General features: G+C 44.1%; 25 protein-coding genes and 2 long non-coding RNA genes across 36 annotated transcripts; 10 read left to right on the top strand and 17 right to left on the bottom strand.

Annotated features, from left to right (window-relative positions):
* The first annotated feature begins 438 nt into the window (after positions 1–438).
* Positions 439–5,290, top strand: LOC6602253. Its single transcript, XM_002027247.2, has 4 exons — positions 439–539; positions 599–3,481; positions 3,543–3,994; positions 4,063–5,290. The coding sequence occupies exons 1-4, from the start codon at positions 501–503 to the stop codon at positions 4,907–4,909; spliced, it is 4,221 nt and encodes a 1,406-aa protein (XP_002027283.2). The 5' UTR covers positions 439–500; the 3' UTR covers positions 4,910–5,290.
* Positions 5,291–13,346: 8,056 nt separating this feature from the next.
* LOC6602251 lies at positions 13,347–13,675 on the bottom strand. Its single transcript, XM_002027245.2, has one exon. The coding sequence runs from the start codon at positions 13,648–13,650 to the stop codon at positions 13,390–13,392; it is 261 nt and encodes an 86-aa protein (XP_002027281.1). The 5' UTR covers positions 13,651–13,675; the 3' UTR covers positions 13,347–13,389.
* A 905-nt stretch (positions 13,676–14,580) lies between these two features.
* Positions 14,581–15,431, bottom strand: LOC113565515. The gene is made up of 4 exons (XM_026987775.1): positions 15,227–15,431; positions 15,089–15,170; positions 14,904–15,017; positions 14,581–14,785 (listed from the first exon to the last, which is right to left on the bottom strand). Exons 1-4 carry the CDS (start codon positions 15,323–15,325, stop codon positions 14,637–14,639), a joined length of 444 nt encoding a protein of 147 aa, XP_026843576.1. The 5' UTR covers positions 15,326–15,431; the 3' UTR covers positions 14,581–14,636.
* Positions 15,432–20,164: 4,733 nt separating this feature from the next.
* Positions 20,165–21,965, bottom strand: LOC6602249 (beta-1,3-galactosyltransferase 5). The gene is made up of 2 exons (XM_026987797.1): positions 21,738–21,965; positions 20,165–21,601 (listed from the first exon to the last, which is right to left on the bottom strand). The coding sequence occupies exons 1-2, from the start codon at positions 21,958–21,960 to the stop codon at positions 20,568–20,570; spliced, it is 1,257 nt and encodes a 418-aa protein (XP_026843598.1). The 5' UTR covers positions 21,961–21,965; the 3' UTR covers positions 20,165–20,567.
* Positions 21,966–30,784: 8,819 nt separating this feature from the next.
* Positions 30,785–31,564, top strand: LOC113565529. Of its 2 annotated transcripts, none has more exons than XR_003408654.1 (3): positions 30,785–31,043; positions 31,136–31,338; positions 31,408–31,564. It is a non-coding gene; the product is annotated as an uncharacterized LOC113565529 (long non-coding RNA). The 2 variants fall into 2 exon arrangements; XR_003408655.1 differs by having other exon boundaries at positions 30,792–31,043; positions 31,167–31,338.
* Positions 31,565–31,953: 389 nt separating this feature from the next.
* LOC6602248 lies at positions 31,954–33,899 on the bottom strand. Its single transcript, XM_002027242.2, has 5 exons — positions 33,834–33,899; positions 32,998–33,736; positions 32,679–32,945; positions 32,420–32,619; positions 31,954–32,359 (listed from the first exon to the last, which is right to left on the bottom strand). The coding sequence occupies exons 2-5, from the start codon at positions 33,289–33,291 to the stop codon at positions 32,089–32,091; spliced, it is 1,032 nt and encodes a 343-aa protein (XP_002027278.1). The 5' UTR covers positions 33,292–33,736; positions 33,834–33,899; the 3' UTR covers positions 31,954–32,088.
* A 5,139-nt stretch (positions 33,900–39,038) lies between these two features.
* Positions 39,039–40,459, top strand: LOC6602247 (glycogen synthase kinase-3 beta). The gene is made up of 2 exons (XM_002027241.2): positions 39,039–39,088; positions 39,159–40,459. The coding sequence occupies exons 1-2, from the start codon at positions 39,085–39,087 to the stop codon at positions 40,343–40,345; spliced, it is 1,191 nt and encodes a 396-aa protein (XP_002027277.2). The 5' UTR covers positions 39,039–39,084; the 3' UTR covers positions 40,346–40,459.
* Positions 40,460–41,015: 556 nt separating this feature from the next.
* On the top strand, positions 41,016–41,700 carry LOC113565564. The gene is made up of 3 exons (XR_003408677.1): positions 41,016–41,077; positions 41,153–41,612; positions 41,676–41,700. It is a non-coding gene; the product is annotated as an uncharacterized LOC113565564 (long non-coding RNA).
* Positions 41,701–41,980: 280 nt separating this feature from the next.
* Positions 41,981–44,401, top strand: LOC6602246 (protein hunchback). The gene is made up of 3 exons (XM_002027240.2): positions 41,981–41,992; positions 42,067–43,527; positions 43,582–44,401. The coding sequence occupies exons 2-3, from the start codon at positions 42,070–42,072 to the stop codon at positions 44,149–44,151; spliced, it is 2,028 nt and encodes a 675-aa protein (XP_002027276.1). The 5' UTR covers positions 41,981–41,992; positions 42,067–42,069; the 3' UTR covers positions 44,152–44,401.
* Positions 44,402–44,471: 70 nt separating this feature from the next.
* On the bottom strand, positions 44,472–46,044 carry LOC6602245 (dnaJ homolog subfamily A member 2). The gene is made up of 3 exons (XM_002027239.2): positions 45,916–46,044; positions 45,408–45,851; positions 44,472–45,342 (listed from the first exon to the last, which is right to left on the bottom strand). Exons 1-3 carry the CDS (start codon positions 45,982–45,984, stop codon positions 44,677–44,679), a joined length of 1,179 nt encoding a protein of 392 aa, XP_002027275.1. The 5' UTR covers positions 45,985–46,044; the 3' UTR covers positions 44,472–44,676.
* An 818-nt stretch (positions 46,045–46,862) lies between these two features.
* LOC6602244 (NAD-dependent histone deacetylase sirtuin-1) lies at positions 46,863–50,327 on the top strand. The gene is made up of 2 exons (XM_026987379.1): positions 46,863–48,400; positions 48,472–50,327. Exons 1-2 carry the CDS (start codon positions 47,113–47,115, stop codon positions 49,818–49,820), a joined length of 2,637 nt encoding a protein of 878 aa, XP_026843180.1. The 5' UTR covers positions 46,863–47,112; the 3' UTR covers positions 49,821–50,327.
* An 887-nt stretch (positions 50,328–51,214) lies between these two features.
* On the bottom strand, positions 51,215–58,501 carry LOC6602243 (polycomb protein Sfmbt). 3 transcript variants are annotated; one of them, XM_026987376.1, is made up of 8 exons: positions 58,389–58,501; positions 56,944–57,222; positions 55,662–56,553; positions 54,111–55,466; positions 53,792–54,041; positions 53,190–53,722; positions 52,787–53,124; positions 51,215–52,348 (listed from the first exon to the last, which is right to left on the bottom strand). In XM_026987376.1, exons 2-8 carry the CDS (start codon positions 57,091–57,093, stop codon positions 52,013–52,015), a joined length of 3,855 nt encoding a protein of 1,284 aa, XP_026843177.1. In that variant the 5' UTR covers positions 57,094–57,222; positions 58,389–58,501; the 3' UTR covers positions 51,215–52,012. The 3 variants fall into 3 exon arrangements, with proteins under 3 accessions (XP_026843177.1, XP_002027273.1, XP_026843178.1); XM_002027237.2 differs by having other exon boundaries at positions 52,715–53,124; XM_026987377.1 differs by lacking the exons at positions 55,662–56,553; positions 58,389–58,501 and having other exon boundaries at positions 52,715–53,124; positions 56,944–56,996.
* Positions 58,502–59,307: 806 nt separating this feature from the next.
* LOC6602242 (sorting nexin-29) lies at positions 59,308–61,128 on the top strand. The gene has a single exon (XM_002027236.2). The coding sequence runs from the start codon at positions 59,334–59,336 to the stop codon at positions 60,912–60,914; it is 1,581 nt and encodes a 526-aa protein (XP_002027272.1). The 5' UTR covers positions 59,308–59,333; the 3' UTR covers positions 60,915–61,128.
* A 130-nt stretch (positions 61,129–61,258) lies between these two features.
* Positions 61,259–66,075, top strand: LOC6602240 (UDP-N-acetylglucosamine--dolichyl-phosphate N-acetylglucosaminephosphotransferase). The gene is made up of 5 exons (XM_002027234.2): positions 61,259–61,590; positions 61,647–61,788; positions 61,848–62,061; positions 62,128–62,362; positions 65,428–66,075. Exons 1-5 carry the CDS (start codon positions 61,445–61,447, stop codon positions 65,918–65,920), a joined length of 1,230 nt encoding a protein of 409 aa, XP_002027270.1. The 5' UTR covers positions 61,259–61,444; the 3' UTR covers positions 65,921–66,075.
* On the bottom strand, positions 62,403–64,892 carry LOC6602241. Its single transcript, XM_002027235.2, has one exon. The coding sequence runs from the start codon at positions 64,746–64,748 to the stop codon at positions 63,276–63,278; it is 1,473 nt and encodes a 490-aa protein (XP_002027271.1). The 5' UTR covers positions 64,749–64,892; the 3' UTR covers positions 62,403–63,275.
* On the top strand, positions 66,075–67,260 carry LOC6602239 (radial spoke head 1 homolog). The gene is made up of 2 exons (XM_002027233.2): positions 66,075–66,161; positions 66,220–67,260. The coding sequence occupies exons 1-2, from the start codon at positions 66,087–66,089 to the stop codon at positions 67,174–67,176; spliced, it is 1,032 nt and encodes a 343-aa protein (XP_002027269.1). The 5' UTR covers positions 66,075–66,086; the 3' UTR covers positions 67,177–67,260.
* A 37-nt stretch (positions 67,261–67,297) lies between these two features.
* On the bottom strand, positions 67,298–68,663 carry LOC6602238 (complement component 1 Q subcomponent-binding protein, mitochondrial). The gene has a single exon (XM_002027232.2). The coding sequence runs from the start codon at positions 68,294–68,296 to the stop codon at positions 67,490–67,492; it is 807 nt and encodes a 268-aa protein (XP_002027268.1). The 5' UTR covers positions 68,297–68,663; the 3' UTR covers positions 67,298–67,489.
* A 417-nt stretch (positions 68,664–69,080) lies between these two features.
* On the bottom strand, positions 69,081–77,004 carry LOC6602237. Its single transcript, XM_002027231.2, has 5 exons — positions 76,963–77,004; positions 71,252–73,336; positions 70,903–71,198; positions 70,196–70,827; positions 69,081–70,122 (listed from the first exon to the last, which is right to left on the bottom strand). The coding sequence occupies exons 2-5, from the start codon at positions 73,289–73,291 to the stop codon at positions 69,242–69,244; spliced, it is 3,849 nt and encodes a 1,282-aa protein (XP_002027267.1). The 5' UTR covers positions 73,292–73,336; positions 76,963–77,004; the 3' UTR covers positions 69,081–69,241.
* A 2,752-nt stretch (positions 77,005–79,756) lies between these two features.
* Positions 79,757–81,204, bottom strand: LOC6602236 (beta-1,3-galactosyltransferase 5). Of its 3 annotated transcripts, XM_002027230.2 has the most exons (4): positions 81,106–81,204; positions 80,966–81,040; positions 80,877–80,915; positions 79,757–80,825 (listed from the first exon to the last, which is right to left on the bottom strand). In XM_002027230.2, the coding sequence occupies exons 2-4, from the start codon at positions 80,994–80,996 to the stop codon at positions 79,813–79,815; spliced, it is 1,083 nt and encodes a 360-aa protein (XP_002027266.2). In that variant the 5' UTR covers positions 80,997–81,040; positions 81,106–81,204; the 3' UTR covers positions 79,757–79,812. The 3 variants fall into 3 exon arrangements, 1 of the variants encoding a protein (XP_002027266.2); XR_003408646.1 differs by lacking the exon at positions 79,757–80,825 and having other exon boundaries at positions 80,850–80,902; positions 80,966–81,204; XR_003408647.1 differs by lacking the exon at positions 79,757–80,825 and having other exon boundaries at positions 80,887–80,915; positions 80,973–81,204.
* Positions 81,205–81,802: 598 nt separating this feature from the next.
* On the bottom strand, positions 81,803–83,409 carry LOC6602235 (beta-1,3-galactosyltransferase 5). The gene is made up of 3 exons (XM_002027229.2): positions 83,172–83,409; positions 83,068–83,121; positions 81,803–82,997 (listed from the first exon to the last, which is right to left on the bottom strand). The coding sequence occupies exons 1-3, from the start codon at positions 83,305–83,307 to the stop codon at positions 81,901–81,903; spliced, it is 1,287 nt and encodes a 428-aa protein (XP_002027265.2). The 5' UTR covers positions 83,308–83,409; the 3' UTR covers positions 81,803–81,900.
* A 1,669-nt stretch (positions 83,410–85,078) lies between these two features.
* On the bottom strand, positions 85,079–86,596 carry LOC113565429 (beta-1,3-galactosyltransferase 5-like). The gene is made up of 3 exons (XM_026987387.1): positions 86,359–86,596; positions 86,243–86,308; positions 85,079–86,172 (listed from the first exon to the last, which is right to left on the bottom strand). The coding sequence occupies exons 1-3, from the start codon at positions 86,492–86,494 to the stop codon at positions 85,079–85,081; spliced, it is 1,296 nt and encodes a 431-aa protein (XP_026843188.1). The 5' UTR covers positions 86,495–86,596.
* Positions 86,597–86,998: 402 nt separating this feature from the next.
* On the bottom strand, positions 86,999–88,384 carry LOC6602233 (beta-1,3-galactosyltransferase 5). The gene is made up of 3 exons (XM_026987748.1): positions 88,186–88,384; positions 88,070–88,135; positions 86,999–88,001 (listed from the first exon to the last, which is right to left on the bottom strand). Exons 1-3 carry the CDS (start codon positions 88,319–88,321, stop codon positions 87,082–87,084), a joined length of 1,122 nt encoding a protein of 373 aa, XP_026843549.1. The 5' UTR covers positions 88,322–88,384; the 3' UTR covers positions 86,999–87,081.
* Positions 88,385–88,781: 397 nt separating this feature from the next.
* On the bottom strand, positions 88,782–89,920 carry LOC113565499 (beta-1,3-galactosyltransferase 5-like). Its single transcript, XM_026987708.1, has one exon. The coding sequence runs from the start codon at positions 89,833–89,835 to the stop codon at positions 88,846–88,848; it is 990 nt and encodes a 329-aa protein (XP_026843509.1). The 5' UTR covers positions 89,836–89,920; the 3' UTR covers positions 88,782–88,845.
* Positions 89,921–92,060: 2,140 nt separating this feature from the next.
* LOC6602232 (UDP-GlcNAc:betaGal beta-1,3-N-acetylglucosaminyltransferase 9) lies at positions 92,061–98,648 on the bottom strand. Its single transcript, XM_002027226.2, has 4 exons — positions 97,931–98,648; positions 94,430–94,992; positions 94,079–94,366; positions 92,061–93,467 (listed from the first exon to the last, which is right to left on the bottom strand). Exons 2-4 carry the CDS (start codon positions 94,872–94,874, stop codon positions 92,410–92,412), a joined length of 1,791 nt encoding a protein of 596 aa, XP_002027262.1. The 5' UTR covers positions 94,875–94,992; positions 97,931–98,648; the 3' UTR covers positions 92,061–92,409.
* Positions 98,649–99,526: 878 nt separating this feature from the next.
* On the bottom strand, positions 99,527–101,112 carry LOC6602231 (beta-1,3-galactosyltransferase 5). Its single transcript, XM_002027225.2, has 3 exons — positions 100,977–101,112; positions 100,861–100,926; positions 99,527–100,790 (listed from the first exon to the last, which is right to left on the bottom strand). The coding sequence occupies exons 1-3, from the start codon at positions 101,110–101,112 to the stop codon at positions 99,664–99,666; spliced, it is 1,329 nt and encodes a 442-aa protein (XP_002027261.2). The 3' UTR covers positions 99,527–99,663.
* A 42-nt stretch (positions 101,113–101,154) lies between these two features.
* LOC6602229 (centrosome-associated zinc finger protein CP190) lies at positions 101,155–105,534 on the bottom strand. Of its 4 annotated transcripts, none has more exons than XM_002027224.2 (5): positions 103,718–104,042; positions 103,438–103,662; positions 103,318–103,383; positions 102,160–103,194; positions 101,155–101,212 (listed from the first exon to the last, which is right to left on the bottom strand). In XM_002027224.2, the coding sequence occupies exons 2-5, from the start codon at positions 103,604–103,606 to the stop codon at positions 101,187–101,189; spliced, it is 1,296 nt and encodes a 431-aa protein (XP_002027260.2). In that variant the 5' UTR covers positions 103,607–103,662; positions 103,718–104,042; the 3' UTR covers positions 101,155–101,186. The 4 variants fall into 4 exon arrangements, with proteins under 4 accessions (XP_002027260.2, XP_026843649.1, XP_026843651.1 ...); XM_026987850.1 differs by lacking the exons at positions 101,155–101,212; positions 102,160–103,194; positions 103,318–103,383 and adding exons at positions 104,101–104,309; positions 104,460–105,100; positions 105,173–105,534 and having other exon boundaries at positions 103,504–103,662; positions 103,718–104,044; XM_026987848.1 differs by lacking the exon at positions 101,155–101,212 and having other exon boundaries at positions 102,025–103,194.
* A 911-nt stretch (positions 105,535–106,445) lies between these two features.
* Positions 106,446–113,365, top strand: LOC6602228 (protein MON2 homolog). 2 transcript variants are annotated; one of them, XM_002027222.2, is made up of 14 exons: positions 106,446–106,635; positions 106,894–107,025; positions 107,096–107,644; positions 107,708–108,294; positions 108,352–108,782; positions 108,842–109,551; positions 109,613–109,951; positions 110,024–110,695; positions 110,770–110,832; positions 110,927–111,123; positions 111,187–111,349; positions 111,411–112,336; positions 112,407–112,489; positions 112,559–113,365. In XM_002027222.2, exons 1-14 carry the CDS (start codon positions 106,519–106,521, stop codon positions 112,747–112,749), a joined length of 5,160 nt encoding a protein of 1,719 aa, XP_002027258.1. In that variant the 5' UTR covers positions 106,446–106,518; the 3' UTR covers positions 112,750–113,365. The 2 variants fall into 2 exon arrangements, with proteins under 2 accessions (XP_002027258.1, XP_026842937.1); XM_026987136.1 differs by lacking the exon at positions 110,770–110,832 and having other exon boundaries at positions 106,447–106,635.
* The last annotated feature ends 1,711 nt before the right edge of the window (positions 113,366–115,076 follow it).

Consider the following 115,076-nt stretch of genomic DNA (forward strand, 5'->3'; position numbering starts at 1 on the left):
GCGCTAACAGTGAGCTGCAGCCGGCAGCGGCCACAGGCTGTTACGAAGAACGGTAGCAGGCTGTTAGCAAAGAACGGTAGCAGGCTGTTAACAAAGAACGGTAGCAGGCTGTTAACGAAGAGCGGTAGCCGGCTGTTAACGAAGAGCGGCCACAGGCTGTTAACGAAGAACGTTCGCAGGCTGTTAACGAAGAACGGTAGCAGGCTGTTAACGAAGAGCGGTAGCAGGCTGTTAACTTGAGTGTTAACAGCGCTGGTTTCCTGTTAGAACTGCTGCTCTGAACAGGATCCAAAGGTTGGACTTTATGTTAGTTCCAAATGGAAACCCACCTAAGGAACCTTTAATCTCTATATGAATCTCTCACCTTTTGAAACCCTGTCTAAACACACTGTTTTTTTTTTATTATATGTAAAATGTTTTGAATTTTAGTTTACAACTCAAAATTTCCACTTTCTTTCGGCCCTCCACGGCACCAAATTTAGTGTCGGACATTCAGCAGCATGCAGGCTATGTTGACTGGGGAAAGATACTTAAAATTGGTAAGACCCAACTGCCCAGAAGCTGCAACTGAATGAAGCTAATGCTGGACCCATCATAGTTCAGGAACTGCAGGCGTTTTTATAGGCAAAACAAGACAATGCTGCCACATGAATACCTCTGCGAATCGTCCACAAGGGAACAGAGTATCAAGACGTCAGCTATCCCTGCTCCGCCGCCGCCACCAATCCATAGACCATGCACCTGCAAGACACAACCTAGTCTCCACGCGCACTACTCACTCTTCAGATCAATCAACACTTCGAACTGGACATCTGGCGGGATCAATGAGACACCCTACTCGTCGTATCGACCACCGCAGCCACTGCCAGTTCATAAAGTTGCTGCCCCAAAAACCCGCCCTGATATCCCTCCTCCGCCACCGCCACCACCTCCTGCACTACCAGTCGGAGCACCCCGTAGACCGTACAACTGGATGACACCATCTAGGCACAGCCGGGACCTATTCGCAAATCTCATCACTGTGAGATGGGCATCCGGGAAGTGCACTGGTCCACCGAAGGAGCCGCCCACTGAGAAGCCGCCCTCGTTCTGCGAGTGTATGCCAGAACCGCCGTGCTCGTCTGATCCACCACCTTGTGAGAAGGTAGCACCGCTGCCACAATCGAAGCCTCCGCCAATTGACAAGGACTGCAAGGCGACTGAGGAGAGACTTCCATGCCCTAAAAGAGAACCAAGGAAGGAAAAGAAAAAAAAGCAGCCTACCCAAGAATCTTCGGCAAAAGCATCCAAAGGTAGTGCATCGAAAGGTAGTGCATCCAAAGCTACTCCACCTAAAGATGCTCCTCCCAAAGCTGCTGCACCCAAAGCTGCTGCTCCCAAAGCTGCTCCTCACAAAGATGCAGCCCCCAAATCTACTGCCCCTAAAGCTGCTGCTCCCAAGGCTGCTGCTCCCAAAGCTGCTCCTCCCAAAGATGCAGCCCCTAAAGCTACTCCACCTAAAGATGCTGCCCCCAAAGCTACTGCTCCTAAAAGTGATCCCCCAAAAGCTACTGCTCCCAAGGCTGCTGCTTCCAAGGCTGCTGCTCCCAAAGCTGCTCCTCCCAAAGATGCCGCCCCCAAAGCTGCTGCTCCCAAAGATGCCGCCCCCAAAGCTGCTGCTCCCAAAGATCCAGCTCCCAAAGCTGCTGGAATTCCTCCTCCCCCACCGCCACCACCTCCTGGAGTACCTGTAAATAAACCGCAGGAACCCCCAGTTGGCGCCGAACCAGCACCCAAACCCTCTCCCCCGCCGCCGCCTCCACCAATGCCACCTGCCACTTCCCAACCAGGATTGATACAGTACAAGTCCGCTATGCCCAATTCCCCTAGTCCTTGTGAAAGGCCGCCAAAAGAAAAAGAGGAAGCAGGAGCCTGCACCACCGAAGAGTCAAAGGAGAAACCACAATGTCCAAAAGAAGAGAAGGAGCCAGAAGACCCACCTAATCCCTGCCTGTTGGCATTTATGGAAAGGCATCGTCTCAGTGGTAAGCCGCCACCAAAGGGAGGCTGCTATGTGGTTAAGACCTCTCGCCGAAAATCAGCATGTCCTCGAGACAAAGAGGAAGCCAGCTCTGAAAGTAAGCCATCTCCCAAAGAAGGATCTAGCTCTAGGTGCAAGTCAGCTGCCAAGGAAACAGCCGGTTCTAAGTGCAAGTCAGCTGCCAAAAAAGAAGCTAGTTCTAAAACGAAGCCGCTTTCCAAAGAAGCAGCCAGCTCTAAACCGAAACCACCTCCCAAAGAAGGCCCCAGCTCTAGATGCAAGACAGCTCCCAAAGAAGCAGCCAGCTCTAAACCGAAACCATCTGCCAAAAAAGAACCCAGTTCTAAATGCAAGCCCCAGCCTAAGGAAGGACCCAGTTCTGGCTGCAAACCCTCTCCCAAGGAAGGACCCAGTTCTGGCTGCAAGGCCGCTATCAAGGAAGGAGCAAGTTCTGGCTGCAAGCTCTCTCCCAAGGAAGGACCCAGTGCTGTATGCAAGACCAGTCCTAAGGGCAAACCCTCATCTAAGGGCCCTGCTAGTCCGGGAAGCAAGCCCCCTACCAAAGAAGCGGCCAAACCCTCATCTAAGGGCCCGGCCGGTCCTGGAAGCAAGCCCCCTCCCAAGGAAGGAGTCAAAACTGGAAGCAAGCCCTTATCCACAGCACCAAGAAGTCCTGCGGGACAGTCCCCATCCAAGGGACCATCCGGTCCCGGCAAGCCACCCTCTCCTCAGACAGTCAGTAAGGCAATGACCACAGCAGCAATTGTGCAGCCTAAGGTCACGGCTAATGCCCCACCTGCACCGAAGCTCAAAGCTAAGGCGGCGCCTTCAAAGCCCAAGGCCAAGAGTCCTAAGACACCGCCCCCGCCGCCGCCGAGCGTGGCGCCCTCGTCCAGCCAATGCACCCAAGCCGGAGGCGATCAGAGCCACTGTGAGGCCAATAAAGCCCAGCTACTGTGTCAGCCGGTGGTGCCGCTAAAGGACACCATCCAGCGATATCTGTGCAGCATTCAACCGCACCTGGAGCCCGACGAGTTCGTGGAGGAGCAGAAACTAACCCTCGAGTTCCAAGATGGCGAAGGCGCGAAGCTGCAGAAGATGCTGGAGGATGTGGCCTCGTGCAGCAGCAATTGGCTGACACCGCGCTGGACAAATGCCGCCTACTTGGGCTACAGAGCACCGGTTACCATCTTCTCGAGTCCCTGCCTGACCTTGCCCATGCAGGACTTTAAAACCGAACGGGACTACAGGCTGTTCACGGCCAAGGTGATCTTCGGGATGTGCGAGTTCAAGGAGATGGTGGATAACAATGGCATACCCGTGACAAAGATGTGCTGCCACGATCTGGACAACAGTCAGTTTAGGAAGATATTTGGCACGGTGCGAAGGCCGGGTCGCTTCTGCGATAGCATCGAACAGAACAATGAGTCCCAGTACGTGGTGGTCATCCATAGAAATAATGTAAGGATTTACCTTCCCTTTAAATCTAAGAGAAACCCCGAAATACTAACCCCATTCTCAGTTCTTTAAGCTACCTGTCATTGGCGCGGACTGCAAGATTGTTCATGTCCACAGTCTGGCCGATCAACTGGGGAGCATTCTCCACTGTCCCATGGAGAGGGGCGTGCCCATTGGCCTCCTCACCCACGACAATCGCGACAACTGGGGCGAGGCCTATACGTATCTCTGTCGTCCTGAGGGCAACAACGAGTCCATTGTCCACGCCATCGAGCAGTCCCTCTTCGTCGTCTGCCTGGATGACTGCGTGAATGTGCCCAGGAATGGAGCTAGTGCCGTGCACGCCGCCCAGCTCTTGCATGGCGGCGGTCGCCATCAGAACAGCGCCAATCGTTGGATGGACAAGACGATCCAGCTGATTGTCAACCCCAACGGCATGGCTGGCTTCTGCTACGAGCACGCACCCGCCGACTGTCAGCCGCTGGCCATGCTCATGGACTTTGTGCAGCGGAATATGTAAGTCCTAAGACTCAGAGGAATAGGGGAGTAGTCCTACTCAAACCCTTTCCCTTCCCCCTTTACAGAACTCAACCAAATTATGGCTGCCAGTGCTGCAGCACTTCCAAGACGAAATCAGCCACCGTACTCTGCTTCGATCCGTTCAGCGATTGCGTGGATCTGTTCCTGTGCGAGGCGAAGCGCAACATTGACAAGATCTGCAGCCGGCTGCAGTTGCACGTCTTCAAGTACGAGTGTCACGGAAAGAGCTTCATCAAGGCGCAAGGCTTGAATGCGGACAGCTACATACAGATGGCCCTGCAGTTGGCCTACTACGAGTGCCACAGCAAGCTGCCGGCCCAGTACGAGTCGGCCCACCTGCGGATGTTCGAGGAGGGACGCACGGAGACCATACGCTCCACCTCGCGGGAGTCTCGCGCCTTTGTCGAGGCCATGGCCCTGTCGCCGGGCTCCAACAAGAAGCGTCTGATGGCCCTCCGCTCAGCAGTGGACTCCCATCAGGAGCTGACCAAACTCGCCCTCCAGGGGCGGGGCATCGATCGGCATCTATTGGGGCTGCAGCAGATGGCCAAGGAGAACGGTCTGCCGACGCCCGAGTTCTTTAAGTCGAAGGGGTTTACCAAGTCGGTCAGCTTCCAGGTGTTCAGCTCCCAGGTGGCCAGCAGCCATGATGCCTTCATGGCGTACGGGCCCCTGATCGCCAACGGCTATGGCTGCTGCTACAATCCACGCGACAAGGAAATTATATTCTCCGTCTCGGCATGGGGCCCCAACAAGGAAACCGATCCCGTGCGATATGGCAAGGCGATAGAAAAGGCCTTGGACGCCATGAGAAAGCTGGTCCTCAAGACGGGCGGCGATCGTGTGGGCGAAGATGTCTGCAAGTGCCCCGATGTGGGACCACCCCAGTAGAGCCATCGCACACCTCAGGGCAAACACACTTTCGCCATCTTTCACTTGATTTCTTCCACAGACGCGACTACGTATATGCATGCGCCGAGAGCCGCTCTAAGTGGGTTCGGGTTCAGGGTCAGGGCCGTGCTTAAAAGCCAAAACAATAAGCATTACTCATGCCCGAAACACGCTCTCCTCTGGCCAGGCCCGATCGTGGTGGCGATCGAGAGAATACGAGTATTAGCCTGGCTCGGGGAGAGATTGCAGCCCACGGGGATCGAGGGGAGATCAGTCTCTTGTTAATTAATAAGTCAATCGAGTCAGATGCAAATGTAATAATATATCATACGACACACACCGAAAGAGAGATTTTAAGAGAAATAAATGTATTAAGAGAGACACACACTGTTTCGATGACGCGCTCTCAATCGAAGATGAAGAATTCTCCCAAATCGGTTCATCATTCCATCATCAGTCGAGTGCTCCTCCCATCCCATCCATCTGCTGGACGACTGACCCACTTGCCTCATGAATGCGGCGCCTTCTTCTGCTGCCGCGGGGGCAAAGAGTCAACCCCTGGTCCCCGTCCCTGCCCCTTCCTCCTCTAGTGGCTGCCCAGTTCTTATGCAACATTTGCAGATGCAGTTCGTTCTCTCGATTCTCGATTCTCGGTTCTCGGTTGTGTGCTCTTTTGCCGTTTGCAATTTTATTGCTAAATTAAGTAATTGGTCCAAGAAGCAACTGCTTCTCCATCCATCGTGCCCCTCTCTGGATGCCCTGCATTCAGTGTGGATTCTTGCAATCTAAATGTTGCTCCGCCGCTTGTGTTTGCATTTGTATCTGTATCTATTAGAGCGCTGCGGGCTTCGGGGTATCTGCATCTGTGCCTCGCGAGGCTAGGCGCACAATGGGAGGCACAAGAAGCATGAGAGGCGTGCTCTGTGTTCTTTTCTTTCCTCCGCTGCTGCGCCCTGTGGCCCTGCGTTTGCTTTCCATTTCGAATGTATCTTGCAGATGCATTTTGGACACTGAGGAGACGGGGAGGGACATGGAAGGGCAGCGCGCTGAATGCAGGCCGCGCAAAACCAAAATAATGCAAAAATGAAAACGAAAATGAAGTCAAAGAGGCCACGCCATGGCAAGAGTAGAAGTATCTTTGTATCTGTGTGTGTGTGTGTGTGTGTGTGTGTCTGAGTGTCTGTTTGCTTGCGCAATTTTGCAGATACTAGAGAGAAAATGGTCTGGGCTTCTGGTACTTGCATTCTGAAGATTCTTTTGGGGCAACGCTCTCATTCCTCTCCACAAAAAGACAACAAAAAGATGAACGTTTGGCGAACAAAAGTCAAAGAAAACTGAAACTTTTTATGGATTCCGAATGGCCAGACATAAAATGGCATTACGAATTAATAAATAAAGAAATCCGAGGAGGAGAGGCCATAAAATGAAGCAGCAGGCAAAGCAGATGAAATGAAATTCCAAGGTCGTCGGCAAAAGAATATTTTTTTTTTTTTTTTTTTCGTTAGCGTGTTTATGAAGATTTTTGACTCGCGGCAAAGAAGAAGACGTCCGGTGCCCCTCCTCAGTTTGTTTAAAGAAGAATTAGTCGGTCGATCGGGGAGGTGGAATGGAATGGAATGGAATGGAACTGGAACTGGAATGAACGAGAGATCGGCCAGGGCCCTGGGGCTGACTGAGTGGAGGAGTCTCTCAGGTAAGGTAATGCGACAAACGAAAGAAAAAGGCACCGCCGAAAAAAAGTTTAATTTCAATGCTAATTAAAGAGTTGCCCAGACGGAGAATTGAATCCGATTCGAGCCTGAGACTCCCCCCCCCCCCCAACTTGGGTTCGACTTAAAGTATATACTCTCGCATATAGTATATATATCTGAATCTGAATTTATGTGCACGGCTTTCTTTGAATTGCGCAGCGACAAAAGATTTGCGTTGTGTTTTTTCTGGGTCCGAAATTGGGACTGGGATTGGCTCTGACTCTGTGACTCTTTGGTGCTGATGCCATCGCTGACCTTGACCCCAATGATATCAGAAGCCAATAAAGCCAGAACACCCGCTCCTTGGGATTCTATAAAAAGCACACAAACGAAACATCAGTTAAGACTAATTGAGTTTTGGCTAAAATTGGTCAAAATGCGCAGCGGCAGCAACGGCAGCAACGGCACCACAAGAGGCACACAGAGCCACGACAAGAGCATCCACTCCCCACCGCACCGCACCAGAGGCAGAACCAGACCCAGCAAAATCAAAGCAATCCAATCCAATCCGAGACGAGACGAGACAAAACGCCAGCAAATCCATCAACGACAACAACTGGCGACGATGACTGCGCTGCAAAAAGCTCACCTCTGGCACCTCGTACTTCCATTTACCTGCCTGCCGGCCACCTACAGGTGACATCATCAGCCATCGGCAGCAGCACCGACAATTACTTGGAACACAAATACGAGTAAAGATATCTGCGAGGCTCAAACTGCAGCAGCAGCATGGAACATGGAGCATGGAGCACCATGGAGCAGCATGACAAGGCACCAAATGGTTCCAAATCGAAACCGAAAGCCACCAAATAAACAAACAAACAGAGAAACGAAGAAACGCAGAGTCTGTGTAGCGGAGAATCGGAGAGAATCGTTGTCCAAGTGCCCGCGAGTCGATCGATGCTGCAGGCGCACCATAAATGGCTCTAAGGCTGTGCTTTGCCCGCGATTACTCATACGCCATGTGGTCGCGGTTTCAGTTTTATATGTTCTATATGCCTGCAGGTACACAAAGAGAGAAAGAAGGGAACTGGATCTCTAATTGAAAGATCTCTTGTGACTTTGAAGATCGATTACTTCGGCCATAAAAGGATTCATGAAGAAGTCTCTAGAGTACTGAGAATCTTTAATGGAATCAAGGTAAGGAAAAATAGTACTTTGTGGATCATTAGCAATACTCCACTGGGTTTTAAATAGCCATCACATCATTAGCATTAAAAGTGGTGGCATGGTGTAGATCACCACTTTATGGCTACCGAAAGAGATGACTGCTCTATGATTAATGAGCGAACGAGCGAACTGATCTCAGGCCCATGTTTGCTGCTCTACGTTCACTTAATTGGTTAATTAATTTGTATAAATTTGTGTAAATATTAAGTCATTTAAATGGCAACCAAGTGACGCAGATATCTCTTTCGTTTATATACACATATATGGCAGGCAGTAATTAGGTTTCGGCAGTTTTGTTTGGCTCTTTTTCGGTTTGATTTTCTTTTGTTTGAGATCATTTTGGGGCGGTGGCAGTCCCTTCTCCACTTGGGCCACTCTGCGGAGTCAGGCCGCCACTCAAGTGGCAATTAGTGTTGACATTCATTAGCTGCGATTAAAATGAGATCAGATTGTGGCCAGCGACGATGACGAGCAGCACGTGAGACTCCGCCTCGGCCACAGAGCCCCAACTCCGTGTGAATCACACTTTAACCGACGAGTGGCGAGGGGCGAGGGGAGAGGGGAGAAGGCCGCCAATGATGGCTAATGATGCCAGGGGAATAAGTCGCAATTCCCTGGAACGAATCGTTCATTACGCAAGCTGCAGCACATCCAAATGCATCTGTTGCCTCTTTGACTTTGTTGTTTTCGGTTTTTTGCGGCCTGCACTCGGCGCCCCTATCAGTGCCTTCCCTCGAGTCCGAACTGCATCTGCAAGATACATTCGAAATGGAAAGCAAACGCAGGGCCACAGGGCGCAGCAGCGGAGGAAAGAAAAGAACACAGAGCACGCCTCTCATGCTTCTTGTGCCTCCCATTGTGCGCCTAGCCTCGCGAGGCACAGATGCAGATACCCCGAAGCCGACAGCGCTCTAATAGATACAGATACAAATGCAAACACAAGCGGCGGAGCAACATTTAGATTGCAAGAATCCACACTGAATGCAGGGCATCCAGAGAGGGGCACGATGGATGGAGGAGCAGTCGCTTCTTGGACCAATTACTTAATTTAGCAATAAAATTGCAAACGGCAAAAGAGCACACAACCGAGAACCGAGAATCGAGAATCGAGAGAACGAACTGCATCTGCAAATGTTGCATAAGAACTGAGCAGCCAATGGAGGAGGAAGGGGCAGGGACGGGGACGGGGAAGGGGACCAGGGGTTGACTCTTTGCCCCCGCGGCAGCAGAAGAAGGCGCCGCATTCATGAGGCAAGTGGGTCAGTCGTCCAGCAGATGGATGGGAGGAGGAGGAGCACTCGACTGATGATGGAATGATGAACCGATTTGGGAGAATTCTTCATCTTCGATTGAGATTAGCAATGAAGCGCGTCACCTCTCCCTCCCTCTTTCTGCCCCTAAATGTTTGCTGACTCGAGTGACTTTTAATTAGCGACTAAGAAAACGAATGAGACTGAGCCCCGACTGATCTGAGAGTGACTGATCTCCCCTGGAGCCCCGTGGGCGTTCGCATGTGCTGGCTGCACTTGAACGATCTCTGTCTCTGTCTCTCTTTCCCTCCCTGAGTCAGGCTAATATTCTGTTCGGTTCGTTTGAGGGGACGGACGGACCGGGCCAAAGGTGAGTAATAAGTGAGAGATCGTATATGGCTTGTATATGGCGCTGTGGATGCTTCCACAGAAATTGCCAAGTTTTTAGTTGAATGTTCACCTTGAACTTGACCAAAACAGAGACAGAGTGGGACAGAGACAGCCGTCAGGCGACAGCCGAGAGGTAATGAGTTAGATGGATTTCACTTGTTTGAATTTTCCATCTATCTTTCAGTTGTTCTTTTTTGCAGCTGCATTTGGGCGCTGCTCATCGAAGCAGAACGTATTTAAATGCTGAAAAACATTTCTGCCGTTTGGTTAGATAAATATGAATGCGAATTTTGTTTGGTGGGACCCCTCGCCCACTCGCCCACAGCGCGAGAGAGAGAGGTGATGACGATTTTTGTTGGCCTGGCCAAAAAGCAGAAATACGACAAAGTACGAGTAATTACGTGAATCGGTGGGGGAGAGACAGACAGGGCGACGGAGAGGCACGAGTGAAAGAGGGGAGAATCGACAGCAGGTTATGCAAGTTCAAGGCCAAAAACTCTGCATTAATTATAATTATTTTTGCATTTTTTAAGCGCAGAGAGGCAGCAGCAACAACAACAATGCTAATTGTCTGGGGCGCAATGCAAAAGAAGAAAAACAGGTAAATGCAGAGTTTAACAGCAACAAAAACGTTGATTTTTGCCCAAATGTGGTAATTAATTGTGGCCAGAAATCAGTGGTGGTAGAGTCCCTGGACGTAACCTGCACAGGGTTAATGCCAGGGGCACGTGACAGAGTAAGCCCCCTCCCCAGACCCCACTCCCAGCCCAGGCACTACGCTCTCTCTTCAAGCCCCCGCCGGCTCCATTTGTGGCTCTTGTTTCAGCAAACTCTAACACTCTTGATGACCCAAGACGAGCTAATTCGTACCGCTCTGTGACACGTGTACAGTGAAGAACAACCCAAACAACACACACGTAACCCGAAGAGACTTTGAGCGTTGGACTGCAGTTTGGCCCTGTACAGGGGAAAGTTCCCGCTGAAAAGAAGCACGTACTTGAGTTCTCTCTGGGATTGGATTGGATTGGATTGGGTTGGGTCGGGTGCCTCCTTGGTCACAGTCCCACTTTTGTTATCTGTGAAATATTTGGCACAAGAGCCATATCGCGATATCTGATAGCGTTTGCAGGGATTTGGGATACCAGATAAGCGACATTCAGCTACTCCTCGGATTGCTAAACAAAAGAATGGCATGGAGGAGGATGGAGGCACCAAATTCAATTTGCCATCCATTGATGGGCTGCGATAAGAGCTCGGAGAGGGGAGAGGCAACTACCAGAACAGGGAACCTAATGCCAACGATTGCTCTGTCATTATGACTTAAGAATAAGAACAGACCATAAAGTGTGCTCTCCCTTGGTTGATGGCTGAGTGGGGCAGTGGTGCCATCCGCCATCCGCCATCCAAGAGCACGGACGGACACCGAAAGAGATTCAGTGACATAATAAATAAATTTAATCAGTTGGCTGCGTAAAACGCTTCCGTTGTTGTTTCTCCGCTGAGGCCCTGGAAGGAGGGGGAGAGGAATCCGAATCGGATTCTAAATCAGCTTTAAGTTCTGCCTCGCCCTCGGCGCATGGTCTCTCGAGGGGAATGGGGCAGGCTTCAGCTCAGACTTATCTTGGTGTCTTGTTCCTCCTCGACTGACTCTTCGTCTGACTCTTGGTTTACTTTGTGATTCCAGCGACGACTATCTCCGCTTCTTGAAGATGATTGTTGCTGCTACTCCAAGAAGAGCTGCCTCTGTCATCAGTTCATATTTTGAGTGTTTAAGAAGCGTTCAGCTCTTTCAATTCCTCCCGTTTTACGACCTCCTGTATCTCCATCTTCTCTGTGGGGTTATCTCAGCGAGACTCTCCATATCTGTGTCTGCTTCTGGTGTCTGTTCTATGTGGAATCGAGACATTGAAGCTCTGGCTGCGGGCCACGTGGCGTATGCGTAGTCGCGGAGGCAGACAAAGACTGGGACTGGGACTGGGGCTCAAAGGGCAATTGTGGTGTGACACTGAGCAGAGTGTTCGGAGCCGGCAGCTAACATACTTTTCCAATTATTTGACACACTCTCACACATATTTCCCTTTTATTAACACATTTCATTTGATGGCTGGCAAACGCGTCGTCGCGAGTGTTTTTCCATGAATTTTGCCGCTTTGGAAAATGTTGCTTCCTCTTCGCTGATTGTTTGTTTGTCCGCCAGGCGGGGAGGGGGGGGGGGATGGCGCTTAATCCTTAATTAAAATCATGATAATATTTAAAGGCACCCGCGCACATCCCCCCACACCGAAGGAAAGTGAAATTTAATGGGGAAATATATTTAATTGAAATTTAAATGCCTGTGGAAAGTCCTTTCGGCGGTGCCTGCCTCCTGAACAATTGTGCGGCTTTAATTATTTACAACTCCAATTTGGTTTGCCATATGTTGTCTGAGGGCAAATAATTAGCAAAGGCAGCCCCATTTCAATTTAAGTCACAATTTAATGAATGGATGCGTGTGCGTGTGCGTGTGCGTATCTGTGTGGCAAGTGAATTTGCATAGTAATTGCCATTGAAAATACACGTAATTAATTGTTCTGTTCCTTTTAGTATTGTTTGTTTTTTGATCGATTTGTCGGAGTCTGAGATTGTCTCTATCGGATGGCAAGGCGTGGGAAATTCAATTAACTTTATTTACAGTTCAAGCAGGATTTTCCAGGCTTTAGATTTACACAAACACACTTAAAAAATACTCAGAAATTCAAGACGGGCTTACACGTGAAGATGGTTGAAGGTGGCTGGGCATAAATTCCGCCAACCAGTTTTAAGAGTTATTTATTTGTTTTATAAATTATTTGAACACAGCACATACGGCACTTAAATGATCTACAGCTATAACTAATCTTCCCTGCTTATTGTTTGCCCCATAAATTCCCCTTCCCTCCAACCCATAACAGAATTGATTGCCCGGCAGCCTTGACCCATTTCCACTTTGATCTGGGATGGCGTCACCCAGAGATACCTACTATTACTTTCACTGAACACAACTCTCGGCTCTAAATGTCTATAATCTGGCAATTTATGCTAATAAGTAATAAGGGGGGAACAAAGAGGAAACCAACGCTTGGAAGAAGAAAAAACTGACGCTGGAAACATAAATTAGCATATTTATGCGATGGTCAAGCCCAGAGTTCTGATATCTGTGTTAATTACTGGAAACGAATCTGCGGACAAACCAGTTCTACATAAACTGTTTTGACTTCCGCATCATGAATAAAATTAGGTATATTTTTTCAAATCCATAACACATTAAAATTGAATGAACTGAAAGCCCGAATCACTATGGGAGGCCCTGTCGGAGCCTCCTCCACGGCTCGGGGCATCGCCTCCCCAGTGGCTGTCATCAAAATTCGTGGCTCCATCGAATGCTGCCACTCGACTCAGGATCTCATCTGTGTCGGCATTGTGCGCACTGTCGCTCCATGCCAATTTCTCATCACTGCCATCACCGATGTACTGATGTATGCCCGATGCAGCGATCACCGAATAGATTGCTCCACAGAGGAATAGGAGTCCCAGAATGGATTGCATTTCGCTCAGGCGGCTCTTGACTGAATGTCAGCTGGCGGCCACCGAGCTGGGCTTTTATAGCCTTGTCTGGGTTATCAGTAAAGCGCAGTGATTGACATTATATACACTTTCAATATACCGGCAGTTCTCTGTAATCTGTCGTCAATGAATGTTGGGAAATTCCACAGAAAGCTCAGAGTGCATAGACGCGCAGATTACCGCAAAATTAATTGATATCTTAAGTGAGTGACGGGCACTGGCACTGACTGGACACTGACTCTGGATAGTATGATTACCTGGAATAGTTTGCAGAGACTCCTAAAGGGATTCCAATTAAATTTCAAATACAAATCTTTAATCATCTTATTTTCAGGAATTAATTTACATCCTTATCATCCTCCAGCAAATAATCATCTAGAGAATAATCAGTTCCATTTGTAGCTCCTGTAATGGACTGCCACCAGAGTTGGACACGTTCCTCCATGGCATTCATGTACTGCTCGGCACTGTTGTCGCCGCTCCCGGCGTCCTCCTCCAGTTCCTGTCTAACGGGATCAAGCACCGCTGGGGTATGGGGCGCCGCCATCACTGCACACATTAATCCACAGAGCAGGAATACAACAGAGTAGCTCTCCATACTGCTCACTCATCGAGGGGGAACTGCACTTTTCAATTCGATTTTGCACGTTTTTATAGTTCAGCGAGATCGGCGATAATTCTTCCTCATTCTGGGATTTACACGACTTGGGGGGATATTTCCAAGTACCCCGTCCAAGCCGGGTTTTCTCATTGAGTCAGCAGTGGCCAAGCCTAAATATGCATGGCGTATACGCCACGTTGTAGCCGGCGGTTGGACAGTGACTAAAGTAAGTCTACGCTGAGGCTGTGGTTGATTAAAGTCTTCTAAGGAACACCATTTATGTAAAGATCTACATTTTAATTGATATTTTTCCAGCTTGAAGCTTTATTTTTGCTGTTAACATACTGCCTGCAGAGACTGTCTGTGATGCATCTCTACCCCAGTTGGCAGGCCATAAAAAAGCTGTGCATAGACTCAACGCCAGCGCGTCGATGCTGCTGGCAACCCCTAAATGACTTGACTACCAGCCATCGACCACTTCACTTCGCTTCGTTGCTTCAATCCCTCTGCTTCTGCTTCTGCTTCTGCTCCTCTGCTACTCTGCTCCTCTGCCACTTTATTCAATTTTCCAAAGCGAGCGCACAGATGTAGCCACCCCTCCTGTAGCCACCCCTCCACCTACGATGTGCTCACGAGGCTAATGCCCTTTTATGGCTTTGGAGTGTGCCGCGTCAGCAAAAGCAAACTTGCAGCAGCGCACGAACAAGACCATTAGATGCGGCACATTCAGTACACAGCTCCATCCTCGACTCTGCTTCGTGGGGGCGAGCACACCATCCCCTGAGCGCTGAAACCACTGAGACTTGTCTCTAAATATGTTTCACATTTGCATCATCCTCAGCATCCTCATCATCATCATGGGAGTCTGTGGCCTGAGGGTGCCACACCATTGAAATCAAATCCAAGTGTTATACAAAATCAGTGTCATTGGTTTTGCTAAACAATTTCTCTGCTTTCAGGTTGCTTTATTGCATTTTAATTGATTATGCAACAAAGTTTGTACAGGTTGCACGATCGGGTTGAACACGCACCACCACATTTTCGGATATATTATTGATCCTGAGGACTTCCAAAGCATTTTTATAGATGGTTGGACTGGGGTTCTTACTTCGGGTCCATACCCGAAAGACCACTGGAATATGTATGTATTTTTGATTTAGGAAACTTTGACCAACGCATGTCAACGAATTTCTCAACAAATGGTTTAAGCAATGCCAATAAAATAACTTTTAACTTGAAATAGTACTCACTGACAAAATCATCGTCACTTTGGTCGCATCTGTAAATGATTAGATAGCTGATATTATCCGTAGAAAGCACATGCTGATCCTTAGGGGTTCGGGCAACGATACGGGGCAAGTCGTCTATTGAATAGAAGGGAAATGCATACTCATACAAGTCAGGCCATGGCGAATTCAATCAGCGAATATAATACCTTCGACACACTTGTTCTTGTCTTTGCGCCGACGGTCTCCAAAGGGCGGTGTTAAGCCAATCAGAAACCAGTTTCCATTGAGCTAAGGCAAATATAGAGGGCTATAAGGCTGCTATTTTGAACTGTTACGATCCTCACCCTATCCTCTTCGATTGCTGATATGTTTCTACGCATCAGACTGGGGCATTCCGTTACTTTTAGCATGGGCAGTAGTTCATTGTGTACCATATCATACATCTGATTGTAGCGCCTTATATAGGGGGTATTCGCTGACCCATGTTCGTGGCTTCCATGACCGTTCACCAAATGCAATGAATAAAGTCCCAGGCAAGCCAGCAGCGATAATACACTGAAAAGGTACCTTGAGTATCTGCTGATGTGGTTAGGTTTTTTACTTACATTGTTAGACACTTTCGCATGTTCTTTACTGTAAAGCTGTCTCGGTTATGAGCTTATTTTCAGTTGGTGCTTGTAATGGGATTTTGAATGGTTTTCTTCCATTAAGCGGTACGATTATGGTTGGCATTAGACACACCACTTTCTGAGGACTGCTGTATCCAATTGAATATTAGGAGGGTGTATACCAATGAATATATTATTTGATTCCCATTTGAGTACAATTCTTCCATATCAATAGGTTTTGTATTGTTTTCTTATCGTTTTTATTGCTTCCATTATCGAAACAGTGCTTTTTTCCATTTCATTCCACTGATATCGGTTACTTGGGGCATTGTTCTTTCCCATTGTACCTTAAAAAAAAGGAAATCGTGTTATTTTTCGAGTAATATACCAATCAATATATTATTTGATTAAAGTTGTAATACAACTCTTCCGTTTCAATGAGTTTTATACTTCCAGAAAAGTTTTCATATCGTTGTTCCTTTTTTTTATTATTCGTTCCATTACCAGAACAGAGTTTCTTTCCATTTCATTCCACTGCTGTCAGTGACTTAAAGCATTGTTCTTTCCCACTTTTTCTTTAAAAATACAAAAGTTCGTATTAGTTTTTCAGTATTTTACCAATAAACATGTTATTTGATTAAAGTTGTAATACAATTCTTCCATTTCAATGAGTTTTATACCTCCAAAAATGTAACCATATCGATGTTCCTTTTTGTTATTGCTTCCAATACCTGAACGGTGTTTCTTTCCATTTCATTCCACTGCTGTAACTAATAGACTCTACTCATTGAGCCTATCCCGGGGGAACCGTGGGATTTTTTGACAGATATGAAACCCCGAATTACACTGGCACCATCCACCATCCCAATGTTCCTTTAAAAATACAAAAATTCTTTTTTTCAGATAATTAACATATTATTTGATTAAAGTTGTAATACAATTCTTAAATTTCAATAAGTTTTATTCCTCCAAAAATGTTTCCATATCGATTCCATTTCGTTCCATTAGTTTCTTTTTATTTTTATTCCATTTTTGTCCCTGATTGAGTGAGTTCTTCCTTTCCTTCCCTTTGTTTACAAATTACAAATTTCAGTAATGTTTTGAGTAATAATCTTCGTATTAACTTTCTTATAATTGTTACATTTTAATCTTCTGTTTCTTTATTATAAGTAGATGTTTTTTTGACTGTTTCTCTTTAATTATTAAAGTTTCATGTTCTACCAATTTGTAAATCTAAAACCTTCAATAATACCTCTACAAAAGCATTTAAAGCAAACTTGTTAACGACTTCTAATTGAAATACATAATTTTTAATGGAATGTGCGAGTCGTTGAAGAATCTCATCGAAACCAAACTGGATTTCGAGTCTGCATCCATGTCCACGTTGGACAGCCCCTAAGCCCACATAAATACTGCCTTATGTACGAGCTGTATGTTCGCTTGGTTTCTGTGTAGAACCTTAGCAAGTGTCATAAAAAAGAAAAACACAGAGCACTGAAATTGCCCAAGCACTCTGCCCATATATGTGCGACTGACTGCCAGTCAAAATTAACATTTCAGTCACACAATGACCTTCACCTAGAAGCCATCAAAGCGTACCCAAGCGGCGGCCCAGCCCCAGCCCCAGCCCCAGACCGGGCTCGGTCGGAAACCAAAACCAAAAAACCAAAGCCAAAACCAACTTCAACTTGACGACCAAAAATACTCGTATATAAAGTAAAGCCAATCCAAAAACCAGACAAAGCCGGAGCAGATCCAGTGCTGCTCAGTCGGTCGCGTAATTTTGCTTTTGGACCTACTTGATTAGCACGCTCTGAGCCATGTTTAAACGTGGGCTGTTTAACCAAACGGCAGCCACTACACCAGGCCCGACCAGACCCCAACAGAATTCGTCTAAAGACCCCACTAAAGACTTTGAGGCAAAAAAGAAACGTGCGAGTACGTGCCGCTGATTAGTAAAACAAACAAATTAAATTGGTTTCTGTTTTTGCTGGAACTCTTCGGGTTAGCTCTCTTTGGGGCTAAGAGCTAGACAAAAGAGAGACCCCCTTGTAAAGAGTTCAAAGAGAATTATGACAGAAGTCAACAAAGAGAAACCCAAGTCAATGGGTTTTATTTTGGTATACGTTTTGTTCGGTTTCCAGAGCTGGAAACCATTCATGGAACACATGTGAAAATATTTAATTATTTGCTTACAATACAAGAATTTTCTTTCTTATTTTGGCACTTATAAAAAGGGTAGCAAACTTCGATGGGAAAGGGGATCTACAAGTTGTTCAAACAATTTCAATTTGGGTTCTGCACAGAGTTAAAAAAAAACATAGATACTACGTAGACGACCTCATATATTTGCTTGGGCAAAAGCAGCCTTGAAAATTCGCAGATCTAATGTTAATCAACAGTTTTAAGATTTCAATTTAGAATCAGCAAATCCGAAAACATCTTTTGTTCTTGCAAGAAGAATATGGACAAATAAAAAATATTTTGATAGCAACTTTCTTTTCAACAAAGGTTTTGGAAGCACTTTCATACTTGAATATTAGATATTTACCTTTAATGGAGGCATTTTTTAGTTACTGTAAAGCCTCTCCTACCATTTGCCTAAAATGTAACCCAGATCTGACAGATGGACGTTTTCTCCATCTTCAAAGACTTGTTCTCTTAGCCAATGCCCATTGTTAAAAGATTAACTCTTTTGACCATCAAGGTCCACTTGAGATTGCTTTGATCTCCAGCAAGTTGGGGCGGCTACTGGTCTTGGCTTGGCACCTGTTGCTCATTGAAATGAGAATTCAAATGAATATTTATATAAGAATTGTTGGCTACCATGGGACTGGTACTGGTACTGGTGCTGGTGCTGGTACTGCGACTGGGATTCGATTGCATTGTGATGAGGAGGCAAGCGGCTGGCGCATTCTTGGCTTTATGGCATGTGGCCTGGCCTGGCATGGCCCGAGAGGAGGCATTCGAGGAGGAGGGTCTGCCAGCAAATCAATATGCAGGTCGCGGCTTTGACTCAATTCTTATTTTGTGCCAGACGTCATTATAAACCGCAGCGGTTTTTGGGGCGGAGGGGAATTTAACTTGGGCTAAGCCCATTACTGGGCAACACCAGGCTGTCCCGCGGCCGATGCTATGGCTGCATTGTTCTCCATGGCGTTCTTAACGAGCGCAGCATGCAAAACAAGGCCCAAGACGCCATTTGGCCAACAGAGAGAATCGCAGAATCGCGTTTTTTATGGTCGATGCGCTCTGTGCATGATAATCGGGCTGCTTGGACACCCAATCCCCAACGGGGTGACTCTGTCTCTGGGGGTTCTGGTGTGCCGGTACTGCTCCCTGTTACTGGATGATTGTGCGCACGCGTTCATAATCAAAGAGTCTGGACCCCCCCCCGTCCCCTGTCCGCCCTCCAACTGGCATTTTATGATGGATGGAGCGTTGGCAAGTGATTCGCCTTGACGTTGATGCCCCATCAAGGAAAATTATTGCGTGCGCGCAATTAAAACTAAAATAAAATTGCAAAAATATGAATCCAAAAATATGCATGAGTACTTACTTATATCTGGGGACAATGCTTGAATCCCTTTCAGCTGGTTGAGTCATGTGTCAAAGCTCCAAACTGATTTATACTTCCATGCCGCTGTTTGTCACTTCTCAAATGGGGGATCCGAAAGGTAAAAGTCTACAATAGGACGTTGGACATTGACATGTAATGACTGCATCTTACAAGAGGCGATGCACCGTCAAGTGGCAAGAGGAGAAGGCCCTCCCTCCCGCCCAACCGACCGAGGGGCGCTGCCGCATGACGTCTTCCTAATACCCTGTTGGCCTAACCCATCTATTCTGTATTCTGTTGTAGAGCAACAATTTTCCATCAATTGAAGTGAACTTTTTCCCGGCAAACACTTTCCCTTCTACTCGTACCTTTCCCTTTCCCTTGCCAATTCAATTATAGTTGAATTAAAGGCTTTCAAAGATATTCAAGTGTTTAAATTGGCTTTTGTGCTTAAATATCGTTTTATTTAACCATTTCGATTGAGTGATTTAAACCCACCATGTTTTGTTTCAAACATTAAAGCCCACATGGTTGAATCGGATTTTATGTTGCAATTTTTACATTCATCAACTGCTGAAACAATTTTTTTTTTGTATCTTGTATCTGCCTTTTGCCGGATAGTCGAGCAATCAAGCGTTAACTTTTCAGGTCGTATTTTTTATTATTTTTTGTGAATTATTTATGTGTGTATGTGTGTGTGTCTGTGCATGAGTCATGTATTGAAAAAATGTTTCTTTTATTTTGAGAGCGGAAGCGGGTGTCGTTCCGCGAAGAACCCCCCGGACTCTGGCGCTTAACAGCGACATTGTTGACATATCTGGACACTTGGATCGTATCGTCTCGCATCGCGATATTGTTGGCAGTTCCATTCCATTCCGTGTTGGGCCTTTCTGCCTGTGAATTGGTGTTTATTTGCCGGATTCCCTTTTGAATTTATGGCCAGGCTCCCAGAGAGCATCGTTAGGGGCTGGCTGACTGACAAACAAGCCTGAAATGCTGTCAGCGATATGGGCAAAGCTTGTCGGGCATCCCATACATACATATGTATGTGAAATGAAAGTTCCATTCCGCCAAAGTGTCAAACATAATTTATTTAGAGAATTATATTAGTTTTGGTTCGAGGGCGTGGTGTTCTAGCAAAGGTGGAACGACACGTGGAAGCTGAATAATGCATGGTTTTAATGGGTATTCCTATTATTCCTATAAACTCCTGTTACACCTAGAGAGATGGTAGATAGGCAGCTCTTATAAGGGATAATCTTTCTTTGAGTACATGCCGACTTGAATAAATGAAAACCACCCTTAACTGCTAAGCCCAGCTGGGAGAGAGAAGGAAAGCAAGCGAGAGGGTACAGTCAGCACCGCCTGAGAACTTATCGATATAACGATAAATATCGCAACAATTATTATAGTATATAGAAGACTTTAAGATCTAGTCGTCAATGAAGTCGGCCTATTTACCTATCCTATACTTCCTTCTAGCAGCTATTTACGAATTTAATACACTTTTTAAGCACTTTACATCTTTTCGCCTGTTTCTGCATCTACCAAAACCTTCTTACACTTGACATTCGGGTCCAGCAACATCCTCCAAAGTTCGTACTGTTCCTGGGGCTCGATCATGTCGATGCTGATCGTATTGCGGATGCTGCACGGAAATAAAGTGATGCGGATGTTGCGAAAGCTGTCTGCCTGCACTCTACTAATATTCAGGCTCTCGGCCACAACGCCCGTGATGAAGACTTCCTCCCGTTCCATATAAAACGTATTGAGCGATTGCACGTACAACTCATGGACAATGTCTCCAGTGAGAAGGTAGGCTCCTCCTATGGCATACGATAGGAACTCGTCGTGGGGCGTCATCTGTTCAACCAAGCGACCATAGATCGTACGATTATCCTTGTGCCCGTCCATGAAGTCGAGTAGTTTGGGAACATTGATGAACATGTCGTCCTCGGTCTTAAGGATGTACTTCACACGGGGACAGTGCGTATCTACCCATTCAAGCATCGAGATCGTCTTCAGAGTGAGATTGATGTGAGAGTCTATGAAGTGGCCACGTATCATATCGCCATAAAGATAGTTCTCCTGGTTGAGGGCCTCGTTCAGCTTCGCATTTGTGGTGCTTCCGAGGACAAAGGCCATGCCGACATCTCGCCTGCTTCCGTAGTGCATCCAGGTGTTTCTGATGGCCATTCTCGCCATCAAATGGGACTCTGCCGAGGTGATCAGAATGAGCAGCTTCGGATACGACCCCCAGTGTTTGCATATCTGATGCTTATCAATTCCTTCGTTGAGATGGCCGGACTCATAGAGTTTTGCTGTAAGTACTGGATGGTCACGGAATGGGGAGGTACCCCTTGATGTTTGTAAGCTGCTCCTGGCACTCAATGTGCTCTCAATGGTTACGGGTTTGTGGGACTTTTTTCGTTTGCGTGGCCTCTTCTTGGATTTGGTTTGGTATTCATTAAGTTTTCTCCGCAATATTTCTATGATATCCGAGCCAACCGAAACGGCCTGAAATGCTCTCAGCTCAGGTTTGATTCTTGTTTCTTGGGGAAAAGATTAGGCAGATGATTTGGTATTGGTCCAAGCATATCAAAGGGTTGGTTTAATAGTTTAGTATAAATCGTCACGACTTGACTCTTTTCTTTGAATTCTACAGAAATGGCTGTGATGATGACTTACCAGTGAGTTGACGTTTTCCAATGTATCTGACAGGATTGTGGCTGCTGCTGTTGAGTTTTCCTGTTAGCGAAAGATTAAGGGCCATCGGAGAGCCTCCCATGGAATGCATATGTTTCTGCGGCCTGATCTTTGCCGTCGGAAACGAGGCGTACATAATGGTAGTGAGAATAACAGCACTTAAGACCACAAACAACTTCAATATTTTGCTGTTTAGATCATACATGTCACAACGGGTTCATATGTGAAGTTTCACTGGTTTCCAACCAGTTGGAACGTTTCCGTCAAGGCACACTTTGCTCTGCACTAAGATACCCGGAACTCAGTTTATAGCTGTTTATATCTTTATGAAAACAGTACTATATCTTTTTAAAGTCAGCGGTTGCTGGTTAAAGTATCTTGAGATGGTTGGATGGTAGGAGGGAGGGACACACAGGAGTCGGATTTGCATGAATATAACCCGGTCATGAAAACCCTTATTTTGCTCCTAAGACTCCTAGGAAGAGTCATTTCTTCCTGCTAAAATTTCTGCCGTAAAGGTTTTGTAGTAGTTAAGATCTATATTTATGATTCTAGATTCACGGTTTCCTGTATATTATAAATTGTGGACGACACAAGACGTTAGAGGCTATTGATGCTGATCAAGAATATATGTACTTTATACCCTCGAAAGCACTTGTTTCATGTTACAGATATTTATACGAATTTCATATATCCCTATAATTTTACAAAATTTATGTGGAATAGTCTGGGATAACCATAGTCTTTAATAAAATATTATTTATGTGTGTTAAAGCATACGAATATAAATATAAAAAAAAAATGTAAGACGAAAAAGGCTCGAAAATGATTTGAAATGCGACTCGAAAGTTATTTATTTATTTATTTAATTAACAATTATCTGCTAAAAATGGTACTTGGTTAAAAGTTAAAAGTTTGTTAAATTTAGGTGATTATAAATATAACATGCTATTAGCTTAAGGGATAGTTCAGGGGATAAGGTATCACAGAGGGAGTTATAGTTCATGTTGGAAATCTTATTCGGAACTTATCAAAAAAGTAGCTTATAAGCGGGTCGTAACCTTTGACGACTTTATTTGTTACTCCCTACAATCCGTAGAATATCCAGTAATTTTTAACTGATTGTTTGATTTATAGATATTCAGCTTTCTTTTGTTTTTACCGATGCTACAGTATTGTTTCTATTTCTATTATTCAAGTCTAAAGTGATTGAGATGCCAGAGAACCCTTTTTCCCAGAAATCAATTCCATAATAAAATCCCCCCAAAACAACAATATCGACACACTTAAACACATATCTACAAGCAATCAAATTATAGAGAAGCATTTTGAGACAAGTCTGGGGCACTTTGTGTAGTCAATATTTCATGTATTATTATCGATTATACGTATACCCGCAAGTGCACACGGACAAAGGCAGTGGCACAATCGTAACATATTCTGGCCCGGCCTGGCCACTAAAGATGAATATCTGACAAAACATATTGCGGCAGTAACAATATTTTGGTTTTTCAGGCCAAACTTCACGGAATCACCGACTGGCTGACTGCCTGACTGACAGACTGACTGACTGACTGACATCAAAAGGCTGGATGGAGAATATATGTACTCGTACATGGAGGCTGTTTATCGGACAGACATCTGAGAGCAGGCCTTAGTTTCGCCAGAGGCCCGCGGGGCAAGCACGCGTTCTCCAAATATTTATGAGCCGCAAAACACAGGAAGGTACGGGATGGTATGGTATGGTATGGAATGGATTGCGGGGGGGGGCGGAGCGGGAGTCTTTTTGGGAAGTGATTTACCGACTGAGCTTCAAGTAGCCGAAGCAGCTGTCAATCAGCCTGCAATCAGCCTCCACTTTGAGCCTATAAAAACGTCTGCAGTTTAGCGGTAAAGCAAAATCAAAAAAGTAAAAGTGGCTTACGGTACTCGTTGATACTCGGTATCCAACAACAAGAATTTCATCCATACAATATCATCATCAGGCCACAGCAGCCCCAGTGCCGCACCCAATATACGAGTACAATACCCAAAAAAAAAAAAATCTGAAATCTGAAATGGAGACGCGTCCGACTTCAGGATTGAGTGTACAAAGACAATTAGTGACCTCAAAAACGTTTTGCAGCTAAAGATTTTTGTTGTATTTTTATGAGTGATATTGCGTACCAGCCCAAAAAAAAAATTGCTGTCTGCTGCATTTAGTTAATGAGATCTTAAACATTGGCGGATTGGGCTGGATTTTCACTTCAACAGGCTTCAAAACGTGATCGGCCGCAGCCTCAAAATGCCATTTTATACCCTTTATTCATAGGGCTCCGAGGTATATAATATATAGATTTATGCAACAGGGAAAAGGGTGTTATTCTATGTAAAAAGCTGTTATATCCAAGGCATACATTTTTCTTAGCAATATCCTATAACCATTGTCGACGCATCTATAAGAAATGAGCACTATAGAAGGTTCCCATGCAGGTTGAAATTTTTTTAAAGCTCTTAAAAAAAGAGCTAGTCTTCACAAAAGTCAAGACTCTGATCTCAAAAAATTATTCCCCTTTAAAATATAAATATTTCAGATAATCAGTCTTCACAAAAGTCAAGACTCTGATCTCAAAAAATTATTCCCCTTTAAAATATAAATATTTCAGATAATCAAAAACATTTGTAGGCCATTTATATATTTCCCTTTCAAGCCAAGAACCCAAAAATCTGTGAACAGGGTATTCCACAGTCCAAATAATCGATTGTTAGGATTCATACTTATTTTTAGGTGTGGTTTTTTGGCTCCTTTCTGGGTTCCCCGAAGAATGGTCATCGAATTTGTGTATTGGTCACGCTGACAATTTCTACCTGGCCGCAAAATATTTGTATAATTTTTTATTTTGCAGACCTTCAGCGAGGCCTAACGCAAATAAAATCTCCAAACAAATTGATGTCTTTTTTTTAGGGGGTTTCTGTTTCTTTTTTTTTGTCGTTTTTTGAGTAACACGAAACGAAACTGTCAATTGATGTCTTCGGCGCCGGACGAGGCGGCTTTTGGTATTTCCTTGGAATTATCTTAATGTGAAATCTTGAACTATGTTTGGGGCATGGTCACAAGGGCCAGACTCGGACCCGGACCAATCCAATCCAATATATACCTAAGACAATTTTTAATGGATTTCGGTCTTGACATGACATGTCCGAAATGTCTTAAGGCGCATTTAATTGCAAAGTTTTGTAACATCTCCAGAGGGTGAGCCAGCCAGCCAGCCAGCACACCCATACGTGTCCAATCTATAACTAAATATCTGACATTTTCCACCACAAAAACTTAAAGCCACTTTGGGGTTCTTATCTTTCCTTGAACTCCCCTATTATGCGAGAGGTAAAACCCTTTTGGTATCTCTCTGCGATTACACATAATTTTCATGTTAATGGCGGTTCGCAAATGCCAAGGTACGATAACAAACAACAAAAAGGAATGAATAAAATGAAACGAAGAGAAAAGAAAAGAAAATAGGAACGAAACGGAACATATGCGGAGTGACGTGTGCAGCAAAGCGGAAATCTAACCGACATACCAAACCGAAAAGCACACATAGAAGTGGAACCTAATGGAACATTGTGCCAACTGGGTCTCTGCGACTTTTAAATACTCTGCAAAATATATATTTTGATACAAAAAATACAGTAGTAGACTTTTTACAGGAAAGGTGTTCCTCTCAATGGTTTCATTTGTACCACAGACATGTCTCTGGCCCAATTCCCTTATTTTATATACTTATGTGTGGCTACATCGTATACATTTTATGTTTCCCCTCGTTTTATTAGTTTACACACATCGGGGATAAGGAAGCAATACATCGCAATCTCCGTGTCTCCATTCCAGCCACAACAAAGTTGAAAAGCTTTAAAACCGTGCCAGTTTATATAGCCGGACTAAGACTCATGACATAACCCATAATATCCCTGCACGAGACTATAGAAAAGGGAAGAGCAAATGAAATGGCCGACGGCCCAGTGTCTGGCAACGAGTTTTGGGACGACTCAGGTGTGTGTTTGTGGTGCGGCGGCCTACACAGACCAAAAGGACTGACATTTGTTTTTTTTTTCCTCATCGGTACATACATATATATTTTTACAACGCTCGGAAACGGATGCGGATACGGATGCGGATGTCTACCATAAACGAGCTCATTAGTAGGCACAATGTGCCGTGGCTAATGTGCTTCAGAGCACATTCCACACCGGCATTCCATGGCGATGGACTACTTAAAGTTTAACTTTTATTTTTGTTGGCCACAAGGAAATTGGGCAAGCGCGCGGCATTAAAGCCAACTTTACAGCAGTTTTAAAGTCGTAAACACCCAATGAAATTTTAATGATGACGGTACAGGTTGCGGCCACGCCCCCCAAGCACATAAAATAATAAAAATGCAGAAACAGACATCACGATTCTCGAAGCCCGTTTAAAGGTGAAGCGAAACGGGCAAGAAAGGAAGTCAAAAGACTTTTTTGGATACCCTTGATATAGGAATAAGCATATCATACCCACTCGACCACAGAATCAGAGACCACGAATCTCGTATCCTGTTTAAAGTTGAAAAATCCTCTGTATATTGATTTTCCTTGTGGTTCTTTTCTTTTGATTTTGGACAGTTTAATGCTCCATTGAATGTTCCTGTCCGTAGGAAATGTAGTTGCCCCCCACGGGATGTCCATGTTTATGCCTCACTGGCTCTCTCTCTCTCTCTCTCTCTGTCGGCCTGTGTGCCTGTGGAGGATGCACATGAGCATCCTTTGCCTACTTGTACACACGATTGGCAACTTTGTTTGGCAATAGTGTGTCTCCTGCTCCTGTCTGCCTCTTTTCCAGCAGGGATTGCCACTTTTCTCTATTTCTCTCTCGGCTGATGCTTGAAATGTCAATTGCGCTTATTAAGGGAAAGTTCACTGCGCCCTAAGTGAGATTGGGTTTTAGAGATGGAACGTGATTGCATGGGTAAAGAATCTGTGATTGTCTTTAAAGTAGAGGATATCTTTGGGATCTCTATTACTTTCGATAGTTTCGATACTCACGCAACCATCGCTAATTAACAAGGATAGATAGTGGAGTGGCTGGCGAACTGGAGCTGTCGCCAAGTGGAAACAAAACTGAAAAACATGCCGCCACTTGGCAGAGGTGTTTTCCAAAGTTCTTCAAGAGTGTTGCTGTGTGTGTGGTTTTCGCCTAAGCTCCTTTCGATAGGCCAAATGCTGACACTGCAGCCAAGATGTTTGCTTGTCTACTAATGACAGCATATACTCGTACTCGCACTCGCACTCGCACAGCAGACTTGCCTTGTTTGTCGTCGCAGAGTTAATTCCTTCTGGGCAAAAGCATTTAGGCAATCAAATTAGTCTAAGCCCAAGGCTTAAAGCCAACTAATAGACATGGACAAAAGCACAGACGCAGACAGAGAAACCGGAGACAGCTGGGCTAAAAGTCGCATCAATTTGGACCAGCTCCTTGGGGCTCTCCCCTCTCCCCCCTCTCTATCTCTCTATCTCAGAATGAGTTATCTGCTCGAGCAACTGGCTACTGGGGGGGACTGCGTGATTGAGAGCTGGCAATCTAACTGGTAGCCAAGAAGTCAAGTAAATCAGGTAAAATATGTCGCACCATTTATTTGGTAAATGCAAATTACAGCAAAAGGTATTCCTGCAGTTTAATTAAAAAGTTAGCCTGCTCGGAGAAGTAAATTTAATTATGAATCCCAGCCGTAAAGTTGAAAAGGTAAATGCAGAATTATGAATCCTACAGCTTGAGAGGTAATTACAGCGGAGAAAACTTTGAATCTAAATATGGAATTCTTTAAACTTTAAAACGAAAGCAAACTTCAAGCCGTACTGTGTTTCAAATAGAGTTTGGGAATACAGTTTGAATTTTAAATGCAGCTAATGGCAATAGAAAGGCAAACCAGTGATTGTCAAACTGTGCCTAGCAATCATTGCGGCAGGTCAGTTACGATCTTGCGGTAAATCAAGCACACGCTACTAAGTACATAAATGGGAAAGAGTCAGAAAGAGAGTCAGAGCGAACAGCTTTGCATCTTCCCTTTTGCGCTTTGTTCTTAAGAGAGCGCCAACTTGCTGTTCCTATGCGCGGCATGCGAGAAGGGCATGGGATAGACAGCACAGCCTCTCTTAAGCGAAGAGACGTGAGGCTTTTTTTTCCTTTTGGCGATAAAACAAAAACTCAAACTACAAAAACTTTCTTTGTATAACTTACAGCATTCCTTTGATTTGTTTGTGTACTTTCCAGGGGCTGCGACAACGTTTATATAAAATCATTTCATCATTTAACAAATTATTTAACAACGAAAAAAAAACGCACGCTCTCTTTTACGGTTCAGCTGTTGTCCACTGTCGCCATGTCACACATTTCCCCGATTTTTCTTCCGAACAAAACAAAAACAAAAAAATGTACTAAACTAATAACACTCCTAATAAACTGTAAACTATCGGGTTACGCACTGGGGACTCCTCGGCACCTCGCAAAACAAAATTCAATTTTATCACGAACTTCCGCAACATTTCCACATATCTATGTTCCGCGACATGTATATGTAAGTGACTCACGCCCGCGCCCGACTGATGAGCTGATCTTCTCCCCCTCCCGCACTGTGCTGTTCGGCCTAAGCCATGGGAATTTTGTTCTTTTTGCGGTAGTTGGGCGAGGAGCATAAATCCCTCGTGGCGAGCAGATGTCCTAGTAACAGGGAAATTTCTTGTTGCGAGCTTTCGTAGAAGGGATATTGCCGACGCTGAGCAACTTATGAATTCAAATTGGCACTTTAAACTTTTAATTTATTTCGTTCAACAAATTTTGTTGCTGCATTCTGCTGTTATTTTTTCTTTTACTTGCTTGGACTGGCTTAGCATAACCTTCACCAATACTTTTACTTGTAAAAGATCGAGGCTCGATTTCAACAGCCCGAAAACCCCAGTAGAGCGTCAAGATCGACAGTCCTCTATATTCAAACAAAAAAAGATGCTCTCCTTCCTTCTCCTTGGACTTGAATTGAGGCGGCAAGTTGAGTAACGTATAAGGGAGAAGAATATCCGTTCTTGGTACTTTACCATAATCTTCCCTTTGTGGATCCCAGTATTTAAACCTATTTTTTTACGCTACAACTTCAAACCACTTCAGATTATTAATGTTCATTATTATATTTACGAATTTGCGACGGAATCAAATCAACCAGATATGGAATTGGTTAGACCAGAAGTGATTCACTTATATGACGGTAATTTTCCCAACTTAAATTTTAATCAAACAGAATTTCAATTTTCAAATAAATGCAATTATGTTTCTATGCATTTTAATTGCTGGAGATAAATATAAAACACTTTTAAACCGATTATTTGCATACAATTTTGCGCATTTTGCGCTCCAAAATTGTCACTTTCAATCGGCTGCATCTACGATTCAAAAATTTGTTTGTTTCTGTATGCAAATATGTTTTTTGATAAATGTGTTTGCTCCTTTTGTGATTTGCATTGCATAAATATGCAAAAATCTATTGCAGGTTTTATTTCAGCAAAATGTTGTTTGGCATCTCTTAAAGCAAACGGTTTTTATAGCATTTTGTGGTATTTAATAATACGAATTTTATATACGGGTTCAGTGACCGATTGACTTTGTTTTCTGTGTTTAAATAAGTTTTGTGGTTCGGCGGCGGTTAAATGTCAAAGTGGAAGTTTCGAATAGATGCAAAGCAAACACATTTTGTAGAGTAAACTTTGCCCGTGCCTCCCTCTCGTCTGCCGTTTGGAGCGTTCCACATGGCGGATGATTAATCAGCAAGCACAAGCGACTAATGCACTTAGCGAACAGGGCTATGACATTAAAACTTAAGTGTTGCCCGCACTTAATTTAAAATGCATGTTAAAATGCCATTAAGTTCAAGCAGGAAGTGCCAATACCAGGGCTACCACTGTTCTTGATGATGTACTGACCTGGTCCCGGGGGCCACTCGTCCGGGGGCATTCCGGGGGCATTCCGGGCACGCGTTTGTTGAACTCTGGCGATGGCGGATAGGGGACATTGGGACAAAGGCAATCGCAGGAGTGGCATCATCACCATATCATACGCATGCAGCCAAGCGTTGCATATAAATTGCCAAAAATTATGAAAATTTGATGCCTTAACAGGTAGCACTAATTATAGGGTTCACAGCTCATCTGACTAATTACGAAATGGTTGTTTCTTTTTTTTTTTTTTTGTATTTCTCGGTTTTTATACGCTTTCCAGGGGGACCGTCGGTGCACCTTTTTATTCCATTCTCTAAGCTTGGAAGATATGAAAATATTCGGTCTCTTTCGGTACCGCTCTTTACCAATAATCATCCAAACCATATGTGTATTTTATATGCCTCTAATTTATCCACAAAAATCAACAAAAAATCTATTTGAAATGCTCGGAACTATTTCTAAGAAGTGGAACTCTCTGCCATCCTATACTAACACTCTCTAATGCTTCGAAAACTTCTTGTTAATTCAGACCGATGGAGAAGGGAGTTTTAGGTTAAGAACATGAAATAACGGGTTCTTCTTTTGAAAATCAAATAAATACTGCCTTTCAATCGATTTCTAATGTGGTATGGCCATTGGATTTCAAGGGTATTTCAAATTCGTTTAGCTTTTGGGGTCCTCTTTCCATATGGCATTGCATTTGTCAGCCAGATGGGCTTTGTTCTTGAACCCACCGCATTACACCGGACACAGCACTCCACCCAGCGGACACATCTGTCCCCGCCGCCGGACGTCGTGCACCACAGAACAGAACCCATAAACAACTCAATATATATACGTCCAAACAATTAAAAAAACATCTTTAAATACAGAACAACAGCAGCGGCTCGGCTTGAACTGTCTGCGATTTGTACGATAAAAACGAGAGCAAAGGCAGGCAGTGAAATTCGATTCAAGTTCTCAGATAAGACAGGAGTGCACGTACGAAAATAACCTGTCGACGGCCTGTCAATGTAAATGAAATATTTCATAAATATAACTCACAAGTGGGCCCTGGAACAGCTGTTGGGGTTAGGTGAAATCAGAAATATGTTGGCACTTCAGGCTCCAGGCTTCTGGAATTGCTATGAATATTGATCATTGCAGAAGAGAATCTCTGTGTGGGCTGCCTTGTTGGGGCTCTGAATCTCGATTTTTACCCATATAGACGTCATGATCGACACGAGAAACCCCTTGGAACATCTTCAGCTTGTGCTCGTGAACCAGGAGGAGCTATACGTCCCTTAGATCCAGGTGAGATGTGCCTCTAGAGCTGGTCCTTGGCGCGGGGCCGCGGTGCAACATGCCATCCTTTTTTAATCCTTTATTATTTATCTCCTCTAAAGCCGAAACTTTTCTCCTCCACCTCGATCGTAGCTCCATCATGATCTTCAATGCGGCTGCAGCCTTGACCTGGTTCTTGGCGAGGGGCGACAATAAAAGCAACAACAGCCGCAAATTGCAGAGACGTCTTTGGCCAGGGGCTGCATGCAACACGCAGCCACAGGCAGCAGCAGGGGCAGCAACCACCTCCCGTCCGAGCAGCACCGTAAGACCTAACCGGTTTGCCAGTTTTTCCCACTGCTCAATTATGTGCTCTTTTGTGTACCCTATGCAGAGCGTATGATGCTTGCAACGCAGAGTCCTCCATGGTCCCTCATGACGGTCATCTGAGTGCCACACGAGTTCCAGAGAAACGGCAAGGCAGCGAATACGGGGATCCTCTACTGTAACGTTCTATACGGCCCTTAGATAAATTATATTTTTATATCAAAGTAAAAGAACGATTCATCTGCAAGGGTATCAAATGCGTCGGTCCTTGTGGCCGTCGCTTAACTCGGGTGCCGCCTGTGGCGCTCACGCAATACGCAACAGCAGTTTGTGGGCGTGGAGTTGCACGTTAACTTAAATAGGTTTTTTTTTTTCTACCAGCTCCCTCCCGGCTTTCCCCTCTGTTCTGCTTGGCTTTTGACGGTCAACAGGTTGGTGCGTGTCTGCTGTGTGTGGGCGTGGCTGTAAGTAAATAAATCGAACAGGTCCACCGGTCCCCTATTCAGCAGAAGTTCCGAAAGGAAGTCGGCGATGGGTATGGGGTCGGAGGTAACCCAGTGTAGCGTTTTGTTGCAGAAAAAAAAAACCTGAAGAAGGCATCTTTGATGTTAGATCTTTCGATTTATGTTTGGGAAAACCACGAACGGAATTAGGGCTTTGGCCTCCGTGCATCTAGCGCGAGGATCAAATAAAACAAATATTATATAACATGACAATTTCGTTTGTCCACCGTACAATGAGCGGCTCATTAGTCCAGCTTGGCCAGCTGCATGACAATAATGCTTCTGCTATCCGAGCGTCTTAGCTTGCTAGACATCTCGAGGCGGACACTGAACGCCGAGTTGGGTGGCATGTGTATGGGATCCGTCAGATCGAGCTCTCCGGCAATGGCCTTCTGCAGCAGAAGAATGCAGTTTTTCGGGGCTAGGACAGTGAACATCAAGATCAAGCGAAGGTTTCGTCTGCAGTTCAAATTCAGGCCGTACTGAAGGGTACGTCCGTGGATGGTTTTGTTGCACCTGCGGCAACGGCAACGGCAGTCGGTGAAGGCGCAAAATTTTAGCATTTGAGTGACTTACACAAAATTTATACCCAGCTGGTCATGCAGAAGCATCTCCGTAATGAGTCCCACGATATGGATGTGCTGATTGAGGCCCAGAAGGCTGGGTTTCCCCCGAAGCTGGTCCAGTACGCCAAGAAATATGCCATCTACCTCGACCTTTAGCTGCCAGTGCAGGAGTTTCATGTCAGAACTGAGGATCCTGAAGAAACGAAATTGCTGGAAAAAAGATGAAATTCGAGAGAGACCTTTTTGAATTGATCCACAGATCTACCCACTCTCAGGAGATTGAGTAGAGTCATCGTTAGAAGGAGGCGGCGATGCTGTACTTGATTCCCGGCAGCTGCTGGTGCACTGCCTTCCCTGAGGCTGACCAAGGGCCGCTCCAGACTGAGCAGAAACATGCAAAGGAATCGATTCAAGTGAACGTTCATGGTGCTCATATTAGTGGATGCAGATATCCGGGCATGGAGGGCCGCCAAGTTATATCCAAAATGTGGCCCATAGCCGCACCGGATGAAGTAATCTGTGGCCTCGGACAGCACCTGTCGAAGATTGAACCATCTCAAAGTTTGTACTCTCTTAACACCCACTAACCTTCAAGACGGCCCTAACGACGGGCTCTCGAAAGCCCTCCTGGGGCTGCTGCCGATGGGAATGCACGAAGCACCGGTGGCAGTTCATTATGTAGTCGGTGTACACGTCCCTCAGACTCTCCGATGTCCTTATAAGGTTGTGAGGCAGGGCAACCTTGGAGACGATGCGCTCCAGCAGCTCGCGCGGCAGGCTCATCAGCTGACGAGGAGCTTCCTCCAGCTGAACACGGGAACGTTTGGCATTTGGCTCCAAGGAGTTGGATCCATGCCCACGCTTCCGATTCGAAGCGGACATTTTTGTATGTGTGTGGAACTTGTGCGTCAGTTTAAACAGTAATTTTAATATTCAATGTGAGCGTTTCGAGGCTCTGATAGCCTACATGTAGCCTTCTGAGCTCAGATTTCGATTAAGATCGGCAAAATGGAGAAGAACCAAACAGCCCGAGAGGGAGCTCGTCGATGGAGAGGAGCTGCTGCTCTGGCTTTGAACCCGGAAGATGTCCCAGAACGAATGGCGCTGCCACATGAAGGGGCAGATTGATCCAGCAACGTCTCCTGCTGATCGCTTTGAAATATTAGTAGGAACCAGATGTTCTTTGTGTACCAACTGGGTACACTAGGGTTTCTCTTGAGCCACTGGCAGAGCTCTGGGAGACATGCGGCCCTACTTCATGGACTCTCCGATTACGATCCAGACAATGCCGGGTTTGAAAGCCGAAAGGAAAGAGAAGAACCTCAGTCTGGAAGGGGATATCGGAAGAAGCTCTATTAAAAAATCAATCAGCTTATGCAACAAAAAAGGAGGGTCCCACTAAAAAGGCAACTACCTAAACTTACCATAGAGTAATGCTCCTATCAACCTCCAATTCCCACCAGTTGGAGTGAAAGTTCCAAAGGTTAAGGCAGCGACTTGATGGCACAGAAATCCATAGACTACGTAAGTGTGGATGCTGATCAAGAATACTATATGTACTTATGGGGTTGCAAAAATCTAATAAAAATAATAATATCCTCCATGAGCGTATTCAAACGAACTAATAGAAATTACAGAGTCTTACGTTGCCTGTGGGCTGTGGATGTTCGTTTCTGATTTTTTCGCTGGAAACCCCTTTGTTTAATTAACTGCCTAAGCTTTACTGCTAGCCGCCGGCTGTTGCTGCGGTGGCTTGCAACCAACACCACAGCCCCAGCCCCAGCCTCAGCCCCAGCCCCAGCCCCTACTTTGGGGGCGCAACATGTTGGTGTCGGGGTGTTGTAGGGTTGGTTTTTGTATGGCGCCTGCGGCCGCTTTGAAAAGGCTTTTGGGGTTTGAATTTTGCTCTCTTTTCGCTTTTAATGGTCGTCCCCGGCCATGAAGGGGTCCTTCAATTAGAAATGTAACTGCACAGCAAGTGTGGCTTAAACGAGGCTCCCCCTTGGTATTCTCTTGTCTCCCTTATCGCTGGTTAATTTTTCCCTACAAAATGCAAATTAAATTTTAATTATGCGCCCTTTTTCTTTAAAATGATTATTATTGCTGCTCATTTGAAATGGAAATTCCTTTGAATATACTCGTATTGTACGTACATACACAAGTACTTTGCAAGAGCCGCAGTGTGCAATTGTTTTTCCAGTTTATATCAAGACCGAGTTGATCTTTTTTCTCATACCCTTAAAGAGGGTATTATGGATTTGAGTAGAGGTGGGGAGGTCGTCAGAGGACTGCCTAGATTAGGAAACCTTCTTTTTGTATATGTATGTTTATTTCTAGGAATTATAGTGTATACCAAATTGGATCATTCTATCATAAAGTTACCCTAGATTTGATGTACTATAAGCAAGGGTATCCAAAGCTCCCTTTTGTACCCTTCTTTTGTTAGTTTTGCGGTTGTTGCTGTCGTTTCTATTGGCATCGCCTCGTGCTTGTCACCGTTTTTCTTTTCTTCGCTTTTGCCCATTAATTTGCAGTACAAAGAGTCTACCGACCAACCGGTTTTGGAGAGCCTCACATCTAATACCAAGTTCAAGGTCAAGACCGCCACCGAGACCGAGACCGAGACCGAGACCGAGACCGACCGGTGCATCACAAAGGTGTGACTACCTCTACCTACCTACCGAACCGAACCAACCCAACAGCCAGCAAGCTCTGTACCCACCTGAGATTTGCCATCAGTTGTGGTTGCGAGGGTGGGGACTCAGACTCAGACTCAGTCTCGGTCTCGGACTCGGACTCTCCATGGCGCATTCTCATTCCTCAATCATTCAAATCTTGTTTAATTACACAGTCTCAGGTAGTATACTGACTAAACAGTTTTTCTGTTTCTACTTTTTTATGTTTAGCCAATGCAATTGAAAGATTTTTCCCACGAATTGCGAATTTTCATTAACCCATTGGCTTTGAAACGTCAAGTGCTTGGCCACGAGAAGCAAACCGAAACGGCACGTTTTCCAATTGAACAGCCCCCAAGAATACTCTCCAGCTTGAAGTGTGCTCGATAGTACTCGTATTAATATTTATTCTATAGGTAATTTTGTATAATGGCAAAAAGGGAAATAAAAAGATTATCATATTTAAAAAAAAAATAATAATCAATTGGCGCTTTTTATACCCGATAATCTAAAAGAGTTACATCCAGAGGAAGCATTTCCGACCACTTGAAGAATATTGATTCTTCATTAGCATCAATAGCTGAGTCGATAAAGCCATGTTCGTCTTGTTTTACGCTTAGTTTTCAGAGACTAGAAGCGCTAGAGCAACCAGAATCATAGAGAACGACCATATCTAGGACATTGCCGAATCTGGATCAGATCGAAGGAAAACATTTATTACCAGGGGCTACGCAACGTCTCCAGCGGGCTTACTCATTTTCTGTCTCTCTCACACTCTTCGTCGTGCAATGTGTGCGCCCTCTGTCGGAGGGGAGCCAGACTGACTGAGCATCGAATATAAATGTAGTGTCGCGGCCGTAGCTGCTACTCACAACTTTCCCACTCGTTTGTGTATAGCCCTCTGCCACTTTAAGAATGTTGAGACCAGATTTAAGATCCTCAAGGGAATTGCCGGCAGTGTTGGCGAGAGCTTTAATTTAATTTAACTTAATTAAATAAACATGAATCACTAAAGATAAATATTTTGAGGAATTTTAAATAAAATTGGCATCTTTTAAATGTTCATGTGTCAGCCGTGATTGATAATATGTCTATAGATATTAGTTTCGCAAAGTTACCTTCAAGCTTTAGTTTCAATTTTCAATCAATAATTCAAAATTGTATGCACCTATCCCCTATTCACATAAATCCTTACCATCACAGGTTCCTTTACCCTATTTACCTATCATAAAAGCCTCCCATTACTCTTGGCACATTAAGTGAGGCCTACAGCTATGCAATCAGCCATAAATTGGTAATTTCAGCTGAGAAAATAGTCCAAATCTAATCCGCATATGCTGCCAGTTCGAATCTCTCAACGGGTTGCACACAAATCGAATTAACAGCCAACCAAATCGCTTCCGAGCTCAAACAGTGACACAGAGACCGTGCTGTGTGCGGGGTAGAGCCGAAGTGAGTTCAAATATTGATAAATGACCCGATCCGGCTGCACTACGGATATATACGTGTATACTATGCGAAGGAGTCAACTTTTTGAGTGGTGGCCACATGTGCAGTGTGTGATTTATGAACGCCAGCAAAGAGTTGAAGTTCATTATGAACCTTTTTGATAAATGTGATAGATGTCTAATTTGCATGGAGCGTGCGGCCAGGATAGCACTCAAATGTGTTCCGGTATCCAGCGAATCGAATCGGGGTCTCCGTCTGGCTGTCCCTGCCACTTTGTAATTATAAGGCCAGAGCTCCCGGTCCGCCCCAGAAACCCAGCCGTGATGCAGCGGAAGCACACCAAAAAAAAATATATATATATGGAATCCATGAAAGCAGACGAAGAAAAAACCCAACGACAGAGAGAGAAAATACTGTTTAAACGGATATCCTAAGTGTCTGTCCGGACTCCGGACGGGACGGGACGGGACGAGACTCCGCACTTTTGGCCTGACAGTCATTTCCGTTTGGAAGTTTTTCATTGCTTCCCATAGGGAGAGCAAGTCCGGGTTAGGTTAGCGGGGCCTGACGGAAACCTGTTGCCCAAAGACAGATTTATGCCATCGTAAAATATGCCATTTGAATCTGGAAATTTAATTTTAATGTCGCCAAAGCCATGGCAAAAGGGATACTGATGGGTGGGTGGTGTGGCTTGTGTTGGTTTAGGGCTAAGTGTAGACACCAAAACCTCATATGGATAGAAGAGATACCCCACAACCAGCTGGGGATGAGCACGTGAGAAAAGTTTCTTCCAGGGATTAAATTAGATTTAAATAATTTATAATATGATATAATACAATCAGTTGTGGAGATGAGAACAAAGTTATAAGGATTTATCTTAGGCATTTAGGTAATATAAGTAGAATTGCAAATTGCATATGATTGAATAATCTAATCAGTTATTTTATTATATTTTTAGAGGTATGTATATACAAATATTCTGTACAGCAAAAGATTAAAGGGTCTTTATAATCTATTCAGGCAGGCTCCATGGTTCTGTTCCCTCACATCGTACGAGTATCACGCTATCATCTCTCACACTGAATGACACACCGCAGCATCCAGTCAAGCCAACAGACCCGGCCGAAACCCACACAGCCCACATTCAAGCCAGACCCCGGACCCCGGACCCCGGATCCCGGACCCACCGTGAACACACGCGTCGGGGTCGGCCATTAGGCAAGAGAGTGGTGTGCTGCCATTTTCTCGTCTAACGGAAGTTGTCTGTGTTAATGGAATTACATGAATTTCAACTCTGAACCGCAGAGTAAAAGAGAGAATACCCTGGCAGGCGACATTTCCGTAAATGCATGGCCCATAAACTTTGGGGGGCGTAGGGCGGTTCGGATTGCGGCTAAAGCGGGTGAAAGTTTTTTGTACAAGTTGGAGCGACAGAGACAGGGAGTGAGAGAGAGACCGGAAATGATAATGGCTCGAACCGACGACCGACTTATCGCATTAAAGTCGCCTGCACCATAAACATAATCCACTTTCGGATTTCCGTGGCCAAAACCAAATCGAAACAAAAGCAAAACAAATGTATGTCGAATATTTTTGAGTTTTCCCCCATTTTCCATTCAATTTTATTTTAATGCAATTTCAACAAGCTCCATTCCCCTTCCATGCCTTTGAATGGGTTTTGGGGGCATGGTTGGCATATCGTATCGTATCCTGCATATGTCAAGCAGCTTTTATTCCGTCTCTTTGGAAGTTTTCCATTTCCATTTGATTGGGACCAAAAAGTGTTTTGCTTGGCTCAGTGCCAGGCAAAAGCAACAATTTGGCTGTTTGTTTTTTTAAATAGAGACCAGAATCTACGCTTCTTAAAGCATACTATGGTCACCGTCCTGGGTCTTGGCCTTGGGCCAATGTCTCATAAGGTAAGATGGAATCCTATAGAGGTAAGATCACAAGGTATAATCGTGGTGGAGAGCTGGTGATACTACCCAAAATAGAGATAAGAAATAACTTGTGTTTGACTTACCCACTAAATTTTTTGCTGCCGTTCGTTCTTTAAAAATTTTGACCGGATTAAGATGTTCCTTTTATTCGGATTCGGACCGTCGCGAAGTTTTATATATAATACTAATTGCAAAAAACACATTGAACTAGTTCAGCTTTATTTAAAGCGTCCTTAATCAACACTACTCAACTGGTGAAGCTGAAAAGCAAGGTTAAACTCGGCCCATTTTGTGTGCGATGATTCAGGGACCGCAGAATGCAGATACGAGTACATTTCTGCAAAAGGGCGTTCGACGCTGCCTATCCAAACGCATCGAATAATAGAATGGATCAATTATTCCGCACTCCCCTTCCAAAACAAAATCTTATGAAACACCCATTTTGTTTTTCGTATCAAAAGTATCGATAAAATCAAGTATGATACTCAAAATATTCCACCGAAAAAATATTTTGTTGAAAAGGACTGCTTTTTGTGTCAGTTGCACAATAACTTTCCTGGCACTGAGAACTTTAGCCGAGATCTTAAAAAAAAGAGTGAATTAAAATTAAAATGGGTGAGAGCAGTGTTAAGCGCGCTTAGAAAACTGCCAATTCATCAATTCTCCTTTATTTCCGTGCTGGCAGGTCATCAATATCCAGTTACAATACCGTCAGATGCTGAATTAAAAGTGCTGCCTGTAGCAGACCAGCCGGGTATCGAAACGGAGCCGGTGATTATCAAGTTTAGGAGGTCGATTGGTCACGGGGCCTTTGGGCGTGTGTATATCGGGACCGTAAACCATTCCCGCAAGGCGATGGCCATCAAGCAGACCTGTTTGGACACGTCCATCTGCTATCGCGAGCCGGAGATTATGAACCGGCTGCAGGGACACTGCAACATTCGGCACCTGCACATGCACACGGTTGTACCGTTGGGGGATCCGCCGCAAGAGTACATGCTGCTGGTCATGGACTACCTACCCATGACCCTGGCGCAGTTCATACGCCATTCGCTGCAACGTGGTAACGGCATTGACCTGGTCTACATTCGCATATTCTCCTACCAACTCTTCCGGGGACTGGCCTATCTGCACTCCATGGGGATCTGCCATCGCGACATCAAGCCCGAGAATCTGATGATCAACGACCGCACGATGCTGCTCCAACTGTCCGACTTTGGCAGTGCCAAGTGCCTGCGCGCGAATGAGCCAAGCATCACCTACATCTGTTCGCGTTTCTATCGCGCCCCAGAACTGTACGCCAATTGTCAGTACTACAACTGTTCCGTGGACATCTGGAGCGCGGGCTGTGTGCTGGCCGAACTGTTCAAGGGGGAAGCACTTTTTAGTAGCATCCACCACAACGAGGAGCAACTGCGTTGGATGGTTCAACTGCTGGGCACTGACGGCCTGCAGAGTGCCCCGGAGATTCGCCAGATGTGTGGGTTTAAGAATCGCACACTTCCCTTATCTAGACGTCGCACCTGGGATAAGATTCTAGGCAGGGCCGTGCCTCCAGATCTGGCCGAGGTGCTGAACCGCTGTCTGGTCTACGACCCCAGTGCCAGGATCTACCCCTTATATGCCTGTGCCCACGAAAGCTACGACGAGCTGCGCAGCATGGAGTTCCTGGACATGAAAATGCCGAACGGCAACGAACTGCCGCCACTGTTCAACTTTAGCAAGTACGAGCTGAAGATCCATTCAGAATTGTGGGTCCATCTGCTGCCCATGTGCCTGTACAATAAGTATAAGCCCAGCGAACCCAAAAAAACTATGGGGACTTTTACAAAATACTTTCCCGTACAAACAAAAGATGGTACCACTGTTTAAACCACTTGCTAAACCTTTACATACATATTTATACTGTTTGCTCATGACTTAAGCTTGTTGTTCCTTAAGGATCTTAACATCAATGTTAACTAAGAAACCATAGACAAAAAAATCGTAATCATGTGTATCAGTTGTAGAATTGATTTCAAACCAACAGAACGCCAATTTCGTTGTTATATTTAATTTTAAAACCCTAAAACCCATCTAGAACTCTGAGAAGACCGGGTAAAAAACCGAATAAATATAAATTTGAACGTAAATATAATAATATATGTAAAATATAGGCTTTGTACGCATATCCGTTGCACAATTGAATTCAAACCAGGGAAGACTTTTTCTCTGTTTGTGTGCCGACATCCACAAGAAGGGTTGGACTTTACCCGGTAAACATTATGGTTACCGGCCCATTAAATGTACAATTATTCATTTTACTACAAATTGTATACTATAGGGAAGAAAATGTATAAATCAAATTCAGTTGTCAAATGTCAAAGATTGGTAGCTTTTTCACCTCTTTTCACCAGTTTTCACCACCAAATACAGTATAATAGATGAATTGCACATGAGCCAAGACGGGGTAAGTGAAATATTTAACTATTATAAATTATAAATATTATAAATTTTAATAATTTCTTATAGCAGACACAACAATTGAAAAATGGGAAATGTTTGGCGATTGGGGCCCAAAGGGCAGATTGCCAATGGTAACGCCATCTGTACCATCTTGTGGTGGTAAGTAGAATTCTTTATGTATTATTATTTATTTATAATTTTTTTATTATAATTTTCAAAAATTATCCATTTCAGAAGCCTACAACGGTCGTCCTTATTAACGAAGCCTTGGAGAGGGTGCTAAGAGCAGCCAAAAGTAAATTTATGAATTAATATCTCTTGGCCGTAATATCCGATGGAAATAAAGCAAACAAATTGGCCCTGCGAAGTGCTTCTGCAGGAGGTTTCGCCTTACGTTAGGATTTCGACCATGTACATGGGATTATGTCAAGTAAGCTTGGAGCTCCCCCAGGCTACCGCCTGAACATAACCTAAGTTAACCCGCCGGACAATGTACGGCCAGCCTTCCTAAGGGAAATAAAAGAGATCAAATCTGTTATTCAAAAAAGATTTCAGATCCCGAATACGCAAGGCGGATTCAGAATGAAATTCGCAAATAATGACAGTTTGGAATCATCAGCTAATGTCCTCAAGAAATATTTGCCCAGGCTGGTGAAGAGCCTTAATAAAATTAATCCTGATCTGGTTGGTGTTGGTAAGCTAAATTTTATCCTAAATTATTCGAATTAAATTTATTGAAATACACATTCCCCACCAGGAGGAGGAGTCGGCACATTCCATGGACTTATTTTAGCCTTTAATATTATTACTATATAAAAAACAAAAATAAAACATATATAAAGGGTACTTCTGCCTAGTCAACCTTAGAACCTTCCAGCATGAAAGAGATCAAGTAGGCTTTGCCTGGATTTTTGGCATTTTGATTTTGATTTTAATTTTGAGTTTCACGAGCCAGAGATTTCCACAGTTGAGCTACAGATTTCGTAGGGTAAACATCGTGCTAAATCAAATCAAATTCAACTAAAAAAAATAAAAAATAAAAATTTTTTCGAAAAAAAAAAAATTGTGAAGAAAGTAGGTGGTGACTAAATTTGACAGTTCTGATGACTCACAATTTATATGTTTATGTAATCTCCATTTCCTTTAAGCAAATGGATTTACCATCAATGGTAGAAAGTACTGGCGGCCGTCTGATTGTGCGCAATCTATTCAGTAATACGTCCATGTATCACGTGCCTGTGGCAAATGCGGATGAGGCCGCGGATCCGGCTAACATGTCATTACTCGCACAGGAAGTCGCATGGTACCAGGAACAGCCGCCTAATGATGGCGGCCAATTGCCGCAACTGCCGCAGTGCAAGATACGCAGGAACTATAGCTGCAATCAGTGCGCATTCTTCACGCAGAATCCGCGCAATCATCTGTCGCACCTGCGCGACGTCCACGGCGAAAGGATCATCATAAACGAGTGCAAGCTGTGCCTCTATGCCTCGCGTCATTTCCAGAAACTGGTGCGTCACATGAAAATGGTGCATGGCTGCACCGATACGGATAAGGGCCTGCCCGGCGAAGACGGCCAGCCGGGTCGTGGCAAGCGCAATCTGAGTCGCGAGGCGCGCAAGCGTCGCCTCGAGGAGAGCATCGAAATGCCACGACCCTCTGGCGCTGTGCAAGGGGACGGCAACGCCATCACTCCCGGACTGGTGCACATCATGCAGAACGGTCCCTCGCTGGAGCAGCTAAAGTCTGAGCTGAAGCAGCAGGAGCAGGAGCTTCTGGTCAAGGTACAGGCCTACAATCGCCAGCAGGAGATGCAGGAGCTGCAGAAGATCGTAGCCAATGGTGATAATATTTTCTCGATGGCCTTTGAGTTTCAGCGCAAGATGATGCCACCCATGATGGAGCGCAATGAATCCGTCCTAACGGAGCTGAACAACAACAGCAGCTCCGACTCTGAGGGTCCAGTCAACGAGGAGACTTTGGCCTTGGCCATGGCCGACGATTCGAAGAAGTACCAGTGCCAGAAGTGCTCCTATAGTACTCCGCTTCGTGCCAGATTTAAGAAGCATGTCAAATACCATTCGATGCCATTGATCAAATGCGACTTATGCGACTTCCACTCCCCTTACAAGTGGAATCTGGACAGACACACTAAGAACCATGGCGCCGATGGACACTTTCGGTGCAGCCTCTGCGACTTTAGCACGGACATCAAGCAGTCCCTGACCATACACGAGCTGAACCATCATGTGCCCGCCGTGGGGCATCCCATTCGTCGCCGCTTCCTCAAGGAGCAGGAGGAAAAGCTGCACATGGGAGCGAGCAGCTCCAAAAAAGTATCGCCAACTCCGCCACCAGTCATACCTCTCGTCGACGCGTCCATGGAGTTGCCGGGGATCAGCTGCTCCCACTGCCATCAGCTCGTGCCCAATGCCGTGGAGCTTGTCAAGCATCTGCAGTTGTGCCCGCCAGCTTTGGCCAACACTAAGCACCTAAGGGCTTCTTGCCTGGCCAGCCAAGAGCTGCCGGCATCACCGGAAGAGGATTACACAGCTGCAGGCAGTGATCTCAGCTACTGCGGCGTGGAAACAGCCCCTGGCTATGGAGAGGTGAACAGACTAAAGGTCATTCAACACTCCACTAAGTCCAACTCATGTTTACAGGTCACGGAACCGTACGTAGTCGATGATGCCAATGATTCAACTCCTATGAAAAAGGTCTTCAAGTGTCCACATTGCACTTTTTGGGCAGCCACCGCCTCGCGTTTCCATGTCCACATTGTGGGCCATCTGAATCGGAAGCCCTTCGAGTGCTCGCTGTGCGCCTATCGCTCCAACTGGCGCTGGGACATCACCAAGCACATTCGCTTGAAGGCGAATCGTGACAAGTCCCACAACCAGGCACGGGTTCTGATGAACGATGAGACCGGACGACGCAACTACACAAAGTACAATCAGTTTTTGACTCTAATGAAAGTCAATCCAAGCACAGAAGAGTCAAAAGCCACACGCACGGGTGAACAATACGATCCAATGACGGAGATGATGACTGAGGAAGGACAGCTCCCCAAGAAGAAGTCAGCTTTGAAGCACATCGACATGGAAGCTGCAGATTCTCTTACTGGTGCGGGGCAGTCATTCTATCGCAATCTCTGGGACACAGATCTGGGGCTGCAGCAACTACAAACCTCCACAGACGCGATTGTGTCCCCCGCCGGTGATGAACAATATTAGAACCGGACTCTGACTGAAAAGGGGGATCCAAGCCATCCACAAACAAATTGACACTGAAATGAACAAAGAAATACTAGTCCTATAATTATTTATATTAGTATACTTGTAAATAATACAATAAAACATTTTTACACTGAAACAGAAGCCGACACAAGAGTTGTTTTTATCATTTCTACAGTGAGATAAATGTGTATTTGGTAAATGGTTAGTTTAGTTTAGAAAAACCAAAAAATAGTTTAGATTAGAGAGTGTAAGCCGTCCGATAATTAAGTGAGATTAATGAACGATCAACGATGCATCCAGCTAAGCTTTGTCTCGACTGTGCCTTACGAGTAACATATGTATACTAAAAAAATTTTGATCACGCGCTTTTCACAGCAAACATTCCTGTATGATAAATAATACTATGCATATTAAGACGACTAGCGGCAACAGAAAGCAGATCTCGTCCACGCTGAGCGTGAACAGAAGCTGCCAAAGATCGAAGCAAAAGTATAGAGCCTGCAGTAGCCATAACCACAACAACTAAGCGGTCTGGCACTGGACGCTCTCAAAGTGGGGCGATTGTCCGTGCTCGTCATCATCCCCGCTTGGATTAGGACGCGCTTGTGGCTTGTAGTCGGTCATCTCAACCAATTCGGCTCCCTCTGGAATGACAATGCGTTCCCTGGGCGGCAGCAGTTCCTCCAACTGGGCCATCTGCACTGGCGTGGCAAAATTGTTCTCAGGGAAATTCACCTTAAACTTCATATAAAGATCACCCTTGTCGGTGGGCGAGTTGAAAACGGGCATGCCGCCGCCACGCAGCATCTTGATGTGATTGTGCTGCAATACCTCCCCAGGTTCGGTGCGCAAACATACGGGTCGGCCATCCAGATGCTCGAAACAATGCGTATAGCCGCAGAGAGCCTCGGTTATGCTAATCTCCAGGTCCCTCATATAGAGATTAGCGTGACGTCGTTGAAAGGTTGGATGGTCTTGCTGGACGAGCACAACAATCAGATCGCCATATTCGCCGCCACGCATCTGATGCCCCTCTTTGTTGAAGGGCACCTTCAGCATGTGTGGAGCTCCACGCTCCACAATCAGATCCCGTTTCATTTTCTCCTCCACAAAGCCACTGCCACGACATGGGCTACATTTCATGTTGTCTTTGATGGTAAAACCACGTCCATCGCACGCCGGGCAGCTCTGAAAAACCAAAAAAAAAAAGACAATGATATGCCTGGATATACATCAAGAACTGCACAGCTCACTGCATTGAAGGGGCTTAGCCCCATGAAGGTGAAAGCAGCTGCTCGTCCGACACCGCCACAAGCCTCACAGCTCTCATGTGCGTCCTGGGGCCCACCATCGCCGTTGCATTTGCTGCACAACTTCTGGCGATTGTAGTCAACCGTTTTCTTCATGCCACCACTATAAATCTCCTCCAGCGTTAGCTCCAGTTTGATGACAACTTTTCCCTCCCGCTTGGGACGACCGCCGGCAGCACCACCGAATGGAAACCATTGATTCAAGAGATCGGAGGCATCGGCAAAACCTTCGACGCCCTCCTGCAGACCCTTTAAGCCATGACGGTCGTATATACGACGTTTCTCCGGATCGGACAGCACCTCATAGGCAAAAGCAATCTCCTTGAACTTGTCACCAGCATCGGGATTTTTATCTGGATGGAATTCTTTGGCCAATCTGCGATAGTTCTAAGTAGTGCCGCCCAATAACCATTATAAAATGAATTTCCACGAAAGGAGAATTGCGCTTTACCTTTTTAATTTCTTCCTCGGTTGCATCCGGAGCAACGCCCAGCACTTCATATAGGTTCAAATTGTCCATGTTTGTTCAACCCCCTACAAACTAAAGCAGCCGTGCATTGTTTTTAGCAACCAACCAAATATAAAATTTTTATTGAAAAAACTTCCGACAATGACAGTATATTCAGTTCGTAGTTAATAAGTGTGACCAAGTGTAGAAACTGGAACTTCACCTTCAAGAAATACCTAAGAAAAATACCATTAATTCAAATGCCAGCAAGTACAGTAGACACTGGCAGTAAATAAAATCGTGGTTCATGTTTGCAAAATTTTGTTTTTAATGTGTTTTAATTGTTGTTCCTGTAATAGTCATTTCAACACCTGCCATTGGAAAAACGTAAGCGATAATTTTGGTAGGACATGAGCCATTTATATTGAACAATGAACAACTGAAGAAACAATAATAGTACATTTACAACAATCACTGAACTCCATTTTGTTCAACAACTCATGATCAAGCAAGCATCTGAAACATGTCAATTTATATAAGAAATATATGTAGTATTTCATTAAGCAGCAAACATAGGATAGAACAAAAATATCATATAACGAAGTCGCTAAGTTCAATATATAAGCTATTGAGCGTCTACTGTACTATTAAGAAAACGCCCCGATTTTCTCCTAAAATATGGTATTTTAATGGCTAAAATGCCCTAAAAATTGCTAACATTGCAGTATTTTTACGCGCTAGTGTATTTTTCAACGCGAGTTAAGGTACCACTGAGGCCACTGATACATTTTTAATGCACTAACACACGCGCAGCTACGTGTGCCATCTTGCTTTTTCATCGGAAAATTTTCCAGAAATTACGTCTAAAAATTACGAAAAAATTTAAATTAAATTAAGTGAAAATTTTTTCCAAATTTAATCTAAGTAAAATTAAGTGAAATAAATTCGGACAACTGCAAAAATTGGCCCATAATTGTTAGCTGGAGAATTTTTTCAATCAAGCCAAATGGGTGCGAAGCTGACGACGTAAAATTTTGTGTGTACCAACGAAAGAGCGGTGAAAACGGACGGCGCAAGAGCGCAAAGAGAGTGAGCGCATAGAGAGAGCGAATCAGTGAGTGGCAAGAAGAAGACGGACGGAGAAGCAGAAGCAGAAGGCAACACTCGAATCAAATTTCGGTGGTGCGCCTGTGGGGAAAAATGATGGAAAACTTCGAGGAAATTCACTTGGGTCATATTATTACCAAGGATTTGCCCGACATGGCCGATGTTCAATTGCCGAATGCCAAAGAGTTTCTTAGCTTTGAGAACACTTCAACAAATTTTGATTTTGGCGCCGAAATTCTGGCAACGGCAACGGCAACAACGTCGACTGCGACTGCGACATCTACATCAACATCGACAGCAACAGGCGGCGGACCGGCAGCCAAAGCAAATGTTGAAATCAAAACAAAAATATTTGAAGAACAAGAAATTGGCGCCAATATGGATATGGGAGCAGAATTATTGAATGTACTTCCGCCGCTGCAGCAACAGTCCAAACTTCTAGAAAAGTCCAACTCCGAGTGTGACGATGAAGAAGAGGAAGAGGAGGATGATGAAGACGACGATGACGATGATGATGATGATGAGGACGAGGAGGCCACTGGCGAAGAGACCAACGAGGATGAGGACGACACCAGCTCGGACTGCTCATCGGTAGGAGGTGGTGGTGCCACCGACTGGAAGCTCCGCTGGCTGCAACGCGAACTCTACACAGGTCGTGTGCACCGCCAGGTGATTGCCAGCATTATGCCACACTTTGCCACAGGTCTGGCCGCCGACACTGATGACTCAGTGCTGTGGGACTATCTGGCCCATCTTTTGAACGAGCCGAAGCGGCGAAACAAGCTTCCGAATGTCAATACCTTTGGCGATGTCATCGATCTGGTGCAGAAATCTTCCCGAATTATTGTCCTGACTGGCGCTGGAGTGTCTGTCTCCTGTGGCATACCAGACTTTCGCTCCACCAATGGCATCTATGCCCGTCTGGCCCATGATTTTCCCGATTTACCAGATCCGCAGGCCATGTTTGATATCAACTACTTCAAGCGTGATCCGCGGCCCTTCTACAAGTTTGCACGAGAGATCTATCCGGGGGAGTTTAGGCCCTCGCCCTGTCATCGTTTCATAAAGATGCTGGAGACCAAAGGCAAGCTGCTGCGCAATTATACGCAGAATATCGATACTCTGGAGCGGGTGGCAGGCATTCAGCGGGTCATTGAATGCCACGGCTCCTTCTCGACGGCCTCGTGCACCAAATGCAAGTTCAAGTGCAATGCGGATGCCCTGCGGGCTGACATCTTTGCCCAGCGCATACCCGTCTGTCCGCAGTGCCAGCCCAACAAGGAGCAGAGTGTAGATGCCTCGGTCGCCGTAACTGAAGATGAGCTCCGGCAGCTGGTCGAGAATGGCATTATGAAGCCCGACATTGTTTTCTTCGGAGAGGGTAAGTCCTAAGTCGCTTTTCCCGTCGAATAGCCTTCACTTTTACTTGATTTTTTCCATCTTTGAAAATAGGTTTACCCGATGAATACCATACAGTGATGGCCACAGACAAGGACTGTTGCGATCTGTTGATTGTGATTGGCTCCTCGCTGAAAGTGCGACCGGTGGCACACATTCCCAGCAGTATACCGGCAACGGTGCCGCAGATTCTCATCAATAGGGAGCAGTTACATCATCTGAAATTTGACGTGGAGTTGCTGGGTGACTCTGATGTTATTATCAATCAGATCTGTCATCGCTTATCCGGAGACGATGGCTGCTGGAAGCAGATGTGCTCCGAGGAGGCAATGCTCACCGAATGCAAGAATCTAATGCCGCCCGAGCATCATAATCACCTTGGCCTACATCATCATCAATATCTGCACCATCGACACTGCATCTCGGAGAGCGAGCAGCAGTCACAGTTGGACACAGACACGCAGTCCCTAAAGTCAAATGGATCGACCGATTACATTTTGGGTTCGGCTGGAACTTGCTCAGACTCGGGCTTTGAGTCCTCCACATTCACATCCGCAGGCAACACCAACAAGCGCCCACAAAGTGCCGATGATGCCCAGGATCGGGCTGCCATTGAGCGCATCAAGACAGACATTCTGGTGGAGCTAAATCAGACTACTTTGAGCTGTGACCGTCTGGCTGCAGCAGCAGCGGTACCACTACCGGCCGCTTCACCTGGGGAAGCGCCAGTGGAGAGCTATCGTCACTTGTCGATCGACTCCTCAAAGGACAGCGGTATCGAGCAGTGCGACAACGAAGCCTCCTCCGCCAATTCTGCCAACCCCTATGTTCGGCCCAGTAATCTGGTCCAAGAGACCAAGACGGTAGTGGGGCCCAGGCTACCACCAAGGCCGGCACAGCGCGGCGGCAAGCGACAGACAGCTGCCGAGCGCCTTGTCCCAGGCACCTTTTATTGTCACACGAACAACTGTTCGTATGTGTTCCCGGGTGCCCAGGTCTTCTGGGATAACGAGTACAGTGATGATGATGATGAGGATGACGAGGTGATGCGTAAGGATGGCAGCATGATGCCCAAGGGACATGCTGCAGATCTCTTTGGCAATATGGGAGGGGCCAACGATGATGATGACGATGATGAGGACGCCTGCGATCTGAATTCCGTACCATTGTCACCACTACTGCCGCCATCGCTAGAGGCACACATTGTCACCGAGATAACTGGTGGCGTTAGCGGGCTGGATGACTCTGAGCTTCCATTTGACAGCAGTCCCAGTAAGAAGAGAACAAGCTCCAGCCTTGTGCAACAACAGCCAGCACCAGCGATTGAGGGTGAAACGCCGCCATCGAAGAAGCGACGGCCCAGCGAGGAGGAGGAGACTCCCCCTCCGACAAGCGTCGTGTAAAGTTAAATTATATTGCATGCTTGGTAGTAGGATAATATTTATTTTAAATTCAAGTTAAATCAATTGATGCTTAAAAATCCACACAACCACAGAATATGAATATATGTCCAGAGAAGCTCGCCCTTGAACCTAACGTAAAGATTGAAGTGCATCGAGAACACACGAGAGGCTTTAACCCTCGTCCTCCGCTTCCCCGGAATGATATATCCTTCCTTCTGATATTTTCTGCACAAGCTCTAAGTTTATTTATTATATTCCTTTCAAAACGGAACGCAACGCTGTAAATGTTAGTATTTTATTATTATAAGTTTGTTATTGAGGCCTTTTTAGATAAAGCAAATAAAGATGAGAGTTGGAAACAAAAAAAAAGGTAGATGGAGATGGAAACAAGCGCCTCAACTTTAAATCTAGGCTTAACATATTAGACATATTAAACTACTACAAACATTTCTAGATGTATTTAAGAACTAGACACAAAGAAAAAAATACACTCTGTATATAAGAACACGCCTATTACTTTTTTTTACTGTAAATGGATCCCCCTACCCTAGCCTTCTTTAGTTATCCCCTCCCCCAAATTCTATCGGTTATGGCAACTATTTTTCAATCATCCTTCATCCAAAGTATACATACACACACCCACACACACATAACTATATTTATAGTACTATAACTCTGAATCTAATCCGAGTTCGTAGTTTGGTGTGCTGTGCGTGTTGAAAAAAATTTAATCAAAATTTTAGCATAAAATAATTAGCCACCAAACAAAACTGTAGACTTTAGCCATTAAGTCTTAGTTTCTATGTCTAAAAGTGTATTAATATCCACAGAATATAAACGAAAACTTACAAAAATATGTAAAAACGAATTTGTGTTTGTGTTTTTATTTTGGGGAATGAGATCCTAACTTCGAGATCTTTCGAGCCATGCTAAGCCTATAGGATACTGCATATTGTACCTAAATCATTGTGCTAAATTTGCTCTGTCGTCTTTTAATTAGCTCTCCGATTAATGTTGTTTCTACTACAATACGCTTACCAATTCAATCTGCATTTCATAAGATTCGTAATCTTCGAGCTTTAAAGCAGCGGTTCTTCATGACGCGGCCCGTTGACGCTCCACTCGAGACGATGGCGAACTGTCATATCTTGATGGAGACGTTCACTTTTTTTCCACTGAAGTGTCCTAGGTTTTCAGGAAATACAATTCTTTAACATTAATTTCAACTTCTCGACAACTCAGCCAGACTGCTGTCGCTCAGGGTTTCATTGTAATGATAAAGAAGGCACAAATGCATTAAATTTCAGAGCTGGTTCGCTACGAAGAAGATTATTATTTCATTAGATTATTATAAAACGTTACAGTTCAGATGCCCAAATAAAAAAGAGTATACGTTTTCTTTCAATACTTGCAATTTCGAATTCGGGTTTATTAAGTATTTTCGACATTAGCTGGTACCTTAATGCTATCTAGATACCTTAGATAAACTACTATTTAGAGGGTTGGGTTGCCTTTCTTCAAAAGTATACCATTTAATGCTCACTGCGGAAAAGAGCAACTAAATTGGAGAAAGAGAGCGCGCGCTGTGGCGATCTATTGTGTGATCTCGCGGTGATTCTTACGGACTAGGAGCAGCAGCCAGCGGTCCCGACTTACACTTACTATAGCGAGATACTGCCTGGACTTCCTGGATTCAATATGACATTTCGTGGATAGACTATTGGGGGCGGGTTTGGTCAGCAACGTAACCTATTTACAATTATAACAATATATATTGTATGCGTTGCCTTTGATTTTATATATTTATATACTTTATATATAAAAAACTATGAGTGCTAAGAAAAAAATGTTTCCTTCCAACCACCCCGCAATAATTTGTTTGTGGTACAGAGACTGTGAGTGTTATAACAAGAGCGTACATCTATCTGTAGCTACTACGTACGGACTATGACACGATTTAAATCGATATATAAAATAACGCGCGTTGTGTGTGAGAGACTGGCGTGAGGTTATACATTTCTGTGTTTAGGCAACGTTCTCCAAGGGCTAACAAATACTTCAGTATGTATTATATATATATATCTCTTTATATATATATATATATAAATGTGTGTGTCTCGGTGATAAATTTCGTATTGATTTTAAAAAAATATGAAATATATATGAAAGTCGATCCAAACATGATCCCCGCACTATAAGTACGACGATTTGTTGGTCTTGTGTGATCTGGCCCTACCCGGATTCACTTTGCACTTGAGCTGGGTAATCAGATCGGAGATTATCAACGCTGGTCCCACTTTCATGCCCAACAGTGGCATTATATCATCCTTGGTCAATTGCAGTAGCCGCTTGCCATCGATCTTGCTGCGACTGAACGTGTCACAGTAGGCGGTGCAATCGTTGACACGCAGGAACTGCGACACATCGTACACGTTCCAAGAGTCCGGCTGTAGCTCCAAATGTGCCGCCTCACTTGCATCAATGTCGGCCAGACGTGGAATGTACTTGCTGCTCGTCGCCGAAGAGTTCTAGAAAGTGAAAACAAAATTTGATGAGAATCCTTTCAAACAGTTTTGTTGGGGGAGGAAAAGATGCATGAATAGATGTTTGCTTGGATGCAGGGATGGATATTTTGGATGGATGTGGATGCGGCTGGTGGTAAAACAGTGCGTAAAACAAAATTATATACAAATGTTGCGCTTTTTGATTGTTGTACAGATATTTAGTAATGTTGTGGCGCCCCGGATCGAGTTGCATATGTGAGAGATGCTGGGCGATGGGCAGGCGATAAGTAGGCGATAAGTAGGCGATTGAATGGGCGGGCGGGCGTTCTAGGTCTGGGTCTAGGCTGGCTGATGATTTTCTACGCACTATTATTCCACTCCAATACTCACCGCAATGTAGCTAGTGGCTTTGCGGCCCACAGTTGGTGGCGCCGGTGATTTAGTAGTGGAAGATTTCTTTACCATTTTGTTGCTGTTGCCGCCGCTGCTGCCCGTGGCAGCAGTTACTACCGGTGTTGAGGTGGAACCACCGCCGCTCCCGCTGCCGAGTATTTGATCACTGGAGGAGTGTGTGGTTGATTGCTCAGATATGTGACTGGTGCTACCATCGCCATCGCCATCCGCATCCGCATCTAGATCGGCATCGGCATCTGGATCTGGATCCTCTTCATCTCCATCCCCATCCTCGGGCTGATTGTTCTCATAGAAGGCTGCATTATGATGCTCTGGCTTCAGTTCCAGCTTAATGCTCAGCTTCGGCAAATGCGGTGTGGTCTTCAGGGCAATGGTTCGCGGTTTAACTGAAAAAAAAGAGCAAATTATGATAGAAATTTTAGCAGCAGCAGTGGCAGTGTAGATGCCTCACCCGTCTGCGTCGTCTGCGTATTGTCATTCTGTTGCTTGGCTGCTCCTCCTCCGGTTGTTGATGCACCTTTCTTGGTCTTCTTTTTCCTTGGCACCTTGGGCTTGGGCGCCGGTTTGGCCACCTGCTGATAGGACACCCTTGGCGGTCCCTCCAGCTTATGGCCCACAAGGATACACCAGCCCACAGGATAGATATCAGCCGACTCACAGTCCAGCCACTGATCATACTCATCCGTCCAGCCATCGAAATGTACTTTCAGCAGGCGTCCCACCACCCGTGCCACTGTGGCCACGCAGACGAGTCGCGGATCCATCAGATCGGCACACTCCAAACTCATGCCCGTCTCAAAGCCATGCTCGGGCACCACACGATGGAACAAATGCTGATTGGCGGCCACGGCACCAGTGTTCCGCAGATAAACCTCCCAGGTAAAGGTGCGCGAATCGTAACCATTCGGCGGCGTCACACTTATATTATTCGCGCTGCAGAAACCAGCCGGAAAAATGCAAGGAGACTTTTCATGGTAGCAGAACCTGCAGCAGCAAATAAACGTAGAAAAGTTGCTTTAATTATTCGCATTAATGGTGCACTGAAAGGCTCACCAATCCGACCCTGATTCATCCGGCTGATACGAGTCAATGCGTATCATCATGTAGCCAAATTTCAGCACAGCCATCACTGTGGCCGGGCAAATGGAGGATAGATTTAGAGGATCCACTGCCTCCAGCTTCATGCCTTCGATAAAACCATTCGTTTTGCCATCCAGAAAATACTCATCGAAGGTGAAATTCATTTTGAACAGCTCGATGGTCGCATCGTCCTCGTGAACCTCAATCATGGCCTCGCGACCAGCTAAAAGGGAGAGAAAAACGTTTAAATTAGGTATCTACGAAATGATCAGGGTGAATATCAATGTCTCACCCAACATCCTTTCAAGATAATCCTGTGGTGCTGCCAAATTATGTCCCACCGTGGTGGCCCAGCCCACTGGGTGTATAATGGGCGAATCCTCGTGACACCAGAAGCCATCATCCGTGTCGAAATACCGCAGGAACAGACGCTTACCCACTATCTTGGTGACAGTGGCCAGGCGCACTTGGGAGATGCGATCCTTGTCGACGCACTCGAGATTCAATCCCAGACGAAAGCGCGACTGGAGGCTGTCGTTGATTTTGTTGTAGAAATTCGAAGGCAATGTACGGGCACCGGACAGTCGACCCACGAGGAAATCCTTCCAATCCTTGTACTTGTGCTCGATGGTGCGTGGGGGTATCAGGGGCTTGCCCCTTGTGGCACACCACCCCACCGAATGGACCTCGGCATTGCAGAGATTCACCCAAAAGTCATGGGAATCCGTATCGAATCCCTCGTAGCTCATCAAAGCTTTGTATCCCTTGATCTCTAGGATGGTGGCCACCCAAAACGATGTGGGCGTCTGTCCTGGTTGGATGATCTCTATGTTATCGCAATCTGTGTTTTCCACCTCAACCTTCATTCCCACACCGAGATTATCCCACACCTCACAGCCGGGGGCATGCGGGAAGCAGGTCACGGGCGCCGCATTGAAGTTCTCCTTGTTGAGACGCGGTAGCCAGTCGTACGAGTGTGTCGGGTCGTACATTCTCCGCCTGATGCTCAGGACCTTCTCCATTTGTGGACACGGGGCCGGCAGACGTTCGTACTTGGGTATCTGTGGCAGATCATCCTGCGGGTAGACATCCTTGAACAAGCGCAAGGCTTTCGGCGTGGGCGCTGCACTTAAATAGCCACTGCTGGCTGTGTTGGGTGTGCTGGTATCGTTGCCGCTGCCATTCGCCTCGCCTCCTGGGGCCGCTGCATCGCCCACGGCAGCACCATTTAAGGCCGCAATGGTCTCATCGGCGGCCATCTGTACATTATGGGCGGCGGCATCACCGCCCAAAGACATGGGCTCTCCAAAACTATTCAATTGTGTGATCTTCGATTGATCGGTTATGCGAAAACGATAATTGGCATTCTTTATATGGGCCGCATGAAGATCCAGTTCAATGTCCGACTGTGGCTGATCGGACGCCAAAAGAGCATCCTCCGTGACATCCAGACTAGTGCCAGACGCTGCTGGCAAAGGGGAACTGCTCGTTGACTGGTTGTTGCTGGTTGTGGCTCCTGTTGTTTCCATTTTATTGTTGAGTACCAAAGAATAAAGCTCGCCACGGGCACAGGCCATGCTGCAGAAGCGACGAGATTTTGTATAAAATGTGTGCTTCACGCCAATGGCACCGCAACGTTCACAGACAGCTGGAGAAGAAAGACAATTATTAAGTAAAGATGTTAACTATTACTTTGGATAACATTTATAATGGTTTCTCACGTCTATCCCTCTGCCGTATACAAACCCAAATTCTTGCAAACACAAAAACGAAATGATAAAACAGAAAGCGAACACAAGAACTAAGGTAAAATCATGTGAAAGAGAGAGAGTGCAAGCCTTACCCATGCCATCTTTCTGTATAGGTATCACCGATGGATCTATGTTGCCCTTGTAGGCAATCGGTGTCTTCAGGACAAGTCCTGGCCTGTTCACAGGCTCTATTTTGCGCGTCTTTCGCTGCGCCCGCATCACGGCTGTCGAGGCCACTGTAGTGACTGTGGCGCTGCTCGTGCCGCTACTGTTGCTGTTTCTGTAGCCCTTCATCTGTTTGCTGCTGGGTGGATCGGCAGCGGTGACCATTATGTTGCCAAAGACATTGCTATTCCCAACATTGAGCGGCATGGCGGGTGCCAGTGTGGCACCGAGCAGCTTATGATGCATCAGGCCATCACCCAGCGGCACTAGCAGGTCGTGCTCTGCTCCAGCCACACCCAGGCTTACGCCGCCACCCTGCATATGTGTCAAGCCCGAGGAGGAGGACTGCGAGATATCCTTGTCGGAGGAGGTCATAAAATCGGTGCCATCGTACGAGTTATTATCCTCATTCATCATCACAAAGTCATCGATGTTGATTATCTCCTGCTTGGGCTCCAGGCCAGCGCCACCATCATCGTAGCCATCATCGATCTGGTGGCCATACACCTGATCATCATCATCGCACGTTTCTCCGCCCACACAACCACTACCACCACCACCATCCATGAGCTCTCCGTGTGGGTCTGTGGCCAATCCAACCGTCATACCATCAGCGTCCATCACTTCGGTATAGTTCTGAAAGGCGGCCACTGCCGCCGACTGTTGGAGCAACTGATGCTGCAGCCCACCCAGATGGGCAAAGCTATACAGATTGTTGCTATTGGTGGCTATCAGAGTGCCAGGCGGGAGCGTGCCACTCAGTGTGGCGGCATGACCATTGAAATCACCCCCAACCAGGCCCATCATGGGATTCATTTCCTTTTTTTTTTGGTATCATGTGTGGAGGAGGGATCATTGATTGGTTGGATCATTCGATTGGTTTGTGTTTTGTGTTGATATTTGTTTGATAAATTGTAACCGAATCGAATACATAAATCATAGAAAAGAAAGTAGAAGAAATAAGTAAACGAATTCCAATTCTTTCGAAAAACTGAGACACAAACAAGAGTGTTTTTTTTTAAAGAGAGATCTCTGGCCAATCCCCATTATAAACCTAAGGAATTTGGGTTTGTTTTCAGTATTCAAAGACTAACAAATATAAGCCAATCTTAGTCGTATCCTCAACAGATAGTTTTGTATTATATTTACTAATCTTTGAACTGAGAGATTGGCTCTAAATAGGTATAAATACATATTTGATTGACTCACCAAAGTGGGCTGATGATGATGGCCAGACATCTCCTCCAGCAGTCCAACAGTGGGATGGTTCAATAGTGCAGTCGCATCCTCCAATGTCATATTGTTAGCGGCATTATACTGACTACTCATCCACATCATATGCAGCTCCGTCGGATTCATAGACGATGTTGATGTTAATGATTCCAGGGATTTTGATTCAGATTCAGGAGGGCCAAAACATTTATATGACACCGATTCTCATATATTTTGAGTATAGATCTTCTCTCTGAATAGCAGCTGGAATAGAGGCTAAAATAAAATTATTATTAAATTTTATGATTATTATTAATAAAATCTACGACCAATTTAAAATGTGAAAAAAAAACAAACATGTTGTGTACATGACCCTGAACTTCAATCTGCACACGAATCAATATAAGCCTTTTAAATACGTTGCAAGATGTTTCATCTGAACACAAATTCCATTTGAATTTTCTTTCGACGCTTCGTGGGTACGTGCGCGCGGGTTAAGATACTGGCACTTCATCTCTATTTTGGCCTATCCTTCGTATCAGACCGCAGTCAATCAAGCCATGTCCAAGTAATTTATTTGTCTTTGGTTTCTTTGGACTGAGACGAAACATGGTCTAAATTTATATATTTATTTAGCTTAAGAAATAATCTGTGATATTTAGGAATTTAAACAGAAGAACGGACCAAGTGGTGTCGAAAGAGTTTCCTTTATCCCACTAGAAACATACTTATAAACAAGAACAAATAAAAACTTGTAGTCTGTGAGTAGTAATTATCCCAATGGTCTTGAATGTCTGTAGATCAGTAGATGCCACAGATACCAGAAAAAAGCCTAAATTTGGAGTTATAATTGTTTAAATTTGGAATTACGGAGACAGGACTTTCGAGCACATGTCTGAGAATTTATGTATGTACATATTCTCAACAGATCTTTTCAGAGTTTTGTTAGTAAGTTCGAGCTCCCCAAACACACACACACTGAACAATAATACACTAACACCAACACAAATATACAGTAAAAACTCCTTTGCAAGGGCCCAAGGGCCATATGGAGTTTATCCGACGGCGCCTGATTCCTCGTTGAGCCCCGTTTGTTTGCCTTTTTCCTTTTCTCTCTCTCTCTCTTTACGTTTTTTTTTTCGCACGCAGCTGCTGCGCAAAGGGAGCTACAACAGGCAGAGCAGCGGCATGGAAATGTGATTAATGACTTCCGCTGCTGCCTGGCCAGACGTATTCAAATTAGTTTTAGACAAATGCAACTGCTGCGAGCCCCAAAAACAATACACATTTGTATAGAATATCACCGAAATTCCGGTAATTCTTTTTACTTTGAACCATACACTCGCACGAAAAGTCAATGAAGCGCACCGTGCGCGCAGACACCAACGAACACAGCACACAAAAGAAAACGTTCAAAACAGCCGTACGATGGTTAAACTTACATATGTAGAACAATTAACGAGTTTGCTTTAGGGTCTATATACAGTATCCACTTGTTGCAGACGTTTTTTAAGCATTTTCAATTGTTTTATTACGATTTATGCGAGTTTTTTGTGTGCTAAATTTGCGCCAGAGCAGGGCTGGCAATTACCTTCCAGAGTTGCACTGGACGCTAGTCGATAGCATTTTGGCATTATTTTTCGCGCAAAACGAAACGACCAGGGGTGCACGCACCAGTGCTGGCAGTTTTGATTATTTCAGGCTAAATCTGGCACTTTTGAAAATGGAATAGCTTTATATTTGCAAGTAGCTTACATATGTATATAAGGTGCTCAGCATATTTTTAAAATCATATACTTAGATCATCAAAATTTTCCATCGCCAGAAGCAGGGATGATATTGGTATAGAAACGACAAGAAATGCATGCCTGTATTTTGCAGCAGTCGTTGTGTAAATGCAGATTAGCAAAATAAAATGTCGATTAATACTGGAATGACAACCGATACGATACGATACAAAGATTATGAAAGACAAAGAAAGACGGTTATTTGTTTATTATAATTAATTAATTTTATACCCGGTACTCATAATATTCATTTTTAAGGAAATAAAAAGCGTGTTGCATTTCCGTTCTCCAGCGCCCACAAATAATACATTTCTGCTTGTTCTATTTGTTAAAGTGAAACCGTAAAGCATGTGCACCTTTTTACACCTCTACTGGAAACCAAAATTGTGTTGTTAGTGTCTTAGCATAATTTTTAGCTTTTTTTCGGCTTAGCCACTTTTCACATATTTTCTTCTCGTTCTCTGACATTCTGGCAGCCCTGGTGCGCACAACAGCAATACATATCTCCGGAGTATTTACCAACACTGTACAGTTAGTTTGTTGTCAAAAACAATGAAAAGAAAAATATTCGATGAGTAATTAAATAATATTGAAAAAAAAATGCCAGAAAATGCTTCTTTGGAGCACTCGCTGCGGAGCATGCGGACTAATCTCAGTGGCAGTACTTTTGGACAACGACGCGAGGATATCTTCCGACGACTTCAGGAAAGTGCGCATCAAATCTCCCTCCACTATGATGGCAAAGAGCTGGCCACCGAACGGGACGAATCGGTGCAGGAATTCTGTGAAGCTCTGGAGGATCTCCTCAGCTATGGTCTTCGGCAGTCCATCAGCGTGACCTTCAGTGCGGCCAGCTTTCTCCAGAACATGCAGGAGATTGTGACGGGAAACGCTGGCGGGAGCGGCGGCGGCAACGGCAGTAACAACAATGACACTACATTCTGGGACTTTTGCCAATCGCACCTAACGCCACATGAAAGACAGCGCTACATGGAATTGAAGCAGATATGGACCAAGACAGGGCGAGGACGGGCCTTTATCCGCTCCACACTCAACGAGAAGCGCCTGCAGAGTCACGTACTTACCTGGCTGAGCGATGAGGAGCAGCTGCATCGCTACTACACACCTTGGTCGCTGCTGCTCAACGAAGAGGCTGCCAAGAAACTGCCCGAGATTCTAGACAGCCTCAAGGATGTGTTATTTGCTCTCCAAGTGGACACAACGGAACTGAATGCTCCCAAACGGTCAACGGCAGCTGTTCCGGGCAAGGAGGAACCCATTATATATGCCCCCAATCCTGTACCTGTGGCATCGCGCAAACAGAGACGCGCTGCCAACGCTGTGGAGCGTCCTATCGAGGGGGCCAGCTCCACCGAAGATCTGTTGGGTGCCCTCTCGCCCAGAGAGTCGCTGGAGGTGCAACAACTCATGTCCAAAGATGTCGTGGAGGAGGAGTTGTCGAAAGTGATAGCCGAGGATGGATCTGCTGCCCCGTTTGATCCGATAGAACCAGAGCTGGAATTCCTTAAAACACCTTTGCCAGATGTCCAGCTCACAAACGATCAAGCTGCCGTCGATTCGGAGTTCTTTGAGGACCGCAGTGACACATCATCTCAGTGGAGCAAGTCCTCGTCATCGGCCACCTGCATAGCCAACACGCAACAGCAAGTGGCGCTGGAGGAGCAGATGAACCTTTTGACCGAACGTTGCGCCCTGCTGGAAACTCGAGTGCAGGAGCTGAAGCTGCAGAACCGTCAGTTAGTGCGTCGCCTCACCAGGCAGTTTGAGGAGACTGGCATTGATCCAACCTCGTCGTTTTGCGCCAACTTCCTGATTACCATTCCACAGGTGAAGCTCGCGAAGACCCAGCGTTCGGGCTCCCACTACACCTACGAGATACACATAACGATGCGGCAGCGCTTGGAGCACTGGACCCTCTTCCGACGCTACAGTGATTTCAACAAGCTACACAAGTCCCTGATGCGAACCCATCCTGTGGTCAGCTCTGTGGAGTTTCCGCCCAAGAAGCATTTTGGCAATATGAATCTGGTGTTTGTGGAGGAACGACGGCAGCAGCTGCAAATCTATTTGTTGAACCTGGTCGAGACATTGCCACTGGTGGAGGCTTGCAAATCAAAGGCGGAGCTGCAAAAAGCCTTTCCCTTCTTCAGAGAGAGATAGCAGAGAGTAGCAGATGATGTGATGATTTGAAAACCAACCAACCAACCAACGAAGCTCGTAAAGAACAAGTATTCACGTATATAATTTCTGTTTTGTTATCAAGATCTTTACTTATATGTGTAATAATGGAGTTTGGTCCAAGTGCTGTAAAGCAATGATATTAAAAAAAGACCTACACCTAGGCTTTTCCGAACAATAAACAACTTAAAATGAAGTTAAAATTTGAATTATTCAGTAGAATAATCGATTGCACATATCGATGTGTGGCTGACCATCAGTCCATCCCTGGTCGAAACAGCTGCGTTTGTTGTTATCAGCGCTCGCTTGGCTAATTGCGTGTACTTCGTCATCTTCGTTACTCTATTTTTCGGCAAAATGATATGGTGATCGATCCTAGTTTCCCGGTTTTCCGAATTTACCCACCTTGGTCATCGCCGACCTTGTGACTGCATAACGACAATATTTGCACGCGCTAATTGAATTAGTGTCCAGTAAAGTGGAGGAAGGAGGTTGCATTTATATTCACGGTCATGTCTGGAGCAGCAATAGCTATAAATGCGGGTATATCCGTGGCAGCCTACTGCATGGCAGTGCGAATGATTCCACGATTCCGTGAGATGTTCATCAAGGCAAATCTCTTTGGCAACGATCTCTGTAAAAAGGATAAGCCACAGGTGTAAGTCAAGTCTCTGCCGCAAAAGGAGAATCTTTCCTAACGTATTTATTTTGCAGTCCCGAATCCTTTGGCGTGCTAATTGGGTGCATCTTCTTGATCTCTCTATTTATATTTATTCCCATACCATTTGCTTTCGATGAGGCGGCGGCCACGGATGTTGTGACTGGCGGGAAACCTGCCACCTTCCCACACGATAAAGTACGTATTCTTTTAATTAATCGACTTGCTTGTGTTCATGTGCTTATCTTTCTAAACAGTTTGTGGAACTGATTGCTGCCCTGCTATCCATTTGCTGCATGATCTTTCTGGGCTTTGCCGACGATGTTCTGGATCTGCGCTGGCGCCACAAGCTTCTCCTGCCCACAATCGCCACATTGCCCCTGCTGATGGTCTACTATGTCAACTACAATTCGACCACCGTGATAATGCCAAACTTTGCACGTGGCCTTGTTGGTACCTCTTTGAACATAGGTATTGGCATTTGTCTCCATCCAACTTTATAGCATCTTCTAAATCTCTGTCCTGTTCTGTGCATAGGTGCCCTGTACTATGTTTACATGGGCATGTTGGCTGTATTCTGTACGAATGCCATCAATATATTGGCAGGAATTAATGGCCTGGAGGTGGGTCAGTCCCTGATCATAGCCGGCTCCATATTGCTCTTCAATTTGATTGAATTTACGCTGGGCCATCAAGTGGACTCCCACATTTTCTCCATTTTCTTTATGTTGCCCTTTCTGGCTACCACGCTGGCTCTTTGGAAATTTAACAAGTAAGTCTTTTGATTGATGTTCTATATAGTTTATTTTATTTTATAAATACTGAGAATTGATCTGGCAAGTTAACAAATTTCATATAGAATAATTCTGATACAACATGCTGTCTGAATGCCAATTTCGCATTTAATTAAATCAGGTTTCATAAGAATTAATAATTTATATGATGGATTACTTGTATATCAAAAATGAAGATACAAATTAAAGTCAAATATCTTTTGAACGGTGAAGTGAGTTTCGAAAAGTGATATATATTTCTGATCTACACTTCAATACCTTTAACAATGTTTGGTGTGTCATACATAAGCCCGTAAAGGATCCAAGATTAGGGTAGATTAGGCAGAGGCGGCGGTCAGGCTCGCTAGAAGCCCGTCACACTTATGCCGGTTTCGGCCCGTTGTGGTACCGTACCGCTTAAGACCCAATAAAAGAAGTAAAATTGATCTATTATAAAATAGTATACACAAATTCCCAATTAAGATTTTAATGAAACCTAAAAATACATATCTTTCAAAATTTTTGTGATAATATAACACTTGGCATTACAGATCATGTATATACTTCTTTATATTTCTTAAAAATAATGCTAAATTCCCTTGAACTTATTTTCCACAACATAGTTTATGTAATTCCAGCAAAATGTTCTTCGTTTTAGTTTCGTTTTTGGATAAATTCTTCTGATTTAGTTGTTGGTTTCTTATCACAGATTTTGCGGGTCTGTCTGTCCTGTCTGCTGAGAGATAATAAATTTGGAATACGATTGGCCAAAAAACACAGAAGGGCGGGCAATGCTGATGATATGATATGGTGATTATGAGATCAAGATTGACTTTGATGGGGCGTTCGAAAGCAGGCACATATAAATATATATATTTAGAAATCTATTGCCCAAGTCAGACTTGAGCAACCTTAGTCTTCCTGGATATCTTCGAAGATATCCACATCGTATAGATTGACTAGCAGCTGCCCAAACTGACTGCTGTGCAGGAGAGCCTCGTCGGGGGCATAATACTTCTCGCTTTGCTGACGCAAACGCAACAGCTGTGTAGAACCATCTATATGGTAACCATTCGCCATTAGCTGCTGCATGTAGGTGGCATCAATGTGGGCGTTGCGCGTATCGTTGGGCAGCTTCACAGGTAGCTTATGGGACGGGTGCTGTTGGAGCAGGAGTACAATCTGCTCGGGTGGCAAGCACATCTCACAACTCCAGCCACCATAATGATTGAGATCTCCCAACGTATTGCTGGCCTGGCGCTGCAGCAGATGGGGATCTAGTTGGGCGCCCCGCAGATGCCCCAAGGAACTTATCACACCGTTCAGGAGAGTCCTCTTCGGATGCTGCCAATAGAAGCCGTATACGTTGTACTTTAGACGAAATCTTAGTGGCAGCACATCTTTTGCATAATACTTGAGAAACTTTAAAGCGGCCGGCGCATACACAGTCCGACTGTCGCCATGGAGTAGCAAGTCCTTGGCCTCCATCTGAACACCGCAGAGCGACCAGAGCTGCCGCCGAAAGTGTGCATAGGCCGCAGCACTGCTGCAGTTGCCAGCCGATGTGCAGCGGAACAGAACATAGCTCGCCTTGCCCCCAAGCAGACTGTCCAGGCTGCGCTCCTTGCTCCCGTTGCTCACGTAGTAGATGAGGAAGTAGTCGACCACCTCGAGCAGGGCCCTCAGTTGCAGTTCCAAGAGCTCCAGGCTGATGTGCTCCCAGGCACCAAGATCCACCATGTAGAAGAGACGATGCAGGGAACTCGAGCTGGCTTCAGACAGTTGCAGTGGCGCAGTGCCGCCTCCCCGCCTGCTGGCCCGACTGTGCGTCATCAGGGCTCGCCAGATGATCTCTGGCTGGCCACAGTCTCGCCCGTGCCAGCCGATGGCGCATTTGCACTGCGGCGGAGCCATCAGATAGTCCACATCATTGATGTGCTGGCTCTCGTTGATGGTACCCTCGCGATAGCACCAGAGGGCGGCTGCTGGACCCATCTCCATTTCTACATAGGCGGGGACATTGTAGTCCGCCTGGATCTGAGTATCATTCAGTCTGTCTGGTTTCATTTGATAAAAGTCCCTATCATAGCGATTTACATTCTCGTGCTGTCGTGGACAGTGGGTGCCCAGACTTTGACTCCTGTCTGTTGTTTCCGCTCCTCCGCTTTTGACAAAGTTCACCCGGTTGTGGCTCTGATCCAGGCCTTGCAGCTGATCCTGGCTGCTGTAGTTCATCTGCAACAGCCATATGCAGCCTATGAAGCCAACCTGAAGAATCAGCACGGACCAGAGCACCAGTTTTTTGGTTATGGCCAAACGCCCGATGCCGATGCCGCCGGTGGCAGATGTTAGCGTCTGTGACACCGAAATTGTGTTCCTCACCATAGCGGTTCAGTTTTTAATAGTTTTTTCTGGTCATTTTATCAACGAATATTGCGTTCTTTCTTCACGTTTTTTTCTCGGCCAAACACACCCAAAAAATTTTACTTTCAACTCCCCCGCACAGCTGTCGAAAATGTCCTCCCGTCCACAGCTGTTCGAAAGCGCTTGGAGTTTAGCCCTTTTCCCGCTAAATCTGGCTACATTTTACACTACCCATAAAATTGATCAGATCATGTTTTAAATTAATATTATCATAATTATCAACTTACCCGTGACATCGAAGGCTGAAAAATAAATTAAAATCTACATAATATATAGATATCATATATAGTTATTTGGAGTTTGAAAGACTTAACGTCAAAATATATAAAATGCTTAGAAAAAGAAATTCCTTTTAAATTTAGCATTTAGAGTCTAGCATTTTTCCCGCTAAAACTGCTAGCATTTTACAACACTAATATAAAATGAGAAACATTACACTATGCAACACCACTGCACATTAGCCGTTAATCCATAGATTTAAACGATATCTAAAACGAAAACACAATGAAAACACAAGAAGTAAGGCTTTTTTTACACAACTTTTATATTTATGCACTAAAGTGTGACACCTGCCAAGAAAAAGTACCCAAAATTTAAGTAAGTTCAGATATTTAAATTCGAATTTTTCCCTTTTTTGCAGATATCCCTCGCAGGTTTTCGTTGGGGACACCTATTGCTACTTTGCCGGCATGACTTTTGCCGTGGTTGGAATTCTGGGGCACTTTAGCAAGACCCTGCTGCTATTCTTTCTGCCCCAAATAATTAACTTCCTGTACTCGACGCCGCAGCTGTTTCACTTTGTGCCCTGCCCCCGTCACCGCCTGCCCAAGTACGACACCAAGACCGACCTGCTCCACATAAGCACTACGGAATTTCGACTGGAGGAGCTGAATAGTCTAGGGCGTCTGATGGTCACAGTTCTAAGGAAATTACGGCTGATCAGCTGGCACAAGACTGCGGACGGAGTTGTGAGAACGAACAACCTGACGCTGATCAATTTTGTTCTGGTCATCTTTGGGCCCGTCCATGAGAGGGTGGTCACCCAAATGCTGATGGCTCTACAGGTGCTGTGCACGCTTTTAGCCTTAGTCATACGCTATCCTCTGGCCAATTATTTCTACGAGAATACGTAGCTCTGGATTCTGATATTTATTGTAGTAAGCCCTGCCTTTCCCAACTCCTATATACAGATCTAATACTGATTAATGTCTACACTATATTTCATTTCCCAAAAGTAAGTTAAGTAAATCTGTAATTCTCTCGTCAAATAAAACAAGAAGCTACGAAATCAAATACACCATGAGCGTATCGGACATGTCAGAGGAATCGGATGTCTCCTTTCCCGAAGAGGAGGACGAGGGGCCCAACATAGGCGTAAGCTAACACGGATTACAAGTGTATGTAGATGTATTATATATTCTCTCTATTTCAGCTCTATATAGGCGGTCGCAATGCTGCCGGACAGCGTCACGGACGTGGCTGGGCCATCTTGCCCAATGGCGATCAGTACGATGGCAATTATCGCAAGGGACGCCGCCATGGCATTGGCCTCTATGTCTTCAAGGATGGCTCACGCTACTACGGACAATATCGCTGCGGTAAACGGTGTGGACGTGGCATTTTCATCTACCCCGATGGCTCTGTATATGAGGGCAACTGGCGCAAGCATTTGAAGCATGGCAAGGGGCGTTTTAACTATGTGAATGGGGACACCTACTCTGGAGACTGGTACAAGGGCCAGCGCCATGGTGTGGGCATCTATAGCTTCAATGGCAACAAGGACGGCTGCTGCATGTCAGTGCGTTTAAAGTCTACCTGGAATCAAAACATTCGCATGGGACCCTTCGAGCTGCACATTGGCAACGACGACAAGTGCACCGTTCTGCACGGACTCTGGGACAATCTGTATCCCATCGGGCCTGCTGTCTTCAGCTTCGACAATCGCTATATGCTGCTGGGTTTCTTCCTACCTGCCAATTACAACTTTAAGGACGGTGGCGATAATCTGGCCGAAGACGAACATCAGGGTCTGGAGGAGGATGAGGAGGGCAATCCACTGCCCATGGAACCATCCCTGTGGTTCGCTCAAGAGATTGCCTGCTATGATTACTCCATTTTGCCCCAGGAGCCGGTGCCATTGCCAATGTCAGACTCTGAGCTGTCCGTCTGTTCGTTGTCCACCGTTGCGAGCATCCGCAGTGAGGAGAAGATCAGCTTCTATGGCGAGGGCGAGGAAGCCGAGGGCGAGGAGGAGGGTGAAATGGAGTGTTTCCCCTGCGAGTGCGAGTACGACCTCAGCGAGGTGGAAAGCGATAGCGAGGTATGCAAGATCGATGCCGATCCCTGCTGCATTGAGATCCTCAAGCAGCCCGAGTGCCCCGAACCATAGGGTGCCCTTCCCCCCTATTCTGTTTTTGTGTTTTTATATTCGTTGTAATGCATTAAATCTCGGATCGATTTAGAGAGACTAAAAGAGGGGTTTAATATGTCAGAACCTGGCACAAGAAGTAATCAACGAAACGGAATCGTTAGTCTGAAATAACGTTTTCATTCCTAGCCCAAGCAGAGATGGACAAGGTTCAAAAAATTCAATATATTTTAAAATTAAAAATAGGGTGATGTTATTGCAGTTTTATAATCGCAGCGCTGCCTCCCAACCAAAACAGTGATTTGTTTTGTAAAGTTTTAAAAAGTGATTTGATTTAATTGGAAGAATCATCAGTATTGTATCTCTCCATTACTGGTGGTGGTGGGACTACGAATTTCGATAGATTCTCTAAGAACCTTATGTACTGGTCATGTTCATAGAATGTGGAGAAATCTGAAAGCTTGATGGCGAATTCATTAGTTATCCCCTGATCAGCCAGAAAATCCATGACAGCCCAGTATAGATTATCATCAATCATATTGGCCTTGACAGTATAGGTATCCTCTTTCTCGAATAGCGACATCGCCTGAATCTCAAACACATCGGGAACGATCTGATGTTCTTGCAGCAACGGTGCACCATCTTTAAAGGCCTCCGACAGGAATTTGCAATGGATGGACAGCAGTGTGTTACCATAGGGGAAACGCACCTCGAAATTGGGCATAATGCGGAAAGGATTGGATAATTGTCCGATGCCTTTGTCCTTTCCACGTTCCCTACTTTTGCTGACGTTGAAAATTATGTTGACAGGATTCACGACCCCCTCTTTGATCAGCTTCACTTCGGAGCCGCAAAACACGGCTTCAAACCCATTCATACATTCAAAGGGTTGCTTTACCAGTCTTTCCGCAATCATTTCCGTGGCAAGCAAACACACAAGATTGCGCCGCGCTGGGCTTATCTTTAAAGCCGTTAAGTCCTCCGACGAAAGCTGGTCCAACACCGGATCGCTGATGTCCTTCTGCATGGGCCGGAAACTGAGTGCGATTGTGCGGCGTTGAATGGTGACAGGAGGCGACGACAAACCGCATTTGGCTAATGCCCGTGGAAACATCTGCAAGGCCTTTAGAAGTCTGGACATGATATCGAAACAATTGATTTATTTTAGGAGAAATAAAATGTATTCCTTTGTCAAACGTCTGCTTGCGACTCTGAATGAAAACATGAAAGCACAGCACAGACACAATGCTAATGTCATTTTAGAAGCCTACTGGGATCTGTGAAAAGGAAAAGAATACTAAACTAAATACTATTAGATACCAAGATGTATTTTATCAGTTTATCAATTTGCTGTGTCACGCCCAAGAAATCATTTGTTTTTGGTTCCTTGGGACCGAGACTCGGTGTACCCAGAAGACTGTGTATTTTGTTATTGGATTCTCACGACCGAAACAGACGTCCAATGCTTCCAAATTTATGTTTAAATTTGTTTTTATAGTAAACATTTTATTTTTGAAATCATTTGTTTTTCCGATACATTTTTGTTGTCTAGAATTTGATTAAAATTTGTTGGTTTAGCTTTAAAATACGACTTCTTGCTAGATTCGGTTCGTCTCTTGCTCTTTATGGATTTGATGTTCTATATATGTAGAGCTACTACAACTACGTAATGTAGAATGAAATCACAAATGGGCTGGGAGAGGCATTCTTTTGAAGTATTATTGACATGAGATGATAACGTGATTACCTTAGCGATAGGTAGTTTCGAAAATTCTTTAATTTCAGGCATATAAGTAGGTTGTTAGGGTATATAATTTATGTTTTGTTAGTTTTGTTCTCGCTGTGTGCTTGAAAGACCTTTGAATGTTCAGCATGTTGAATTCATTAAGTTTCACTAATTAATTCTAAACGTAATTATTGTTTGCTGCCTTACAAATGTACGTGTATTTAGTATTTACCATTATCATTTAACATTAACTTTCATTTGCATATGTGTTTGCTCCATTTATCGTCGCTTCTATTCATACTTCCTCCTTCTTCTGTTTTGTTGTTGTGTATACAAATAATATTTATTTAAAAAAAATCTCTAAGTTTCGGCAGCTACTGCATGGAGCGGAGAAGCAGTTAATGCAGATGATGATGATGGAAGCAACCGTGAGGCGTTGTCCAGCTTGCTGGGCGATGGGCAAACATCACTGCAACTGCCAGCTAGGCTGTTGGAGTCGCAAGTGGAAACCGATGGCGGTGTGTCAGTACCGGGGGAGCCTTCATTCGCTTCATTCGCCTGATGATGCTGCTGTTCCTGCTGCTGCTCTTGCTCGGCGTTGCACAGCGAGGCCTTTCCACACTCGTCCAGTATAATGTTCAACTTCTCCTTTTTCGGTTGCACGGCCAACGTGCTTTCGACAGGATTCAGGCGCAGCATCTGATGCGGCACACCGTCCTTGGTCAGCAGCTCATGCAGCGTGCTGCCATCCCGCTGCTTGGACACCTTATAAATGGCCGGACACGATTTGGAGCTCTTTACATCATTCGACTCCAGATCGAGTCGATTGATCTGCGTCAAAGGCTGCATTTCCTCCTCTTGCTCTTGATTGTTGTCCTCAACGCTGCTGCATTGGGCTAAAGCAAGGGCAGCCGCCATAGCAGCTGCCTGGCCACTGCTGCTGGCTCCCTCGGGATTCAGGTAAAGACGTGAGGCATCGAACAACAGCAGATGTGGATCCATTTTGAAGTCATGCTCCAGCTGCTTCTGCTGATCGAGATTCTCATCAATGTAGTTGATGTGAATCGGCGTGTGTTGAAGATTTAAATGCGACAAGCGCAGATCATCATCGTCCGGGGGTGTGTAATAGATTGATGCCCTACTGGCGGCATTGTTAGCGGCCCAATGTAATTTGATTTTCTGTATACTCAGCTCATTAGAGCCAGCCAGCTCCATTTGACTTTTGAAATAGCAGTCTATGTCTACAGAGAGAGAGAGAGAGGGAGAGAGATGCATTGAAGCGATTCAATGGTTCAGCTATGGATCAGATCTTACCCTCGGCTATATCCTCCTCACAGCGTCCGCGACAATTCTCAAAGTAAAAGCTGGGCAAATTCTCCAGCACCTTGTTGAGGCTCTGCTGCTGGTACTTGTAGCCCTCCCGGAGACGCAGCACTTGATGGGCACTGAACTTCCGGATCTTGTTCCGCTGGAAGACATAATTTTCCCGCACCCAGCTCAACTGGCCCGTGGAGTAGTCGCGCACCTTCTTCACTTGATCGTTGTACTGATCCTTCAGCGCCGTCAAATGATTCGAGCCAATGTCCCGGAAGTCTTTAATGTGCTTGGCCTGGGAGGTGTAGCTGCTCGATATCCATTCGACCTGCTGGGCGCAGTTCTCCCGAATGCGATGCACCTGCTGGGCATAGTTCTCCCTCAGTCTTTCCAGCTGCTGGCTCTTGTAGCTCTCAATGTTGTCGAGCATCGCATAGATCTGACGCGCCCTCGGCGACTTCTTGTTACGATTGGCACAGCAATAAAAACGATCACAGATGCCCCAACGCGAGAGGCAGCTCCGCACACCCTGCACTATGAGGGTGAGCAGCAGGAAGGCGGCAGCCGACGCGGCCCCCGCAATCAAGCTGCCAATCTTCACCCGATAAAACACAATCGGATCGATATACAGTCTGTTGTGGGAAAGTAAAAGGTCATTTAGCAATGTTTCGATGGTTTTCAAATACTAAAAAATTTGACAGTCATACCGTATACCCGCTGAGGCTTTTCCCATTACATTGAATGCATAGCAGGTGTAGAGGCCGCTGTCCACCCGCGAGATATTGTGCACCAGCAACGATCCGTTCTCCATCAGCACCACATGACGTCCGTAGAGGCTCTTTTGTCTCGTAAAGTTCATGGATTGAACGTAGCTCTCGTCCATCAAGGCAGCCAGCTCTTGGGCGCTTGGCGGCAGGCGGCGATCCTCCTCATTGCTTTCGATAATTATGGGCCGCTTGTCGGGATCGGCATGATGTCGCAAGATCTTATTGCGGGGCGTCAGCTGTAACGAAACGAATAAGCACCTGGCTACAGGGTGGCTATGTGTGTACTTACCCAAATAATATCTGGCACGGGGCTGCCCGTTATGTTGCACTCCAACTTGGCTGTGGTCAGAAGTAGATGCATCTTCGGCTCGGAAGACTGCACTGCCACGGGCACGGTACAGTTTAGATTGCTGAGGACACGCAGCATGTCCCCGGGATAGCCATAATGGCACTTCAACGCATCGATCTGGTCATCAATGCTCTCGTAAGAGTCCAGAGGCGTCTGGCTGGGATGCGTGGCGGGCAGTCGACGGAGGCTGGTGCTCGAGTTGGCCAGCCAGGCGGTCAGCCAGTACATGCTGCAGTCGCATTCATACTCGTTCCCAAGTATATTGAGGTAGTGCAGCTGGCTGAGCTCCTTGAGGCCCTCAGGCAGGGAGATCAAACGATTGCCACGCAAGCTAAGACGCTGCAGGCGCGACAGGCCCGAGATCTGTGTCGGCAGATGACGCAGACCGTTCTCGGCCAGCAGCAGTTCGCGCAGATTGCGGGCATTGGCGAACAGCGTCTCGGGCAGATCCGTGAGCTGGGGATTCTGCTGCAGCGACAGATAGCGCAGGCGATGCAGTATCTGCGGATCCACCAGCGACTCATCGGTGCGGGATATCCAGTTGGAAAAATGCTCAATGGGCGTCTCATCGATGCGAAGCAGGGCCAGGGCCCGCTGATTCTGGAAGAGACCGCTGGGCAGCTGCTTGAACTGGTTCCGACTAAGATCCATTTGCCGCAGAGCATGCAGCGGCTGGAAGATGATGGAGGACAGTGTCGTGAGGTTGTTGCCCGAGATGTTAAGGGCCAGGAGTTGGCCCAGCGACTCGAACGCCTTGCGATCGATGCTGGTCAGTGAGTTCTGTGAGAGATCTAGCTGCCGCAGCTCCCGCAGATTGTACAGACTGTGTCTGCCCAGGGATCTCAGCTGATTCCGCTGCAGATGCAGCTGTTTCAGTTGGCCGTTGCGTGCAAAGAAGTTGTCCGGGAAGGAGAGCAGACGATTGTCGCTGAGGTCCAGCATTTGGAGGTCGCGTGCCGTCTGGAAGAGCTGAAAGGGGAGTACGCTGAGCCGGTTCTTGGACAAATAGAGCCTCTCCAGCTGCACACCACCTTCGAAAATGTTGCGTGGCAGCTCTGCAAGCCGATTCTGGCTGAGATTGAGCAGCCGCAATTCGTTCAATTGGCCCAGAAAGTGCTGCGGCAGCAGCCTGAAGCCATTCCTGTCCAAATGCAGCTCCTGCAGATGGCCCATATGCTGCAGATTGATCAGACTGCAGTTGTTGTCCAGAAGGTTTCCGCTCATCTTAAGTACTTTCAGGTGTTGCATGGCCTGCGGCAGGGCCCAGTGGAGGCACTCCAAGCGATTCTCGCTGAGATCTAAACGCTCCATCTGCTCGAAGCGGTGCGGCTGCCCTTTGGCGAGCAGCACCTCCTTAAGTGGATCATCGCGCAATCCGCTCTCCAGCCAGGACAACTCTATGACATTCTCGAACTGCTGCAGCTGCAGCTTTTGCAGCTGCACCCGATCATCCGCAGGCACATGGTCAAGCATTAGCTGCTGATAGTTGATGTTGGCATTCCTTCTGGACAACAGCTCCTGATTGACGCTAGCAAGGCCGACATGCTGGCACCTCAGCTTGAACACGTTATCGGCTGTTACTACGCTGCTGTCGGAGCCCAGCTCGTGCTCCTCAATCTCCTCTGTGGCCTCATCGGCATCATCCAGCTCGTCCAGCCACAATCCCCCATCACTCTCACTATCATCTAGATCCGCATCCACCGCATGCCCCACGAATGGCAGATGGAATTTGTAGCCCAGTAGCGAGAACTCGTGCTCCTGCCAGGACCGTGTCCTGGCCCTTATCTGTGTTTGGTGCGGCTGCAGGTGGTGTTGCTGGGCTACAGCAGCATCTGCATTGCTGCTGTAGGTGGTGAGGCAGCTGCTGCTGACGGACCCGGACCCAGACCCAGGCTGGGAGGCAGTGGCAGCGGCAGCGGCCAAAACAAAGACGACGAGCAAGGCAGACAATATCAGGGGAATCTTCGATACTGCTTCCATTTTTCCGTATGTAATCTTAGATATTTATATGGTCGCATAGTACACCTGCAGGGAGGAAATGAACACACATATTAGTATTTCTTTTTCTTTTTTGGCTATTATTGATTTTGTCATTATCCCCGAAAAAGGGCCACCACCACTCCTTCACTCCTCCCTCACTCTCCATTGGATTACGAAATAAAGAACGGAGCTAAAGGGAACTAAAATCAATAGAGTTAGGTAAATATTACAAATAGAACGACGGGTAGGCAAGCGCTGCTGGGTCATAGACAACGAATGGTGAAGGGCCACTTGCGTGTCCAAATGGCGACGCACAACTTTGGTTAAATTGAATATGGAAATGAAAATGGAAAATGAAACGGGCGGGAAGGAATGTATAATTCAAATACAAACACTAAGTATATCCCAGCGCCTTTTCGAGCGTCTCTTCTTTCTGAATAATGCATAATAGCGTCGAATGTGGGAGCAGAGCCCTGCTCCTCTGCTTCGCCATCTCTTCATTTATTTATTTCTTTGTCTGCACGCAATCTAGACTCGTAATTTGAATGAAACTTCAGAACCAGCGCAAGAACCAGGCATACTTAATGCTATAGTTAGAAAATAGAACTCTGGCTTTAAGGTACTTTAAATGAAAAGCTTACACAAAACTTTGAATAAGGTTAAATTCAGGTAAAAAGTGGTCGAAAGAGCAAGCTCAGTTAACATTCATGTAATAAATAAATGCTTATGAAGTAAGCAGCACTTTTACATTTACGGATGTTAGTGGAACATGGATGTATGGTCTGAGTTCATGTGTCCGTTCACTCATGGGAAATTCATTTATTTTGTTTTTCACTATAAATTTCACAAGGGATTATTTGGCACACTCCCCCTTTTAGTTTTATTAAATCTCGGAGCAAGAGCAATTCCCACAACAGGAGCCATGAGAGCAGTTCGGAGCAAGGACGTGCCGTTTTTGCATGTAGATCTTTCTGTTGCTTGATAATACTTTAAAATAGATACATATTTATAAGAATAAATATAGGCACATATACTATATGTTCGTTCTTTTTATATCTCTCTGAAGAAGTTTGTTTTTCATATTTTGAATCAGAATTTCTTTAAATTTCCCTTTTTGTTTATAAACAAAATATCAAATAAATTTCCACCCCAAAACCGCAACCTGCATCAACAAAACAATTACGACCGACCGCGTTCCCCACCCCAGATTACTCAATGGCGGGTCGAAAGCCGGAACGACGGAAAAACTATAAAAGGAAATTATTAAATAATATTCCTCTCGTTCTGTGTCCGGGTGTGACTGACCCCCTTACGATATTCGCTCAAATGGAAGGCGCAAATATTGTACATATGTATATATTTTTAATGGCCAGTCAGCCAGACGTTGGGAAAAAGCTGATAAGAGGGCAGTATACATATACGCAAGCTTTATGTGGATATGTTTGTTCATTGCAGCAGTCAATATTATAAACCATTGGCCGCGAAAGTGTGATCAAGATGGATGAATATGGAATGCCAATAAATCACATTTCGTATCGATCGGCCGCCGTGCACACCATGGAGACTTTCGAGACTAGTTCACTGACAATATCAAGTTAATAAAAAAGGCAAGCTTGCGATAAGAGTCGTCTGCAGTCGAAATTCCCAACTTTTAGAGACCCCGCGAGTTGGAGAAAACTAAAAGAAAAATAACACAAACATTATCGATTGTATTTTATTGCAGTTAAAGCCACACCGATTGAAGTTTTTAGTCACTCATATGTACATATGTACTATGTACTATGTATTAAGACGTGGCTGTGAAGCTAGTTAATCGCGAATTGCCGACAAAAATGATACCAATCGACGGGCTATAAAAAACACTTTACTTGGGTGTTTATTATTTTTAATAACAATAGCTGGGGTGTTTACTTAGTGCAATACTATCTACGAACACACTGCCAATTGGTAAACGCATAGATGATATGCGTATCATGAAATTCTTGTTATCTTTATATATGTAATTCAACCAAAGGAAAACACTTCTTATTTTGTTTCTTTGAAAGGTGATAGCAACTGCAAAATCAAATTTCGTTTAAATGAAATCAATGAGTAAAGACAAGATTCTGTTTTGCCCAGAAGCGGGCATTGGAAAACTTTTGAAACTTCTTCTTGTGGAACTTTTAAATCAAATACATAAGTTTTTTTTGATAAAATTTATATAACAGAGGTTAGCTGTGGCGCTATGTATATACATACATATGTACAAATAGTCACAAGGAAGCTCGAAATTTGAATTTCCAGGTGTGTAGGAAATAGCATAAAATTTGTGTTTAAATGCCATGGCGAGTTGAGCTTAGAGAGTTTATATATAGAATGGTGGATTATGTTGGAAAGTTCGCCTTTATTTCGATTTTTGGCTGTTTGGCCATGAATTTCACAACGGATTTTTTGGCACACTCCTTCTTTTAGTTTTTGGAAAAAAAGAATAAAACTGCCTGAAATTGCTCGGCCAAAACAGTAAATAATATAATTCAAAAATAGCTTTAAGGCAGAAATAACAAAAACACTAGCACCAACACACGCGAAAAATGTGGCAAAAAAAAGAGTGCCACGAATAAAAGACAATAATTAAATTAGTTGGGTCGAAAATACCAATAGGCAAATATTGGAGGGTAGGAAAACAACACACACACACAGGCAACGGGGCTTATCAGCTGACGGCGCAATTAAGTAAATTCATCGATGATAACCCCATACATGTAACCAGAAGATAGTGGGAGAAAGGGAACCACAGCTAGAAGCAGCTTTATTGGACGGGGCAATTTCCATTAAACGAATTGAAGAAAACACAGAGCGGTAGAGACAGAAAGAGAGTGAGAGAAAGAGAGAGACTGAGAGTTGCATAATCTCAATCACAGAAGCTCAGCTCAGCTCAAAGTAATGTAAAGAGCAAGCATTTAACTGTACAATAACATACATACAAACAGACACACAAACACTGCTATACACTTTATGTAAATGTATTTCTTCTTGCCGTCGCCTGCTGCTGACGTCTGAAAAGCCGCTAATGAGACGGAACTTGGACAGCGCGTATAAATAAATACAAAATTCAGATTGTGTATACGCGACCAGAGCGTGCACTCAGCCTGTCGAGGATTACTTTTGGCATGGACACGAATCATTCACAAAAATCGAGCTTTCCGCCCACTCATAATTCATTCAGCACCTTATTACTTTTCCTTTACCTTGATCTCAAGTGTTTTTCTTTGGTATTGATGTGTGTGTGCGTATATTTGCGCATGAGTGTGTGCGTGAGCTGTTTGCAAGAAAACAAGATGTTGCCAGGGGTAACGCATGGAGGGCGCTCTGATTGCCATCAAACTTCTAGAATAGTTACATCCCCAATAAGTATGTATAGCCAGAGCATGGAGTATACGTACGTAAGTACGTATAAAAATGTACATGCTTTGGTTCTTTTCTTTCACCCTTTGTGGCAAAAGCAGCCGTTTATGCTACACACACGCATGCACATACACACACTACATGCATATATATGCAGAAACTTGCATACGGCAAACATTTTTTCTGTCCACGTCTACAATGGTGATTCGACCACAAAGTTTTATTTGGCTAAGTCACACATAACACATAACATATTCCACTATATACAAATAATCAAGCTAACTCACCGTCACCGCTATAGCATTTTTTCGCGTCAATTCCACTAGCTGGGTTTTTATGTTTACATCAATGCCATTTATCGGATTTATCGGTTAAATATACCGCCGACCCTCAGAAATATACCAAAATATACGGCCACACTTTTAAAATATACCGTATATATACTGAAGAATTAAAGTTATATTACACATATTCCTCGTTTTTGATATTCCATCGAATATAACTAACTAGATAGATCTCTCAACCCTGCTCACATAGTTTTATCCAAATAATGAACCTATTTACTACTTGACTGGCTTATTTTAAATACTTGCTTTTATTGGATTAAGTCTAAAAAAAGGGTTTCAGAGAAAAAGGTCGAAAAAAACGGATAGATGTTCCTATTGCTCAATTTTGATATTCCGTTGAATAATTCTGGCTAACTAAGATTTTTAGCTCTGCCCACATAGTTTTTTGCCGTTGATGATTAATATTTCTACAAGATTAATTACTTTTAAGTACTCCCATTTATTGTATTTTGACTGCAACAAGGTTTCAACAAAAAAGTTCCACAAAAAACCAGTCGCAATTTTGTCACGTGAATGTTGCTGGTAATTGAAGACTTGTTGCTTATCAACCTGAGTATGGATATTTATATACCCTATATATTACATATATAAATTTTCTCAAATAAATATATATTAAACGTATTAATGCATTAGCTTCAAAATTTCGTTGAAATTCCTTTTTAACAAAGGCTGCATTCATGAGATCATGAGATGACAAACATTTCCGCAGTGCTATATCATTTTCCTTAGGGTATGCAGAATGTTGCCCATGTTGCGGACCCGTTTTCTCGGCACATGAGTCTGGCCCTTACAATGAATGAATGAAATTCATTATTGCTACCGATTCATACCCGATTCAGAAAGAGCGAAAAAGAGAGCCTTTACCGATTTGAAGAGAGCGAGAGAACCAAACACTTTCAATTAGGCCATCATTGTGCGCGCCAAATAGATATTGTCTGAAAGTAAATGAGAGAAAATGAGGATTTAAATGCAATCTACTGGAATAAACGATACTCGTAAGTACGATTTAAGAGCGAAAATCCAAATAACCTCCGGGTGGAAGTTTCTATACCATTTGTTCTGAAATATACCTTTTATTAAGTATGAAAAATACCGCACCCGGTCACCCTGTACATAATGGAAGGAAAAGATCTTAGCCCACTTATGCCTTCTTTATTTAGACCGCGGGAAATAATACTAATAATAATAATTATTCTTGTGGATCTATTCCTTATTCTATTCCTCATCTTACACCTCAACTATGCTAAAATTTCTACTGGTGTACAATGGGGTGATCGTTCACTGTGTATGGAACGATACTCATTGTTGCGATGAAAATCCCTCCCACCAAACGGCTATCGATACTATCGACTGGATAATTGAGCTGCGCGCTATGTTTGAAATGAGTAACAAGGAAGAAGTACAATTTGAGAGAGCGAAAATTAAAAAAACCCGCTCGGCTTACCGACTGTCCTGTAGTGAATACACTTTTATTTAGCTTCTCATCTTTCAGTGGTTCCGATTTGCAGTATAAATAAGAGTGCAAGATTTATTTCGATTTTCTCCAACAGAGTCTTCAGCCCACAATTATAAAGATCAATGATGTCCCATATTTAGGTAAAAATCCGAATACATTCGTTTTCTGGTTGCACAAAATGCTCCAACCCATATTTAATAGATTTGTAGTAACTTTTTTTTAATAATTTCATAGCACCTCTTAAAGTCTCATAGACGACAGAATTAATAGTTTCAATGCTGTCACCTTAACAGTCTTTTAATTAGCTTTAATAATTTGATAAAAAATTATTCTTATAGACTTATAGCAGTCAGCTTTAATAGTATCCTAGCTGAGATCTGCAATAGATTCACAGCAGCCAGCTCTAAACGTTTTGAATGGCTTTATAGCAGTCTACTTTGATAGTTGAATTTCAGGCACCGAAAGTAGTTTCAAAACCAGCACCTTATAGTTTCATATCAGCCACATTTAAAAGGTTCATATCAACCAGTTGTAGTTGTTTCATACCAGCAAGCTCAAGTAGTTTCATCATAGTTTCGCAGCAGTCAGCATTGATATTATACAGCAGACTCCGTTGGCAGTTTTATAGCATACAGCGTATAGATTCAAAGAAACCAGGCAGTTCCGATTTTTTTTCAGTGTGGTGTTCAATGTCAATGTCCCTATTTTGGGATCCGACTGTCTGTCTGTATGTGGACTGGAATGCTCTCTAGACCGTTCATTAATTGAATTGTGTCACAGCCACTTGATTGCTGTTATCTAAAAGACAGGAACGTATACTTATCAAGTATGAAGGTGTTGTCTAACTTGAAACAAACAAAGGGAAGCAAAACATGTAGTTTTATTGTTAACCTTTATTTTTGGAACAGCTTCTTAAAACTGTAAACATTCCCAACTTTATCTGATATGTATGTGTTCCCGTGAATTAAATCACACTCTCGTGTATGCGTTGGCTCCTTAAACATTAACCAATCCAAGGTGGCGAGAAAGAGACTTAAATTAATATAGACGCGTTCGAAACGATTTAAAATCTTTAAAATGTCCCATTTAAACTGAGATTTACTCTCTCTATTACAACCTCTCTCGCTATTGCTTAAATTGTTGGTACCTCAGCTTTGAGTTCGAGTTCAGTCGTTTATATGGACAAAATATTGGTCGTTTCGTTTGTACATAAGCAATATTCTGAGAACCTGAGATACACTTCACACACAATGTAGTTTTAATTTTATATCGGCCTTTAGAAAAATGCTTATCATTTACATAGATTTAGTCCTTAGCTAATTAAAAAAAAAAAACTATTTACACTTAATAGTCGAATCCAACAGGTCCCTCCAAAGATGATATTGTTCCCTTGGCTTGATCTTGTGCACGCTGATCACGTTGCGAATTTTGCACGGACGGAGCGAGATTCGGCTGTTGAGAAATTCGTTGGCGTGCTCCCTCCTAATCTTTAACCTTTTGGCCACGAAGCCCGTGATGAAGACATCTTCTAGTTGAATATAGTAAGTGTTGAGTGATTGCACGTATAGCTCATGGACAATGTCGCCAGTGAGGAGGTACGCGGGTCCGGTGGTAAACGGAGGATACTGCCAGCCGTTATACAATTTATATGGAACAAAATACTTTGACGTTCTTTTTCGGATGGGTTTCCAGTCCTCGACCAATCGCCCGTAGATAGTTCGATCGTTCTTGTACCGAGCGTCTATGAAATCGAGCAGTTTAGGAACATTGATGAACATGTCATCATCTGTCTTAAGGATGAATTTCACATTGGGACAGTGTGTATCTGCCCATTCAAGCATCGAGATCGTCTTCAGAGTGAGATTGAAGTACGAGTCTATGAAGTGGCCTCGTATCATATCGCCATAAATATTGTTCTCCTTGTTGAGAGACTCGTTCAGAGATGCATTCGTGGTACGGCCAAGGATAAAAGCCATGCCGACAATTTGCCTGCTTCCATAGTTCATCCAGGTCCGCCTTATGGACATTCTTTCCTTAAAATTGGACTGTGCTGAGGTGATCAGAATGAGCAGCCGTAGGGATAACCCCCTGTGCATACATATCTTCTGTATATCAATCTCTTCGTTTAGGTGGCCTGGTTCATACAGTTTCATTGCCAGCTCTCGAAGTACAGGCAACGCGGAGGGACCACTTAATGTTTGTATGCTGCTACTGTACTTCTTCATTTCAATTAATTGGTTCCGCAAAATTGTCTTGATATCTTCGATCCCCGACGACTCTGTCAGTTGGTTGGAAACAGCCAAAAGGGATTGAAAACTTTTATTCCCCTCCAGATAAATGCTCCTATCTGTGGAAGGAGATTTACAGATGAGAGGAGTTGAGGTGGAGGAATACTAACTACTGCCATGATTATTGATCGTGCTGCTGTTGATTTTGTCTGCAAATAAAATATGAAATCATATTATGAAGTCGCCTAGCAAGACTCACTAGTAACATTTTGCTTGATTTGATGACGCATCGGTAACCCTGTAACGGAATATTCCTGTGTCCTAGAGAGGATCTCTTTCGCCAAAGAAAATTTATACATGAGCATTATGATAATGACAGCACCGAAAACCGTAAAAAACCTCATCCTTTGGGTCCTGGACATCTTCTTCTTGACTGGACATAAAAACGCTTGTCTTTTATTCCGGTGTTCTCTAATTGTTCCGACAATGAACATACAATTTTGATAAACAATCCCGATGATTTTCTATTGCACTAAACACATGTGAATTTTCAATACAATAAACAGTCGGAACGGTATTGTCATGGCCCACGTGCCTCTCAGATGGTATAGTAGGAGGGGCAGGATTATCTAGTACATTTAAAATACACTTGTTTCAGTGTTGCATCGGAGGAGAATGTAGAGCAAGTCCGGTTGATCTAGCTCTTATGGTCTCGGGGATCTCTGAGCTATATCGACTCGTCTATTGATGCTGATCAAGAATATATACTTTATAGGGCCGGAAACGCTTTCTTCTGGGTGTTAAACACATCAGGATTCACCACAAATCAAATATACCTGCATGCTCTTTGAGTATAATGAATATGTATGAGTATATGAGTATGAATATGTACATATATGAGTATATGAATATGTACATATATAAAATGAAATTAGTTCTCTCAGCTTTGCGTTCGAGTTCAATGGATTATAAGGAACGATTTATAAAATAAATATTAGTAATTTAATTTTTACATATATGTGTATGGATTATAAGGAACGATTTATAAAATAAATATTGGTAATTTAATTTTTACATATATGTATATTCTCAACACCTAAGATCACACATCACATACAATGTAGTTCTATTTCTGTATCGGGCTTTAGCTAAATGATTATCTTTTACATAGATTTAGTCCTTGTTCGAAGGAAATTATTCACACTTTTTAGTCGAGTCCATGAGATTCCTCCAAAGATTGTACTGTTCAATTGGCTTGATCTTGTGTACGCTAATCGCATTGCGTATGTTGCACGGAAGGAACGAGATTCGGCTGTTGCGAAATTCGTTGGCGTGCTCCCTCCTAATCTTTAGCCTCTTGGCCACAATTCCCGTGATGAAGACATCTTCTAGTGGCATATAATACGTATTCAGCGATTGCACGTATAGCTCATGTACAATGTCGCCAGTGAGGAGGTAGGCGGGTCCGGTGGTAAATGGTGGATAAACGGTGCCCCGAAATTGTTGGCGAGACACAAAACTTTTAGACTTCTGACTTCGAATTGGCTTCCACTTCCTGGCCAAGCGCCCGTAGATGCTTCGAGCTTTCTTTTTTCCCTCTATGAAGTCGAGCAGTTTAAGGACATTGATGAACATGTCGTCATCTGTTTTAAGGATGTACTTCACACGAGGACAGTGCGTATCCGTCCATTCTAATAAAGAGATCGTCTTCAGAGTGAGATTATTGTAAGAGTCCATGAAGTGTCCACGTATCATATCGCCATAAATATAGTTCTCCTCGTTAAGAGACTCGGTCAGGGACGCATTCATGGTACGGCCAAGCACAAAGGCCATGCCTACATCTCGCCTGCTTCCATAGTGCATCCATGTGTGTCTGATAGACATTCTCGCCATAAAGTGAGAGTGTTCAGAGGCGATCAGAATGAGCAGCTTTAAGTATTTTCCCCTGTGTCTACATATACTCTTTATATCAATCTCTTTGTTTAGATGGCCTGGTTCATAGATTTTCATTGTGAGTACTGGACGATCAGGTAATAACGGGGCAGCACTTGATGTTTGTACACTGCTAATGCCCTTAACAGGGCTCACAATGGGTACGGATTGGTGGGACTTTTTTCGAGGGTGTGCTTTCTTCCTGGATTTACTTCTGTTTTTATTAAATTGGCTCGGTTTTATTGTCTTGATATCTTCGTTTTCAGCCGTCTTTAGAAGTGGATTGGAATCTGCCGAAAAGGCTTGTATACTGCTATGCACTACACTGAGTTTTTTCTTCTCCAGTTTATTGCTTCTTTCTGTGAAAAGAGATTAAACAGATAAGCAGAGCTCAGGTGGAGAAATAATTACAAATAATTACACACTTACCAGTAAGTGGATAATTTCCGATGTTGCTGCCATGATTTTCGCTGGGATGATTGCCTGAAAATCAATGATTAGATAACAATAAGAAGTCACTTGACAAGACTCACTCAACACATTTTTCTCGATTTTATGGCGCATCGGAAACCCTCCAATGGAAGGCACATGTTTGCTTTCCTCCGCCGAGAAAGAAGCGTCGATTAAGGTTATGATAATGACAGCACCTAAAACCATAAAGAACCGCATCCTTTTGGTGTTTTTGGTTCCGACAAAAACCTACTGGACATACAAATTCTCTCGCTTGAATAACTTTATATTTTTTCAATGTTTCGTCACTAAAGAAAAGAATGTGGTTAAACTGCAATGATAACTGAAATTTAGAAAAAAAAAAATAACGATGATCCCAAACAAATTCTAATTTTCAATACATTAAGCAGTCGAAACGTTTTTGTCAAGGCACACCTTAAGATATCAGGGTATTATCATTCAAAATATGTACATATTCAAAGTAGTATATTAAGTAGATGAAATATATGTACATAGGGTCCAGGGTCAGGCAATTGCTAATCTCTTTGCTACATTTTTCCAAAAAACATCCGATTTCAGTAAAGCATTTGACTTTGGAAACCATCTAATATAATAATATACATAATTTATAAAACTACTATACATATCCCTAAAGTCTTCTTTAGGTCTTATGAAAACGTGTGTGTATATACATGTACATGTGTATGTCTAAAAGTAGAGTCATTTAACAGATACATATTCTATTTTTTTCAGAATTCCATCTTGAATCTGAGGGTGTGTTTAATTTCAAATAATTAATTATACCCGATACTCAAAATGAGTATTGGGGTATATTAGATTTGTGGTGAAAATGGATGTGTGTAACGTCCAGAAGGAATCGTTTCCGACCCCATAAAGTATATATATTCTTGATCAGCATCAATAGCCGAGTCGATTGAGCCATGTCTGTCTGTCTGTCCGTCCGTCCGTCTGTCCGTCTGTCCGTCCGTCCGTCTGTCCGTCTGTCCGTCCCCTTCAGCGCCTAATGCTCACAGACTACAAGAGCTAGAGCAACGATGTTTTGGATCCAGACTTCTGTGATATGTCACTGCTACAAAAATATTTCAAAACTTTGCCCCGCCCACTTCCGCCCCCACAAAGGGCGAAAATCTGTGGCATCCACAATTTTAAAGATACAAGAAAACCAAAAACGCAGAATCGTAGAAGATGACTATATCTTCTAGAGTGCAAAATCTGAACCAGATTGTATAATTATTAAAGCCAGAATCACGAAAACAATTTCACTCTTTCTCGCTCTGTCTCACTCTAACACACAGGTTTCATGGTCGGTTTTGCCAATTGCAAAATATGAGTTCAAGGATCTCAGAACCCATAAAAGCTAGAGCAACCAAATTTGGTATCCACACTCCTGTGATATCGGACCTTGACCGTTTTGTGTCAAAATTTCGCCGCACCCCCTTCCGCCCCCGCATAGTACGAAAATCTGGGGCAACCACAAATCTCAGAGACTATTAAGGCTAGAGTAACAAAATTTGGTATCCGCACTTCTGTTAGATCTCACTATAAAACGTATATCTCAGAATTTCGCCCCACCCCCTTCCGCCCCCACAAAGGACGAAAAACTGTTGCATCCATAATATTGAGGATACAAGAAAACTAAAAACGCAGAATCATAGATAATGATCATATCTATCAGATTGCTGAATTTTGATCAGATCGGATAATTTTTATAGCCGAAAAGGAAAAAAACAATTTTCAGTGGCTACGCAGCGCCCGACGTCACGCTCAGACTGATTTTCTGTCTCTCTCGCACACACTCTTTGTCGTTTCGTTTAATATTAGCGGCGTCTGCCGGAAGAGAGCTATACTGACTTAGTATCGGGTATAACTGTAGAGTTGCGGTGTCCGCAGCAACACACAACGTTCCCCCTCGTTTTTAATCAGTATTAGCAATTACTCAAAATATTATCAGATGTCTCTTCCGATTTAATTAATTGCACTTGACAGTGGAGTCCATCTGCTTTCTCCAAATATCGTATATTTCGTTTTCCTTGATATCATGAACGCTGATCGCGTTGCGGATTCTGCACGGCAGGAACGGGATGCGCGTGTTGTAAAAGCTGCCGGCATTCACAATTTTAATCTTCAAGCTCTGGACCAAAACGGCCGTGAAGATATCTTCCAGTTGAATATAATACGTTCTGAGCGAGTGAACATATAGCTCATGAACAATGTCTCCAGTAAGAAGGTAGGCAGTTCCAGTAGCAAATGGTGGATAAACAGAGCCCCCATATTGGTGATATGGTAAAAAATATTTGTACGCCCTTTGTCGGTGTGGCTTTGCATTCTCAATTATGTGCCCATATATCGTTCGATTATCCTTATGTCCGTCTATGAAGTCGAGCAGCTTAGGAACATTTATGAACGTATCGTCATCTGTCTTAAGGATGTATTTTACACGAGGACAGTGCGTATCTGTCCATTCTAGCAAAGATATCGTCTTCAGAGTGAGATTGGTGTAAGAGTCTATGAATTGTCCTCGTATCATATCGCCATAAATATAGTTCTCCTTGTTGAGAGACTCGTACAGGGACGCATTTGTGGTACGCCCAAGCACAAAGGCTATGCCTACATCTCGCCTTCTTCCATAGTTCATCCAGGTATGTCTGATGGACATTCTCGCCGTAAAGTGGGAATGTGCTGAGGTGATCAGAATGAGCAGCTTTAAGTATTTCCCCCCGTATCCACATATCCTCTTTATATCTATCTCTTTGTTTAGATGGCCTGGTTCATAGATTTTTATTGTGAGTACTGGACGATCAGGTAATAACGGGGCAGCACCTGAAGTTTGTACACTGCTAATGCCCTTAACAGGGCTTACAACGGGTACGGGTTTGTGGGGCTTTTTTCGAGAGTGTGCCTTCTTCCTGGATTTACTTCTGTTTTTATTAAATTGGCTCGGTTTTATTGTCTTGATATCTTCGTTTTCAGCCGTCTTTAGAAGTGGATTGGAATCAGCAGAAAAGGCTTGAATACTGCTATGCACTACACTGAGTTTTTTCTTCTCCAGTTTATTGCTTCTTTCTGTGAAAAGAGATTAAACAGATAAGCAGAGCTCAGGTGGCGAAATAATTACAAATAATTACACACTTACCAGTAAGTGGATCATTTCCGATGTTGCTGCCATGATTTTCGCTGGGTCTCCTGCTGGGGATTGTGCCTGAAAATCAATGATTAGATAATAATAAGAAGTCACTTGACAAGACTCACTCAACACATTTTTCTCGATTTTATGGCGCATCGGAAACCCTCCAATGGAAGGCACATGTTTGCTTTCCTCCGCCGAGAAAGAAGCGTCGATTAAGGTTATGATAATGACAGCACCTAAAACCATAAAGAACCGCATCCTTTTGGTGTTTTTGGTTCCGACAAAAACCTACTGGACATACAAATTCTCTCGCTTGAATAACTTTATATTTTTTCAATGTTTCGTCACTAAAGAAAAGAATGTGGTTAAACTGCAATGATAACTGAAATTTAGAAAAAAAAAAAAAACGATGATCCCAAACAAATTCTAATTTTCAATACATTAAGCAGTCGAAACGTTTTTGTCAAGGCACACCTTAAGATATCAGGGTATTATCATTCAAAATATGTACATATTCAAAGTAGTATATTAAGTAGATGAAATATATGTACATAGGGTCCAGGGTCAGGCAATTGCTAATCTCTTTGCTAAATTTTTCCAAAAAACATCCGATTTCAGTAAAGCATTTGACTTTGGAAACCATCTAATATAATAATATACATAATTTATAAAACTACTATACATATCCCTAAAGTCTTCTTTAGGTCTTATGAAGACGTGTGTGTATATACATGTACATGTGTATGTATAAAAGTAGACTCATTTAACAGATACATATTCTATTTTTTTTAGAATTCCATCTTGAATCTGAGGGTGTTTAATTTCAAATAATTAATTTTAATTAATTAATTGCACTTGACAGTGGAGTCCATCTGCTTTCTCCAAATATCGTATATTTCGTTTTCCTTGATATCATGAACGCTGATCACGTTGCGGATTCTGCACGGCAGGAACGGGATGCGCGTGTTGTAAAAGCTGCCGGCATTCACAATTTTAATCTTCAAGCTCTGGACCAAAACGGCCGTGAAGATATCTTCCAGTTGAATATAATTCGTTTTGAGCGAGTGAACATATAGCTCATGTACAATGTCTCCAGTAAGAAGGTAGGCAGTTCCAGTAGCAAATGGTGGATAAACAGAGCCCCCATATTGGTGATATGGTACAAAAGATTTGTACGCCCTTTGTCGGTATGGCTTTGCATTCTCAATTATGTGCCCATATATCGTTCGATTATCCTTATGTCCGTCTATGAAGTCGAGCAGCTTAGGAACATTTATGAACGTATCGTCATCTGTCTTAAGGATGTATTTTACACGAGGACAGTGCGTATCTGTCCATTCTAGCAAAGATATCGTCTTCAGAGTGAGATTGGTGTAAGAGTCTATGAATTGTCCTCGTATCATATCGCCATAAATATAGTTCTCCTTGTTGAGAGACTCGTACAGGGACGCATTTGTGGTACGCCCAAGCACAAAGGCTATGCCTACATCTCGCCTTCTTCCATAGTTCATCCAGGTATGTCTGATGGACATTCTCGCCGTAAAGTGGGAATGTGCTGAGGTGATCAGAATGAGCAGCTTTAAGTATTTCCCCCCGTATCCACATATCCTCTTTATATCTATCTCTTTGTTTAGATGGCCTGGTTCATAGATTTTTATTGTGAGTACTGGACGATCAGGTAATAACGGGGCAGCACCTGATGTTTGTACACTGTTAATGCCCTTACTCGGGCGAAGATTTTTCTCTTCCGTTTTATTGCTTCTTTCTGTGGAAAAAGATTAAACAGATAAGCGAAGCTCAGGGGGGTATAATTAGAAATAATTGCACACTTACCAGTTAGTGGATAATTTCCGATGTTGCTGCCATGATTTTTGCTAGCTCTCCTGATGGGGATTTTGACTGAAAATCAGTGATTAGATAATAATAAGACGTCGTTTGACAAGACTCACTAAACACATTTTTCTCGATTTTATGACGCATCGGAAACCCTCCAACGGAATGCACATATTTGCTTTCCTTCGCCGAGAAAGAAGCGTTGATTAAGGTTATGACAATGAAAGCACCTAAAACCATACAGAGCCGCATCCTTTTGGTGTTGTTGGTGCGGGTTTTCACTAAACGTACTGGACATACAAATTCTTCTATTGTATTCCTTTATATTTTAAGTATTTCCTCACTGAAGAATATATGGTGGTTCAATTGAAATTATAACTAAAATTTAGATAAACAATCCCGATATCCAAAAAACAAATTCGAATTTTCAATACATTAAGCATTCAAGCAGTCGAAACATTTTTATCAAGGCACACGTGCCTCGACCTTAAGATTTATAGGTATTCTGTCACGAGGGTCACGAGATGAACGTAACCAACAAAGACAGTTGGAACGGAAAAAAGCAGTTGAGTTTTTATAGTCTCTGAGATTTAGGCATCAATTTAGGCAATGTGCATTAACACGACGATTGATCCTGACCAGAGTCACGATTCTCTATTAATAACGGGTATACTTTTGGCTTTATAATGCAATGAAATGTATGATCAGATGCTAGATATCAACAAGTTGTTTACATTTTTTAATTGACACTTCCGATTTTATTACAATTCTGTCGACTAAATGCGAGTAGTAAATGTTTTGAAATTTTGATACAATGCAGTTGCCTTACACCTGACAGTCGAGGCCATCAGCTTCCTCCAAAGATCGTATTGTTCACTTTCTCTGATCATATGGGCGCTGATCGTGTGGCGGATGCTGCAAGGATGCAACGAGATGCGGCGGTTGCGAAAGTAGCCGCTATGAACCCTCTTAATCTTTAAGCGATTGGCCACAAAACCCGTCATGAAGACATCCTCCAGATGAAAATAATACGTTCTGAGCGAATGAACGTATAGATCATGTACCGTATCTCCAGTGAGAAGGTAGGCAGGTCCGGTGGTAAATGGTGGATAAACGCTGTACCCATATTGTTTGTCAGACACAAAATTTTTCGAATTGTTACTTCGTATTGGCTTCCACTTCTTGGCCAAGCGGCCGTAGATGGTTCGAGAGTTCTTTTTCCCATCTATGAAGGCAAGTAGTTTGGGGACATTGATGAACATGTCGTCATCTGTCTTAAGGATGTACTTCACACGGGGACAGTGCGTATCTACCCATTCAAGCATCGAGATCGTCTTCAGAGTGAGATTGAAGTAAGAGTCTATGAAGTGGCCACGTATCATATCGCCATAAATATAGTTCTCCTGGTTGAGCGCCTCGTTCAGGGTCTCATTTGTGCTGCTTCCGAGGACAAAGGCCATGCCGACATCTCGCCTGCTTCCATAGTGCATCCATGTGTGTCTGATTGACATTCTCGCCATAAAGTGGGCCTGTGCTGAGGTTATAAGAATAAGCAGCTTTAAAAAAGCCCCCCCGTCCTTACATATTTTCTGGTTATCAATATTTTCGTTGACGTGGCCGGGTTCATAAACATTAAATATTGGTGCTGGCTGGGCGCTTAATTCTGGTACGCTGCTCCTAGCAGTGGTGCTGGCAATTGGTACGGTGATGTTCGTCGGTATCTTCTTCTTGGAAGTACTAGGATATGTAGTAGATTGGTTCTGCATTATTGCCTTGATATCCTCGTTCTCAAACGACTTTTGCAGTTGTTTGAAATCCGCCAAAAGGGTCTGCTTTCAATATTTCTATACACTAAACTGAGATTTTGATCCTCAGTGATGATGCTCCTTTCTGTAGAAAATTAAACAGATGAATGGGGTTCAAGTTAAGAAAGAATTATATTCTTATAAATCAATTCTATTCTGGTTGCACTTTTTACCAATAGAATGTGAAGAATTGACCATATCAATTGACCATGCAAATCTTTATTTAATGGTTTATAATAATCATAATAAAAAGCGTGAAATCGAATTGGATACTGGCCGTGCAATTTTCGTTCGACTTTCTTGCGATGGCATGCTGTTGATTAAGAGGTTGCCTGAAAAGAGGCACAAGCCACATTTTGCTCTATGTTTTTGAAGAAATTTACCGGAGAGCTATAAATACGTAAAAAGTTTATAAACTATACGAGTCCCTAGTACCCAGTGCTCGGTAAACTAAATACTCAGTTTAACATTGAATGTTAAGCGTAATCTGTTAAATAAATAATTAAAAACATCATCTTGGGGGGTATATTCAAACAGCTGCAACGTAGCTATACGGTTTTTGACTAGTGTTTTAAATTACTACGTTGACGTTGAATGGGTGCACCAACAAGTGGACAAAGTGTCACAAAACCAAGTCGCGCTGCCGCATGACACGCGTCACGTATCACCTAACCGGTCACGTACGTGCAGGAAAGATAGATGTTAGACTAGTGATCGACGTAAATTATAGCTAAACTAACAGTTTTAAGCATAAAACATGAATATGGTACCTATAAGCCCAAATACAAACCCGAGTAGGCAGACCAATTAGTCACTTAACAAGTATTTACACCGCTTTTTAATGTCCATCAATTATCAAATACTATTTGTATATTTGATAAGAAACAAAAATCGGGAGCAAATAATTTAAAAAACAAAAATGTCACGTCTGATTTTGCAAGGTATTCCAAATATAGTATTGATCTTTTGTATCGAACGTACAATATGTAATGAACTGATGTGCAACCGCTGTCATCACCATTAATTTCCAAGCTTTCTGGAACCCCACCCTTCAAGACAGTGTCCTCCAGTTTAGGCCCAGTCGGCCTTTTATTCAAATGCGTGTTCAGAAATTCCAGGAACTTGGGACCATTGAGAAACATTATGTGGTCGCTTAAAAATTGTTTTTCTACCTAGCTAGGATTTTATATAATTAAAGAAAAACTAATTTCAGGCTAAAAGTAAAAATAAATTTAAATTAATCGTTTAACTTTGAAAAAACTTTCCGTCGTACTTGGTGTTGACTGTACTCTTGGTACACGTGTCCAAGGTTGTAAAAAGGTCGACGATAAACACACTAGAAACTTCTCTCGTGCGGCTGGAATTGGATCCCAAATTAATATGGCATATTTGAGCGCACACCGAAACAAAGCTGAGACTCTAATTGGCTAAAGATAAAGACCCATTTAGAAAAGGGGCCAAATATCAAAACGCGGGTTGTGCAATACCAAATTACCTGTCGGGGTTTGAAACTGGGTTTTAATTCGGAAGAGCACTCAATAGAAATCATAGCACAAATCGGTCGAACTGCTTTGTCATGTGCCAAGCCCCCTTAAGAAGGTCATGATATTTGATACTTGTTCATATTTCACCTACTAGAGGTTAGTTATCTGATGGGGTTTCTAGCACTTTGCCCTCAATATTTTTCCTTATTTTGCTCAAATTACTGCACTTTAATCGGTGAGATTTTAGCTGATTCCTTAATGAGTCTTGAAAAGATGCACTGTACTTTTATATTGTTTTCAGAATTTACAAAATGGGCCAAAAAGAGAAAAAGATGCATAGATGCATAGATGATCTAGGATCTATTTCGTCGATCGCATGTTCAGATTAACTTTGTGGTTAATTCAATGAATCGTTCGATTTCCTTGTGGTTGTCTCTGTAGTTTGCTTTATCTTATCCATTAACGTGCCTATTTATTTTTTGATTATAAAAAAAAAATTAACTATCTACAGAAATCCCTGACGTGAGGCAACTGTCTGAAAGCGTTGATATTTGTTCTAGATAGGGTTTTTATACTTCAAATCAAATGGCAAATCGGAAACACAAGCCCTGTAAAACAAACAGCTAGACGGGAGTAGCTAATGCTCGATAGCAGTTCGCCTACAGTCGATGATAGACGTTTGAAAGTAGAAGGCAAATTGAATTTTCTCTTGATATACATACATGTATTTAGTGTTAAGATATAACCACAGTTATCGCTCAGTAATTATCATTTAAATAATGGCATTCATAATGCTAAAATTAAACTACTAAACCTTTAAAATGTACTCTCTTCGCCCTCGATTCGTATGCATATAAGATCGATACCATTGATCGATGACAAATTTGTGATATTCCTAGGACTTAGAAACTAGACATAATGCTAATAATCCTATAGCTGCTTTTTGCTACATCCATTCTCTATCATATTACATAGATTCTTCACTTTCCTTGCTTCCGTTCTGCTTATCTGCTTACTATCTGCCCCCCTTTCACAATCTAAACTTAAAATACTATTTACACTTGGTTGTCTGATCCAGCAGCTTCTTCCACAGATCGAATTGTTCGTTTGATTTGATCATGTGTACGCTGATCGCGTTGCGTATGTTGCACGGGTTGAACGAGATGCGGCGATTGACGAACTCATTCACCTGCACCCGCTTAATGTCTAAGCTCTTGGCCACAATGCCCGTGGTAAAGACATCCTCTAGCTTCAGATAGACTGTCTTCAGGGAACGGACATACAGCTCGTGCACAATGTCCCCGGTGAGGACGTAGGCGGGACCGGTGGTGAATGAGGGAAACACTCCCGCCGCAAACTGATCGACCGATACATAATACTTTGATTTCTTATTACGTATGGGCTTCCACTTCTTGGCCAGTCGGCCGTAGATGGTTCGCTTGTCCTGATGCTTGTCCAGGAAGGCCAGCAGCTTGGGCACATTTATGAACATGTCGTCATCTGTCTTAAGGATGTACTTGCAACGGGGGCAGTGCAGGTCAGCCCATTCCAACGAGGAGATCGTCTTCAGAGTTAGATTATTGTATGAGTCTATAAAGTTGCCACGTATAAGATCTCCATAAATGTAGTTCTCCTTGGTGAGTGCCTTGTTAAGCGTCTCGTTGGTGCCGCGGCCCAGGACAAAGGCCATGCTTACATCCCGCCTGCTCCCGTAGTGCATCCAGGTCTGTCTTATGGACATTCTCGCCGCCTCATGCGACTGTGCTGAGCTGATGAGCACAAGCAGCTTGATGGTTTCTCCCGCATGTGGACAAATGCGATCGGCATCGATCTCCTCGTCGATGTGACCGGACTCATAGAGCTTCTCTGTGGCCACGCCCTTGGAGGGATCCACCGGGGAAGGTGGTTCCTTGACGCTGCTCCTACCCTTGGTGGTGCGTATTACTGGTACAGGTGGTCGTCTTGCTTCCATATTGGTTTTCTTGGCATCTTTCATCGGATTAGAAGGAGGGGCCTTGACAACCTCGACCACCTTCTGTTTATCAGAATCAGCCGAGTATCCCTCAAAGCCTTCATTCTTGCCATCCTCCGGTGCTTGGTTGGCCTTATCTGTGGAAATATGGAAAGTTGAGCAGTTGAGAGAGGGATGCATTGTCATTAAAAAAAGTTGGGGGAGAGTTCTATTCTAATTAGTCCAACCATACGACAATTGACGTATCAGGTAACGAACGACAGACATTTGCGTTGTTTACATTGCTATTGTCAGGGGGAAACACGATACGTGTTCATAAGCGTGGGACTCAACAGACGTTTAGTTGACTAAGCGCAGACGTTTGTCATTGCCAAGTCGTTTCGACGTCACCAGTGCCTATGTATGTATAAGTATTTGGTGTTTAAATATGAAAACTCAACTCAATCGATTCCATAAACAGTGTGTTCCATACATATCGTAGGAATATACAAAATATCAATTAGATAAGTAGATGTTAACATAATTTTGTAATCTAATTGAGCAACAGATTATTGCAAGACCTTATTGTACTTCGACCATACATACATATATTGACGTTTTGTATTGGTCAGTAGGATTATGTGTGGTCTCTGTTGCTCCCCCCAAGCCTATCTGTTATGGAGCTCTACTTTATCCTAATGGAATATCAGTTATGAAGCCCTACTTTATCCTTAAGTCTGTCTTTCTTGGATTCCTACAATATCCCTACCTATGTGCTGGTCATTTCCGTTTGCTGCTGCGGCAACTCCACTGCCGCTGCCGGTGCCACTGCTGCTGTTCGATGTGATGTTCTTCAATATCTTATCGGCATTCTCGATGAACTTTTGTAAATTAGAAGTTGGTATGAGAACCTCTGCGTCGGATTGTGCCTGCTGCTGCTGACTGGGCGACTGTTGCGACTGGGCGGGGGAGCCAGGGCCAGTGGCTGGTTGTTTGACAACCAATACCTCGCTGGTGCTGTTGCTGATATTGTTGTTATTGTTGCTGCTGATGTTGCCTGATGTAATTAAATATTAAATCATTAGCATAATTAGCACTGGAACAGACCGACAATACTCACCAGTGATACCATCAACACTTTGGCCATACTGCTGCTCCTCGAGCATCTCTTCGGCAATGGCATTGGGCGTCTGGTCATTACCAACCTGACTGGGACTGGCACCAGCAGAGCCTCCATCCAGCAGGGCATCCTCATCGATCGTGGGCAGCCGATGCTGTGGAGGGTGCCTTCTGTGAGTGTCTGCCTGCTGCTGCTGCTGCAGTCTGATTTGGGCCTTGGGCACAGCCTCGCCCGTGGCCAGGCCGAACTCTCCCGTGTTGTTCGTTTGAATCGGACTTCCGCCCACAAGCTGCTGTGGCGGCGACGCTGCTGGTCGCACACGAGTCGGTGTCAACGTCGCCGTCGTCGAGTACGAGGCATAGATGAAGATGGTGAGGATGACGACCACTAGGACTAAGAGGAAGCGCAGCATGCGCGTATTGTGTAGATTCCCCACGGCCACCATGGTGCGCACTGGATCTCCTCCTCCTCTGTTTCGTTGTAATTTCTGTGTATACTCCGAGTATGAAAACGATCCGCTTGGCGCTTGGGCGGTTCCAAGCGTCGCGACGTATGCGGTGCGACTGCAATGAGAACAAAACAAACTTAAGTAAACTACTGATTCTGCTGATTCGTTAAATGTACCTATACCGCCCGGCCGGATACCCGGCAGTTGTCTCGGGCACGAAAGGTATATTTGTTTTCGAGTGGCTCTCTCTAGACGAATGTAACAAGGCGGAAGGAGTTATTACCACACCATATATTTTTTTACGACCGAGACTGCGCCTTTGGAATGTGTGGATTCTACATTCTACTTTAACATTAATCGGAACATAGAGAATTGATTATTTCACTTTCATGGCAGTGTCGGGTATGTTAAAGTCGACTCTGGCCATATGATATCTTCCATTATTGTTTAACTTGTTGTGGTCAGAGAGAAATAATGCAAATATTTGGATACGTAATGAGAGAGGCAGTAGGTAGGTTGATCGCACGGCGATATCGCTGCAAGTTGTTACATTTTTCAGTAAAGAGTAGTTTTATCAACATCTAATTACATGTGTCCTAACGGAATTTAAATTGAAGTGGAGCTAAATGATCTTTTTATGCTAAACACGCCGCAGTTGCTTCCCAGATTTGTATGACGAATGGGGAAGCACATTAGGAGCTAATGAATTCCGCAAGTGCTTTGAACACGCAGCATCCAGAATTGTCACGACATCGCCTTGGGCTCTGTCTGTTTTTGGGTCTGCGGCTCCCACTTAGCATGCGGCTCACTCACACAAGTCAACAGCATTCTTGACCCGATTTGCCGTGGGCGAGCCGATGATTGGAACACGAAGAGAAAGACAGAGTCTGTACTCTTGACCAGCACCCACAGAGAGGTGGCCTACCACTTGACTTGTCTTTGCTTTGGCACGTAAACGATTGAAAACAGTTGGCATAGGATGATAAGATTGCCTCCGTCTAGACCTCTTTCTATGTTTTCTTTCGATATGTATACACGAGCATTTCTGTAATATTAATAAGCAGTTACGACGGACGGACTCCCAACTAATTATAGCAGCACTTTTTACGGGGGACCATAAAAATGATGGAACCAGTTGGGACGGCAACGGGAACAGGAACGGGAAAGGTAGGCTCCTCTCTTATCCCCGTTATAGATCAATCAATAAAACCGTCTAAAGAGCCTCTCCAAACTTTTCTAAGAAACTTCTATTTGCCCGCTGACCGTTCTCGAGTGGCAGCCAGAAGGAAAATCCCAATGCGTCATTTGGTTGGGGCCGTTTGCTATCTTAAGTTTTTTCATACTGGAATGTATGTAGATACGGTTGCAATTAGCAGAGATTTTCTTGCCTATCTTATCTAGGAAATATTTGAGGAGAAAGGTAAGTTATACTATATCGAAATAATATTATTAATGGTCAAATCAAATCGGAAATCACACATAAATTACTTTACGGACCCCTACAGAGTGAGTTGAGATAGGGTAATCTTTTATTCTAGATGCTTTAGAGCTATCAGGTGTCCATGAAAGATCCAAGGGTTTTGTTGCTAGGAAAATACCCGAAGACCCCAAAGACGATAAGTATCAATTATAAATATTTGTACGTGTGTGCCCCACAAACACAACGAAATATTTGATACTTTATTTGCGAAAATGACTGGCAGATAAGCTTTCGTTCAATGATATCAAATACGGAACGTTTTAATTGCTAACGTTTTAGCAAATATTTATCCATTTAATTGATGGAGAGCCGAGCAATCAGCTACTTTACACTCATTCATTAGCTGTTGGATGTGTTGGGAAAGGGAAAGTCTGTATTAGGAAGCCGTATACATACATATGTATAATGGAATTTTTTTTGGGTCTAGCTCTACAGCCTTCATATCGTTTCAAGTCCCATGTGTACTGCTTATCACAGACCAGAGAGCAGTGAAAGACTCTTTGAAAGACGCACACCACACACAATGTTAAAGCTAATAAACAGATTTACTTTATTGGAAACCGCAGCGTGACGTGACGTGAGAGATTATTCTATTGTTGTTCCAGGCGCTGTCTCTGATTAGCATGTCAGCATCAGCATCAGCTAGCGAAAGCCAGAGCGAGAGTGAAAGTGCCTTGCCTTATCTGAGATGGTATGATGATTCACCAAGTGGCTTGCATTTAGTCCATGCTTAAACACTTTGCTCTGAGTACGAGTACGAGTACTTTGAGAACACAAATTCGTCAAGCTTATCGCCCCGCCACTGGTCTGGTCTCTTATCAGACTTCCACTTCCCTCTTTTTTTTGGCGCGGACGGACGCAATGCAGTCTGTAGACCCCTGTAGAATTGCTCCACACCACACATGTTTCCTCAGCACTTAAGCGTTTTAATCAATTTGTAATTGTGCGCGAAATTACCGAAAGTACCGTGAAATGTGGCGGGTACGAGAGAACACGGTACGTTTTGTAATTTGAATGAGCGGGGCCAGCAGCAGTGAGCGTTTAGGGGGGAACGGAAGTGCTGTGCTGCGGTATACTCGTATAACCGTTTCCAGTCTCAGTCAGACTCTCTATCTGGGCTTTTCGTGGCCCCGTCCCGTGTCTTCGACGACTGCTAATAAGTACAATGAACCGCAGATAATCGCAGGTTCAGCTGAAAAACGGGTTTTTCGGGGCGGCCTCAAAACTATCTTGCACAGATGCCTGCCTGCCTGGGCTATCAATCAAGGTGGCATCAAAGCGGTACCAGGAACATATATCCAATCCAGTCCAGGCAAAAGCTAACGTGTTAATGAAACATTGCTCTAAACTGCTGCTGTCTGTGCTTCGTGGTGCAATGTGTGTGTGGGACAATCCAATGTGGAAATCTCTCTCTCTCTCTTCTCCGTTTCAATCGGTAGCGGAGCTCGCTCTGTTGCCCAACCAAACAAATGTGTTATGTTAATAAAACAACAATGAATGAAACAAACCAAGCAACCAACGCACCGTCATCGCACATTGCGTCGTCTGGCCGGGTCGTCGCTATATGACTTACCTCCCAGATGTTGGGTTATTCAGCTTCTGGCGCGGCTCTGGCTGGGGGGGCTTAGGCTTACTACGCTCCCACCAGCAAGTATGGCGCTGGAATTGGAATCGAAGATGGAGATGGGGGCTGTGTTTGTGGCTGTGGCTGTTGCTGTTTCGTCTATTGTTGGACCAGGGTCAAGCATAATTACTTGCTTGCCTGGCGTTATGTCTGTCTTTCGGTGTTTATTTTTAGTGTTTATTTAACGTTAATAAATTTGCTTTTGTTGACAATTAGCGATGTTGAATTGTGGTTAAGGCCGCTGATGCTGCTGCTGCTCCTTCTGTTGTTTTTGTAGGTGCCACCACTAAAGCCTTTTGTGTGTGCGTGCGCTTGTCCATTGCTGGCTGCTCTCCGAGCCTTGAGGGGTTTTCTGAGTTTTCTTCTTTTTCCGAGTATTTTCTCGCGGCTTTAACTTTTATTATAGCATCAACGCGTTTCATTAGTCATGCCGAGCATGATTTAAAAATAAAATATAACCATTAAGGTTTTACCCAGACTGATGGGTAAACCCCAGTCGGTTTTTTTCTAATGACTGCCGCAGCCTTTGATTTATTTATATTCACGATACGAACTTTTTTGCTGCAGTTTTATGACACTTTTGAGGCTTTGCACAAATTCAACACCACCAACGGGTGAACCAATTTTTCCGCTTTTTTTGTGGGGAGGGGGGCTATTTACTCCCACAAATTCAGAATACATTTGCTCAATTTCTTACATTTCAATTACATGGTAACTACATATTTGGTACATAATGAAAAGAAAAGGAGGGTATGGACAGCAGGCAAAAAGGCACAAAAATATAATGCTTGCTAGGTAAAATCCACCCCTTTCGCCTAATATACTTTGAAGATTCAAAAGTACGACTCATTTTTTCGTTGCAGGAAAGAGCAACCAGCTCGCAACCAATCCACTAGTTCGCTTAGATACAGTGTGGCTGACCCTCAGAAATATACCGTCTAATTTCCAAATATACCGTAAATATACCCATGAAAAAACGAACTTTATTTAAACAGGATAACAGCTTGAGTAAAACCACTAACCATACAGTATACTGTATATATATATATATATATATATATATACAGTATGGTTAGTGGTAAAACCACGATCTTTTATCGTTACTTAAAACCACTATCTTTTATCGTTACTTACACAAAAAATTACGACGATATCTTTATCCTAAGCTGCGCAAAATTCTTCAATATATTCGAATATTCTTGTGTATTTTTAAAACCCCCCTTTTCGAAAATAGGATAATCGCCCATGACTTGGAAATCATATTCCTTGATTTCGACTTAATATTACTATCTAGCTAGGATAATCCGATACATTAATCAATTTTTTTTTTTTTAAATTTGAATGACTCCTTTCTATTGAATTCCTTATAAAAAAAGAATTAAATTAAACAAAAAAGGTAAAAAAATATTCAATTTTGTACACGGTGTAGCTACCGTATTTGCTATATACCAACTACATATTAATGGAGTATGGCCATTTGTATACCCTATAAACTATATTAAAATTCTGTTTTCCAGTTTCCATTTAATAATGAATAATGCGGTTAAAAATTTTTTGTAATATTCCCAGCACTTAAGATACATACAATTTAGCTACATTTTAATCTTTTCACATATATTTATGGATTACGTCAGCCAATTTGCCAATTGTGGATCAATCCATTTGTCGAAACTTACAGGAGTTCACTTTGGCTGTTGTACAGCGCTGCAGTATATTCGCCAAACTGTTTTACACTTGATAGTAGGGTCCAGCAACTTCCTCCAAAGATAGAATTGTTCGTGTGCCTCGATGTTATGCACACTTATCACGTTGCGGATGTAGCACGGGTTAAGCGAGGTGCGAACGTTGCGAAAATCATCAGACTGCATCCTCTTAATCTTCAAGTTCTCGGCCACAATGCCTGTCGTGAACACATCCTCCAGTGGAAGGTAATTCGTTCTTAGCGATTGCACGTATAGCTCATGGATAATATCTCCAGTGAGGAGATAGGCGGGTCCGGTGGTATACGTTGGGTACTCTATGGCCCCATGTTGTTTCTCCTTCGACTCGCTATGTCTTTCGGGCATCCGCTTATCCCCCAAGCGACCATAGATCGTACGATTATCCTTTTGCCTGCCTATGAAATTGAGCAGTTTAGGAACATTGATGAACATGTCGTCTTCTGTCTTAAGGATGAATTTCACATTGGGACAGTGCGAATCTGCCCATTCAAGCATCGAGATCGTTTTCAGAGTTAGATTGAAGTACGAGTCTATGAAGTTTCCACGAATCATATCGCCATATATATAGTTCTCCTTGTTGAGAGCCTCGTTCAGGGTTGCATTCGTGGTGCGTCCAAGCATAAAGGCAATGCCGACATCTCGCCTGCTTCCGTAGTGAATCCAGGTCTGCCTGATGGACATTCTCGCCATAAAATGGGTCTGTGCTGAGGTGATTAGAATGAGCAGCCTTAGAGATAACCCCCTGTGCATACATATCCTCTGTATATCAATCTCTTCGTTTAAGTGGCCTGGTTCATACAGTTTCATTGTAAGTACTGGACGATCAGGTAATAAGGGGACAGCACTTGATGTTTGTACACTGCTATCGCCCTCAATCGGGCTCACAATGGGTACGGGTTTGTGGGGCTTTTTTCGAGGGTGTGCCTTCTTCCTGGATTTACTTTTGTTTTTAATAAATTGGCTCGGTTTTATTGTCTTGATATCTTCGTTTTCAGCCGTCTTTAGAAGTTGATTGGAATCAGCCGAAAAGGCTTGAATACTGCTATGCACTAAACTGAGATTTTTCTTCTCCAGTTTATTGCTTCTTTCTGTGGAAAGATATTAAACAGATAAGCAGAGCTCAGATGGAGAAATTATTACAAATAATTGCACACTTACCAGTTAGTGGATAATTTCCTATGTTGCTTGCATGATTTTTGCTCGGTCTCCTGCTGGGGATTTTGCCTGAAAATCAAAGATTAGATAATAATAAGAAGTCGCTTGAAAAAACTCACTAGACCCATTTTTCTCGATTTTATGGCGCATCGGAAACCCTCCAATGGAAGGCACATGTTTGCTTTCCTTCGCCGAGAAAGAAGCGTTGATTAAGTTTATGATAATGACAGCACCTAAAACCATAAAGAACCGCATCCTTTTGGTGTTTTTGGTTCTTACTAACAAAATCAAAATTCTTCTCTTGTATTCCGTTTTTTTTTAGTGTTTCGTCACTGAAGAATAGAATGTGGTTCAACTGCAATGAGAACTAAAATTTAGATAAAATATCCCGATGATACCAAAGAAATGAGAATTTCAATACATTAAGCAGTCGAAACATTTTTGTCAAAGCACACGTGCCTCGATCTTAAGATACTGGTGCGGGTACTCTTAAAGAAAGAAATATATACTTGATAATAAGGAAACACTATTACTCCATCAAGTTTAGACAACCAAGAAATATCTGTTAATATTGAGCATATTAAATACATTTAAATAATTCCATAGTCGATGGCCCTGGCAGCTAGCATTCTAGCAAGTTTGGAAATAATCTTGATTTAGTATGATATTCCAGATGTCTGGTCAGAAAATCTATTCACTCTAACTTAGTCTTTGAGATCTTGTCGTCAATTGAGCTACTAAGACACAGCTATTGATTCTAATTTAGAATATGTAAACATAATGGACTCAGAATAACTTTCTTCAGGAAGCAACAAACTTGTACCCATTCGTTGGAGTTGGTCAGGGCCGGCCGGCCCTGTCAATAGCCCGTTCATAACTACAAGGATGATATCTATACGAGTATGCCAACGGCCTTCTGCGAGCTTCTTATAAATGGGCGTTATACAGGACACACTGGATAATACTGGTCATGCAAACAGGCTTGGGTGCCTCCTTTAATAATTTCTGCTGTAGGTGTAGATTCAGTTTTTCAACATGTGGCTAAAAGTATGTTTAAAATTGTATTACATCAGTTCTGTGTTCGAGTTCAATCAACTGAACTGGACTGAATATGGACAACATTTATAAAACAAATATTGGTCATTTCATTTGTACATAAGTTATTTTTCTTTATACATAAATATTCTCAGCACTGAAGGTACACTTCGCACACAATATATCTATATTTCTCTTTCGGTCTTTAGCTCAATTCGTATATTTTACATAGATTTAGTCCTTAAGCATTGCACAAAAACTATTTACACTTAATAGTCGAATCCAACAGGTCCCTCCAAAGATGGTATTGTTCGCTTGGCTTGATCATGTGTACGCTGATCACGTTTCGTATTTTGCATGGACTGAGCGCGATTCGGCTGTTACGAAATGCGTTGGCCTCCACTCTCTTAATCTTCAAGGTCCTGGCCACAATTCCCGTGATGAAGACATCTTCTAGATGCATATAAAACGTGTTGAGTGATTCCACGTATAGCTCATGGACAATGTCTCCAGTGAGGAGGTAGGCGGGTCCGGTGGTAAACGGTGGGTACTGCAAGCCGGTATATAATTTATGTGAAACATAATACTTTGACCTTCCAGCTCTGACGGGTTTCCAGTTCTTGGCCAATCGTCCGTAGATAGCTCGCTCGCTCTTGTACCGAGCGTCTATGAAACCGAGCAGTTTAGGAACATTGATGAACATATCGTCATCTGTCTTAAGGATGAATTTCGCACTGGGGCAGTGTGTATCTGCCCATTCAAGCATCGAGATCGTCTTTAGAGTGAGATTGAAGTACGAGTCTATGAAGTTTCCACGAATCATATCGCCATAAATATAGTTCTCCTTGTTGAGAGACTCGTTCAGGGCCACATTGGTGGTACGGCCAAGGACAAAGGCCATGCCGACATCTCGCCTGCTTCCGTAGTGCATCCAGGTCTGTCTGATGGACATTCTCGCGCTAAAATGGGACTGTGCTGAGGTGATCAGAATGAGCAGCCTTAAAAATACCCCCCTGTGCATACATATCCTCTTTATATCAATCTCTTCGTTTAAGTGGCCAGGTTCATAAAGTGTCATTGTAAGCACAGGAGTCAGTACAGGTAATGCGGAGGAACCATTTGATGTTTGTTCGCTGCTACTGCCCCTGCCAGTAGTGCTGCTTACAGTGGGTTGGATTTCCATTTTTGTCTTGATATCCACGATCTCTGGAAGTTCGTTTGAATCAGCCGAAATGGATGGAAATGCTTCAATATTGCTATGCAGTAAACTAACTGCTTTCCTTTCCGGTTTTTTGCTACTGCCTGTAGAACGATATTATACAGATTTGTGGGGTTCAAGTCAAGAAAGAATTATATTCTTATCAATCCAATCCGTTCTGGAATGGTTGACAAGACTTCTCAGAAATAACTGTCAATTTTACATACCAGTGTGCTGATTATTTCCGATGGTACTGCCTTGATTTTTGCTGCTGTTCCTGCTGTTGATTTTGCCTAAAAAGTATATATTTATATCATCATGATAGGAAGTCGCCTGACAACACTCACTTGCAATATTTTGCTCGATTCTATGGTGCATCGGAAACCCTCCAACGGAATGCACATGTCTCCTAGGCAGGATCTCTTTCATCGAGAAGGAGGCGTATATGAAGGTTATGATAATGACGGCATTTAAGGCCATAAAGAACCTCATCCTTTTGCTATTTAAATTACCCATGGTGCGGATTCTGGTCCTCTAAACTCTGCTCTTGTATTCCGGTCTAAGCGGTTCAGCTGTAATGAGAAAATAAATTTAGAAAAGACAATGATTTTTGGATTTGTCACTTACCTCCCAGAGTGTCAGAGGTCCCAAAAGTCAAGTTCCTGGGGCTGGTGATGTTTGTGAGTAATAATATGTACTTCCTGTCGATCAGAAGGCGGCACTCTAGTTCTTATTTAATTTCGTACCCACAAAGCTGAAAAACTTGTTATGCACCTGAAACTTAAAAAAGAAATGCATCCCTTGCCTTGCACAATAAATATTTGAAATTATTCCAATTTTGGCTAGCTTCAACTGTCAACCGATTTGATCAAATGACAGTTTCTGGCATCGCACGTCGCACGTAGTCGCTTGATGTTTCTCCTGTAATTTTGGCGGATCGTCCGCGTTGTTTGACTATTAGATACAAGATTAGCCTCATAAAAAGTAGACAGATACCGTAAAAAGCTTACTATGTAGTTCCTTCTCCGACTCCTAATTGCCGAAGAATCGGTATTCTTTAAAGAGTTTCCTCGCCTTCTTCCCGCGACGACTCCTCCTTTCGTCGTCGGTATCGAAATCTATTATATAATGTTCCAACAGATTTTCCATTGCCCCGCCAGTCTTCCAATTTCTCGCCAGGAAAGAGCCGCACCACATCTCGCTCCAAGGCGTAGCTCAGCTGAAGTGTCATATTTATTTTCTTTGATATGAAGTAGTCGACTATCATCTTGGACAATTTTGTTCTCTGTGGCCGCGATAGCTTGTTTTTATTAACTCGAGACCGCAGCAATTTGCCATCGTCGCCGCTTTCTTTTAAAATGTCACTTACATTTGTGACTGTCCACACCTTCTCCTCATCGTACTCGGGAGATGAGGGGGAGTAGAATCCTCGGGAGGGGGAAGCTTTTTGCCAGGGACCACGATGTGGTGTTGTTCCGCTTCGCTCACCGGCTTGTTGTAGGCAGCTATCGTCGCGGTGTCCATCTTTTGCTAAGGATGCGTCGCTGGTCGTGATATGCGCAAGCTGGGTCTGTGTTGGCTGCTGTGGAGTGACTGCCTGGTTCTGCCTTGAAGTGAATGACTCCTGCGGTGGCATATCGTCTTCATCATCATCCTCTGTCTTGATGATGATAATGTCGTAGATAATGCTGTCATCGTTTTCCGGATCCTGGTCACTCTCCTCAATGGTACTAATGTGAACACTAAGGCACTCATGCATGTGAGCCTCCAACTCGTCGTTGCTCAAATATTTCCGATCGCAGAGATAGCACTCGGCAAAAGTGTAGAGCGGCGAATTGATCTGGTGATCCGTGTACATATGGAAATGCTTCTCGCGATTGTTGCCCGATCGCCAGCCGCAATACTCGCAGAGCGCCGGGTCAATGGACTTCTTGTGTATGCCGATAAGATGGAGTCTGAAGTCCCGATACGACATAAGGCGAATTCCGCATTCCAGACACAGCCAGGGACCTGATGGCCAATTAATTTAAATATTCATTAGTAAATTGGGGGGGATTTTGATTAAGACAACATGATACTCACCGGCGGTATTCTCAGCTTCCTGTGAATAAAGATTATGCATCGTCTTGCCGTCAATCAGATGCTTCTGGACGGATGCCGATGCGGAGGATGCCACCTGCGATGGAAGGGACTGCGTATGATGCGATGTGGACACCAGTGACAATGCAGCTCGCGGGGTTTTCGCTATTGCTATTGCTGGAGAACCAAACGTCTTAGGTACTTGACTTGTTTTCTTGCTACGGCGAATGTTGTTTTTGCTCCTTAACAACAATAGATGAAAAAAACGAACTTAGCCCACTTCAGCCCCCTCTATTTAAATACTTCAACTACTTCAGGTATACGGCTAAAAATATTAACGACTGTAAATTCTTCTGGAAGATTCATGCCATCTTTTATCTGAACTTCAACAACGCTAACTTTCGCCTGAACTGCGCTAAAATTATTAACTTTTCCTTTTTTTTTCTCCGTCAAGGATTGGAAACCATATTGCTCAATTTTGATGTTCCGTTGAATCTTACTAGCTAGATAGAAAATTTAGCCGTGCCCACATAATTGTATCCGACTAATAAATCAGTTTCCTACTTGATTGGCTAAATTTAAATACTTGCGTTTATTAGCTTTTGTCTAAAAAAGGGGTTTAGCTAAAAAGGTCGCCGAGAACATTTGGATTTATTGGATTTGTATACACCGTTAAATTTTACATGCATTCTACATGAACTGAAACGGCTAATGAATCAGTAGTTCGTTCAATGCAACCAACAAGTTCCACTGCGTGAAATTAATCGCTCACCAACACTTTTGTTGCTCATTAGATTTTTAGAAGTAAAAATAGCTTAAAATATAGCAAACTTTATTTGTAGGTACTCCTGCGCAACTCATATCGTTAAATAATATATATGTTAAATAATTTAGATAGAAACACATTTACGCTATTACCATATGCATAATAGGGCGTTTAGTGTATTGACGTTCGTACTATTGCGGATTTTGACTTGTGAGATTTTTTTAAAGATATTTAAATTTTTTCGTTCAAGTGTGGCACTCAGTTTTATAACAACATATGTTAAATATCAAGAATTCCGGTTAATAGCCATGTATACAAATTTCTAGCTATAAAATAGCTGATTTGGCAACAGTGCAGTGCAGGAAAATATGACCTCATTTACCAGCACTGTCCACTGTGTACGTCAGCTGTCAAAGCGAATTTTCACGGCTTATTGTGTTTTTTACCTTTCTTTTTATAGTTTTCTAAGGATAAAGTTTGTTCAATAGTCTATGTTTATTTGAATTAATGTACTTAAATGCGGTATGCATGCAGTGCATTGAGTGTCGTTTTGTGCAAGAGCTGAATATACTAACAAATAACAATGTCGTTTGTGGGCGGGGGTGGGGGCCAAGATGTGCACAAGTTTGTGGAGGCGCTGCAGGCCGATTTCAAGACGCTCTCACTTGAAACCAAGAAGAAGTATCCTCAAATAAAAGAGGTAAGTCCTGGTTCTCTGCTGACGTGTGTCGCATTTCATGGTCGGTCGCATTTCCATGGTACTAATTGCGGCAACTTGCCACATAACTGTGTAACTGTGTGTGGGTGTGTTTTGAGTGAGTGTGTCACCCCATACCTGGGTGGGGGGTGGTCCGTGCACCTGCCTCTGTGCGCTACGCAATTATGAAATTGATAGCAAGAACAAATAAAATTGATTTTGTGACAATTTAACATGGCCATTAATTTACCTCAACCACAGGCATGCGAGGAGGCTATTTCGAAGCTCTGCACTGCTGGCAGCAGCCAGCAAAACTCTGTCTACTACACCGTCAACCAGATACTCTATCCTCTGGTGCAGGGCTGCGAAACCAAGGATTTGAAAATCATCAAGGTAAGCCACTTAAAGCAGGCACTTTCATGTCATCAACTTAACTCATTTCTTATCGTTCTTTTTGCTGCAGTTCTGTTTGGGCATGATGCAACGTCTGATTACCCAGCAAGTGGTCGATCAAAAGGGTGCCCTCTACATAACCAACGCTCTGTGGACCCTCATGGAGAACAACATTGAGGAGGTGAAGGTGCTGCAGACAGTGACCCTTTTGCTGACGACTAATACAGTTGTCCATGGCGATACGCTGGCCAAGGCCTTGGTTCTGTGCTTTCGCCTGCACTACACCAAAAACCCCACAATTGTAAACACGGCAGGGGCCACCATACGTCAGCTGGTGTCGCTTGTGTTTGAGCGTGTCTACTTGGAGAAGGATTCAGTGCCTAGCCTGCAGCAGCAACAACAGCAGCCGAGCAACAGTCCTGTAGAGGCAGACGGCGCCACAGCCGGGCAAGATGTGCAGACCTTTGCCTCTGATGCATTTCTGCTATTCCAGGATCTAGTGCAACTGGTGAATGCTGAACAGCCCTATTGGCTCGTTGGCATGACCGAAATGACGCGCACCTTTGGCCTAGAACTGCTGGAGGCAGTCCTCACAAACTTTAGTGCGGTGTTCCACGAGGTGGGTCCTAAATATATAGAATATTTATTAAATTGAAGCCATTAATTCTCATTTCCCACATAGAGCAACGACTTCCGTTTGCTGCTCAAGGAGCGCGTCTGTGCCTTGGTCATAAAACTCTTCTCCCCGAATGTCAAACATCGCCAGCTGCCGGCTCCCAATAATGGAACCGCACCAGTGCCTGCAGAGAAACCCTATTTTCCCATCAGCATGCGACTGCTGCGTCTGGTGTCCATTCTAATACAGAAATACCATACAATATTGGTGACCGAATGCGAGATCTTCCTGTCGCTGATCATCAAGTTTCTGGATCCAGACAAACCCGCCTGGCAGCGCGCCCTGGCTGTGGAGGTCATACACAAGCTGGTCACACGCTCCTCGCTGATTGCCTTCTTCTGCAAGTCGTACGACCTGAAGAACCATGCCACAAACATTGTGCATGATATGATTGCGGCCATGGGTAGCTTTGTGCGATATTCTCTGATAAATGCCTCCGTCATGCTGAACGGCCAACAGAATGGAGGAGTTCTGGCTCAGCCCACCAATGCGCTGTCCACCCTATCTGGGAATAATCAATGCGGATTCTCTTTCCGCGGTGCCTATCTCCCACTGGTCGCCACATATGCCCCTGGTGTTTCCAAGGCTGTATAGTAAGTAGATGATTATTTATGAAAACTGCCTTTTCATATGAATATTCTCTTTTGCAGCCTGGAAATGCTGGATAAGCTGGATGCTCCGAATATACCCGACAGCTATGGCATCTCTGTGGGACACGCCATACTCCTAGACATGACCCGTTCCATTGGCGGGGTAATACAGCGCACACCAGAGCTCCATCCCACCCATAATACGGCTGTCATAACGGAGGAGGAGCACCAGCCGCTGTGCCTGCAGCTGGTCAATTCTAGCTGGTCGGGTCTGCTCAGCGCGTTCATTCCATTGGTGGAGACATCGATGGACGAGGCCACCACCGAGAACATACTGAAGGCCATGCAGAACTATGCGGCTTTGTGTGGCATGCTGGAGCAGCTGCAGCCCCGCGATGCCTTCATTATGGCCATGTGTCGGGCCTCGTTTCCCCCGCACTATGCCATGTCCATATTTGCCAATGCCACGCAATCTGACGGCGATGTGAGATGTAAGTGGGACGAATCTGTAATATGTTCCATGAGTAAAACTTTTATTCTGTTTTCGCAGGTCACACACGGAGTGGCAGCCAGGATCTGAGCAGTCAGTTCATCAACAGCTGTACGCCCGACGACTTTCGGCCTCAGATTGTGGCCGTGGGCACACCCCTGCCGTCGGCCTCGCTGCCACACAGCGTTATGCAGGCGCCCGTAATGCTAACCAACAAGAATCTGCAGTGTATGCGTGCCATACTCTTTCTGGCGCACAACAATGGCGGCATACTGGGGACATCCTGGCATATGGTGTTGCAAACGCTACAGCATCTAGTGTGGATACTGGGCCTGAAACCCTCAACGGGTGGCAGTCTCCAGGCCATGCCAAAGCCAGCCGTTGAGGCGAATGTGGGCATTCAAACGGCCGTGATGGCAGATCTCCCAGTGCTGTCACAAATGCTGAGCCAATTGTTTGAGTCTAGCCAATATCTGGACGATGTGGCGCTGCATCATCTGATTGATGCTTTGTGCAAGCTCTCACACGAGGCCATGGAGCTGGCCTACGCCAATCGAGAGCCATCGCTGTTTGCGGTGGCCAAGCTACTGGAAACGGGCCTCGTGAACATGCCCAGAATCAATGTGCTGTGGCGTCCGCTAACCAATCATTTGCTGGAGGTATGCCAGCATCGGCATATACGCATGCGGGAGTGGGGTGTGGAGGCCATCACTTATCTCGTGAAGTCTGCTCTACAATTCAAGCACAAAACGCCGCTCAAGGAGAACATGGTTTGAAACAACAAATAAATATATCAATTATAAATTAATTATTGTTCTCTCCCTTCTGTAGGAACTGCAAACCATGCTGCTGAGTCCTCTCTCTGAGCTGTCCACAGTCCTGCATGCGGATGTGAGGCAACGCCAGCTAGATTGTGTCCTCCAGATACTAAACACGGCCGGGGAGATACTCTCCTTTGGCTGGCCGGCCATTATTGAGATAATTGGGGCTGTGAATGAACATCATGGCGAGCCATTAATACGCACCGCCTTCCAATGCCTGCAGCTAGTCATCACCGACTTCTTGACGGTCATGCCGTGGCGTTGTCTGCCCCTCTGCATCAGCACGGCTGCTAAGTTTGGTTCCCAAACGCAGGAACTTAACATCTCGCTAACGGCGATTGGTTTGATGGTCTCTGATTGGAAAAACTTAAATATATTTAAATTGATTTTGTTATTGATCGAATTTTAATCTTTTTTGCAGTGGAACATTTCGGATTTCTTTAATCAAAATCAGGACAAACTGATGTCCACACAGCTGCAGGATGTGGCCATATTGCCAGAGTTTCCGGGCACCGTGAAGATGCCACAATTCGACAAGCTCTGGATGTGTCTGTATGCCAAATTGGGAGAGCTGTGCGTAGATCTGCGTCCGGCTGTCCGTAAATCGGCCGGCCAGACACTCTTCTCCACCATCTCGGCCCACGGCAGCCTGTTGAATCCGCCCACCTGGCAGGCTCTGGTCTGGCAAGTGCTATTCCCCCTGCTCGACAACGTCCGGGCCTTGAGCAGCTCGGCCAGCAATGAGAAGGTGGATGCCAGTGGCAATATTCTCATACATCATTCGAGGAACACCGCTCAGAAGCAATGGGCCGAGACGCAGGTCCTGACGTTGTCGGGGGTCTGTCGGGTGTTCAACACCAAACGAGAGCTCCTCCAAATGCTCGGGGACTTTGAGCGTGCCTGGTCTTTGATCCTGGAGTTCATACAGAATGCAGCGCTGAGCAAGAATGGGGAGGTTTCGCTGGCGGCACTTAAATCTCTGCAGGAGATCATGTACCACAATACCACAACAGAGCGAACGGTGGGAGGAGTAGGAGGAGCATCCCTTAAGGATCCACAAACGGCGCAAGAGCAGGACGAGGAGATCTGGACTGTGAGTAGATTAGGGGGATGCTGCGGCTAATTGTTCTTCGTTTCTTATTATTTTGTTTTTGTTCCTATCTTAAGTATTTGAAAAGTATCGAGAAGCAGTTCTCCACTTTCCGTGTCAATCACATGGAGCTCTTTTTTGTAAGATTTTAGTCTCTTGTTTTGCTTTTCTTTCGTTGGCTTGTTAAATTTATGTCTACATCTCCTTTTTGCATTTTTTTCCGTACCTGAGCAGATTGCCTGGAACATTTGGCTCAGCATCGGCATGGAGAGCACCAAAATGTCCACAACGAAGGCACAGCCACAGCCCAGCAGCAATGGGGGTAGCAATGGCAGCCAGGATAGCCAGGAGGACTTTTACATTCCCAGTCAGGCTTTTCTGACGGCCCTCATACAAATCTTTCCCGCCATCTTTCACCACATTCAAGTCAAGTAAGCAAAATCCATTACCATCTGCTGTAGAAATTCTTATTTAACTCGACACACTGAATGTAGATTCAGCCCCACGGACTTTGACAAATTCTGCACGGTGCTGACGAATGCGGTGTGCATTCCCGTCCAGACCGATGCTGTTCCCTACATCATGTCCACTGTGTCCGATACGCTGCTGACGCCCCTGCATGATGGCATACTCGATTGCATGGAGCTGATACAAAAGGTAAACACCAGACTACTTTTGTCTGTGAGAGATCTTTAACCCCCATACCCTTGTTCCACAGGAAGCGACAAAGCCAGATTCCCACATCAGCCAGCTCATACCCGCCATTTTTCGCCAGCTGTTGATCTTCAGCAAGTTCGCCTGTGCCCCGCCCACATTCCAGCAGAATGTGGAGCACAAGTATGCCAAGTCCACGTCGGGACACTATGCCAACAATGCATCCGTTGAGGTGGTGGGAATGAACTACATACCGTTCGGTGAGAAGTCAATCAGTATTTGTGTGAAGCTGTACCAGACGACGGCCACAGAGGAGTCGGTGGTGCAGGAGCAGATCCTGCACGACATTGTCAAGGCTGTGCGCACACCGCTGGCCATGAAGTACAAGTGCCTGTCGTCTAGCACTTGGAAGCTGGCCATCTCGAGTCTCATCAGTGTCCTCCACACGGGCCTGAAGGTGGCCCGGGCCAAGCCTCAGCATTTCGCCAGCCTTTGGGACGACTTGGCCGATACGCTGGATAAGTTTCTGTTCCCCGCCAGCGTGTGCACCATCGAGGATCGCGGTCTGGAGGAGATTGTGCTAGACGAGACCATCGATTGTCATGTGATTGAGTTGCTGCGGGACGAGGTGCTGCCGCATGCCCACGAGATGCCGCATCAGTTCATTATGCAAATTGTGGTACTGCTCAACAAGGGCTCCATACACTCGGCCTCGGACACTAATATTTGCTACGAGTCGGACTGGAAGCTGCGCGAGATATTTGCAAAGACCTGCTTTGAGACCTTGCTGCAGTTCTCGCTGTTGGAAGATCATCATGCCACCAACAACAATCGCATTAATGCCAATCTGTTGCCAGCGGGTGCCGCAGGAGCGGTTGGCAAGGACTTTGCCGGACGATTGGCGGTCACCGCCTTGCTGCATCGCTTCCAGGAAGTGCTCAAGCGGTTCAATGATGATGAGCGCCAAAGCGGCAAGTGTCCTTTGCCTAGGTGAGAGTGATACCCTGCCCACACTTTTACTTTTGTTTCATTGTAAATTTATTTTGTGTTTTTCGTGTAGATTCCGGCTGTCGGAGATATCGTTTGTGCTCAAAGCCATTGCCACGCTGGTGGTGTCCATGAAGAAAGCCCCAGCCTCAAAGGGTATGCCAAAAGTCGAAGCTGTTGAGCATTCCAATCTTTAATTAACCATTTTACCTCCCCCGCACGCAGTAAACAAGCCGGCATGGGATCAATTGATTGGACTGTATCCGTATCTGGTGGATTGCACCACCACCACATCGCCGGAGGTGTCACGATCACTGCGCGAGGCCCTGCTGCAGTACACAGATCTACTGCAGGCGCCGCGCCTTTGCGGAGCCACCACCAACGACAATTCTATACAATCGAATGGACAAGAGTGAAAGTATGCCTAGACACAGATAGATAGATAGAGTTACCTAGATAACCGGAACCAGGAGAAGCTCTGCGATGTTTTGTTTTAGTTTTTAAGTGCGAAGCGTTTGAATATATATATATTTATTTTGTGCATAATTTATAAATGTTAAACCTAACCCTCCCCCGCATAGATGTACTTCTTCTAATCATCTATGTTCAATACTTACATACCTTTACCTTTACATTTTACGAGTATATATATACCTATATATTTGTAAAAATATTTTGTAGTTGAGCTATGAACTATGTATGTATGTACCTCCTTCCTACTTGGTGATGATGGGACGGAGGGCAAATAACCAAGATAAAGAACCCTTTAAAGGCGGCTTGGCAAGGGGCAGAAAAACAGCAGATTCCTTTAGTACCTTTTCGAGACGCAAAGACAAAGAACTATACCTAGCTATAGCAATCTACATACAATATTATACACACACACACAACTATGATCTATTTGTGTAGCGCATTTTAAAGTACAGACTTGCGTGTTATCTGAATCAAATATTAACCATTTAATCATGATGCAACCAAGTAAACTTTGTAGTGACGTTTTTAAATAAAGCAAAAATTATTACCAACCGATAAGGCTCCGTTTATTTATGACGTCAGGTACCCTCACTATCGCGGCTTGTTGGCCTACGCACACACGGTTCCATGTTGTGCTATCCTTATCGCATCCGCAATGGGCTCAATTTTTACCTTGACTCTGGACTCTGCGCATTCTTTGGGGCCTGGCAACAACTCAGCCAGCCGTCTGTCAAATGTGGTAAGAATTAAGAGTTTGCTCACATCTTGGGTGTATTTGTTTAAACCTGAAATATTTGGTAGCTCTACGGCTACCTGATAAAAGGCTTCACGTAGTTTACACAGCATAAACTGAAATATTTCGTAACAATCTAGTACCAATCATATGTACCTGTTAAGATAGTAAGCTTTTTACTAGCTGTTGAGTTTAGTGTTTAGTTTACAGTTTATTGTTTAATATGTTCCGCAGCATAGCGGCCGGCAAACGATAGCGATATTTTCGAGATATTTACGTATTCTAGACGATGTCAGTCGACGAGCCGAGAAATGCTGGAGCCTTGTGCAAGCGAAGTTTATATTGAGAGAGATAGAACGACAGATCAGATTAGAGAAAGACCGGCTGCATAGGCCTAACCTGCATAGTAAGAGAAATCCTTATACCCTTAAAGAGTCGCTGCAATATGTACATTAAAGTAAAATAAGTAACGCCCATACATTTCACTGGAAAACGATTTTTTCAGCGTGTTTTTGAAAGTGCCTCCAGGCTCTCTGAAAATGTTGTTGAAAAGCCACACGCCACTCTTGGCTCTTGTATGGACGTTACTCATCTGTCTTCACTAGTGAATAGGGAATATATTTTTACTCGATGCTGGGACCACCGAACAGTTCCTAGAGAATCCCACCGTTGAACCTACCTTTCTATAGACAGGAGTTATCAGCGAAAGAGTAATGATTTAATCTAAATAAAATTTTTATTTTAATTTGTTTCATTTTTTTTTTTGTTGTTTTCTGCTTTTGTTTTCATTTTAATCGGTATAATAAGTATAATAACATTTTTTGTTGTTGTTGTTCTTGTTTTCATTATTATTATTACTGTTAATGTTAATGTTTTTATAGTTTTCTTTTTTTTCTCTGTTTTAATATTAGAATTAGGCAATCGAGTTTAATACTACCTTCGTTTTAAATATTATGCAACGAATTTTGGTTTTGGTTTTTCTTGGTTTTTTTTTTGTTTTTGGTTTTTGTTTTGTTTATGAATTTTTAAATGTATATATTTAATAAACTCATTTCCGTTCTGGCTAGGCAACGTCCTAGGTGTGTGGTTAAGGGCTCTCCCTTAGCCGCACACTTGGGGGGTTGCTCTCTTGGTTTTTTTTTTTGTTTTTAATTTTTGTATTTTTACTTTTTATTTGTTTGATGTGCTTTTCAACTCGTTTTTTGTTTTTGGTTTTTCCTTAATGCCGTGGGCGCTTAATGTACAGTTGCCTTGTAAAAATGTACAATTTAAGCGCTTGCTTTTAAAATATGTTTTGTGTTTTTTTTTTCGGTTTTAATTTATTTATTTATAATCTATATTAGCTGAAAGTCGGCTTTCAACTCTGCCCTATAAATCACTTTAATAAATAGCCGCCATCTCGTTTTCATCGTTCTATTTATTTGTTTAGCGCTTGGTTGTAATTAACATTTGTTGTTCGGGTTGTTTTATGTTTAACTTTTGTTTTTTAATGTTTGCTTTTTTTTTTGTCGGGCTTAGATATAATACAATTGTTGT

Source organism: Drosophila persimilis, unplaced genomic scaffold, assembly GCF_003286085.1.
Source record: "Drosophila persimilis strain 14011-0111.01,24,50 unplaced genomic scaffold, DperRS2 tig00000124-arrow-pilon, whole genome shotgun sequence".
Taxonomy (NCBI): Eukaryota; Metazoa; Arthropoda; class Insecta; order Diptera; family Drosophilidae; genus Drosophila; species Drosophila persimilis.

Coding starts and splice junctions, on each gene's coding strand:
- LOC6602253 (XM_002027247.2), top strand. CDS start 501: ATGCAGGCTATGTTGACTGGGGAAAGATACTTAAAATTG. Junction 540..598: donor GGGAAAGATACTTAAAATTG/GTAAGACCCAAC, acceptor GACCCATCATAG/TTCAGGAACTGCAGGCGTTT. Junction 3,995..4,062: donor GACTTTGTGCAGCGGAATAT/GTAAGTCCTAAG, acceptor CCCCCTTTACAG/AACTCAACCAAATTATGGCT.
- LOC6602251 (XM_002027245.2), bottom strand. CDS start 13,650: ATGGAGAGCTACTCTGTTGTATTCCTGCTCTGTGGATTAATGTGTGCA.
- LOC113565515 (XM_026987775.1), bottom strand. CDS start 15,325: ATGTATGATATGGTACACAATGAACTACTGCCCATGCTAAAAGTAACG. Junction 15,171..15,226: donor CAGCAATCGAAGAGGATAGG/GTGAGGATCGTA, acceptor TATTTGCCTTAG/CTCAATGGAAACTGGTTTCT. Junction 14,786..14,903: donor AAGTGACGATGATTTTGTCA/GTGAGTACTATT, acceptor TACATATTCCAG/TGGTCTTTCGGGTATGGACC.
- LOC6602249 (XM_026987797.1), bottom strand. CDS start 21,960: ATGTATGATCTAAACAGCAAAATATTGAAGTTGTTTGTGGTCTTAAGT. Junction 21,602..21,737: donor TGGAAAACGTCAACTCACTG/GTAAGTCATCAT, acceptor CTTTTCCCCAAG/AAACAAGAATCAAACCTGAG.
- LOC6602248 (XM_002027242.2), bottom strand. CDS start 33,291: ATGTCCGCTTCGAATCGGAAGCGTGGGCATGGATCCAACTCCTTGGAG. Junction 32,620..32,678: donor CTCTACTCAATCTCCTGAGA/GTGGGTAGATCT, acceptor TCTTTTTTCCAG/CAATTTCGTTTCTTCAGGAT. Junction 32,360..32,419: donor CAGCTGGGTATAAATTTTGT/GTAAGTCACTCA, acceptor CCGTTGCCGCAG/GTGCAACAAAACCATCCACG.
- LOC6602246 (XM_002027240.2), top strand. CDS start 42,070: ATGGATTTACCATCAATGGTAGAAAGTACTGGCGGCCGTCTGATTGTG. Junction 43,528..43,581: donor CAGCCCCTGGCTATGGAGAG/GTGAACAGACTA, acceptor TCATGTTTACAG/GTCACGGAACCGTACGTAGT.
- LOC6602245 (XM_002027239.2), bottom strand. CDS start 45,984: ATGGACAATTTGAACCTATATGAAGTGCTGGGCGTTGCTCCGGATGCA. Junction 45,852..45,915: donor CCGAGGAAGAAATTAAAAAG/GTAAAGCGCAAT, acceptor GGCACTACTTAG/AACTATCGCAGATTGGCCAA. Junction 45,343..45,407: donor GGCTAAGCCCCTTCAATGCA/GTGAGCTGTGCA, acceptor TTGGTTTTTCAG/AGCTGCCCGGCGTGCGATGG.
- LOC6602244 (XM_026987379.1), top strand. CDS start 47,113: ATGATGGAAAACTTCGAGGAAATTCACTTGGGTCATATTATTACCAAG. Junction 48,401..48,471: donor CATTGTTTTCTTCGGAGAGG/GTAAGTCCTAAG, acceptor CTTTGAAAATAG/GTTTACCCGATGAATACCAT.
- LOC6602243 (XM_002027237.2), bottom strand. CDS start 57,093: ATGAATCCGACGGAGCTGCATATGATGTGGATGAGTAGTCAGTATAAT. Junction 54,042..54,110: donor TTATCTTGAAAGGATGTTGG/GTGAGACATTGA, acceptor TCTCCCTTTTAG/CTGGTCGCGAGGCCATGATT. Junction 53,125..53,189: donor TACGCAGACGACGCAGACGG/GTGAGGCATCTA, acceptor CTTTTTTTTCAG/TTAAACCGCGAACCATTGCC.
- LOC6602242 (XM_002027236.2), top strand. CDS start 59,334: ATGCCAGAAAATGCTTCTTTGGAGCACTCGCTGCGGAGCATGCGGACT.
- LOC6602240 (XM_002027234.2), top strand. CDS start 61,445: ATGTCTGGAGCAGCAATAGCTATAAATGCGGGTATATCCGTGGCAGCC. Junction 61,591..61,646: donor AAAAAGGATAAGCCACAGGT/GTAAGTCAAGTC, acceptor TTTATTTTGCAG/TCCCGAATCCTTTGGCGTGC. Junction 62,062..62,127: donor TGGTACCTCTTTGAACATAG/GTATTGGCATTT, acceptor TTCTGTGCATAG/GTGCCCTGTACTATGTTTAC.
- LOC6602241 (XM_002027235.2), bottom strand. CDS start 64,748: ATGGTGAGGAACACAATTTCGGTGTCACAGACGCTAACATCTGCCACC.
- LOC6602239 (XM_002027233.2), top strand. CDS start 66,087: ATGAGCGTATCGGACATGTCAGAGGAATCGGATGTCTCCTTTCCCGAA. Junction 66,162..66,219: donor ACGAGGGGCCCAACATAGGC/GTAAGCTAACAC, acceptor TCTCTATTTCAG/CTCTATATAGGCGGTCGCAA.
- LOC6602238 (XM_002027232.2), bottom strand. CDS start 68,296: ATGTCCAGACTTCTAAAGGCCTTGCAGATGTTTCCACGGGCATTAGCC.
- LOC6602237 (XM_002027231.2), bottom strand. CDS start 73,291: ATGGAAGCAGTATCGAAGATTCCCCTGATATTGTCTGCCTTGCTCGTC. Junction 71,199..71,251: donor CCGTGCCAGATATTATTTGG/GTAAGTACACAC, acceptor GTTTCGTTACAG/CTGACGCCCCGCAATAAGAT. Junction 70,828..70,902: donor AAAGCCTCAGCGGGTATACG/GTATGACTGTCA, acceptor TTCCCACAACAG/ACTGTATATCGATCCGATTG.
- LOC6602236 (XM_002027230.2), bottom strand. CDS start 80,996: ATGCGTCATCAAATCAAGCAAAATGTTACTA. Junction 80,916..80,965: donor AATCAAGCAAAATGTTACTA/GTGAGTCTTGCT, acceptor TTTTATTTGCAG/ACAAAATCAACAGCAGCACG. Junction 80,826..80,876: donor GATCAATAATCATGGCAGTA/GTTAGTATTCCT, acceptor CTCCTTCCACAG/ATAGGAGCATTTATCTGGAG.
- LOC6602235 (XM_002027229.2), bottom strand. CDS start 83,307: ATGCGGTTCTTTATGGTTTTAGGTGCTGTCATTATCATAACCTTAATC. Junction 83,122..83,171: donor AATCGAGAAAAATGTGTTGA/GTGAGTCTTGTC, acceptor ATTGATTTTCAG/GCAATCATCCCAGCGAAAAT. Junction 82,998..83,067: donor CGGAAATTATCCACTTACTG/GTAAGTGTGTAA, acceptor CTCTTTTCACAG/AAAGAAGCAATAAACTGGAG.
- LOC113565429 (XM_026987387.1), bottom strand. CDS start 86,494: ATGCGGTTCTTTATGGTTTTAGGTGCTGTCATTATCATAACCTTAATC. Junction 86,309..86,358: donor AATCGAGAAAAATGTGTTGA/GTGAGTCTTGTC, acceptor ATTGATTTTCAG/GCACAATCCCCAGCAGGAGA. Junction 86,173..86,242: donor CGGAAATGATCCACTTACTG/GTAAGTGTGTAA, acceptor CTCTTTTCACAG/AAAGAAGCAATAAACTGGAG.
- LOC6602233 (XM_026987748.1), bottom strand. CDS start 88,321: ATGCGGCTCTGTATGGTTTTAGGTGCTTTCATTGTCATAACCTTAATC. Junction 88,136..88,185: donor AATCGAGAAAAATGTGTTTA/GTGAGTCTTGTC, acceptor ACTGATTTTCAG/TCAAAATCCCCATCAGGAGA. Junction 88,002..88,069: donor CGGAAATTATCCACTAACTG/GTAAGTGTGCAA, acceptor CTTTTTCCACAG/AAAGAAGCAATAAAACGGAA.
- LOC113565499 (XM_026987708.1), bottom strand. CDS start 89,835: ATGCAGAACCAATCTACTACATATCCTAGTACTTCCAAGAAGAAGATA.
- LOC6602232 (XM_002027226.2), bottom strand. CDS start 94,874: ATGGTGGCCGTGGGGAATCTACACAATACGCGCATGCTGCGCTTCCTC. Junction 94,367..94,429: donor AAGTGTTGATGGTATCACTG/GTGAGTATTGTC, acceptor TAATTACATCAG/GCAACATCAGCAGCAACAAT. Junction 93,468..94,078: donor CGGAAATGACCAGCACATAG/GTAGGGATATTG, acceptor ATATTTCCACAG/ATAAGGCCAACCAAGCACCG.
- LOC6602231 (XM_002027225.2), bottom strand. CDS start 101,112: ATGCGGTTCTTTATGGTTTTAGGTGCTGTCATTATCATAAACTTAATC. Junction 100,927..100,976: donor AATCGAGAAAAATGGGTCTA/GTGAGTTTTTTC, acceptor TTTGATTTTCAG/GCAAAATCCCCAGCAGGAGA. Junction 100,791..100,860: donor AGGAAATTATCCACTAACTG/GTAAGTGTGCAA, acceptor ATCTTTCCACAG/AAAGAAGCAATAAACTGGAG.
- LOC6602229 (XM_002027224.2), bottom strand. CDS start 103,606: ATGGGTAATTTAAATAGCAAAAGGATGAGGTTCTTTATGGCCTTAAAT. Junction 103,195..103,317: donor CGGAAATAATCAGCACACTG/GTATGTAAAATT, acceptor ATCGTTCTACAG/GCAGTAGCAAAAAACCGGAA. Junction 101,213..102,159: donor GTTGGATTCGACTATTAAGT/GTAAATAGTTTT, acceptor TTCTCATTGCAG/TTGAACCACATTCTATTCTT.
- LOC6602228 (XM_002027222.2), top strand. CDS start 106,519: ATGTCGTTTGTGGGCGGGGGTGGGGGCCAAGATGTGCACAAGTTTGTG. Junction 108,295..108,351: donor GGTGTTTCCAAGGCTGTATA/GTAAGTAGATGA, acceptor TCTCTTTTGCAG/CCTGGAAATGCTGGATAAGC. Junction 111,124..111,186: donor TTTCACCACATTCAAGTCAA/GTAAGCAAAATC, acceptor CACTGAATGTAG/ATTCAGCCCCACGGACTTTG.